Source organism: Hypanus sabinus, chromosome 26 (genome assembly GCF_030144855.1).
Source record: "Hypanus sabinus isolate sHypSab1 chromosome 26, sHypSab1.hap1, whole genome shotgun sequence".
NCBI lineage: Eukaryota > Metazoa > Chordata > Chondrichthyes > Myliobatiformes > Dasyatidae > Hypanus > Hypanus sabinus.
The window spans coordinates 26,867,553-27,011,731 of NC_082731.1; the positions used below are offsets into that span (position 1 = coordinate 26,867,553).

The 144,179-nt window shown below is 43.3% G+C and overlaps 1 long non-coding RNA gene and 2 gene segments (V, D, J or C); 2 read left to right on the top strand and 1 right to left on the bottom strand.

Moving 5' to 3' along the window:
• Positions 1–2,849: 2,849 nt before the first annotated feature.
• LOC132381342 (uncharacterized) lies at positions 2,850–103,694 on the bottom strand. 2 transcript variants are annotated; one of them, XR_009508011.1, is made up of 4 exons: positions 87,281–87,526; positions 77,631–77,747; positions 17,664–17,762; positions 2,850–3,771 (listed from the first exon to the last, which is right to left on the bottom strand). It is a non-coding gene; the product is annotated as an uncharacterized LOC132381342 (long non-coding RNA). The 2 variants fall into 2 exon arrangements; XR_009508010.1 differs by lacking the exons at positions 77,631–77,747; positions 87,281–87,526 and adding an exon at positions 103,512–103,694.
• On the top strand, positions 12,345–29,805 carry LOC132381341 (Ig heavy chain C region, secreted form-like). The segment is given in 9 exon segments: positions 12,345–12,493; positions 12,605–12,909; positions 14,157–14,217; positions 21,017–21,328; positions 22,206–22,505; positions 26,077–26,379; positions 26,465–26,782; positions 28,128–28,448; positions 29,104–29,805. Coding segments are annotated over 9 exon segments (2,352 nt in total).
• Positions 36,120–54,626, top strand: LOC132381340 (immunoglobulin heavy constant gamma 4-like). The segment is given in 4 exon segments: positions 36,120–37,619; positions 37,703–38,026; positions 40,194–40,336; positions 52,592–54,626. Coding segments are annotated over 4 exon segments (744 nt in total).
• Positions 103,695–144,179: the final 40,485 nt, after the last annotated feature.

Below are 144,179 nucleotides of genomic sequence, written 5' to 3' on the forward strand. Positions count from 1 at the left end.
AAAAAATGACATCAAAGCTTTACAAAGAGGTGATATAGTATTGGAAGATGTAGTATCATTGTAGGGAGAGTTACGAAACTGCAAGGGTAAAAGGATCCTGATGGGAGTTGTATACAGACCCCTGAACAGTAGCCAGGATGAGGGATATAGGAAAATAGTAAAGTCATGTAAAAAGGGAAAAGTTACAAAAGTCATGGAGATTTCAATATGTATATAGATGGGGGAAATGAGGTTGGTGCTGGATCCCAAGAGAAGAAATTTGTAGAATGCCTATGAGATTGTTTTTTGATCCGCTTGTGGTTGAGTCCAAAAGTGGAGCAGTAATTCTGGTTTGGGTGTAGGGTAATGAACCAGATTTGATTTGGAAGCTTAAGGGAAAGAACCCCTGAGGAAAAATGATCATAATATAATAAAATTCTCCCTGCAGTTTGAGAAGGAGAAGCTAAAACCAGATGTATCAGTATTATAGTGCAGTAAAGGGAATTATAGACACATAAGAGAGGAGCTGATTACAGTTGATTGGAAGGAATCAGTAACAGGGATGATGGCAGAATTGAAAAGGCTCAAGTTTCTGGGAGAAATGTGAAAGACATAGGAAAGATGCATCCCAAAGATGAAGAAGTATTCCAAACAAAGGATGAAACAACCATAACTATGAAAGGAAATCAAAAACAGCACAAAGGAAATGAAAGGGCATATAACATAGCAAAAACCAACAGAAGGCTTGCTAACTAATACGTGCTATATGTAGCTTGTGCTGTGTATGACTGTTTGTACTGTGTTTTGCTCCTTGGCCCTGGAGAATCACTGCTTTGTTTGTCTGTATTGATGGGCATTTACACCTGGATGAATCACAATAGATGAACTTAAACTTGAAAGCAACTACAAAAAAAGACGTAAAGAGAGGACATGAAATATAAAAGTAAGCTAGCCAATAAATTAAAAGATACCAACAGTTTTTTCAGATATATATCAATTAAATGAGAGACCAGAGTGGACATTGGGCCACTGGAGTATTACGTGGGAAAGGTAGCAATGTGGGCAAAGAAATGACAGGAGATCTTAGAAAATATTTTCTGTCAGTCTTCACTGTGGAACACACCAGCAGAATGCCAGAAATGCAAGAGTGTCGGGGACAGAAGTGAGTGTCATTTCTAATACTAAGCGGAAGGTGCTTAGGATGCTGAAAAGTCTGAAGGCACTTAAATAAACTGGACTGGATGGTTGACACCTCAGGGCTCTGAAAGAGGTAGCTGAAGAGATTGTGGAGGCGTCAGCAATGATCTTTCAACAATCACAAGATTCTGAAATGGTTCCAGAGAACTGGAAAATTGCAACTGTCACTCTATTCTTCAAGAAGGGACAGAAGCAGAAGAAAGGACATTATAGGCCAGGTTAGACATTATAGTTAGTGCAGACTCAATGGTTAATAATGGTTAGTACAGACTCAGTGGTTAATGGTTAGTACAGAAGGCTTGTAAATGTTCCTGGGTTAAACATCAAAAGAGGTAAGTGTGACCCCACTGTAATCTGAAGGGGAATGCAGAACTGAATCACCAGTGATTAATGTTCTTTACCAGACACTGCCTGTCTCGCTGTTTTCTGATTTTATTTTCTACGCTCTTGCACATTTTAATAGTAAATGTGACTTCCTTGGGACTCAGCCCCCGTTCATCATTAAGAGCTTTTGTGGCTCATTTTTGGATGTGGTCAGTCTGCAATGCAAAATAATTGGAGAATTTTACCCAAAAGCAGCCACTGGCATTTACAGTGTGGGTTTAATATAGGAAATCATCAGAAGGTGTTTCACTGGAGCATAAATCAGATGTCAGGTCATAGAAGGAGAGGGGATAGCAGGTGAGGAAGTGTCTGGTCAGAGGAGGAATCTGGAAGCAATGCCTCAGTCCAATTAGATGATGTGCTGAAATGGTTTGCACCACAATTTACTGACTCACTGAAACGTCTGACACAGAGTGATGGAAGAGTGAAGGGAAGGGAACTGACATCCGTAAGATGGATTTAAATTAAAGAGGAAGAGAAAGAAATGGACTGCCGGTTTAAATTCTTTAGAATGAATCTGTGGACTTTGAGGAAGTTCCTCAGACAGAGTAATTGACAGTAGGACTGGACTCCATATAGAGGAGGGTGAGAGGAAACTCAAGAATAATATTTGAATGAGTGCATGGGAAAACATCAGTAAAGTCCATGTAAATTATTTAATTCATTTATTTATTGCACACAGCATGGAATAGGTCCTTCTGGCCCTTCGAGCCACACTGCCCAGGAATCCCGATTTAATCCTCGTCTCATCACTGGACAATTTATAGTGAGCAGTTAAATTACCAACTGGTATGTCTTTGGACTGTGAGAGGAAACCGGAGTACCCGGTGGAAACCCACACATTCTCGGGGAGAAATTACCAAGTCCTCACAGGCAGTGACAGCAACTGAACCCAGGTCGCCTGCACTGGAAAATATTCTGCTAACCACTACACGACCATGCCTCCCCAAATGCTGGGTTCCCCAGCCTATCTGATGGATTTGTTGATCAAAACTTAAACTCGTGTTGGGTCCTGATGTTTTTTCAACCTAAAGTTCTTCAGAAGTCAGAAAGGGCATTAAAACCCATTTCTTTTGACTGGTGATTACTGGTAGCAGACATTCCATTCAAATACCATTGCTTAAATTAACCAACAAAATAGTCCCTATTCGAGCAATGTGATACCTGCCACTGAAACTGAGAGTTTCCAGGAGATACACAGGCAATGGCAACCCACTGAACAATTCCATGTGTATAAGCAATTATTTAAAAACAAACAACATAAGAGAGTTAAGCTACAATGAAAATAGGGTATAGTCCAATCTAACACCTGAAAGTGCAAAATTTCCAAAATGATAAGGGAGCACCATCCCAGTACCTTCCCTGGGACAGTTATTTTCAGGTATTGTGAGATCTATTAATTTGTTCTCACCAGAACAGATACATAGTTTAAAGAGACAAATCCAGTTCAGGTGATATTATTTTATTCAAGGTGAACACAAAAATCAAATAGCAAGCTACTGGCCCAAGGCTCTTACAGGAGTAAAACCAGACATTTTACTGTCCAGATGTCAGAAAGAAAGGTTTAGTAGATATCTGAACTTGTGGACCTCATCGGCTGACAACCTTGCAATGACAATTGGATTACAGATCATTGAATCTCTCTGAATACACAAGTTTGTTATACTTGATCTTCAGGGCCTGAGAGTTTTCAGGTCAATGATAACCCCAAGCTCAGTGATTCATAGTGACTGTGGTCTGTGTTGCTGCTTCAGTCTAAACTAGATTCACCAGGCAGCCTTCGTTCTCTTCAATAAACATCAGCTCCAGCATGTCATACTGGGATTCTGCCCACAGATGTAATGTTGACAAAGCAGTCTGTGGCATCTTTTAATTTCTCCTTATTTTCCACTTTATTGCTGCCAATTCACAATTATCTGATCACCTGAACTAGAGTCGTCAGGCTGGACTTCTGTGCTCAGTTTGAGCAAACACACTTTCAGTTGCCGGCAGGAGTGTCCCGAACATAAAATGCAGGTGTACATACATTTGAACTGCTCATACCCTTAGCAAAATCAATAAATCAATCAGTTACAGTCAATTATCATTAGAGTGAGCCTGTTTCTGACACATGGCAAATGCTGTGTAACGAGGAGAGGGTCTTGCTGTCTCTGTGTCTTTTGTCCTTTGGTTTAGATTCATTTTGTCTCATTCTGTGTAATAAACATGAACCTGTTGGTTAGTGCAAAGCACAAAGTTAGAATTGTATTTCCATATGTAAAACAGTGTGTTTATTCTTGTTAGTAACACAGCTGCACTGGGAGGGCCCCCTGCTCAAATTAAACCTGCCTGTGAAACCGGAGAGGAAGTGTAAGGACTGAGTGTTAATGGTATCGCAGAGTTTCAGACATCTGTCCGCTATTAATAACAAATAGTTACTGAGCTTCATGTAAACCTACAACACAGAACAGTACAGCACAGGAACAGGCCCTTCAGCCCACGATGACTGTGACAACCAGAACACCAAATTAATCTAAACCAAACTATCTGCACAGAATCCATATCCCTCCATATCCTGAATGGTCATGTGCTTTTTCAAATGTATCTCAACTGTACTATCATGCTGATTCACCACCACTCCTGCCAGTGCATTCCAGGCACCTATCACTCTCTGTGTAAAAATATACAACCTCCTTTGAATGTTACACCCCTCACCTTAAAACTCTTTCGGATATGACATTTTACCCTGGAAAAATGATTCTGACAGTCGACCCCATCGATGACTCCCCTACCTTTATAAGCCTCTATCAGGTTGCCTCTCAGCCTATGGTCCAGAGTAAACAGTCAAAGATTGTTCAACCTCTGTTTACAGATAATATTTTCTAACCCAGGCAACATGCTCGTGAACGTCCTTTACACCCTCTTCAAAATTTCCACGTCCTTGCAATGGAACAACTAGAACTGAAGGTTCATGAAGTTTCACCCAGGTTAATGCAGGCATGAAAACCTATGAAAACATAACTTGGACAAAAAGCAATCTGTACTCTCCTCTTACACAGTCCCATGAAATTCTTCTTGAAGTGACACTGTCTCCTTGATGCTGGAATGTACTGGATTTGACTTTTGGGCTCTTTCCTGTGAAAATGGTAACATTTTTTACCTCATTAGTAATATGCGAATGTTTTAGCTGTTACCCTGGATATGAGGGTCATGAGAAGATTGAAGGGTAGAAATCACAGATAATAAAAATATCTGATAGGCTGGAGGAGAAAGGTGGATCAGTCTTTAGGAGAATAAAATTGTTGTAAACAATCATTAATCATCCAATTTGGATTATCTATCCAGAGAGCTGGTAGAATATGGATCTCTCCCACAAAGGTGAAAGTGGAGAAAAGGAACAGAAGGAGAACTTAACTCAGTAGCACAAATTGGAGTGACTGGAGGTTCCTGCAGAAAATAAACAATGGCATGAAATAATTAGTCTGAATCTGCTCCTGTGCTATATGTTTCATTTAAGTCTGTGTCGTACCAGAGTCATGGGAGAGAAACAAAATTTATAATGTTTCTTTCCTTCACTGTGGTCCTCTCCCAATCTCTTTATCTCTTCCTGGACTTTCTGTTCCCCAAAGCACTCACTGCATTTCCATATCATTTCTCTCTCATTTCCTCTTTCCCCTTTCTGTCACCCCTCTCATCACTTCCTCCCCATTTCTTTCTCTCCCACTTCATGTCTCTTATCCTCTTCCTCCTTCACTCTCTCTCTGTATTCCTCTCTTTATTTTCCCTTCACTTTTCTGTCCATCACACAATCCCAAACACTTTCTCAGGAACTGTTGTTTCCTAACAGTCAGGTATATCAGATCATCAGACACAACTAGTTTCTGCCTTTATTCCCATCAGTATCAGAAGCAGGTTTAATATCACTGACATATGTAGTGAAATTTGTTGTGTTGTGGCAGCAGTGCAGTGCAACACCTAAACATCATAAATTACAGTAAGATACATGTCTATATAACTCATGCAAATCGAGAGCAAAAACAGGAGGTAGTGTCCATAAATTGATTCATTGCCTGTTCAGAAATGTGATGGCAGAGGGGAAGAAGCTTTTCCTGAAATGTTGAGTGTGTGTCTCCAGGCTCCTGTACCTCCTCTTTGAAGGTAGTAATAAGAAGAGAACATGTCCTGTGTGATGTGGGTCATTAATGATGGAGGTGGCTCTTTGAGGCATTGCCTTTTGAAGATGTCCTCAATGCTGGGGAAGATAGTGCCCGTGATGGAGCTGGCTGAGTTTGCAACTCTCTGCAGCTTTTTCTGATCCTGTGTAGTGGCCTGTCTGTACCAGACGGTGATGCAACTACATCAAATGCTCTCCATGGTACATCTGTAGAAATTTGCTAGAGTATTTGGTGCAACACCAAATCATCTCAAACTCCCAATGAAATTTAACCTCTAATGTTCTTTCTTTGTCATTTCATCAATAAGTTGAACCCAGGATAGATCTTCAGTGAAGTTGACAGCCAGGAATTCGAAACTGCTCACCCCTTCCACTGCTGATCCCTCAATGATACCTGGTGTGTGTTCCCCCACGTTTCCTTCCCATGGGCACAATCAGTTCATTATTCTCACTGACACTGAGTGGAAGGTCGTCATTGAGACACCACTCAACCAGCCAATCTATCTCACTTCTGTACAACTCCTCGTCACATCTGAGATTCTGCCAACAACAGACAAATGTGAACATGGCATTTGAGCTGTGACAAACCACACAGTCATGGGTGTAGAGAGAGTAGAGTGGAGCATGTCCCATATCTCAATTCAGAATGGGACAAAGAGGTAAGGGGAGCTAGAATGGGATAGCCAGCTGTGAGATTTTTAACTTACAGCTGTAAGCAGAAAAAGTTTTAAACAACCTGTAATGAATACAATCCAATGGTGGGTCAAGGCAGGTACACATGAAAATACTCAGGTGTGGTGAGAAACATAAGGAGGTAAACTGCCCACAGTCACAGAGGTTGTTGTCTGGTGAGTTCGTGTTTCAAGGGAGGTCTTGTTTCTGTTGTGTCAGCTGACTGACACAGATTCCATAAGGGAATAACCAATCCCAGTGGACAGAGAGGGAATGTGGAACGTTAACTTAGGGTGAGAGACCACTGGCAGGTTTGGGTTCTAATAAATTGTAAGGACATATTTAAGCTAAAAGTCTCAATGTGCTGCAGTTAATAGGAAAAACAGGGATACAGAGGGGCAGATATTACACTGCTATGGAGTAGAGATCTAATAGACCACATCTGGGGCACTGGGTGCGATTCTTGGCATCACCCCTCAGGAAGGATGTGTCTTTCTTGGAGAGGGGTTGGATGAGGCACAGTGAAGTGCTACTGGGAGTGGGATAGAATATTAAGTCTGGTCTCCTGTTCCCTGAAGCATGGGAGATTGGGGAGTTTAAAAATATTCAAGAATGGTGCAAAAGAATAACACAAAGAATCTGTTACTTCACGATATACAGGGCACTGGAAATCTGGAACTCTCACCGGGAAGTGGTCAAGACTGGGGGGTGGTGAGAAGTGTCAGTCAAATTTTCAAAATGAATAGAATTTTGTTTGAGTTCAGTTATTAAAACATGTGGAGCCAAGGAGGATAAATGGAGCTCAGACATAGGTCAGCTTTAGAAGGAATAGACTGGAGGGCTGAACAACCTCCTTCTGACACTCAGTGCATGGGATAAATTTGAACATAGTCTCTGTGTGCAGCTGTTGATTTACCAGAAACACATTTTATATTTTCATTCTTGACAGGTGGATGAAACTGAGCAGTGATATAGGGGATATTTCCTTCTCAGCTTCCTGTAGGAGCTGTGGTTTGACTTAATCTGAACAGGGGGCCTTCCAGAGGAAATAGGCTTACTAAAAAGAATAAGCTTGCTGCTCAAGGCATGGAAATACTTTTTTGATTAAGGGACCAATACCAATAAACAATTCCTGTATTTCTGAAAAGAGGATTGACTAATGGGTCTGGGAGTCTGAAGGGAGAATGGGTCCATGCAAGTATGGAGACATCTGTCCTCTGGGAAGTAACTGTACAATGTACTCTGTATGCTGTGCTTTTTCTTCCTCGTGACTTCTTCCAGATCAACTTTCAGGTTTTGCACTTCATTTGAACTGTTGATGGTCATCTTCAGGTTCCCTTCAAGCTTCCGCTTCCCTCTTCTGAGATTTGTCACTCTCTTCAATCTCTCAGCCTTCATTTCAAACACTTTAACTCTGTAGTTCTCAGCCGATCACTTTAAAGTGTATTTCATAATGGTATTCGGTGTGAGTTTGATACTGTGTGTGTGCGCGGGGCATAAACTTCATTCCCACAGCACCTGTGTGTATGGGAGGTGGTGTTGGTGTGTGGCTGGATCTCCTTTTCCCCTAGACATATACCAGCCTGTTGGGTAAGTGTTACATCACAATATAAAGCGGACTTGAACCAAACTTAAATATTGGATTCTATGGTAAGAAAACAGTGATTGGCTCAGATTGAAGGTGTAGCTTATTTACACTGTAAGCAGGAAATTTGTGCTTAGGCCCAATGCCATTATGCTGATGGTTCCAACTAAACTGCTCCTGTACAGATACAACACGGACATTTGCACAAGAATGGGAAAAATTGTCCAGTATGACCATTATCAAAATACAGAACAAATCTAATTAGACAATCATGGCCTAATTCATCCACACAATCTTCTGTAAAGTGATGGAAGCCATAGTCAGCAGTATTGGAAAGTGACAGTTACTCACCAAATAATCTAATCACCAGTGACAAGTTTAGGTTTTGCTGGGACCACTTGGTTCTTCACTGATCAATCTTGTTGTCCTATCTGTTGCTATCAATTCCTCTGGCAACACATTCCAGATGCCAACCCTAATTTTGCCTCATAAATCTCATTTATACTTTTCCCCTCTCATCTGAAACCTCTGCCCTCTGGCATTTGATGTTTCTACTCTAAAAAAAGTCTGTGATTATCTATGCTTCTGATAAATTTACATACTTCTGTCCGTCCATCCCACAGACCCCAACGCTCCAGAAAAACAGTCTAAGTTTACCCCACCTCTCCTTCCACCTAATATGCTCCAATCCAAACAACACTTGACCAAATCCACTCTCAACCTTCTCCAAAGCATCCACATCATTCCTGTAATGCAATGACTAGATGCTGGAAACGTGAAATACAAACTCAAGATAAGCTGGACAATTTTGGAAGGGATCCTGTATGATCTGAGAATTCAGCAGAGGCTCTCCCCGTGGATGCTATCAAAAGCCTTTCTAAAGTCCATGAAAGTTATGTATAGTTGTCTCTGCCACTCTGTGCACTGCTCTATGATGTTACACAGTATGAAGATCTGGTTGACAGAGCCTCTATTCCTCCTGAAGCCAACTTGCTCCTTCTTCAAACAAACATCTACAGCATCTGTAATCCACTGAACAATGATTTTGGTGAGAAAAAAGTGTGATGCCACACCAGTTGTTGCAATTACTTAGTGCTCCTTTCTTGGGCAACCTTGCTCCCTTTGTCCAGTCCGTGGGCACTTGTCACCATTCCCAGATTATAGTAAACAGTGGTTACAGGATAACTGCTGCAACCTTTGGTTCAGCTTTTGAACATTTTGTCTTTCAAATTGTCATGTTCTGGAGCTTTGCTGTTTTAATGATTTAATCACAGTAACAATCTCTTCTTTCCTGGGTGGATCTGCATTGATGTCAAGCTCCTCTGCGTCTACTCAGTAAATCTCTGAAATACCCTGTCCATCGTGCTTCATGCTCTTGTCAAAAGAACAGCGTTCTTACCTCTCATGGGGCTACTGTATCTGGCTTGGAACTTTCTGCATACCAATTTTGAAATCTTGTATATATTTTCCTGATCATGTTGACACGTTGCTGCTGTGTCCACCACTGCAAGGTCTTCTATGTAGACTCCCTTATCCATTCTTAGAAGCTCTTCACTTTCTTGCTAGCTTCAGTGAATGCTATTTGAAGTTTCACCTTAATTCGTGTTGACTTTGCATTGAATACATTCTCCCTAATTTTAGATCTTTCTTCTAAGGCTATCTATGTTTCCAGCTGTATCCATTCTGTTTTTCTTTCCAGCTCTGTAATGTAGACAAGCCTCAGTGATCTCCTTGAACACTGACACAATTTGTTTCCACACTGTGTTGATCTTGTCTACTGACACATCCTCATCAAGGCCTGAAATCTGTTCTTTAAGTTGAATGATGATGGCAGATCTCACACTGGTGTCCTCGATCTTCTCAACATCAAAACATCTTTGTACATGTGCTCTGGTCCCAGTGCTTCTCATCTTGAGTTTTATCATGGTTACAGCAAGGTGGTGATTACTTCCTGCATCTGCTTCTCTCTTCACCTTTACACCCTGCAAGGATTGTCTCCATGTACCATTGATCATTAAATGGTCAGTCTGAATCTTGTCACTTCTATTGGGTGAGCACCATGTCAGTTTGTGGATTTCATGGTGTGGAAAGAGGGTCCCTCCTGTGGCCGGATTGTTCATGGCACAGAATTCCACCAGTCTTTCACCGTTGTTATTCATTGTTCTACATCCTTATGTATCCATGACCCTGGTAAAGTGTGAGCTGTATTTTCCACTTTGCCATTTAGATCTCCCATGATAATGATTATGTCATGACATGGTGTTAACTCAATCTCTGCTGTTTGTAAAAGGTGTCCTTTTCTTCAATGTCACTCTTGTTATTTGGAGTATAGCACTGGATCACAGTCATTTTCACTTCCTTCACTCTCAGCCTGACTCTCACCAGCCGACTGTTGATTGTTTACTCCAGCGGGCACTTCTCAATGCCTTTCTTCAAAATGACAGCTACACCATCATGACGCTGACCATCTTCCCTTCCTGAATATAAAACTGTTTCACCAGTTGGTGGCTTTAGTCTGCCAGACCCTGTCCATCTGCTTTCACTGACACCAGTGTGTGTTGGCTGTAAGGACACATTACTGTGGGTATTTGTGTGAGCTTGCCAGTGTTGTACATGGTATGTACATTCCAAATAAACATTTTTGGTCTTGGATTTTGTGAAGTTCATGGCTCCCTTCACCATGGCAGTAGCTTTCTGTCAGTTTTCACTACCGTCAACCGTGCAAGTCCTGGGTGGTGACTGGGGAATACCATCGCACTCAGATGTAGAAGGATCCTTCATTGCTGTTTCTGTAACTGTGATGCAGTCAGTGATGAGGATGGTTTGGACCCAAATGCTGGAGAATCCGAAGCAAAGATCAAGACACGGAGTTAAACTGGATCGAGAACTGAGTACAAAACAAATGATAGATGATATCACCAGTAGGGATTATGAGTGAGCACCAAACATCAGTTCAGGTGTCCTTTAAATACTCAATTCTCAGTGCCCAAAACTTGATTGCCAATTAGCGGGATCATCCTGAACCTTAAAGGGACTGCAACCAGCTATCCATACTCCTGAGAGTCCAAGTGTCTAAATCCTGGAAGCTGGCACTGTTGGGAGCATCTCGAAACAATAACAATTTTTCTTTTTGACTAGTCAGGTTCACTAAACCTGACCTGAAACTCTGAACCTGGAGGAACACTGGACCACTCTTAGTATCACCTCTGCTCTTTGACCTGTTTGGCATGGGTGACCCTGCCAAGGCACTGACTGAAGCCAACACAGATCTCTGGGTCACTGAGGCACTCAAGACTCCAAACCCTACATCAAGGTTGTGGAATTCTTGAAGGAAAAAGAAACATCATTTTGGTTGGTGCCATGGTGGGGTTGTTGTTTCAGATGGACATAAAATATTTGGAAAGTTCTCCACTATCTGTCCCAAAATTGATCCTTCAACCAGCATCACAGAAAGTCAGTTCTCTTTATACATCAATGCTGTTTCAGAAAGGTTGCTCTGTGTAATTCAGGTTCCACCTTCCCTTTGGGACAACAGAGACTCTACTTCGAAAGGCACTTCATTGAGTGCAGAAACTGCTCTGGTTTGCCACGGAGTCATGAAAGCTGCTGAGTGGTGACAAATCATCCCGAGAGGGGGGAGCTTTGGTTTGATTAGTAATTCAGTCAGTGCAGTTTATACTTTACTGAGGATGCAGGATTTGGGACACTCAGTATTCCCGTCACCAAGATGGGTAAACAGAATTAGCCACCTTGCTAATCTGCACCTTGGATGCATTCCCCTCCCCGTCAGTTTCCTTTCAATACAGATCGCTCTGCATCGCTTGTCTGACAACCTACTGGGGAGCATCCTGTTACTAGCAACAATGACTTCTGTTGTGTGGCTTCCACTCCTGAGTTCCCTGCAGGGCTTGGCACTGAAATTCATGGTAGCAGGTCCCTGAAAAAGTAACGTCTTAAAAGTGTAAATTCAACCCACTTCTACCAGGAATCTCGGTTTAACATTGATTCTTGTGGTGTGGCTGCAGTCAGAAGATTGCGTGGTAATTTTTTTTGTAGCTTAATACATTTTCCTGCAAAGACAGTCTCAGACTGTGCCTCTATGGAGAATATCTGCCCACTGACTGGTGTCTTTCAGTCCCTGTCGCTGGGATTCTGAGTGTTTCAGTTTACACAAATTGTTCATCGCTGAAACTGATGAATCGAGCAGAGTGTGACAGATCTTTAATCCTGATCTGGTCACTGCCGCCTGTTGCAGAGACAAACATCTTTTGGGGAATTGAAATCACTGGTGTGGGCGGGAACAGGAAGCTGCGCCTCTGGTTTCAGTGTGTGAGAGCCTGTTCAAACCGCGGCTCCCTCTCTCACTCACAGCCCACGTCCCTATTTAAACAGCGCTCACTGCGGCTCCGGACAAAGCCGGCCTGAGCTGAAGCCGCCGATCTCAACAGTGTCCAAGTCCGGCTCAGTGTTCAGGGCGATGGAGGTCGTTCCTTATCTCTGTCTCCTCCTGTCTTGTCTGGCAGGTGGGTGTCCCGCGGCTTGTCGCCCATCCGGGACCGGCTGTTTCTCGGACGCTTTGTGAACCTCTGCCCGTGAAACATTTTTATTAATTTCTGCTCTTTTTTTATTGACAGGTGTGCGGTCCGACATCGTGCTGACACAGCCCGAGTCAGCGGTGGCAAAGCCCGGACAGTCCCACAGACTGTCCTGTGAGGTCAGAGGGTTTGATATCAGCAGCTACTACATGAGCTGGGTGAAACAGGTCCCCGGGAAAGGGCTGGAGTGGCTGGTAGCCTATAGGTCAGAAAGTTACACCAAGTATTACGCGCCTGGAGTCCAGAGCCGGTTCACCGCTTCCAAGGACAGCAGCAAATTTTATCTGCAAATGACCAGCCTGAAACTGGACGACACGGCCACCTATTACTGTGCGAGAGACACAGTGAGAGAGACCGGGACTGGACCGGGACAAAAACCTAGCGAGAGCGCCTGCCCTTCGGGCGCCGAGGGAAAGGGCAGCAGTGATCGCCACAGCCGTATCCCGGTCGTTCTGGGCCACATCCGCTCGTCCACGCAATGGAAGGCGGGTTGTCAGCGGGGATTTCCGAGAAGAGATGCTGGATGGATGGGCCGAGGGGCTCAGCGGATCACTTCGGAGGGCAGCTCGGAGCCAAGCGCCGTGAGTGGGAATGGGGTCACCGATCGACCTGGTCAGGTGTCGGTCCTTCGTCCACACGTGACAGTAAATGGTCGGGCCATGAGGAACATTAATGATCAGAGACACTTTGGTGTTCCAGTGCGGTTTGACTGAGGAGTGACTGTGCTGGGAGACAGTGAGAGGGGCGGAGGTTATCGTACGGCGGTGTATCACTGTGACTATACTGGGTGGCACAGTGTGAGAGATGGCGGCTCCCTCCATACCCAAACCTACCGCAACAAAACTCTTTAAATTGCGCTCTTCGGGCTCCTCCACCGGCCTTTACCCCGGGATCCGTGAATATCAATCAGATCCCGCGTGGATAATCTGGGAGTGGGAACAAGTTCCACTGGAGAAGTGTCTGGAAGGGAACGGGACCACCGACGAGGAGCTGTCAGTGGAAGCCCAGTGAAAGGTCCCGGGGGGTTATATCATCTCCACTTCAGGACTGGGATGGCCGGGATTGAGACCCGCTGTGTGGGACATCCGGACACAGAGGGAGGGTTTAATAAATCCGCCGGCCGGCTCTGGGATCCACAGGATTTCGGGCCGGATGTGATGAAGGCGGTTTGTGACCTGCGGTGAAGCACTGTGACTATGGAGCACGGTGACGGGGAGCTGAACAGAAACTGGTCCCGACAAAGGAGCGTCTGCAGCGCAGTCTGTCTCCATGGATTCCGCATTGCTGCTTCCCAGAGTGAAATCCCCGAAGCCTGACTCGGACTGCTGGGCGCAAATATCCATTTCCGGACAATTAAAAGCCTAAAAAGATTCGACTCTGATTCTGGGTGATGGTGGGAGCTGTTGACCGCAAACAGGGAAACTGTGAAAATGCCTGTTTTATTGACACGCCAGGAAGAGACAAGGACGGGGTTTGGGATGGAAATCCAGGAAGCGGCTGCTCCCGGTCCGGACAGGGATCATGTTGACATTTTGCTGAGATTATTGGATGTGACGGGCAAGTGAAGTTACTGCACTGGGTGAAAGGGGAGACGGAGCACTGTGACTATCTTGACTACTGGGGCGGAGGAACCTCGCTGACAGTGACTTCAGGTAAGACCAACTTCTCAATTGTATCTTCACGCACTAGAATTTTATTTATTTATGGTTTTGGCGAATTCGGTGATTCATCTGAAATCAGTGAGATATTTAGAGCAAGTACATGTATCTCCCCGAACCGGCGGGTTTCTCTAGAGCCCAGTAACAGTACAAGGGTACATCCCCCACCCCACCAGTGAACTGTCCACAGACCGGGAACAGGCTCAGGGGAATGGGGTCGGTTCTTGGCACCAGACTGTGCCTTGACACCGGCCGGTTGTGCTGAGTGAGCTCAGTGTTTGGTTCAAGTCTGGCTTCTGATCCTCAGCACCAACTGAAGCCACGTTCAGGAGCTGAGCGTTTGAACTCGCTCCCTGTCAGTGACAACAATGGATCTGTTCCGTGTCAGGTTATTGGGATCGGGTTTTATTGTCGGCTGCTTTCATGTTGAAGGTAATGGGATTGAGACGTAATCTGAGGGAATGGTTACACATGTATGATCTGGTTGATGGCTCAATATCCACAGGGTACAGGTGGGTGTCAGTCCCATCATGTAATGTCCGGCGTGAGGTCCGTCCCGGGATACAGCAAAAGTATCGGCGATATCCCAGGATTAATTGATGGGATTAAGGTTTTAGTTTTATTCCCCGATGGGTGAGGAGGTGGGCTACGGGGGGGGGGGGAGAATCTTGGAGTGAGAAGGCAGTGGGGAAGTGGTGCAGGAGGGTAAGGCAGGGAATTGAAATCACAATTCCTTCACACATTCCAGACAGCCTTGCACTGGTGGGTGGGAGAGGGGGGAGTGGGGAGTGGTGCAGGTGGGGTGGGGAGGGAAGCGTTCAAGTCAATAATGTGTAATAGGGGAGCATTTAAGGGAAGGTTTGTTGATGAATGTTTGTGATCTGGAACACACTGCCTGAATGATGGTGGTGGCCAATAGTGAGTGTAGAGAGGGGACAGGAGGAGATCCGCCTTTTGTAGGGATACAGGGAAGAGCAGAGAGACCAATGGGTTTACTGGGTTTGCTCAGCTAAAGGGAAGCACAGACACTATCGAATGAATGGCCTCACTCTCTGCTCTGTCATTCAATGGAATCAGTATTTATCTTGTAAATCTGGGAAATTCTTCCGCAAAAGGATTCCAACAATCACCCCAGAGGACACAGAGCATGAGTTAAATGCAGATTACAGCTCTCATGTCCTGTCCTGGCAGCCACGGATTAAATAGAAAGATCCCTCTGCACTGCCCCATCCCTCCCAGGGCGGAGGCAGCAGAGGTTAGACACAGAGTGAACCTTCCCCCAACCTGTCCCATCACACGCTCACGGGACGCGAGTTGAACTTCACTGTTCAAATGAACTGCTTATTCTCAGTTCACAGACAGAGCAAATGCTCTAATTTCTTGCCCTTCTCCATCCCTCGACTGGGTTTGCTTCAGAAAAGGTTTCCCACGTTAACCAGTGTTGCTGGTGATTCAGTAAAAGTGGTTGCGAGATAAAGTGCTGACATTTACAGACACCTTTCATGGTGTCCCCGAGCTCTTCACAGGCAATGAAGTAGTTTCAAAGTCCAGCCCTGTTGTAGAGTCGGGAATGTGGAGCCACTCTGCACACAGCAGAATCCACAAACTGCAAGGGGAGAACGATCAGACAGTCTGTTCTGGTAATGTTATTGAAGGAGAAATATTGTCCAGGACACCGTGGACACAGTGATCCAATGGACAGGCACAAGGTTGGAATTGGAGTGATGACTTAGTTCACCATAATCTACAGCAGATTTGGATCTGTGGTCAGATTTTCAACATCTTAATAATTGGTATTATTTTTAAATCTAGTCATTAGTAATGATGACCCTTCAGTTTTACTGATGCCCCTCGGGCATCAATGTGTTTGTCTCCAAATGCCCTCTGAATGGCAGTTCAAGTGCGTAATTTATTCAGACTTTACCGGCAAAGCCCAGATCCCAAAGGATGAATAAATAAAATTCCCATCTGTTGTTCATACTACCCGATGTTCTATCAATTTACTACAATACAGACTAAAATCAGACGGCCTACCCCGATCTATTGATTCAACATCAATCATTTTGTACAAATACTCAAGTGTCATTAATTGAAAATTTCTTCTGAGCTGATCCACCCAGATCCAGTTCCCCTCTTCACCCCAGCTCACTGTGACCCACCCAGATCCAGTTCCCCTCTTCACCTCAGCACCCCGTGACCCACCCAGATCCAGTTCTCCTCTTCACTCCAGCACCCCATGACCCACCCAGATCCAGTTCCCCTCTTCACCCCAGCACCCTGTGACCCACCCAGATCCAGTTGCCCTCTTCACCCCAGCACCCTGTGACCCACCCAGATCCAGTTCTCCTCCACCCCAGCACCCTGTGTCCCACCCAGATCAAGTTCCCCTCTTCACACCAGCACACTGTGATCCACCCAGATCCAGTTCCCCTCTTCACCCAGCACCCTGTGACCCACCCAGATCAAGTTCCCCTCTTCACTCCAGCACCCTGTGACCCACCCAGATCCAGTTCCCCTCTTCACCCCAGCACCCCGGGATCCACCCACATCGTTCCCCTCCACCCCAGTACCCCGTGACCCACTCAGATCCAGTTCCCCTCTTCACCCCAGCACCCTGTGGCCCACCCAGATCCAGTTCCCCTCTTCACCCCAGCATCCTGTGACCCACCCAGATCCAGTTCTACTCCACCCCAGCACCCTGTCCCACCCAGATCAAGTTCCCCTCTTCACACCAGCACACTGTGACCCCCCCAGATCCAGTTCCCCTCCACCCCAGCACCCTGTGTCCCACCCAGATCAAGTTCCCCTCTTCACTCCAGCACCCTGTGACCCACCCAGATCCAGTTCCCCTCTTCACCCCAGCACCCCGAGATCCACCCACATCCAATTCCCCTCTTCACCCCAGCACCCCGTGACCCACCCAGATCCAGTTCCCCTCTTCACCCCAGCACCCTGACCCACCCAGATCCAGTTCCCCTCCACCCCAGCACCCTGTGTCCCACCCAGATCAAGTTCCCCTCTTCACTCCAGCACCCTGACCCACCCAGATCCAGTTCCCCTCCACCCCAGCACCCTGTGTCCCACCCAGATCAAGTTCCCCTCTTCACTCCAGCACCGTGTCCCACCCAGATCAAGTTCCCCTCTTCACTCCAGCATCCTGTGACCCACCCAGATCCAGTTCCCCTCCACCCTAGCACCCTGTGACCCACCCAGATCCAGTTCTCCTCTTCACCCCAGCACGCTGTGTCCCACCCAGATCCAGTTCCCCTCTTCACCCCAGCACCCTGTGACCCACCCAGATCCAGTTCCCCTCTTCACCTCTGCACCCTGTGACCCACCCAGATCCAGTTCCCCTCTTCACCCCAGCACCCTGCTGTCAGTTTGATGGGTGTTTTTATAAAGACCCAGAGGAACACTGATCCAGACAGAACTGTACTTACCACCTGCTGGTCCCGGGATGTAAAAGATCCTCAGCTGCAATCCTCAGCTGACATTATTGTGCCTCCTGCACTGCCAACACTGAGCAGCTCAGGGAACATCTGTGGGGTGAAAACAGAGTTAATGTTTCACATCAGTGACCCTTCACCAGACTCTGTCAGTCTGATTGCTGGCAACTATGCCATTTCCAGTTTTATTTTACTGAATTTGTTTTGATGAAAACAAGTGTTTTTCATTGACTTCTGCAAATCTAGAACATCCCAGTGCCTTTCCCAACCCAGCAAGTACTTCTGCAGTGCGTCACTTCATATGGGGGACTAAACCTGCAGCTTATCTGCATTTTGTTCCCACAAACTGAACTACAACATGACAATCTAGTCTGTGTATTGTTGGAAGGGAATGGTCACTTTTAGCCTGCAATTACTAAAGCTCCCCACCACTGCAAATTCCTCATCTGGATCTTGATTGTGCCGTAGATGAATAGACCGGCACTATTTGGTTGTAGGTCACCCAAATGGTCCCAGATGCTTGGTCCAGCAATTCCGTTGTTTTTGGGGGTTAACGTTGATAAAGAGCAGTGAGGTTCCTTCAGCCCTCAGCTGACCAGCTCGTTCCTGAGCTGCTGTGTACCTGGGAGGCTGAGGACAGTGTGGGTGAAATGGTGCTGGCTGTGGCTGGCAATTCCAAAGGGAATCACCAGTGTTCAGCCACTTACACTAGAGTCAGTCCCAGAGTTCCACAGACCACTGTACCCCAGGATTTACTGAGTGACAGATGCCTCCAGAGTTGTTACCACACTCTACCACATGACACCGGGTCCTACTGGAATTCCCAGGGTAACACTGTGAAATCCAGCTCCACATTTCCCTCACAGGCTGGACCTGAAAAAGGATCAGATTCCCCATTTACCTGACTGGGGATTTTGAGCTTGGGAAGGGATATGGTCAGGAATGATTTCTGGCAGATTATTATAGTTTAGTGCATTTCAGATGTATAATTTTAAGCAAGCTATGCTAAATTAATTGTTGCCACAGGAAGTTACATCAACTTTAATGTTTCCCAGACATTTCAAACCTGTTAAATTACATGACAGAATTGACCCAAGACAATCCCTGCCCCACAATTACCAAGCATAGAAACATAGAAAACCTACAGCACCATATACCGCAATGCTGTGCCGAACATGTACTTACTTTAAAAATTACCTGGGGTTAGCCATAGCCCTCTATTTTTCTAAGCTTCATATACATATCCAGGAGTCTCTAAAAAGACCCTACAGTATCCACCTCCACAACAATGCTAGCAGCCCATTCCATGCAATCACCACTCTCTGTGTAAAAAATTACCCCTGGCATTTCCTCTGTACCTACTTCCAAGCACCAAGCATCAGGGTGTTCTGGACCCAGAGTCCCTGCAGGGTGCTGCTTGAGGCTATTTAATGCTGAGGCCACGATACACCTCACCACAAGCCTACAGCATCCAGAAACCCAGTGGGATCCCACCTTTCCCTACATGTAGAAGTGTGGGGAGAGTCCCAGCAGGTTAGAACCAGCACCATTCAGCCCGGTCTGTGTGGACATGGTCCAGTTGGCACCGTGCCCTGTGCTTTCTCTCCTGTGACACTTCACTCACAGCACAGGTCAGCTTGTCCCCGTTTCACAGAAGTTGTGTCCCCGGTGGGGAGTCTGACATCAGCATTTCACTGGTTGTTTCAGGCTCAGTCTGAAGGAATGAGAAAGGGACCATTTCTCTGTTCTGCCTGTCCTGTCAACCTGAATCAACTGTGTTTGCTCAGGAAGGCAAATGTTCTGCGTTCACAGTCCCCAGAGTCACCTGGAAATGGTTTTAAACAATGCAGCTGTCATTATTGACCAGTTAAACTATATTGATTCCTATTTACTTGTTATATTTATTTACTTGTATTTATTCTATTTGAAACCCAGATTTCAATATTTTATGGTCTTTGTCCTGGAGTGCATACTGTGAACTGAATATCTCATTATTTTGCTCCTGGTTGAAATTGCAACCTTCCCACCACTCCACTTCTCCTCCCGATGTTGAGTTTACTGCCCTTTCGATAGCAGAATCAATCTGAACCCTGTGTGTGTCTGTTGACCATCTTACTGTTGGACAACAAAGTCCACATCTTCTGTAATTCACACTGTCTGACACATACTCTCCCACTAGTCTCCTACTCCCTGAGTTCCTGCATGTTCTGCTGTGTCCACACAGTCTTTTTGGGTGATTTTAACCTCATCCACCAGCAACAATCTGTCATTGACAGAGTCAATCATGAGGTAAATGACGTCACGTGGGTGGGTCAGAACAAACCCCGTCCACAACACTGTCCAAGGTAATTCTGACAACTGGTCAAACCACATCTCCTCAACATATCCACCTGTCAAAGCTGTCAATTGGTCAATTCATTAATTGATCTTGACGCTTTTAACTACCTTGGTAAGTCAACACATCTCATTTTCCAGTGAACTGAATTGAGAACCAGTGCGTTCAAGTGTATTTTGCACCTTAAGTGGCTGGGAATTGACACAACCCGCATTTCCTCACGGGACTCTCTGGGCTGGTCGTTCAGTGAGAATATCACCTACATCTAACGGCATTTTGAGATTCCTCCATCTGCCTAGGAATCTTATCTGTTGGCCAACACTTCTCCACAGAGTCTGGACTAATATATTTCCACAGTTCCTCTGTCCTTTCTGATGCAAGTTACCATTCCCTCCCGGTTACCCAGTAGTTTCCACAGGCTCAGTGGGGTTGAAAAAATTGCTCAGTCACACACGGTAAATATATGAGGCAGTGTCAGCTGTATCATGTAGTCTGTTGAGTTGAATTTCAGAAGCAGAGTCCATTTCCCAACCTCCACTATATTGCACACATGGTGCTGGAGACCAGGTACCACTATATCCACACCAATCACTCCTCTCATCAACAGCAACACTGAACTGCTCAGAATTATTCAAATAAGTTACTTCTAAACCTTACTTCTTCTGTAAACTCTGCTGATCAGGGGCTAACAGACTTTTCAGAATCAGAAATTGTATTTGGATGAGAGACAGATTGTCACTTTGGTATTTTGACTGAAATCTGACCAATCGGACAGATTGCCTCAGTCCCGCTCTGAAGTGTTGGCCTGGACTGTGAGCCCTAGTTGCCACTGTGGGATTGATCCACACCCTCCTACCTCAGTGACACAGACTCACAGCTGAGTGTTAAAATGATATCGGCTTTGTTTGATGGGCTGAATAATTTTGAGAATTACTGCTTTATATAATGTCTCCTTTCTCTGTCAGTAATGCATTTATTTAGGGAACCATCTGTGAATTTCTTTCTATTTCAGAGGACAAGTCTGTGCCATCAGTCTACATCATACCTTCCTGTAACAGAGAATCTGACCAAGGTATCAGGCTCCTCTGTCTGGTCAAGGACTATCAGCCGGAGAGCATCAGTCAGGCATGGTCCACTAACAGTGGGGACATCACCACAGGAATCAAGAACTACCCGGCAGTGTTGGGGCAAAATTCAAAGTACACAATGAGCAGCTTGCTCGAAGTCTCTGCGGCAGACTTGAAGAATAAAGTCTACTACTGCAAGGCAGGGTACAAGCCAAACGAGATTAAGACAGCGGAGTGGCAGAAACCTCAACCTCAACGTTAGTATCAGAAATAATTTATATTTAAAGCTGCACTGATGTCAGAACATAAATCTGGAGTAGGAAGCTTTGTCAGATAATGTAGGAGCATGGCAACTAACTCCTTTATTCTGCTCTTACAATGGCAGTGAGAAACATATGAAAGTCGATATGAGCAGCGAAACTCGGTATCAGGATCTGCCTCCATTGTATCCACTCCATTGTCTAAGTTCAGGAGCCTCTCCACCACCCCCTCCCACTAAACCCTCCCTACAGATCAGCTCCTGTACACGTACAGAGACGGCTGGCTCATCGTACCCCTGCACACAGAACAACAATTTAAACTTTACCCTACTCCTCCTGCACTTTCCCCTTCACCCTGAGCTGCCCCTCTTCTGGTAAAAGCATCCCTGGTGAATGTGATGACGGAATCCACTCCACTGCCCTTCTTTAACCATCTTCTCACAGATCTGAACCAGCCTTTGAGGTTACAACAAAATAATTCCCTCCTGTCCATCTGTTCTTCTTTCCCATTGAAAGTAAAATTGTGTTTCCCAAACTCACCAGTGGAAACAGTACCACACCATGTACTCCTGCTCACAGGAGCTGGCCTCAGTCATTCTCCATTAAACAATTAGATCACGGCAGGTCTACACCATAACCCCATGACCCACCTCTCTGCATTATCATAGCATAGTGGGACACGCTGCTGGGAGGCCCAAGTGATACACCCAGCCCTCCCACTCACTGGTGTGAACCATCAGATCATCAGATCAGCTGTAAATTAACAACATTCTTGAGAGGGCTGGAACTGGGGAACTAGACCATGATGAAGGGGAATGAAGTCAAAAACATGGGCCAAGCAATCATGTACTGACAGATATTAAATGTGTTACAGCTCCGAAGCTCAGCTCCCTTGTTCCATCCCGGGAGATGATCCACAGTCAAGCAAATGCTGTCCTGGGCTGTGTGATATCTGGATTCTCTCCCGACAACATTCAGGTATCCTGGAAAAAAGCTGGATCTGCCCAAAAAGGCATCGTTCTCCCTTCCACTCAGAGATCTAATGGTACATTTGAAACAATCACTTACCTGACAGTGCCTGTGCAGGAATGGACCAAGAAACAGGAATATACTTGTGAAGTGAAGCACGCACTTTCCGGTTTCAGTGGTCAGGTCAACATGACGTATCAAGAGGGTGAGTAAACTCTGAAGAAAAATTAATTAACTTACAGCACTAAACTACCTAACTGATTCTCCCACACAATTCCTGTCCCTACGGTCAATCTTGTTGAGTGATGTACAGATGATCTTTGCTCTTTGAATCAACTCATATCACCAGCAGCTTTAACCCCATCTACTGGGCTGGAAAGGTGTAAGATTGGGGTCACCTGTCCACTGTGTCTCAATAGTTTTAGTTATCTCTGTTTGTAGTTATATTGAAAATAAGTTAGTGAGCAAAGCTCACATCTCATGCTTTAGAATCTGGAGAAAATCTCCCTTTCCCATTTTCACTGTCTTCTCAGTGTTAGTTCCTCAAAGAATATCTCTGCAATTTTGTATTTGCTTCAGTCCCCAGTCTTTGTTTCCAGTGTTTCCTGAGAGACTCTTCTGTCGATTGTCCACTCACTGAAATGTAGGTGCCTGGATGATTTTTGAATTGATGCCCAATCCTTGAGTGAATGTTGTGTCCTTGTGTCCTCAGATCCTTGACCAGGTTCAGAGAGCACATGCATTTATCATGGCTGACACAACCTCATCCCGATAGGATGCGATATACAGAGGACAGAGAGTGGGAATATGTGGGGCTCCCTTTTTCCAAGCTTGGGAAAAGAGCTGAAAATATCTAACACTTAAATCTATGAATTTGCATTTCCAGGTGGAAACTGTCCCAGCTGTTTTTTGAAGGCTGTGCCAAGGTTCTTTTACCAGAGTAATCTCAATGCAACATTCTCAGATGGTTCAACCCAAGAGTATCATTGTTCAGCAGGAAACTGTCAAATAAAGTGATTGGCTGTGTATACAATTCGTCATTGATTTCATTACAATCCATTTCCTGGATTCCAGACCTGCCCCTGGTATCCATTGGGATGGAAATTTAACAGAGAGAGAAGAAAATACATTATTCAAACTGACTACCTCTCCAACCACATTTCTATTTGACTTTCTATTATCCTTGTGGCCACCTTTTTCAATTTGACTTCCCATTCCCATTCTGACATGTCTGTCCATGGTCTCCTCTACTGCCCTGGTGAGGCCAAAGTCAGGTTGGAGTAGCAACACCTCATATTCCATCCAGATATCTGCCAGCCTGATAGCTTGAGTTCTAATTTCTGCAACCTCCAGTAATCTCCCCCGGTTCTTTATTCCCCTTTTTTTCTAATTACCGTATTAGATACCGCCTCATTCTATCACTTCTCCTCATCTGCCCATCATCTCCATTTGGATCCCCTTCTCTTGAACACTTCTCTCCATGGTGCACTGTCCTGTCAGATTCTTTCTGCTTCTGCTTCAGCCATTTATCTCTTCCACTTATCCCCCACCAGCTTCTTACTTCATACCCCCTCCCCATCCACACCCTTTCCCCCTCACCTGGTCTCACCTCTCATCTGACAGAATGTATTCCTCACCACTCTACTCAGCTCTTATTCTGGCTTCTGCACATTTCCTTTCCAGGGCCGGTGAAGCCGTTCAGCCTGAAAGATTGACTGTTTTTTTCCCTGCATAGATGCTGCCTGACTTCCCGTGTTCCTCCAGCATTTTGTGTGTGTTGTTCAACATTTTCAGCATCTGTAGTATCTCTTGTGTTTCTGGTTGTCCACACACTCATTCATTTGTGTACATTGTTGCTTCAGTGTGACACAGATTCTAATTCCAGTTTTCTTGGCCTGATTCCCTCCTGTCTGACTCCAGTCAGCAAGAACTGGAACCTGTCTTTCACCTAGTGGCTGTGAGGCACGAGGTGATGAAGGTGAACGGGGCTGAAATTCCAAATTGACTCAGTCAAAGGACGGATGACCCTTTGATAATGTTGGCACAAGACAAATTTGTGAGACAAGACACAGGGGTCTACCCAGTCTGCTGTCCATTTGCAAAGTTACATTGATCCATGTGCAGGACACTGAATTCAGTCCAAAAGGGAAACTCAGTGATCCCAAGGAATGTCCAAAGGAGAATGTTTTTATAGAATTACCCAAGCATTGACAGGATATGCTTCTTGTGGAATAACACCAGCATTCAGCAATAAGGGGAGCTATCTTGACTCGGTCAGATTTTATGAGAGGATCACATTTCCCAGGGACTGCTGAACATCAAGAGCAGGCTGATAGGGGACCTAACTGAGAAACCTGCAGAAAACATATTTAACAACATCACAGTGCTGATTAATCTGGGATTGACAATTCTGTGACTCTTCAGTGTACACCTAGGTTTGCAGATTTGTGATATTACACGACAACAATGATCATGTAGACTGCATGCATGGACTTACAGTTTTAAAAGAAAATTGCTCATAATCTTACTGAAATGGGAAAGGTTAAGAAATACATATCATACTTTGTCAGATGATCTGTCCCAGTCAGACTGGAACTGTGTGTGTTACATCTGCTCTTTCTTCAGACAAAGACACTGACTCACAGTCTCACTGAAGGTCTCAACCATGACACAAACACAATCAGCCTCCACACTAAATGTCAAAGAGCAAAAGGGGACCGAGTGTGTAAATGGTGTATACAAAGTGCAGAGAGCTGCAATGTCCGTGAACTGATGATCGTGCATTGGGAGACGGCCTCAACAACTTCACACAAAACCAACAATAACCCAGAGGACAGGTGACCCAACATTTGATCAAAGAGCTGTTTTATTCATTTATCATTTCCTATAAATCACTGATCACTCTGGAACTGAGGGACTTGCTGCCTCATTCCTGATGGTGATTCAGGTTCAGCCGTGTTGCTGCAGGTCTGGAGTCACAGACCAGCCGGATCAGATGGGACTTCTCTCCGGAAGTTATCACAGGGAATGACACTACAAATACCTCCATAGACATGTTTCTGTTCCCAAAAGCATTGATGAATTGAATTTAAACTCCCATCCACCAGGTTGGGATTTGAACCCATTTTGCCAGTTCATCAGCCCAGCAACTTAACGATACATTCTGACCATGGCTGCTCATTTCAAGAGAGACAGAGGCTTCAACGTTTGTAAGCAGGAATGCTAAAACCACAGGCACCAGCAGAAGTAGTGCCCATTTATGAATGAGCAGAGTTGAAAGAACATGATGTTTTCTGAAGTTTGTCTGGGTTTTGAAGGTTGCAGGGATGAGAAGAGGCACAGCCACAGTGAGACTGGAATGTCGGGATGTGAGGTTATTAAACTGAGTGAATCCCCGGCTCAGCCCAGACGAAGAAAGGGATTCTCATTGATTCACAGTGTTCATTGATACTGATCAATGGCACTGAGTCTCCAAGCAAATAATATACTGAGCTATGTCTCTGCTGAGAAATCTGCATGCTTCTCTGTCTCAGAGTGAACCAATTGATACAGTTAATAGAAAGGGATTCAAAACCGAGTTAGCATATCCTTTGTTCTGATTTCCTTTTCTGAATCAAAACTTGGAGGAATATGAGACACGTGATTCAGTCCTGGGTGTTTCTGTTATTCTGTTTGCATTAAATGCAGCTGTCATGTACTGATGATCTGTCTTGACCTAACACAACCAATAGAAATGTTTCCATTAGATTCTGAGCATTTCCATTTCTAATCCACAGAATTGTCAGTCTTTATTCAAAATCCTGACATTGAAGAGATGTGGATCGACAAGACTGCTACCGTGAAGTGTACGGTTCTCTGTACAGATCCTGAAGATATCCACATCTCTTGGCATGTGGGCGGGAAGGAGAAAACTAAAGGAATTCACACCCATCAAGCAGAGAGGGATGGGTCCCAATACAGAGTGCTCAGCGAACTCCAGATCAGTGTGGAGGAGTGGTTCAGTGGGGTAGAGTACGAGTGCTCTGCTCAGGAATCTCCTTCATCTTCCCGAGTGTCAGCACGGACCAATAGTACCAAAGGTGGGTCAGAGACCAGTGATTAAATGGCCAGCATTAGTTACCTGAGTCAAAATGTTTGACATTTCTGTTTTCTTGTCTCTTCCAGTCCAGATAAAAAGTCCCAAGGTCAGACTGCTGCCTCCACCTCAGGAAGAGACCAAGAAAAGGCAAATGGCCACACTGGAGTGTGTGGTCTCTGGATTCTTCCCGGACCAAATAAATGTCATTTGGAAGAAAGGCAGCACCGTGATCACCTCCAACACCAGCGCTACACCGACCGCTCTGGAGCAGGGGTGGAGTTTCAGTGCCAGACACTTCCTGACCGTGAAGTTACAGGAGTGGAAGACAGAATCAGTCTTCAGCTGTACAGTGAATCATCCCCCCTCCAACAGCAGTATCAAGAAGCAAGTGAAGAACGTCCTAGGTAAGGTCCTGGTACTCACAACATCATCAAAATTGTTTACATTGTGCTATGAATTCAAGGTAAACACTAAATCACAGTGTAGTTCTGGCTTAGTTAATTGAGGGAACTGATAAAGTTCAAAGTACAAAGTACATTTATCATCAAAGTCTGTGCACCATATACAACCTTGAGATTCTCTTCTTGCAGGCAGCCACAAAACAAAGAAACACAATAGAATTCAGAGGGTATGATTCCATGCAGTGTAACTCTATAATTCTAAAATTCAAGTTGTGCAAATAATAAAATTTAAACAAACAATCAACAGAACCTGAAACGCAGAGTCCCCTGAAGTAAATCCACAGCCACGTCACCGGTTCAGCACTGCAACCGGTCCAGGAGACCAATGGCTGCAGGCCACGGCCACAGAGCCAGGCTCAGTGCTGAGGTGAGTGCTGATGGTTGCAAGCTGCAGCTGCAGGGTCATTTCAGTGCTGAGGTGAGGGAAGCCTCATAGAGTAGTGCACCGAATTCCTAATTCACCTTCACCTTCTATGCCTTAATCTTTTTAATCTCAAATGGCACTGAAAAATGGTCAATCATCTGTTTGTTTCTGCTTTCAACCAACATAATCCAGGCTTTCACCATAGAAATAAGTGTATCCCAGAAAATATTTTCAGAACTTGAGGGGGATCTGGATCATTTCACTGGTCAGGCTCTCTGGAGATCACTGATACTTGTCTTCAAAATGCTCCCTCCCTCTGACATTGAACATTATCCCAGCCTCTGATTAGTGCCTCAGTTGTGACTGAATTTCCAGCAGAGCAGCTCTCCCTCTGCTCCTGTGTGGGAACAGTCAGCCTGGACAATGTGTAGAAGCCTCTGGAGGGCGGCTTGAACACACAACATTCTGACAAAGCAGAGGCAAATGTTAGTTACACCTTGAGGAAAAAAGGTATTTTTAAGCATTTGTGACAAAAAGTAAATCTTTCTGCTACTCCCATTCTGAAATATGAAGTGTATTTTCAGAAATATTTTCACTTGAAACTTTGCTCCTGTTCCACCGACACAATCTGAAATACTGGTTATTTTCTGTATTTGTTTTAATAAGTGGCTGGTAACAGTTTAAGTGACCATGAAACTACAAGAACAATGTAAGGGCCAATCTTGTTCACTTACGTTCCCTCAGGGTGTTTACCCTGTCTACTCAATAGGGGAGATTCCTTTCTTCACCAATGTAGATTGGTCTCATCTCATCTTGATGGGACTGGCAAATCATTGACCAGAGATGAACAGAAATGCTGGTCTTGTCAGTGACAAACTCGTCTATTGGGGAATGGTGAAATAATAATTGTGACGTTTCTCCCAGATGACTGTCCAGATACCCACCTCTCAGTCACTTTAAGCAAACCTTCCTTCGAAGAGATCTGGACAAAGAGGACAGCAACCATTCTGTGTGAGGTGGTTCACAGTGATTTACAGGGATTCAGTGTAACCTGGCAGGTGGACGGAAGGAAGAGGGAAGATGGGGTGAGGACTCCGGGCCCAGACAGCAACGGAGGTGAAGACATGATCACCAGCAGACTGACAGTCCTTGCTGCAGAGTGGAACAGTGGGGCTGAGTTCTCGTGTGTGATAGAGGATGAGAGTTTGCCAACACCGGTGAAGAAATCCATCAGGAAGGACACAGGTACGTGTGGACAGAATTCAGTGTGAGTCCGATCTCAGTAACATGACATATTTATCACCATCCAGCAGGGTGATAGACTATAGAAAATGAGAACAGGAGTAGGTCATTGGGTCTCTTGATCTGCTCAACCATTCAGTCTGTTCTCAGCTGATCATCCAAATTCAATTCCTGTTCCTGCTTTCTCCAGATATCCTTTGAGCCATTCACATGAAGATGTATATACAATCCACTCGAGAATGTATTAGATGATAATTCTTCAAGTGCTTTCTTTGGGAGAGAGTTCCACAGGTTCTCACTCCCTCTCACACGTACACAGCTGAGACTGCCACCCCTGCTCCAGGGGAGATGGAACAAACAGCACAGGGTGATGCAAGTCCAGGGGCTGAGTTCCACTTTCTCTCGAGTTGCTGTGTTCAGCGACTCCCATTGATTGAACTGAATGGACTAACCTTGCTGGAAGCTGTAAAATGCAGCAGGTTCAAGATTTCCACTTCACAAATCCCAATGTTGAGCAGAAAGGGAAAAGCCTTTAGTTTCAGATAAAGTGAAGTCTCTCAGATTTAGAAATTGTTCATGTTGGTAGAAGTCCAGAATGTGTTGGGTAAGGAGGGAATTATTGGAAGATTCATTCTAACTGAGATTCTCTCTGTTCCAGTGGCTGTTCTGACTCGTCCTCACGTCTACCTCCTCCCCCCTTCATTGGATGAGGTAGACACCGATCAGACTGTGACCTTGATGTGCCTGGTCACCAAGTTCTCTCCTGCAGACATCTATGTGGCCTGGATGGCCAATGACACCCTTCTGAAGACAGGGTTTGTGAACCAGCCGGTGACCAAGGACCCCAGAAGAGGCTGGAACACAATGACCAGTCAGCTGAAGGTTTCTCCTGAGGAGTGGAAGAGCGGCACCACTTTCTCCTGTGTGGTGGGTCATGAGTCGCTCACAACCAACCTGTTCCGAAGCATCAATAAATCTCACAGCAAACCCACCCTGGTCAATGTCTCACTTGTTCTGACTGATAGTTTTAAATCTTGTGTGTAATACTGCATTATTCAATCCATGAAACCCTAGTTTTGTTAGTTTTATTGTTATTAATTATCAGAGAGGATTATTTAGCTGATTAAAACATGATTAAAATCTGGACCTTTCAAAATAATTAAGAATGAAATTAAGATCAAGAACCAAATTAAACTACAAACATGATTTACCAAAAATCTCTGAGTTTGTGTGTACATTCTCAGACCTTCTTCTGCCATGTTTGAATGGATTTCAACCCTGTCTGGAACTGCCCAATGTATGAAATCTTTGTATCTGTCTATGTACTGATCCAAGTTCAATAAATATAACTTGAAAATGTCTTGGTTGTGATTTTTGGAAATGGCAAATAAGGAACTTTCAACATGAGGTGTCGTTGGTGACCCACACAGTGAGAAATCGGTGTCTTTATATCTCTGGTGTCTAAACCCTTCCTGCATCAGCTGTAATCTAATGGTCAAAGAAATTAGAACCTATGCTATCTGACAAAGAGTTGAGAGTTGAAACCACTTACCAAATGTCATATCTGTGTCAAATATGTCAGATTGCTGTTTGAGGGCTCCTTGTCCACACTAAGATTGCTGCTCCTCATCTGGTGCCTGTGTGTCACTAACTAAATGAAATGTATCATTGTTGGGAACTGCACTACTGCAAAGGCGCAGTTAAACCTCCATCTGTCATGGCAGACGGTTTGCATCTGTACTGAAGGGGGACTAATATCCTAGTGGGGAGGTTTGCTTGTGCTGCATGGTAGGGGTGGGGGCTGGTTAAACTAAAGTTGCTGGAGATGAGAACCAAAGTGCAGGAACAGATCGTGGAGAGGTTGTGGAGTCAGAGTTTGTTCAGACATCAGACAAAGTCAGGAAACAAAAAGTTGAGTGTGGTGTGAGTGTTATGTACCCCTAGATTTCATATTTTCTGTGGTCTATCACTTTAAAATGTTGGGGGAATGAGACTGGCTTTTGGACACTGTTTGGGCTGTTAGAAGAGAGAGAGGGAGGTGTCCATTGCAATGAGAGAGACAGAAATTGCTCGAAGGATTGATGTTATCGTTTCTGTACAAGTTGTTTACCTTGCCAAGGACATTTGCCTGCTTGCAAAGTCCTTGCAGAGAGAGGAGGGCGGTGCAGGTTGATGGACAGCCGGTGTCCAACATGTGGAGATAAGAACCAGGTCCACTGAGACACAGAGACACACAGTTTCGGACACTGAACGAGCTTTGTTGTGCCCACAGGAAGGTGGGGGTTTTTGGAGGATCGATTTGGGGAAATCGATCAGTGGCTCTAGCAGTGTGAAAAGGTGTGACCGGTGGGGAATCATTTGTGTGTCCACCCTTGCCTGGGTGATAATTCCATCACTGAAGAATGGCCACATGTTATTATAGTCACAGTTGGTGACTTCTACAGGACTTCAGAGAACAACAGGGGTTTCTGAAGTCCACGGAAGACAACGGGAAGATTGACAGCATCACCTCTCTCTCTCTCCAATGCTACTCAAATAACTACCTCAAACTGAACTGAACTCTCTTCATCATCGTAAAACTCTATCTATTTACCCCAGGTTTGAAAGAGACTACTTTTGCTCCTAGTTCCACACACACACACACACACACACACACACACACACACACACACACACACACACACACACACACACACACACACACACACACACACACACACACACACACCTCACTGCTAATCTGTTCAAATATATCTGCATTTATAGTACTGTATTGCGTAGTTACTAATAAACATTATTAGTTTGGAGCAATACCAGACTCCAATGTGTTTTCCATTTCTGCTGGTTCTTTGACCCGTCACGTGACAGTGGGTAATGTTCTGAGCTGCGTATATTTCAAAGCAAGTATTATTGTGGGAAAGGCAGTTGAGCTCAGGGCAGAACTCAACACAAGAAATTATGATATGGTGGCCATTGGTGAGACTTGGTTGTAGGAGAAGCAAGACAGGCAGCTCAGTATTCTGGGGTTCGAATGTTTTAGACGTAACAGAGTGGGAGGGATTGAAGGTGGAGGTGTGGCATTACACATCAGTGAAATTGTCACAGCAGTGTTCAATCAGGAAACTGGAGAACTCCTCTTCTGAGGCTTTACAGGTGGAAATGAGGAATAAGAAAGATATGGCCCTGTTAATGGGGCTATATTATAAACTATCCTGCAGGATGTAGAGGTACAAATTGTGGGGAGATCACAGACTATTGCAAGAAACATAAGATTGTGACAGTAGGTGATTTCAACTTTCCACATTTTGACTTGGACTCTCATACTACAAAAGGGATGGAGTTTGTCAAATGTATTCAGGAAAGTTTCCTTAATCAGTACATAGAAATCCCAACAGAGAGTGTGTGATACTTGATTTCTTATTCAATCTCTGATTAAGAAGTACAAGGAAGTGCTCAGCAGGTATAGGCAGGTAGGGACAAATGAGGTACTTATGGAGTATAAGAAATGTAAGGAAACACATAAGAAATAAATAAGAAAGGCTAAATGAAAGGACGAGGTAGTCCTAACAGACAAAGTGAAAGGGAATCCCAAAGGACTAGACAGATATGTCAAGAGCACAATGATTGCAAGGGAAAAAATTGGTTCTCCAGAAGATCAGAATGGTAATCTATGTGAAGTGCCAGAAGTGATGAGGAGATCAATGGATTTTTTGCATCTGTATTTATTTAGGAGATGGACAGAGCGTCTATAGAAATGAGGCAAAACAGAAACAAGGACATGGACCCTTTACAGATTACAGAGGAGGAGGTTTATTGTCTTTAAGCAAATTAAGGATTATGGGGAGGGGGCGGGTGGCTAGCAGAGAAATTTAAAACATCTTTAGCACCAGGTGAGATACTGGAGAATAGCTGACGTTCCATAGTTTAAAAAAGGCAGTAAAAATAAACCAGGAAACATAGGGGAGTGAGCCTGACACCTGTAGTGGGAAGGCAATCGGAAGGTCTTCTAAGGGAGTGGATATATGTGTATTTGGATAGACATGGACAGATGAAGGATAGTCAGCATGGCTTTGTGTGTGTAGGGCACGTCTAACCAATCTTATGGAGGTTATTGAGGAAGTTACGAGGAAAGTTGATGAAGGAAAGGCAGTGGATGTTATCTACATGGGCCTTAGCAAGGCATTTGACAAGATCCCAAATGGGAGGGTGATCAGGAAGGTTCAGTCGCATGGCATTCAAAATGCGGCAGCAAATTAGATTGAATATTGGCTTTGTGGGAGAAGCCGGAGAGTGATAGTAGACGGTTGCCTCTCGGAGTCGAGGCCTGTGACGAGTGGAATCTTGCAGTGATCAGTGATGGGTCCATTGTTGTTTGTTATCTGTATCAATGATCTGGATGATAACATGGTTCACTGGATCAGCAAATTTGCAATTGACACCAAAATTGTGGCTGTTGTGGGCAGCAAGAAAGACTATCAGAGCTTGCAATGTGATCTGGAAAATTTGGTAAAATAGTTTGAAAAATGGCTGATGGAATTTAATGCAGACAAGTGTGAGGTATTGCACTTTGGTAGGACCAGCTAAGGCAGGTCTTACACAGTGAATGATAGGACAATGAGGTGTGCAGTAGAACAAAGGGATGTGGGAATACAGGTCCATAATTTATTGAAGATGGAGGTATAGCTAGATAGGATCATAATGAAATATTTTGGCACATTGGCCTTCAGAAATCAAAGTACTGAGTACAGGAGATGGGATGCTATGTTCAAGGTGTATAAGACATTTGTGAGGCCGAATTTGAGTTGAATTGAATTTAATTAACTTTATTAATTACATCCTTGATATACATGCAGAATAAAAATCTTTAGCTGTTCAGTTTTGGTCTCTTACCTGTAGGAAATATGTAAATAAGCTTGAAAGAGTACAAAGAAAGTTTAAAATGATGCTACCAGGACTGGAGAAATTGAGTTATCAGGAAAGATTACATAGGTTAGGCCTTTATTCCTTGGAACTTAGAAGACTGAGGAGAGATTTGATGGTGGTATGCAAAATTATCAGGAGTATAGATAGGATAAATGCAAGCAGGCTTTTTCCACTCAGGTTGGGTGGGACGAGAACTTGAGATCATGGGTTAAAGGTGAAATGTTTAAGGGAAACCTGAGGGGAAAATTCTTCACTCAGAGATTTGAGAGAGTGCGGAATGATCTGCCAGAGCAAGTGGTGCTTGCAAGCTTGATTTCAATGTTTAAGAGAAGTTTGGATGGTTACATGGATGGGAGGGGTATGGAGGGCAATGGTCTGGGTGCAAGTCAATGGGACTTGGCAGTGTAAATGGCTTGGCACAGACCAGATGGGCCAAAGGGCCTGTTTCTGTGCTGTAACTTTCTGAGACTCAATGATTGTCAGACAATGACCAAGACCAGACCGTCTGCGTCTGCATTGAGTGCAGTTGAGAAGAATCCAGATTTCTGGACTCAAACATATCAAATGTAAAAGGGGCAGGAGAGGGTCAATGTTGAGAGCATTTCACCTGTCACCGAGCAATGAACAAAGAGACAGAGTTACAAGGTAAGGGGCAGGACATTTAAAACTGCAATGCAGAGAAATTTCTTCCCTCAGAGGGAATGAAGAAATCGCAGCCCAGAGGATGGAATCTGATGGTTTGCACTTTCTCCTGTTTTCGGCTTGTGAGTTGAGTGGAGACAGAGACAGAGAGAATTGGAAGAAGAGATAAAGGATGAGATCAGAACTGTGCAAATAAAGAAATAGGTGTGTTGGACCTAGGATCGATCTTCAAAGATTTTGACACCCAGGAACCAGAAACTGCTCACCCTTTCCACTGCTGATCCTTCAATGAAGACTGATGTGTGTTCCCATGACTTCCCCTTCCTGAAGTTTACAATCAATTACTTCATCTTACTAATATTGAATGTAAGGTTTTGTTGCAACACCATTTACCCAGCTGATCTATCCTGCTCTTGTGTGCCTCCTCATCACCCTGAAATTCTGCCCACAACAGTTCATCAGCAAATTTATAAATGCCACTTGAGCTGTACCTAGCCACACAGTCGTGTGTGCAGAGAGAGTAGAACAGTCGGTTAAGCACACATCCCTGAGGTTCACTAGTGTTGATTGTCAGTGAGGAGAAGATGCTCCTGTGGTCTACCAGTGAGGATGTCAAGGATCCAGTTGTGGAGAAGAGGTCTCGAGGCCCAGGTTTTGGAGTTTGTTGATTAGAACTGAGGGTATGATTGAGTTGAATGCTGAGCTGTATTCAGAAAACAACATCCTGACATACAGCAGGTATTGTTACTGTCCAGGTGATCCAAGGTCTAGCCACTGGAAAGCCAGTGAGATTCCATCTGCTATAGACCTATTCTGGCAATAGGCAAATTGCAGTGGGTCCAGGTCCTTTCTTAGGCAGGAGTTGTTTCTGGCCATTACTCAAAGCATTTCATTAAAGTAGATGTGGGTGCAACTGTGCAATAGTCAATGAGGCAGCTACCCTGCTCTTCTTGGGCACTGGTATGATTCTCACTCTTTTGAAACAGGTGGAACCTCTGACTGCAGCAGTGAGATATTGAAGATGTCCTTGAACACTCCCAATAGTTGGCTGGCACAGGTTTTCAATTCCCTACGAGGTACACCATCAGGGCCTGATTCCTTATGAGGGTTCACCCTCTTGATAGCTGTTTTGCCGTTGGTGGCCAAGTCAGAGATGACAGGGTCACCAGACACTGCTGGGATTTGCCCACATGTAGTTTTATTCTCCCTTTCAAAGTGTGCTTACATGGCATTGAGCTCATCTGGGAATGAAGCGTCACTGCCATTCATGTTGTTGGGTTTCACCTTGTAGGAAATAATGGCCTGAAAACTTTGCCAGAACTGAAGGGGATCTGATTCCTTCTCTAAGCTCAATTGGAATTGTTCAAAGGTTCATTTATTATCAAAGCCTGTATCCACATAAAACTTGAAATTTGTCTTCTCCAGATAGCCACTAAAACAAGAAAGAATATGAAAGTTGTTCAGACAGAAACATCAAACACACCCTTTCCCCTCCATGACCAACAAAAACAACATCCCAATAATCAATCCCTCACCCCAATATCCCTCTCTCCCTTCACAAAATGGAGCAGGAACATAACCCTCAAAAAAACAACTCCTCCCCTGCACAAACAACTAACAGAACACCAACCCCCAAACAGCTTGCCCTCGTACAACAAACGGAAAAGGAATGGGCGATAAAAAACACAGAATGTAAAATGATAAGTCTGAAAATGTCCACAGTCCATAAACACAATAGTCCAATCCATAAACACAGAACTATAATACCATCTCCGATATCACCGACATTCATCAAAAGAGCAGAGAGGGACACCACACGAGGCAGAGAGGCTGACCCGCCTGTCACAGCGAGCCACACAGCAACGGGCAGCTCACAGGGCTTCTTGTCTAATGCAGGATCACCAGCCTAGACTGCCACAGATCGAGCCCTCAGCAGACTAAAAATCTCCTGGTCCATCCACGACTTTTTCTTTGGGTATGTTCTCGAAAGGACACGCTCATCCACACAGGTCTTGATGAAGTTGGTGATCACTGTGGCATACTCATTCCGATTTGAAAATAAGTCTCTGTATATTGCCCAGTTCACCAAATCAAAAGTCCAGTAAGCATAATTCTGCCTTCCTTGACGATATCTTCTTGGTCCTCACTACCATCACTGTGGTCTTTAGTCTCTGCCTATTTGCCTGGAGTTGAAGTACAGTCAGTTGATCACGCTTACCAAAGTGTGCCCATGGGCTGACACGGTAACCATTGTTGATGGTGGTATAACAGTGGTTAAGTGTTGGCTCCTCTGTTTCCACAGGTGATATGTTAGTGGATATTGTTCAGAGACTTCCTCGAGATGTCCTGGTTTGAATCCAGGTGTGCTATTTCATGTTTACTGACCATGGTGCTCAGCTCTTCCAGTGACTACACAATGCTGACCTGAGGTGGCTGCCCCCACATCATGCCAGGATCTGCTGTACACTAATGGACTGAAATTGTTTACAGTCATTCATCAACAACTCCATTATCACTGTGTCACGTATCAGCAGACTGAATCCAGCAGCATTTAATCATGAGCAGTGTTCTGCAGTGATCTTTGTTGGCCCTGCAACTATTCACTGATATTACTAATGATGTGGATGATGGGACACAAAACCATGTCTATTAGTGTCCAGCAAATGAAAAACAGTCTCCACAGAAAATAGAATGGCAGAGAGGTTTAAAGTGTAGAGATGGAAATAGATGAAGTGAACAGGACAACTGTAACAAAGCGAGATCATTGACTGCAGCAGACAGGTTACAGAGATGAAAGGAGAGATTTTTCATGGGAGATCTGAAAGTCAGCATCAGAATTTTCAATCTGGAGGAATCTCAGGCTCAGTCTGAACAGATATGAGGCAGCTCTTTGATTCAGGTCACTGTCACAAATGGATCTACAGACTCTCACATGCGCCGAGAAGGAAGATTGCAGGAAATGTTGTCTCTGATGAGAAACTGCATCTCTCATTGCAATTCACAGCTCCAATAGCATATTTCATTGGCATTCCAGCAGCTAACTGTCACGTAGCTGGCCAACTGTCCTGCAGTCCCTGTTGTGACCTGAAAAGGTCCCGAGGAAATAAGCTCCTTGATGTTTGATTTTGTTTTCTCAGTCAAAGGTTGTAAGCAGAGATGAGCAACCCACTCTGCAAACAAACCTGATTTCATTCCAATGTACAATTCTGTACAAATTGAGCTTCAGGATAAGTCTGAGCTGAAGTTGTCAAGCCAGCTGACAGCAGATATTGTCCAGTTTGTAAATTTTCTATTTCTCATCTACAGAGTTGTCTGTCTTTATCCAAAATCCCTCCATTGAAGAGATGTGGATCAACCAGACCGCTACTCTGGTGTGTATGATTATGGGTGCTGATCTGAGCCAGGTCCAAATCGACTGGCAGGTGAATGAGGGGGAGAAAATCAAAGCAAACATGACCAAAAAACTGAGAGAGGAAAGAACCCGAGGCACAGTGATCAGCCAACTCCAGCTCAGTGTGGAGGAGTGGGCCAGTGGGGTGGAGTACACTTGCTCTGCCCAACAACCTTCTTCAACCTCACCAGTATCAGCACGGACAAAAAGTACCAAAGGTGGGCAAGAGGTCAGCGATTAAAATGGACAACATTGGTTACCTCAGTAAAAATGTTTGACATTTCCATTGTTTGCCCATCAGTTCCAGTGGAGACAAAAGGTCCCAAAGTCAGACTGCTGCCACCACCAGAGGGAGAGACCAAGAGTGGGAACACGGTCACCCTCGAGTGTGTTGCCTCTGGATTCTACCCAAACCAAATAACCATCATCTGGGAGAAAGGGGACTCTCTGATCTCTTCCAACATCAGTGTGAGACCAGCTGCTCTGGAACAGGCGGGGACTTTCATTGTCAGCTACATCCTGACCGTGCGCACAGAGGAGTGGAAGGACGGCTCAGTTTTCAGATGCACAGTGTCTCATCCCCCCTCCAACACCAGCGTCAGGCAGGATGTGAAAAACATTCAAGGTATGATTCTGAGATTCACTCCACTGTTGACATCCTCTGCCACAGCCACAACCCAGGGCCAAGCAAGGTCAATAGGTAACGGCAAGTGTGGCATTGTTGTAGTTATGTGAGTGGATTAATAATGCAGAGGCAGAGAGTGGGAAAGAATCAGAGTTCATCCGATGCTTTTAAAACGTGACTCACTTCCAAACTACCAACACAAGGTCTGTCTGTCCATCAGTAAGTGCCCATCTGGGTCCCTCTGTCGCATCTGAGACAGATGTGTGAGAGTGCTGCACTCATTCAGTACTAGTACCAGGATTAATGACCAACAGTCTGTTCCCGAGCCTCAGGACAATGGCGTGAACACACAACCAGAGGTGACTGTGCCAGATTCTAGTTTGAGATTGCAAACTTTTTCCCTGATGTTCTTTGGTGAAGTACAGTGATCTTCCTACCCACTTTACACATATCCATCAGTCCCACACCAAACTCTTCACTACTCTGTGATTGGTCGGCTGGAGCAGAGCAAGGAATGCCGGCCTTGTCAGTGAGGGAATGATGAAATAATAATTGCAGGATCAATGTTTGCACACCAGCGTCTCGGAAACGTGAGGCAAGTCTATCTGTCAGCAGAATTGGAGGAACTGAGTTCCACTGGAGCAGGCATTGTGGAATGTAACTGGACACCAGACAGTTGCTGAGTTCCAGTTAACCAGAGAGATGCACAGAACTAGTGCTGAAGCAATGGTACAGAGTACACTTGTGATGCTATCGCAACATTATCCATTTCTCTGTCCTTAAATGTTCTCTAACCTGCTGAACACTTTCCGCAATTTCCCTTCTGTTTCCAAAAGTAAAAACCTTTTCATTTTAGATGCAGAGAGATCACTAGTGGTCTAAACATTGGCCTGGATGGTGGAAGAGCAGAATATTTCCGGTAAACATCATATATTAAAAAAATCCCAAAAGTTACACTCTAAAGTTACCCTTCTCCACCAGATGAGATGGAAAGAAGTTGGGTCACTGGGTTCTCTGCAACAGAGATTCCCATGGACAGAGTGGCTGACAGCTTCAATTGTCAACCTTCAATTGATGGTTGATCCTACAACAGTGTGGTTCACATCATTGAAACAAGCAAGACTACCTGCAAGTCCTTTCTCATTAGCTCAAAATGGAAATATGTATTTCATGATTAAATACATCAAAATAAATTACCAACATTTCTGAGATCCTGCAGTTTGATTTAAATTGCCAGTGTCAGGTCTGATCCTGTTGGAAACTTGTGTAGACTACTTGAGAGGTTAAATGTCAGCCTGTGTTTGTGTAATCAAAGTTCAATAAAGAAGATATGGAAAGCATTCGGCTGCCAGTGTTCTGTGCCGGTATTTTGGGATACAATGTGTGACTTAAACATGAGGGGTGGGAAGTGTTGCCTGGTTGGTTCTGTTCTTCACTGTATAAGCAGATAAACAGACATTCAAGTAAATATAGGTATATGTGTATTGTAGTTTCCACTGTGAAAATGATAGAACATTCTGAAGTTCTACAGTTGAACTGATAGAACATTTGGTCCACAGTTTCAAATATACAAAGTTAATTGACAGAGAAGGTATTTTATCAACTTTGTGAAGGCATTTGGTGAACTCATTCAGAAAGTGGAGAGTTGCAGAAAGAAGGGACAATATGTAGCTAGTGATTACCTGGGACCTGCAGCAATGTGTTGAGTGCTGACACTGTTCACTAGATTTATTCATGGTTGCGATATTGGGCAGAAACACCCATGAACAACTTTGCCACTCACTCAAGGCTGGCAGATCTGTCAGCAGTCTGAAAGGCTTTAACTGCAGGGATGATAATCGATGAAATGAATAACCAACTCCAGGTCTTTGAACAAACTGTCTTGGAGGGACTGCTGAACATACATGCACTCCCCAGTGGAAATTATAAGTTGGGATGATGGTTAATGAATGCTATGTGAAGCTCTTGTTCATATTTTTAGCAGAGTGAAAATAGTCGATTCGGAGAAACTACTTCATTTCATTCTGTCCAGGGGCTCCCAGGTTACAAGCGACATGCTGTGAGGAAACATGACTCAAGTCATCAAGTTTACTCAAGTTTATTGCCATTTTGATCTTCATGAAACATTGACAAGAAACTAACTCTCTCACTTTCTCAATTCTTTCAGAAATCTGCACAGACTTGACAGGAGAGGAGGGGAAGGAAGAACAGGGACACGTGGATGGAGATGACAATGTGCCTACAGTTGCTGCCTTTGCCATTCTGTTCATCATCAGTTTCCTCTACAGCACCTTTGTCACTGTTGTCAAGGTAACTAATTGACAAACGGAGGAATCCCATGAAACCCAAACTTTCACCTTCCCTATCTCGACACATTGCATTCTCTGACACTGCAACCCCAACGACAGCACAATCAACAGACAATGCAGTCTGAGGCCCCTCGCAACCCATGGGACTTTACACCTTTCCTCTTTACTCCGAGCCTCTGGGCCTTGATAAGCAGAAGTTATGACCTGTACAAAAGGGACATGTTACACCTGACTCCATGGGGGACAAATAGATTTGCAGACCGGTTTGTTGGAGCTGTTCAGAAGGGTTTAAACAAATATGGCAGAGGGATGGGAAATGAAGTGAAAGGGTTGAGGATCAAATTGTTGGTTTACAAACAGAGGTAGGGTGTAGTGAGACTGCTAGGTAAGAAGCTGATGTTCGGGTATAATTGCAGTTGGATGAGTTGCAATGTAAAAGGGGGACAAAATTTTAAACTGTGATTAATACAGGACTGAAGGTGTTATATTTGAATGCACATAGTATACAGAATAAGCTAGATGAACTTGTAGCACAGCTACAGATTGGCATGTATGACCTTGTGGGCATTACTGAATTGTGGCTGAAAGAAGATTATAGCTGGGAGCTTGATGTCTAAGGATACCCATTGTATCACATGGACGAGAAGGTAGGCAGAAGGTGTGGTGTGGCTGTGTTGGTTAAAAATTAATTAAGATCATTAGAAAGAGATGACATATTATCAAATGGTGTAGAATCATTCTAGGTAGAGCTAAGAATTTGCAAGTGTGAAAGACTCTGATTGGATTTATAAACAGACCTGCAAACAGTATAGCAAATATGTGGTCTACAAAATACAACGGAAGGCAGAAAATGCTTGTCAAAAATGCAATGTTAAGATAATCATCGGGAATTTCAATGAGCAAGTCGATTGGGATGGATTGCACAGGAACTGCAGGGGAACTATTATCCTGGTTTCAAGATTTGCTGATGCTACATGGGAGAGTTTAAGGGATTCTGATAGGGCTGAATTTGTTAAGTACATCCAGGCATGTTTCTCAAATCACTATGTTTACGGTCCAATGAAAGGAGGGGCAACACTGCTCCTGGCACTGCAGAATGAGCCTGGCCAGGTGACTGACCTTTCAGTGGGTGAACGGTAACGGAAGAGTGCCAACTCGTTAACTTTTAGGATAACTATCGACAAAAATAGGTATTATCCTTGTGGAACAATTTTAAATTGGCATAGGGCAACTTACAAGGACATTCAGCAGGAACTAAGAAGTGTTAATTGGAAACACCTTTTCTCTGGCAAGTCCACATCAGACATGTGGAGGGTGTTTAAAGAGCAATTGCACACAGTAAAGGAAAAGTATGTTCCTGTCAGAAGGAAGGCTGGGGATGGAAAGATATGAGAACCCTGGGTGTTCAGAGAGGTGATGAATTTAGTCAAGAAGAAAAAGATAAATTATGTAAAGTTTCAGAAGGTCAAATCAAACAAAGCACGTGAGCAGTATAAAGAAACCAGAAAGGAACTAAAGGGAATTAGAAAAGCCATGAGGGGCCATGAAAAGTCATGGTAAGTTGGAGTAAGGTGAATCCCAAGGCATTCTATACATATGTCAATGGTGAGAGGATAACTCAGGAGAGGGTGGGAGCATTCAAAGATAAAGGGGGAAATATCTGCTTGGATGCAGAGAATGGGAGTGAGGTACTTAATGAGTACTTTGCTTCATTATTTACAAAGGAAAAGGATGCGGAGGAACCAAGAGATCAGTGCTGAGTGTATAAATAAATTCGGGCATTTCGAGGTAAAGTTGGAGGAAGTATTGGGTACCCGAAAAAGGATTAAGATGCATAAGTCCTCAGCACAAATGTTGTACCTCTATTTATGAAGGGAAAAAGGATACACCTTTAAGCAACAGTACTGCTGAGCAGAGAGATCTTGGAATCCAAGTTCAGACTCCTTGAAAGTGACTGCACAGGTCAATAAGAGGGTGAACAAGGTTTACGGAAGGCTTGCTTTTATTAGTTGCAGCATTGAGTTCAAAGGTCAGGAGGTTATGTTGCAACTTTATGGAACTCTGGTTCTATCAAATCTGGAGCATTGTGCAGAGTTCTGGTTGCCCCACTGTAAGAAATATGCTGAGGCTTTGGAGAGGCTGCAGAAGAAGTTAACAAAGATGTTGCCTGGTTTAAAGGGCATGTGCTATTATGAGAGGCTGGATAAACTAAGTTTGTTTTCTCTGGAGCATCAGAGCTAAAGGGGGATCTGATTGAGGTTTACAAGATTATGAGAGGCATAGATAAAGAAACTATCTCTTTCCCAATTGTTGTAAGGAAGTAGGAGGGCTGTGGACATGTTGTAAGTAGATGGGATTGATGTCTGGATGATTTTGATTTGCTTTATAGCTAGTTCAGCACAATACTGTGAACTGAATGGCCTGTGCTGTCCAAAATCATTTTGGTGCCAGATCCCAAGCAAAGGAATTTTTGTTTTTTTAGAGCAGCTGGTGATTGAGCCCACTAGGCAATTAATGAACCGGAGTTAAAGTAAAGGAACCTTTAGGAGGCAGTGATCATAATATGACATAATTCACTCTGCAGTTATTTTGAGAAGGTGAGCGAAAGTCATATTTATCAGTATTACTGTGGAGTAAAGGAAACTTCAGAGGCATTGAGAGCAGCTGGCCAAAATTGATTGGAAGGGGACACTAGCAGGGATGATGGCAGAAAAGCAATAGCTGGAGATTCTGGGAGCAAATTGAAATGCATAAAATAAATGCATGCTAAAGAAGAAATATTCTACAGGCCAGATGATGCCAGGCAGTATCTATGGAAAAGAATAAATAAATGATGTTTCAGGCCAAGTTCCTTCATCAGTCTGAAATATGGACTTTTGACTCTTTTACACAGATGCTGCCAGGCCTGCTGAGCTCAACCAGCATTTTGTGGTGTTGCCTTAGAACCCATGGTACTACTTGAAAGATACAGGGGTGGTTAGAACCCTGGTTGATTGGCAGGAGGCAATGATTAGGAATACAGGGAGCCTTTTCTGGTTAGCTGCCAGTGACCGGTGACTATATTCGACCTAATCTTTTCATGTAAAATAACAATAATTTGGATAATGGAATTGATTGCTTTTGTGACAGGTTTGCAAATGATACAAAGGTAGGTGGAGGGGCAGGCAGAGTTGAGGAAGCTTCTTATGGTGGAAGAGTCTATGACCAGAAAACACAGCATCAAAATTGAGGGGCCTTTTTTAGAAAGGAGATCAGAACAAATTTTTTTTTCAGCACAGAGTGATGAACCTGTGGAATTCGCTGTCACATGTGGCTGTGGAGGCAAATTCTTTAGGTATATTCAAGGCAGAGGTTGATAGATTCTTGATTAGTCAGGGCATGAAGTGGTACAGTGAGAAGCCAGGAGATTGGGGTTGGTGGGTCTCATCAGCAAAACGACAAGACAGCTTACAGAGAGGAGGTGCCACGGCTAATGGACTGGTGCAAAGCCAACAACCTTTCTATGAATGTCAACTAAACAAAAGAGATGGTTGTTGACTTCATGAGGGCACGGAGTGACCACTCCCCACTGAATATCAATGGCTCCTCTGTAGAGATCATTAAGAATACCAAATTTCTTGGTGTTGACCTGGCAGAGGATCTCACCTGGTCCCTCAACACCAGCTCCGTAGCAAAGAAAGCCCAGTAGCATCTCTACATTCTGTGACGGCTGAGGAAAGTTCATCTCCCACCCACCATCCTAATCACATTCTGCAGGGGTTGTATTGAGAGTATCCGGAGCAGCTGCATCACTGCCTGATTTGGAAATTGCACCATCTCAGATCTTAAGACCCTACAGCAGATAGTGAGTTCAGCTGAGATCATCGGGGTCTCTCTTCCCACCATTACGGACATTTACACTACACGCTGCATCCGCAATGCAAACAGCATTACGAAGGACCCCATGCACCCCTCATACAAACTCTTCTCCCTCCTGCCGTCTGGGAAAAAGGCACCAAAACGTTCGGGCTCTCACAACCAGACTATGTAACAGTTTCTTCCACCAAGCTATCAGACTCCTCAATACTCAGTGCCTGGAATGACACCTTACTGCCCTATTGTCTTGTTTATTATTTAATGTAATGTCTGCACTGTTTTGTGCACTTTATGCAGTCCTGGGTAGGTCTCTAGTCTAGTGTAGTTTTTTTCTGTGTTGCTTTTTAAGTAGTTCAGTCTAGTTTTTGTACTGTGTCATGTAACACCATGGTCCTGAAAAACGTTGTCTCATTTTTACTATGAAGTACCAGCAATTATGGTCGAAATGATAATGAAAGTGACTTGACTTGAGAGGGAAAATGGATCAGCCATGATGAAATAGTGAATCAGACTTGATGCGCCAAATTGGCCTAATTCTACTGCTATATCTTATGGTCTTAACGGAGGAGTTCTGAGGGTTAAGAGTTATTTCAATAAACTGGAGTTGATTAGGATTAGTCAACAAGGCTCTGTTTCTGGTACATTATGTCTCATGAATTTCCTCCATTTCATCCCTGCTCCACCTTCCATAAGACCATAAGGATTCTCTCTCTTTCTGTTCCCGTCTGTTCATTTCTCATCTATTAGGTCATGGTAATTTAGTGAGAATGGCTCCGGGGCAGTGTTTTGCTATCTGTGTGGGATGTGGTAGACTCCAGTCTCCCAGGTGAACACATCTGCCAGGTGCATTGAGCTGCAGCAATTGAGAGAATTTATTAAGGAACTGGAGCTGCAGCTCGATGAGCTTTGACTCATATGGGAGAATGATGAGGTGATAGACACGAGCTACAGGGAGGTAGTTACCCCAAGGTTGCAGAAGATAGGTAACTGGGTGAATGTCAGGAAAAGGAGGGCAAATGCACAACCAGTGCAGAGAACACCTGTGGCTGTTCCGCTCAATAATAAGTATTTAACTTTAGATACAATGGAGAGGAAACAACCTACCCGGGAGATCCAGAATGAGGGGCTTCTGGCACTGGGTCTGGTGATGTGGCTCAGAAGAGGAGAGAGGTTTTGGGGAATGAAGTGAGGATAGGAGATTCCTTCATCAGAAGAACAGAGACAAGGTTCTGTGGGCTCAATACAGAAACACAGATGGTATGTTGCATCCCTGCTGCCAGGAACAGGGATGTCACAGATCATGTCCATGGTATTCTCAACGGCAAGTGTGAACAGCCAGAAGTCTTTGTGGCAAGACACTCCCAACTGCACCAGCTTCCGAGAGTATGGATATCTGGCACGGCCCCTTTAAGCGTTCAGGATGGCCCTGCTAATTGATAATCGTGTATGGGCACCAAAAACTGAGTACTTAAGGAACAGTTGAACAGAGGTTTGGTGCTCAATCATGAGCCAACTGGTGATATCATTCAGCATTTGTTTTGTGCTCAGATCTAGTTTGATACCACGTTTAGAACCTTGTTTTATTTACCCCGGCAATTGGCTCCAAACAATCCTCATCAAGGACTCCTGTCACATTATAATTGAGCCAACATGGACCCAGTGGGATATCAAAATCTTTCAGGCACTGTGGTGACGAGGATTTCCAGACAAGTCCTAGAGATTCACGAACTCCAGGTAGCCGTTCAACAACTTTTGCAAGGAGGAATCCAAAGTCGCTCAGGACAGCCAGTTCGTGCTTGTATGGAGCTAGCACATCATTCAACCCCAGAGAGATTCGTCAGTGACTTGGGTTCCTGCCGTGGCTCTTCACCCGATGCTCATTCATGTTTGAACTACAGCGGTCCCAGTTCCGTTCAGAGCGAGGAAAGATGGCCCTCATTATCTCTCTCCGGTCTGGAAGAGCCCTGGCTTGGGCCACTGCGCATTGGGAACGCCGGTCAGAGATCTGCTCGGATTCAGGGGAATTCCTGGCTGCCATGAGGAAGGTGTTTAATCACTTCACCGGAGCCAGCGAGCCTTGGACCACCTGATGAAGATTCAACAGGGTTATGGTCCACAGCCGACAATGCAATCGAATTTTGGACCTTGGCCCAGAAGAGTGGTTGGAATAGGAGCACCGTGGCCATATTCTACCACCACAGATGAACGGAAGGACGCCTCGACTTGGCAGAGCTAGCTAAGATCTTAGAGACTTTGAGTGATCAGTTCATCCATCTCAATAATCGTCTGGCAGAGCGAAAATGGGACCACTTCGGGAAATCAAACTGAGCAGGTTGAATGCCAGTCCCTATGCATCGCAGCTTCAGACCATAAACAGCCCGTTAGCTACTCAAGATCCAGTCGAACCCATGCAGGTTGGTTGTACTGGGCTCTCTGCTGATGATAGGTCCCGGTGTCGGAGTCAAGGTCACTGCTTTTACTGTGGGGAAGTATGTCACTGGTGGACTGAATGTCCCAGGCTGTTGACTGGAGGGAGGGGAGAAGTATTGCTTGCTGCAGTCATCATAAGAGGGTTTGTTTGTACCATGGTGTTCTGAGACTCAGACTCTCCCGTGACCAACAACCAATAAGGGGGCAGCCTTCAGTGTGAGTTGACCTGAGACCTTCTAGAGAACAATACCTGCCCTCAAGGTTGAACAAGCCGTTTCTAGTCGATACTCTGTGAGTCCCAACACTATCTGGTCGGGTCCTCTAGCTCAGGAGAGGACCAAGCAAATATCTGAACAGTCTGGGGAACTTGCAGCCATGCTTATGGAATCCAGCCACCAGGTCGAAAGGAAGGGAAAAGACTCCTTTCCACTGAACCCTGAAGCCTATTTCCAAGATGGAAATAATCTCTGTAATGCCTCACTGCTGTTGCTTGAGGATTCAGACAGGGATTTAAGGAGGAAGAAGTGTTCAAAAGGCAAGATGACACAACCATGGTGAACAAGGGAAGTCAAGACAACATAACAGCAAAAGAAAGGGCATATAATTGAGCTCGCATTGTTGAGAAGTTAGAGCATTAGTAAGCATTTAAAACCAACGGAAGGCAACTAAAAAAGTCAGTAAGAAGAGTAAGATGGAATACTAAAGTTAGGTACCCAACAATATTAAAGAGAACATCAAATGTTGCTTCAGATACATAAAGTGTAAAAGAGAGGTGAGAGTGGGTATCGGACCACACTGGAAAACAATGCTGGAAGGTTAATAATGGGGGACAAGAAAATGGTGGACACACTGAATAAATATCTTGCATCAGTGAGGAAGACACTAGCAGTCTGGTAGAAGTTCCAGGTGTTGGGGTCATGAAGTGTGTGAAGCTACCATGACTACAGAGTAGATTCTTGAGAAATTGAAAGGTCTGAACATAGATAAGTCACATGGACCAGACAGTGCACACCACAACATTCAGAAAGATTATATCTTTTCACATTATATGTCAGTGATTTGGATGTTGGACTTAATGGCTTTGTTGGAAAGTTTGCAGACGATACGAAGATAGGTCGAGGGGCAGGTAGTTTTGAGGAAGTACAGGTGATACAGAAACAGTTAAATAGATTAGGAGAATGGGCAAAGATGAGGCAGATGGAATACAATGTTGGGAAGAGTATGGTCGTGCTCTTTGGGAGAAGAAATGAAACAGTTGACTCTTTTCTAAATGGACATAAAATACAAAATGCTGAGGGGCAAAGGGATTTGCGAATCCTTGTGCAGGATTCCCTGATGGTTAACTTGCAGGATGAGTCTGTGGTGAGGAAATGAACCTTTCTGAAAAATTTTCATGCAATTCAACCCCCGCCACCACTTTAAAAAATGTGACCACTGGTAGGTCAAGGGCAAGTTGCATGTCGGATCTGCGCACAGACCAACGGGGATAAAAGGGAGGCTGGGAACATGCAGACCTCCAAACAATAGATGGTCCGCATGTTTCTCTAACCAGGTGTAAGACGGGCCTTTTTAACTAATGGTGGCAGGAATAGAAACAGGTCGGTGGGAGGTCTGGTGTACTGTGTCTGCCTGACTTTTTCTCTGGTGTTTCCCTTCTCTGTCTTCCCTTGGCAAACAGCCTATAGCGGGAAAGGCCTGTGTATACATACATCCTGACACTCTCGCAAACATCCCCTCCACATCAACCCGAACTGAGCCTTTCAATAGTCGATAATGTTCTGAGGTTTTTATGGCAGTTGGCAAAAAACTTTAAGGTGCATTATCGCCACTACAGGGTCAACATATCATGACACACATTTTTAAATTTGATCCCATATTGATATTTGTGTCAAATTTATAAAAAGTCCTGTGTTCTTAAGGAACTGTACTATATATTTAAAGCAATAATCCTGCAATCCTTTCTGCAAAATGCTATTGATTTTAAATTGAATTTCATTCTGTGGAAACTCTAAGATCAACTAACCCCTCTCCTGATTATATCTTGTTGATTGCAATATTCACAACTCCCATTATTATGTTTCTTCATGAAAACAATGTACTTTAACTCTGTGTGCCCAAATCTCAATCTTGATGTTATCACCTCCTGCCTCCTGGTCTTTCCTGTATTCCTCAACTATCCCATTTCTTTCAGGATATTATTATATAGTCTAAATAATGTCTGTATTATCTTACTTACAATGTCTCGTTTTACCTCTGAATTTAAATCTTTTCGACTCCTGATTGTTGTCCTTGAATCAGACAATATTACAAATCTCATCGGGCTTACTTCCTCCACCTACTGCAAAGCAAATAGTCCAGCTGTCATTTCCCCTGCATACACTGAGAAATCATCATTTATCCTCACTTGCTTTTTCATATTAAAATCAGGCACTACCAATCCTCCCCCAAATCTACTATTGCCATTCTTGAAGCATTTGTTTGCATTTGTAAACATACATAATGTTCATTATTTACATAAGATTCAACTATATCTTGATTTAAAATCACTTCTCTGTTTTTCTGTCTCTTTGAATACTTTAAGATCCATCTCTGCTACTTCACACAGTCATGGAGGCAGCCTAGGAAAAGACACTGTATCACTCACTGCCTTATTACTAAATCTTGTCCTTTATGCTTTTCTTTCAATAGTCCATGTAAAACTTCAGAATTTCTTTCTATACTTTTCCCAGCATCGATCTAATAGCTGTTTGCTTGGATGATGTTCTCCAGGTCCTTGTAGGTTTACCCAATATGTTAACTCAAGCTGTTCTTCTCAGTTCCAGAGGTGTCTCTCCCAACTCCACCTGCATTGCCACCACTGGTGTCCTTATTACCCCATTGATTAACCTTAAGGCTTGACTTTGAATTATATCCAGTTTATTGAGCACACAGTGTGATGCTGATCCATATACCATACTTCCATAGTCCAGTATTGATCTTAATAATCCTATATATATTGTTTTCAAGGGTTTCCTATCAGCTCCCCATTCCTTTCCTGTTAAACACCTCATAACATTTAGCACTTTCTTATTTTTGGTTATTATTTATTTAATATGTGTTGACCATGTGAGTATTTTATCAAATCAAATTCCTAAAAATTTAAAGGTATCCACAGTTTCTAATTCAATACCATAAAATTTTAGTTTCAAGTGTTATTCTGTATTCTTCCTAGTGAAAAGCATTATTTTGGATTTCTCTGCTGAAAATCTGAATTCCCATTTTCATACCCATTCTTCCACCTTAACCTATAAGTCTTGAAGTTTCCATGTTATAAATTCCACCTTCCCACCCCCTTTTGCACATAGCTCCATCATCTAGAAATAATGATATTCCAATACTACTATTTCTATTGGAAAATATATCATTTATCATGATAGTAATAATATTCTCTCATTGGTTTAACAACAGAGGCAATGTGTAGTGAGTCTGCTAGCAAGCAAAGGCTGATGATAGGGCAAAACTGCAGTCAATGGGATAATTTGAAATGTAAAAGTGGGACAAAATCGAAAAGGGTGATGAACCTTGGGGTGACGCCCAAGGATACACATTGTACTGGAAGGACAGGGAGATAGGCAGAGGACATGGTGCAGCTGTGTTGGGAAAAAAATTAAATCAAATCATTAGAAAGAAGTGACAAAGGATTGGAAGGTGTAGAATTGTTCTGGGTAGAGCTAAGAAACAGTAAGGGTAAAGTCCTTGATGGGAGTTAATTACAGACCTCCGAGCAGTAGCAAAGATGTGGTCTACAAATTACAATGAGAGATAGAAAATGCATGTCAACAGTGTAGTGTTAAAAGAGTCATCGGGAATTTCAATATGCAGATAGATTGGGTTGGTTTGCACTTGAACTGGAGAGGAGCCAATATCCTGGCTGTGAGATTTACTGATGCTACCTGGGAGAGTTTAAACTAGTTTTGTAGGGGGCTGAGAACCAGAGTCCCAGGTCAGCAGGGAATGGATCTGACCAGAAGTTAGAAGTCAGAGAAGGTATTGAAAGGCAAAATTGAAATGACAGGTAGGATGGGTCGGATAGTTTGAGGTGTGTATATTTTAACACAGGGAGTATTATGGGTAAGGGTGATGGATCAGAACATGAAACTACAGTGTTGTAGCCATTACTGAAACTTAGTTGACAGAGCGGCAGGCAGGAATGGGTGATTAATGTGCCAGGTTTTTGGAGTTTTAGAAAAGATAGAGGAGTAGGTAAGGGTGGGGGGAGTTGCACTCTTTATCAGGGACAATATCACAGCTACACTCAGAGGACACATAATGGAGGGGTCAGAAACTGAGTCCATTTGGATGAAACACAAATAGGCAGGGTGCAATCCCACTGATGGGATTGTACTACGGACCCCCTAATAGCCACTGGGACATTGAGGAGCAGATATGTAATCAGATCAAGGAGAAGTGTAATAATAATAGGGTTGGTGTCATGGGGGATTTCAGCTTCCCTAATATAAACTGGGAGCTTCTGAGTGTAAGGGGTCAGATGGGTTTGAATCTGTTAAGCAGGTTTCTTAAATAAATGTGTGACAGTCCAGTGAAAGGAGGGACCATACTGTACCTGGTTTTGGGGAATGAGCCTGGCCAGGTGACTGGCCTTTCAATGGGTGAACAGTTCGGGAATCGTGACCACAACTGGTTAACTTTCAGGATAGCTATCGACAAGGATAGGAATGGTCCTTGTGGAAGAGATTTAAATTGACACAGGGCAACTTACAAGGGCATCAGACAGGAACAAAGAAGCATTAATTTGGGAACACCTTTTCTCTGGCAAGTCCACATCAGATGCAAGACCATGAGACAGGAACAGTATTAGGCCATTCAGCCCATCAATGCTGTCCTGCCATTCCATCATCTGGACTCCACTCAACCCCATACACCTGCCTTCTCGCCATATTTTTTGATGCCCTGACCGATTAGGATACTATTAACTTCCACCTTAAATATATCCACGATTTAGCCTCCACTGCAGTTTGTGGCAGAGCATTCCACAGGTTCAGCATTCTCAGGCTTAAAAAATCATTCCTTACCTTTGTTCTAAAAGATTGCACCTCTATTTTGAGGCTGTGCTCTTCTGTTCCAGATACCCCCACCAGAGGAAACATCGACTCCACATCCATCCTATCTATTCTTTTCAGCATTCAGTAGGTTTCAAAAAGATTGCCCCACATTCTTCTAAATTTCAGTGAGTGCAGGCCCAAAGCTGCCATATGCTTCTCATATGTTAACCCCTTCATTCCTGGACTCATCCTCATGAACCTCCTCTGGACTCTCTCCAATGAAAACACATCCTTTCTGAGATATTGGGCTCAAAACTGATGACAGTACTCCAAGTGTAGCCTGATTAGTGTCTTATGAAGCCTCAACATTATCTCCTTGCTTTTATACTCTATTTCCCTTGAAATAAATGCCAACATTCCATTTGATTTCTTCACCACAGACTCGACCTGTAAATTAACCTTCTGGGAGTCTCACACAAGGACTCCTAAGTCACTTTGCACCTCTGATGTTTGAACTTCTTCCCATTTCAATAATAGTTTGCACTATTGCTCCTTTTGTGAAAATGAATTATCATACATTTCCCAAGATTGTAATTCATCTGCCACTTTTTGCCCATTCTTCTAATTTGTCTAAGTGGTACAGGAACTGCATTGCCCAAATAGCATAATTCTGCTCCTATACCTTATCTTATGGTTTTACTCAGGAACTGAAACATTAGCCCAACGGTGGATCACCCTAAAGGTCTGTACTGGTATTCATATTTTTGTTTTGGAGTGACCTTGGAGAATAATGACAGACATCTCTTCATGGGATTCCATCTCGTGCAATGAGGACAGACTGTCTGTTATTTCGTTCACCTTCGACACAGGTTAAGGTCTGTACTGCACCTTGTCACACACAATATCATACTCTCCTGTCTATATTTCAGGTTCAGCAGTGACCAGCAGATACACGCCCCACATTCAGACAAGAAATCCCCATGTGGCTGCGATGTTTGGAAATGGAATCTCCATCTCACTCACTCAACAATCCGAGGCTACTGCACTGCAGCTGCTCATTTCAGAATATAAACCTCTAGATGCACCAGGGATGCCAGATGGAAAATGGGGGCACGGAGCCGGTTAGGTGGCCAGAGGGACAGCAGTGGATGATACATTGGGAAAATGGCAGGATATGTGACACTGGAGGTGGTATACAAGAGAGGAGAGGAAGGCAGCATTAAGCCTTGTGAATGGGGAACAGGGGTTGGGAGTTTTGTTAGAGAAGGAGAAGAGGGAGGTGAGGAAATGGATTTTATTGTTAAGGAGCAAGAAATTGATGTGGGGGGTTGATTGTGGTGGAGGGTGGGCTCAGTGTCTTCTTCTGTCATATTTTGTAAATCAGACGTTATGGAAATCATTGCCTGTACCATTTCTTTCATTATTCCACTGGAGTTTATTTCATGATTTGAAAATGTATATATTAAAAACAAAGAAAATGAGACAATGAAGTGTCTGGAGTTGATAAAAATGAGGAAAGCCATTCATCCCATCTTAGTTCCCTCATCACTGCAGTGACTTCACCTGCCTACAAGTACAACAAGTGGGTTTTGCATCCCGTAAGACCATAAGACAAAGGAGCAGAAGTCGGCCATTTGGCCCATCGAGTCTGCTCCGCCATTTCATCATGAGCTGATCCAATCTCCCCTTTAGTCCCATTCCCCTGCCTTCTCACCATAACCTTTGATGTCCTGACTACTCAGATACCACCCGCGGCAACAAATTCCACAGATTCACCACCCTCTGGCTATTTTTTTCTTTTTTTTGCATCTCCATTCTGAATGGATGCTCTGCAATCCTCAAGTCACGTCCTCTCGTAATAGACTCCCCCACCATGGGGAACAACTTTGCCACATCCACTCTGTCCATGTCTTTCAACATTCGAAATGTTTCTATGAGGTCCCCCATCATTCTTCTAAACTCCAAGGAGTACAGTCCAAGAGCGGTCAAACGTTCCTCATTTGTTAACCCGCTCATTCCCGGAATCATTCTAGTGAATCTTCTCTGTAACCTCTCCAACGTCAGCACATCCTTTCTTAAATAAGGAGCCCAAAACTGCACACAGTATTCCAAGTGAGGTCTTACCAGTGCCTTATAGAGGCTCAACATCACATCCCTGCTCCTATACTCTATTCCTTGAGAAACGAATGGCAACATTGCATTCGCCTTCTTCACCACCGACTCAACCTGGAGGTTAACCTTAAGGGTATCCTGCATGAGAACTCCCATGTCCCGTTGCATTTCAGAACTTTGAATTCTCTCCCCATTTAAATCATAGTCTGCCCGTTTATTTTTTCTACCAAAGTGCATGACCGTACACATTCCGACATTGTAATTCATTAGCTACCTCTTTGCCCATTCCCCCAATCTATCCAAGGCTCTCTGCAGACTCTCTATTTCCTCAGCACTACTGGCCCCTCCACCTATCTTTGTATCATCAGCAAGCTTAGCCACAAAGCCATCTATTCCATCATCCAAATGGTTGATATACAACGTAAAAAGAAGTGGCCCCAACACAGACCCCTGCGGAACACCACTGGTAACCGGCAGCCAACCAGAAAGTGATCCTTGCATTCCCACTCCCTGTTTCCTGCCAATCAACCACCAGTCTATCCACGTATGTAACTTTCCTGTAATTCCATGGGCTCTTGTTTGGCAGCCTCATGTGCGGCACCTTGTCAAAAGCCTTCTGAAAATCCAAACACACAACATCCAGTACATCTCCCTTGTCTAGCTTACTTGTACTTTCCTCAAAAAATTGCACTAGGTTTGTCAGGCAGGATTTTCCTTTAAGGAAACCATGCTGAGTTCTGCCAATCTTGACATATGGCTCCAGCTACTCCGTAACCTCATCTTTGACAATCGACTCCAACAACGTCCCAACCACCGATGTCAAGCTAACAAGTCTATAATTTCCTTTTTGCTTCCTTGCCCCCTTCTTAAATTGTGGAGTTACATTTGCAATCTTCCAGTCCTCCGGAACCAGGCCAGAATCTATCAACTTTTGAAAGATCATTGCTAATGCCTCCGCAATCTCCACTGCTACTTCCTTCGGATCACGAGGGTGCATTCTATCTGGTACAGGAGATTTATTTACCCTTAGACTATTCAGCTTCCTGAGTACTTTCTTTGTCGTAATTGTGTCTGTGCTCATTTCTGTTCCCTAACATCTTGAATGTCTGGTATATTACTGGTCTTCCTCAGTGAAGACTGATGCAAAATACTCATTCAGTTCGTCCACCATCTCCTTATCTCCCATTACAATTTCTCCAGCACCATTTTCTATCGGTCCTATATCTACTCTCACCTGTCTTTTACTCTTTATATACTTGAAAAAGCTTTCAGTATCCTCTTTGATATTATTTGCTAGCTTCCTTTCATAGTTCATCTTTTCTCTCTTAATGACCTTCTTAGTTTCCTTTTGTAAGCTGTTAAAATCTTCCTAATCCTCTGTCTTCCCACTACGTTTTGCTTCCTTGTTTGCCCTCTACTTCGCTTTTACTTTGGCTTTGACTTCTCGTCAGCCACAGTTGCATCCTTTTTCCATTCGAAAATTTATTTTTCTTTGGAATATATCCGTCTTACACCTTCCTCACTTCTCGCATAAGCTCCAGCCACTGATGCTCTGCCGTCCTTCCCAGTAGTGTCCATTTCCAGTCAACTTTGGCCAGTTCCTCTCTCATGCCACTGTAATTTCCTTTACTCCACTGAAATACCGACACATCGGATTTCGTCTTCTTTCTCAAATTTCACAGTGAACTGAATTGTGTTGTGATCACTGCCTCCTAAGGGTTCTTTCACTTCCATCTCTTCCATTACCTCTGGTTCATTACACAATACCCAATCCAGTACAGCCAATCCCCCAGTGGGCTCAACAACAAGCTGTTCTAAAAAGCCATCTTGTAGACATTCTACAAATTCGGTCTCTTGAGATCCAGTGCTGACCTGATTTTCCCTAATCCACTTGCATGTTAAAATCCTCTACAATTATCATAACACTGCCCTTCTGGCAAGCCTTTTCTATTTTCTGTTGTAATTTGTAGTCCACATCACTGCAGCTATTTGGAGGCCTGTAGATAACTGCCATCCGGGTCCTTTTACCCCTGCAATTTCTTAGCCCAACCCACAAAGATTCTGTACCTTTCGATCTTATGTCAACTCTTTCTTTTTTTATATAATTTATTTTTTTATTGAAGTTCATCATCAAACATTTCCATAAGATGTGTTTCAGACATTGTACATATATATCATATAATAAAGTATATCACAAATCTCCACAAAATATTTATCTGAGGGATATGCTTATAGAAAAGAGCAGAAAGAGAAAACAAGCAAAAGGAAAAAAACTATGTACAAGTAGGGAGTGATCTTTTTTTTTGAACAGATTCATTGATTTGTGAGAATAAAATCAGGCCTATGAGTCATTATGTAGTTAAACCATTTTCCCAGTATGAATCAAATTGTTCCAGCTTATGATTAACAGATGCTGTTATCATCTCCATTTTGTAAATGTCCATTGTAATTTCCATCCATGTAGTTAAAGTTGAGTTCTCCTGTGATAACCACTTCCTAGTAAGTGTCTTTTTACCAGCCACTAATAGTATATTCATTAAATATTTTTCTATTTTCAACCATTCTTGAGGTATATATCAAAAATATATCAGGGTCTATATATATATACACATACATATTTAGTGGTATTTCTTACTCTCTAAGGGTATTTCACATTTAAAGATGTCTTGTAGCGCATTGTCTATCCCCCTCCAATAGTTTTTGATAACAGGGTAGTCCCAAAAAATATGATAATGATTTGCATTTTGATTTCCACAATTTCTCCAGCAAACAGGGATAATGGGATCATAATGGGATTTCTGAGAGGTGTAATAAAATATCTTATCAAGTTTTTCCACACAAACTCCCTCCATTACTGTGAACTGGTACACTTCCATTGATACCTCCATATTATTGTCCTTTCTACCTCAGATATAATTATCCCTCCGTCCTTCTCCCATTTAGTTTTAATGTATGAAGTCCAATGTGTTTTAAGATTTGATAACCCCTTATACGTGCTTGGTATGATTCTACTACCATTATCTAAATTATATGCTTTTCTAAATAGCTCTATCAAGCATGTACTTGCCTTGGTTACACTTTTAAGTGTCTTATTAACATATTGTCACATCTGTAAATATCAATAAAAATCTTGTTGTTCTAATGTGTTCCTCTTTAATCATTTCAAAACTGAACAGTGTTCCTTCTTTCATTATGTTGCAAAGAACTGTTATTCCTTTAGCTGTCCAGTCCTTAAATCTAGCATCCAATTTATTTGATGAAAAATCTGAGTCATATGCACACCATTTAAGAATTGCAATATCTTCCTCTAGATTATATTCTTTTATAGTATTTTTCCATATTTTAAAAGTCAATTTCACCCATGGATTTTCAATAGTATTTATGTACCTTTGCAGGTTGTTATCAGCCAAAATTGCTTGTATGGGGTGGGAAGTACGCGCTCCTCAATGTTTTTCCATTGAGCATCAAATGATGGGTTGCACCAACATATCACAGCTCTCAGCTGTGCTGCAAAATAATAATCTCTAAGAGAAGGTAGGCCCCATCCCCCCTTTTCCTTTGCTAATTGAAAAGCTTTGAGACAAACTCTAGGCCTTTTACCCTGCCAAATATACCTTGATAACATCTTGTTCCATTCGTTGAATTGATTTTGATTAATCTCTATTGATAGGGTCTGAAAGAGATGTAACAGTCTGGGCAGTATATTCATTTTAATAGACGCAATCCTTGAACTGAGACTGAAAAAAGGAATCAGGTTCTATCTTGCCATATCTTCCTTAATTTTTTATATAAAGGCTGATAACTACATTCTGATAATTTTGCCAAATCATTTGGCATTATGATGCCCAAATATTTGAAAGACTCTCTTTGCCATGCCCAGGGATATCTACTTTCAGTTTCTCTTGGTGGGCTATAGTAATATGAAAGTAATTGGGTTTTATCTATGTTGATCTTGTATTCTGATAATAGACCATATTGTTCAAAGGATTGCATCAATTTAGGTATAGAGTATGTTGGTTGCCCTAGATAGATCAAAATGGCATCCGCATAACAAGGCAATTTATGCTCTGTCCCCTTAATAGTAATTCCGCTGATATCTTCATTTTGTCTAATGTATTGAGCTAATGGTTCCAGATATAATGCGAAGAGTAGGGGTGACCATACACAACACTGTCTCGTGCCCCTTTCTTGAGTAAGACTATTAGATAAATCCATTACTTTTAATCCTAGCAGCAGGGTTGTCATATAGTTTCTGTATAGTTTTAATAATTGTGTCTTGGAAACCAAATCTATGTAAAACTCTGTAAAGAAAATTCCAATTAAATGAATCAAATGCCTTTTCAGCGTCCATGCTTATCACTATTGCTTAGATTTTATTTTTTTGTATATGATCCATAATGTGAAGTGTCATTTGTATATTGTCTTGTGTTTGGCATTGTCGTATAAAACCTGTCTGATCGTTACGTATCTGCATGGGTAGAAACTCCTCTAATCATTTGGCCATGATGGAGGTAAATAATCTGTAATCTAAATTAAGAATGGATATTGGTCTAAATAACCCGCATTCCATTTTATCCTTGCCTTCTTTCAGTATAGCTGAGATTATCACTTCCTTCCAACTGGGTGGCATTTGTGCCTTTTTTCAAGCCCAGTTCAGTGTGGGGAGTAAAACAGGAATTAACTAATTTTTAAATTCTTTGTACCACTCTGCCATGTACCCATCTGATCCTGGTGACTTGCTTAATTTAAGCCTACTAATTGCAGCTTTTAATTCAACTTAAGTTATGTCAGCAATCATTGTTCTATTTTGTTCTTCGCTTAAAGTGGGTAACTCTAAAGAATTCAAGAAGGAGTCAACTTGGGTTATACTTCCCCCTGGAACTTTGGAATATAGAGTTTTGTAAAACACTTCAAAAGCTTCTTGAATTTCACTTAGCTTATTTTTTTTTATCATTTTCGTTCTTGGGTCCCTAATTCTATGAATTGTATTTTCTGCTATCTTTTTTTTTCAGTTACCATGCCAGTATTTTCATAGATTTTGATCCACTTTCATAATGTCTGTTTCAGAAACATTAAATTTTTCCTGATTTCTTACATAGCCAAACTTCTAATTTCATTCCGAACATTTTTAATTTCCCCTAATGTATCCTGTGCCAAATTCCATTTTTTTCTTTATTTCCTTCAGCCTATTTTGTAATTCCTCTAATGTTTTATTCCTTATTTTTCCTTATATGAAGATATCGCTTTAATTTTCCCTCTTAAGTCAGCCTTCAGAGTATCCCGTAGAATGGGAGGTGAAACCTCTCCATTATCATTAAATTCTAAGCAGAGACCAATTTCTTTTTTAATTTGTTCCTGAAAGTATGGATCTTTGAGTAGATTTGAATTTAGTTTCCAAATAGTATTCTTTGGTTGTAAGTCAAAATCAATAGATAAATATATAGGTGCATTGTCACTTACATCTATTGTCCCAATTCCACAGGTGTTTATTTTGACTTGGTCTTTTCCAAATGTTATGATATAGTCTATTCTTGTATATACAGTATGAGGAGCAGAAAAAATGAGTGTAATCCCTTCTGTCGGGGAAAAGGTCCCTCCATATATCAATGAAACCAACATCCTCAAAAAGTGTATTAACTTTCTTATGTAAGGATTTTGTTTCATCGATTTTTCTACTGGAAGAGTCTAAGTTTATTTGTAATTGTAAATTTAAGTCTCCCCCACATATCAGGAGACCTTCTGTTTCCGCTGCCATAATATCAGTAATTTTCTGAAAGAAAACAATATCACTTCCCGCGAGTGCGTATATATTCAGTAGAATAGCTGAATTTCTGTCTATATTCCCCCTTACCAGAATATATCTGCCTTCTTTATCTCCCATTTTGAATACTTTTTCAAAATTTTGCTTACTTGAGATAAGAATAGCTACTCCTCTCCTATGACCTGATTTTTATGAGGAGAAAATCAAATTACTGAATCCCATTCTCTTCAGTTTTCTATGCTCATTATCACTTAAATGAGTTTCCGGTAAATATACTACATGGGCTTGTTCTTTTCTCATTTTGCATAAAATTGTGTTCGAGTTTCGGGAGACGCGATAGTGCGGGGTTTAAGTTCGGTGAAGGGTATTGGGCAGGTAGAATTGGTAGCGAGACGGTGTGGTAAAGAGGTGGGGTCTAGCTGGGTGTTGGTTCGTACGAGTGCTGAAGTCAGGACGGTGGAACTGCCGGCGACGGTCAGTGTACCGGGGGAGGCGGGGCTGTGGGGGCTCCACTCCTACAAGGATGAGTCAGCTATTCAGTGGCTCTCTGGAGGAGGACAAGGTGGCGTGGACTATCCGGCAGGCTTATAGGAAAGGTCCCCCTCCATCCTTCGGGCAACTGATTAGAGAGGTGCGAGAGGAAGAGAGAGCATTGGGGCGGAAAAGGGGCACGGGCCTACGGGAGCGATCCTCAGCGATACAGGAAGTGGTGGCTGAGTGGAAGAATGACAAACCCCCGGGGAGTAGGGAACCCCCTTTGGAGGGGAGGGACAGGGGAGGTACCTACTCTCAGGGGCGATCAGTGCAGTGGATTGGGAGCAGGAGCCGTCCTGGGAGAGGAGGGGCAGCCGGCAGTGTGTGCTTTAACTGTGGGAAGGAGGGTCACTTTAGGTGGGATTGTGAGAGACAAGGAGTCCCGCGGAGGACAAGCCCCCCTGCGACTAAGAAGGGAGAGGTGTCGGGGAAACTTAGGAGAGGCTCAGTGAGGGAATGGACTGGAGCCTCTGGAGGAACACGTTCCCAGAGATCAGCCGGAAGACCACCGGGTGCCCACGCCTCTGTTCCGGATGGGCTGGTAGGACCCCGTGCCAGTGTGGGTCTACGGATAGAGGGAGTTTACGCAAAAGCCGTTCTTGATACTGGATCGCAGGTGACCTTATTGTACCGGTCTTTCTACAATCAACATCTAAAGCATTTGCCCGTAACGCCATTTGACGCCCTGCAGATTTGGGGTGTGAGCGAGGGTGACTACCCGTACGATGGGTACCTATCGGTGAGATTGGAGTTCTCGGAGGGCGATGTGGGAGTGTCGGAAGCTATTGAGACGTTGGTGTTGGTGTGTCCTGACCCGGTGGAAACCGGTGGTGCTGCCCTCCTGGTGGGGACTAACTCCCCAGTTGTGCGACGGCTCCTGGGAGCTTGTAAGGAGAAAGGGGGGGAAGACTTTCTGGAGACCCTCTCGGTGCATCCAGTGTTTCGAGCAGTGTTCGAAGAAGGGGTTGCCTCCCAAGGGCTGGACCCAGAGTGTAAACGAGGGACGGTGTGGTGTACGCAGGCGAGGCCCAAGGTGATCCAACCCGGGGAGGTAGCACTAGTGATGGGGACCCCCAGATTCCCAGGAGTGCCGACAGGAGAAGCCCTGTTAGTAGATGCCCCAGACGATCTTGAAGGGGAGACACGATTTCCGGCGGGGGCGCTGGTGAGGCCCGAAGTGCAGAGACCAGGGGTGGTACATGCGAGGCGTATAGCTATAAGTGTCAGGAACACCACGGCAAGAGAAATCACCTTTAAGAGGGGAATGCCGCTGGCACATCTGTTCCCGGTGACGGTAATGTCCAGCGCACCAGTGCGGACCCCTAACGGGGAGGGATCAGAGCATCGAAGGGAGCTGACCGCTGAAGCCTTTAACTTCGGGGATTCCCCAGTGTCGCCGGAGTGGAAACGCAGGCTAGTGGAGAAGATGCTGAAGATGGAAGCTGTTTTTTCTCGGGGCGAGTTTGATGTTGGCTGCTCCAAAAGCACTCGCCACACCATCCGGGTGACGGAGGACACCCCGTTCCGAGAGAGATCCCGGCGGCTGGCTCCGGCAGATGTTGAGGACGTGCGACAGCACTTGTGCAAGTTGAAGGAGGCCGGAATCATAGCTGAGTCTCGAAGTCCTTATGCGTCCCCAATAGTGGTGGCACGGAAGAAGAATGGGCGAGTGCGCATGTGTGTTGACTACAGGACGTTGAATCGGCGAACTGTCCCTGATCAATATACTGTCCCAAGAGTCGAGGATGCGTTGGCCTGCCTGAGCGGTGCAAAGTGGTTCAGTGTGCTGGATTTAAGAAGTGGGTATTACCAGATCCCGATGAGTGCGGCCGATAAAGAGAAGACCGCTTTTATCTGCCCACTGGGGTTCTTTCAGTTCGAACGAATGCCCCAAGGCATATCCGGAGCCCCAGCCACCTTCCAGAGGCTCATGGAGAGAACTGTGGGGGATATGAATCTGTTGGAGGTGCTGGTGTACCTGGACGATTTGATAGTGTTTGGATCGACTTTGGAGGAACATGAGGAGAGACTGTTGAAGGTGTTGGGCCGTCTTAATGAAGAAGGGTTGAAGCTTTCCCTGGACAAATGCCAGTTCTGCAAGTCGTCGGTTAACTACATTGGCCATATCATTTCGCGAGAGGGAGTGGCTACTGATCCAACCAAGATAGAGGCTGTGACCACCTGGCCGAGACCCCAGAAAGTGGGTGCTCTGCGCTCATTTTTGGGGTTCTGTGGGTATTACCGGCGATTTGTGAAAGGATACGCCAAAGTGTGTCACCCGTTAACTCAGCTGTTGTGTGGCTATCCCCCGGTGGGGAAGAAGAGGACGGGGAACCAGAGGCAGGAGGCTGGAGGATACTGGAACCCGGCGGAACCTTTTGGCTCGAGATGGGATGATCAATGTGAAGAGGCGTTCCGATCTTTGAAAAGGGCACTGACCCAGGCCCCGGTGTTGGCTTTTGCCGATCCCCAGAAGCCATATGTGCTGCACACGGATGCCAGCCGAGAGGGTCTCGGGGCTGTTCTGTACCAGGAGCATGGCAAAGCATTGAGGCCGGTAGCCTTTGTCAGCCGAAGCTTGTCGCCATCGGAGAGAAACTATCCCACTCACAAGTTGGAGTTCCTGGCGCTGAAGTGGGCGGTGGTGGACAAGCTGGGCGATTACCTTTACGGAGCCAAGTTTGAGGTGAGAACGGATAACAATCCTCTCACTTATATTTTGACTTCGGCGAAGCTGGATGCCACAGGACATCGGTGGCTGGCGGCATTGTCGGTATATGATTTCAGCCTGAGGTACCGCCCCGGAAGCAAGAATATCGATGCGGATGCATTGTCTCGTCGGGAGCCGGGGGAGGAGGAGAGGGACGAGGAGTGGGAGAATGTCCCTGCCCCTGGAGTGAAGGCGATGTGTCAGTTTGTTATCACCGTGAAGGCCGAGGGAAGAGGGAGGCTGGAACGAGCCGTGGACCATTTGGGGGTTTTTGACGACGCCATACCCCTAGTTTACTGTGACCTGACCGCTCTGGGGACTAAACAGTTGCCGGAACTGAGTCCGGGGGAAGTGGCAACTGCTCAGCAAAATGACCCGGGCATTGGCACGGTGTGGAGAGCGGTCGAGAAGGGGGATGGGGCGTTGGCTGAGAAGGCGAAACACCCATACGTGCCTCTGTTGTTGAAGGAGTGGTCTCGGTTGAAGTTAAAGAACAAAATCTTGTACCGGGTAACAACGCCTCCGGACCAACCCCGCTGTTGGCAACTGGTCCTGCCAGAGGAGTATCACCAGACTGTACTCCAGGCCTTACATGATGATTCTGGACATTTGGGGGTGGAAAAGACATATGGATTACTCAAAGACCGGTTCTACTGGCCCCGGATGAGGGGGGACGTCGAAGAATACTGTAGGGGATGCCGTCGTTGCATCCAGAGGAAGACCCTGCCAGCGTTGGCGGCTCCACTGTCGCACTTGCAGAGTGCGGGACCTCTGGACCTGGTATGTATGGATTTCCTGTCGATTGAGCCTGACACCAGCAACACCGCGAATGTATTAGTCATCACCGATCATTACACTCGCTATGCTCAGGCATTTCCCACCAAGGATCAGAAGGCGACGACAGTGGCGAAGGTGCTATGGGAGAAGTACTTTGTGCATTACGGCCTTCCCAGGCGAATCCATAGTGATCAGGGGCGGGACTTTGACAGCCGCCTTATCCAGGAATTACTGACTATGCTTGGGGTTGAGAAATCCAGGACTACCCCTTACCACCCACAGGGAGATCCTCAGCCAGAGAGATTCAACAGGACCCTGTTGGATATGCTTGGGACGCTGGAGATTGGGCAGAAAAGCAGGTGGAGTCGTCATATTGGACAATTGGTTCACTGTTACAATTGTACTCGCAATGAGGCTACAGGGTATTCACCCTATTATCTGATGTTTGGGCGGGAAGCGAGGTTGCCCATTGACGTGTGTTTTGGAGGTGGAGTGGGTGAATTTCCCGGGAAGTCCCATCTAAAGTACGTGTCCGACATGAAGAGGGAGTTACAGCGGGCGTACGAGTTGGCCGAGGCGGCGGCTACCAAACAAAATCAGCGGAATAAGATGCGGTATGATCGAAAGGTGAAGTTTGTACAATTATTACCGGGCGACCGGGTCCTTTTACGGAATTTGGGACTCCCTGGTAAGCACAAGTTGGCAGATCGATGGGCGGCCAGCCCCTATGTAATAGAGAGCCAGATGCCGAACCTGCCAGTTTACCGGGTGAAACCCGAGGATGGAAAAGGGCCTATCAAGGTACTCCATAGGAATCACCTGCTGCCACTGGGTCAAGCGGTGCAGGTGGATAAGGAGCCCGAGTGGGAGGTTACGCCCAGTACAAGGACTCTGCGAGGGAGCGGAGAACGGGAAGAGCCCGCTGCTGAAGAGCGGGGACGGGTCCCTCACTCGGGAATGGCTACCGATTCAGAGGAGGACGACTCAGATGAGTGGGTCCTGTTCCCATTCGCTAGTGCTCCAGTACCAGGAGAGGAGGCTCCTGGCCCTTCCCATACTGAATTGAGTGAGAGGAGGGAAGGTTTTGAGGGTCAGATGGAGAGGCAGCCTACATTGGTGGGAGAGAGGGTGGAATCTGAGCGTGAGCCGGAGAGATCTCGGGTGAGGGAGGACCCCTGTGAGGAAGGGGGTGCGGGTCTGTCAGGTAGACCTGGGGTGTCCGAGACAGTGGGTTCGCAGGTGACGAGGGAGCCCAGTGGGGCAGAAGGGGTATGGAGATCTCAGAGGATTAGGCGCCCCCCGGAGCGGTTGACATATGTGGTACCGGGAGAACCGAGTGTGATTTCTACTGCTCTGGGTAGTTATGTCATTGCCTTCTGCACCTGGGTTGGGTTTTGTGTGTTGCAAGAAGCTTTGGGGACCTCTAGTAATGCCATGAGGGCATGACATTTGCTGGTGGGGAGAGAATGTACAATGTCCTGGGTATGTTACTCAAAATGGCCTCTTTGGTTTGTTACAAGTAGGAATGTTTCTTTGTCGGATAAGTGTTTCTCTAGCCGTTGTTTCACTTTAGAATGGCTGATATGGTAATTGTATTCATTTGTTAATCAATGGGGAATGTCATTGTGTCTTGTGATGCTGGGAACTTGGGGGAGGGGTTTTTTCGCGGGTTTTTTGAGAGAGGCCGAGGAAGACATGGAAGAAGGTGGACGTGTGCTGGACTGCTCGTAAGACCACCGGGGTGGTCCCAGGTGCGACGGCCGGATGGGTCGATTGGTTCGTTGATTGAGCTCCAACGAGTGCACTAAACAGACTGAACTTTGATAAGTGGCGCCTTTTGTTTTTTTTCCTTGTGTATATATATTGTATTGCTTACTACTCTTTTTAATTTTAGTAAACTCTTTAAAGTGTATTTCATAACGGTATTTGTTGTGGATTTGATACTGTTGGCGGGCTCGAGGCGTAAACTCGATTCTCACAGCACCTGCGTGTACGGGAGGTGGGTTGGAGAGTGGCTGGATCCCTTTTTCCCCTAGACATATACCAGCCTGTGGGTAAGTGTTACAATTGTATTACGTTTGATTGGATTTAATAGCCTATTGAAATTAAAAGCAATGAATTTTACTTTGTCCTTAGCCATCTGTATTTATCCATCAATGTATCCTTGAAATTAGCAGAATAAAACTTAATCGATCTTGTCCCTGAACAAATAAGAAATAAGAAACGCAAATAATAACAAAAATGGCAACGAACGTGTGATTCCAAAGCTGAGGTCTCCAGTAGATGACCCTGCACTGAGCTAGAGGAAATGCCTAGCTGTCGGGGATAACACCTCCTACTTGTGAGTTGAGGGCCCCCATTGCAGCATTCATAAATGTCAGTGAACAAATCCATTACACAAAAAATATTTCTCTGTATACTCCTCCTGCATATACACACACACACACACACATATATATATTCTCATTTTGGTGGGGAAAAAGAGTAAGTGAGTGAATAAAGAAGAACAACTAAGTAATATAAAATCCACATTATAATAAGTATTTTTCGAGATAGGCATATCACCGCCTACTTTTGCTTCCGTTTAGCTTCTCAACTTTTTTAAAGTTAGCCAGACCTTAAGGCTCTTCTGGAGGGGATGAGGGCTGTCTTTGGAAAATTCTCAGTCTCTTCCTGATATACTCTCGGTTCCTCCCGTCTCCTGTCTTCTCGATTCTCACACTATTTCCCAAGCGAAGTGGGATAATTCCTCTGCCAGGCTTTCCCTCGGTTTGATCACGCTGACGGACAACCCTCTGGCCTTCATGTCTGTAGTCTCCTCTTCCACTATCTGGTACAACCGCGTTTCTTCTTCATAAAACACTCGAAGTTTAGCAGGGTACGGAGTTTGAAATCTAGTTTTTCTTTGCTTTAATATTTAATGTTCAGTATCAGGAGGACTGTGACTGAAGCAGTCACTACTCCAATCCCATTGATTCATTGGTCTGTTAAACACCCAGAATCAGAATCAAAATAAGGTTTATTATCACCAGCATGTGTCATGAAATTTGTTAACTTAGCAGCAGCATTTCAATGTAATATTTAATATGCAAAGAAACAGCGAACATTACAACACAGAGCTAGGCCATTTAGCCCTTCTTGGCTGCGCTGAACAATTTTTCTGCCTAGTCCCACTGACCTGCACCTGGACCATACCCCTCCATGCATCTCTCATCCATGTACCTGTCCAAGGTTTTCTTAAATGTTAAAAGTGAGCATACATTTACCTCTTCATCTGGCAGCTAATTCCACACACTCACCACTCTCTGTGTGAAGAAGCTCCCCATGTTCCCTTTAAACTTTTCTGCCTTTACTCTTAACCCATATCCTCTGGTGTTTTTCTCCCCTAACCTCTGTGGAGAAAGCCTGCTTGCATTCACTCTCTCTATACCCATCATAATTTTATATGCCTCTATCAAGTCTCCCCTCATTCTTCTACGCTCCTGGGAATAAAGACCTTACCTATTCAAACTTTCTCTGTAACTCAGTTTCTCAAGACAAGGAAATGTCCTTGTAAACCTTCTCTGCACTCTTTCAACCTTATTAGTATCCTTCCTGTCATTTGGTGAGAAAAACTGCACACAATGCTCCAAATTTGGCCTCACCAATGCTTTATACAACCTTGTAGCGGTGTGCTACATGCAGCGCTGAAATAACGACACGTGTTCGATGAGCTGCAGTTGCAAAAAAGATTTATTTGAAATTCGCAGCCTCGCTTTAAAGCCTTCCTGATCCTGCCCTCCTCGGGCGGGAATGCTGTAGGGGTTGCGTATTCAGAGTCCTGCCCCGCGCGGGGGCTTTGCTGGTGAAGCAGACTTGGGCCCTTTTTGGGACTGGCCTCAATAACCATAAGATTATATACACCATAACATTCAAACTCTTATACTCAATACTTTGATTTATAAAGGATTTATAATGTACTAAAAGCTCTCTTTACTACCCTATCTACCAGTGATGCCTCTTTTCGGGAATTTTGTATCTGTATTCCCAGATCCCTCTGTTCTACTGCACTCCTCAGTGCCCTACCATTTACCTTGTTTGTTCTACATTGGTTTGTACTTCTAAAGTGCAATAACTCACACTTGTCTGTATTAAACTCCATCTGCCATTTTTTTCAGCCCATTTTTCCAGCTGGTCCAAATCCATCTGCAAGCTTTAAAAACCTTCCTCACTGTCCACTACGCCTCCAGTCTTTGTATCGTCTGCAAATTTGCTGATCCAATTTACCACATTATCATCCAGATCACTGATATAGATGACAAATAACAATGGACCCAGCACTGATCCCTGTGGCACACCACTAGTCATTGGCCTCCACTCAGAGAAGCAATCCTCCACTAACACTCTCTGACTTCTCCCAATGAGCCAACGTCTAATCCAACTTACTACCTCACCATGTATACCTGGTGACTGAATCTTCCTAAAGAACATCCCATGCGGGACCCTGCCAAATGCCTTACTGAAATCCACATAGACAACATCTACTGCCTTCCCTTCATCCACTTTCCTGGTAACCTCCTCGAAAAACTCTAATAAATTTGTTAAGCATAACCTACGATGCACAAAGCCATGTTGACTCTCCTTAATAAGTCCCTGTCTATCCAAATACTTGTCGATCCTATCTCTTAGTACTCCTTCCAATAATTTACCTGGAACCAACATCAAACTTAATGGCTTATAATTTCCCAGATTACTTTTAGAGCAGTTTTAAACAATGGAAGAATATGAGCTGTCCTCCAATCCTCCGGCACCTCACCCATAGATACCGACATTTTAAATATATCTGCATGGGCCCCTGCAATTTCAACACTTGTCTCCTTCAAGGTCCAAAGGAATACCCTGTCAGGTCCTTTGGATTTATCTACTCTGATTTGCCTCAAGATAGCAAGCACCTCCTCCTCTTCAATCAGTGTACGTTCCATGACCTCACTACCTGTTTGCCTTATAGAAACATAGAAAATAGGTGCAGGAGTAGGCCATTCAGCCCGAGCCTGCACCACCATTCAGTATCGTCATGGCTGATCATCCAACTCAGAACCCTGTACCTGCTTTCTCTCCATACCCCCTAATCCCTTTAACCACAAGGGCCATATCCAACTTCCTCTTAAATATAGCCAATGAACCAGCCTCAACTGTTTCCTGTGGCAGAGAATTCCTCAGATTCACCACCCTCTGTGTGAAGAAGTTTTCCCTCATCTCGGTCCTAAAAGGCTTCCCTTTATCCTTAAACTGTGACCCCTCGTTCTGGACTTCCCCAACATCAGAAACAATCTTCCTGCATCTAGCCTGTCCAATCCCTTTAGAATTTTATACATTTCAATAAGATCCCCCCTCAATCTTCTAAATTCCAGTGAGTATAAGCCTAGTTGATCCAGTCTTTCTTCATATGAAAGTCCGGCCATCCCAGGAATCAATCTGGTGAACCTTCTCTGTACTGCCTCTATGGCAAGAATGTCTTTCCTCAGATTAGGGGACCAAAACTGCACACGATATTCTAGGTGCGGCCTTGTACAACTGCAGTAGAACCTCCCTGCTCCTGTACTCAAATCCTTTTGCTATGAATGCCAACTTACCATTTGCCTTTTTCACCGCCTGCTGTACCTACATGCCCACCTTCAATGACTGGTGTACAATGACACCCAGGTCTTGTTGGATCTCTCCTTTTCCTAATCGGCTACCGTTCAGATAATAATCTGTTTTCCTGTTCTTGCAACCAAAGTGGATAACCTGACATTTATCCACATTAAATTGCATCTACTATGAATTTGCCATTTATTTCCAATGTCTCCATGCTTGTTTACTTAGTAAATACAGATGCAAAACCTATTTAAGATCTCCACCATTTCTTTAGGTTCCATACATAGCTGACCACTCTGATCTTCATGAGGACCAAATTTATCCCTTACTATCATTTTGTTCTTAATATATCTGTAGAAGCTCTTTGGTTTATCCTTCATCATGACTGCCAAAGTATTTTTTTGCACTTTTTATACTCCTCAAGCATTTTATTTTCTCACCATTCCATATACATGTCATCCATCTTTCTCTTCTTCTTTATCAGATTTCCAATATCCCTTGAGAACCAAGGTTCCTTATCCTTATTCACTTTGCCTTTAATCCTGTCAGGAACATACAAACGCTGCACTCTCAAAATTTCTCCTTTGAAGGCCTCCCACTTACCAATCACATCTTTGCCAGAGAACAACCTGTCCCAATCAGCACTTTTTAGATCCTTTCTCAACCCGAGGTTTAGAACCTCAACCCGAGGACCAGATCTATCTTTTTCCATGATCAAGTAGAAACTAATGGTGTTTTGATCACTGGAACTAAAGTGTTCCCCTACACACACTTCCTTCACTTGTCCTAACTCATTTCCTAATAGGAGATCTAATATTGCATCCTCTCTAGTTGGTACCTTTATATAGTGATTTAGAAAACTTTCCTGAACACATTTTACAAACTGTAACTTGTCTAGACATTTAACAGTATGGGAGTCCCAATCAATACGTGGAAAATTAAAATCCACTGCTATCACAACTTTACGTTTCTTGCGGTCGTCTGCTATCTCTCAGCAGATTTGCTCCTCCAATTCTTGCTGACTATTGGGTGGTCTATAATACAACTCCATTAATGTGGTCATACCTTTCCTGTTTCTCAGCTCCACGCATATGGCCTCTGTAGACAACCCCTCTAATCTGTCCTGACTGAGCACTGCTGTAACATTTTCCCAGGCTAGCAATGCCATTCCCCACTCACCCTTCATTCCTCTGTCTCTATCATGTCTGAAACATCAGAACCCTGGAACTTTAAGCTGCCAGTCCTGCCCCTCCTGTAGCCAAGTTTCACTAATGCCTATAATATTGTAATTCCATCTGTGAATCCATGCCCTCAGCTCGTCAGCCTTCCCTACAATACTCCTTGCATTGAAATAGACACACCTCAGATTATTAATACCACCTACAATCCTTCTATTTGTCACTTTGCATGAACTTTTAACATCATTTATTTTCACCCCCACTCCACTATCTACTCTGGCACTCTGGTTCCCATCCCCCTGCAAATCTAGTTTAAACCCTCCCCAATAGCATGAAGAAACCTCCCTGCAAGGATATTAGTCCCCTTGTAGTTCAGGTGTAACCCATCTCTCTTGTACATATCCTACCTGCCCCAGAATAGGTCCCAATGATCCTGAAATCTGAAACCCTGCACACTATACCAGTTCCTCAGCCACGTGTTCATCCACCAGAGCATCCTATACTTACCGTCACTGGCACATGGCACAGGTAGCAATCCTGAGATTACCACCCTCGAGGTCCTGCTTTTTAACTTCCTACCGAGCTCTCTATACTCACTCTTCAGGACCTCCTCACTCTTTCTTCTTATGTCATTTGTACAAATGTGTACCATGACATCTGGCTGCTCACCCACCCACTTCAGAATGCTGTGCACGCGATCAGAGACATCCCTGACCCTGGCACCCGGGAGGCAACAAACCATCCGGCTGTCTGACCACAGAACCTCCTGTCTGTATCTCTAACTATTGAGTCCCCTATCACTACCACTCCCCTCTTCTTCCACCCTCCTTTCTGCACTGCAGAACTAGGCTTAGTGCCAGAGATCCGGCTGCTGCAGCTTGTCCCAGGTAGGTCATCCCCCCAACAGTATCCAAATCAGTATACTTTTTGTTGAGTGGAATGGCCACAGGGGATCCCTGCTCTGCCTTCCCTTGCCTGATGGTAACCCAATTACCTGTGCATTGTTCCTTTTGTGTAACTACCTCCCTGAAACTACTATCTATTAACACCTCATTCTCCTGAATGATCCGGAGGTCATCCAGCTCCTGCTCTAGTTCCCTAATGCAGTTTGTTAGGAGCTGCAGCTGGATGCACTTCTTGCAGGTGTCGTTGTCAGGGACACCAGAGGTCTCCCTGACTACCCACATCCTGCAAGAGGAGCATTCCAACTTCCTGCCTGGCATTCTCTCTACTCTAAATAAACAAAACTTACCAGAACCTACCCTCGCCTCTGCCTGTTCACACCAAAGCCTGTTGAGCCAAAGCAATCCCAATCTGCTCCCTCTCACTGTGCTGTCCGCTGTATATGGTGGTCTTTTTTTAAACCTTTGGTGCTCTATGTCACATGGCTGTGCAGTCTAGCCTCTTTTTCCCGAGCAGTATAAAAAAAACTTCTCTCCGAGATTCCTTTACTCTTTTAGTCTCAACCTCTTGCTTCGATTTAAAAAGGACCATTGAAAATTCCTCTCCTTTTTAAACCTTTGGCGCTTTACATCATGCACCTACGCACTCTAGCCTCTTTCCCCCGAACAGTGTTATAATCTCTAAACAAATTAAAGAATTAGATAACATTAATGCAATCTCTCCAAATGTTGTTTCATTTAAGAGTAGAATTACAATTGCAGTATAATTTATCACTAACTTATCCTATTGAAGGATATTTGCTGAAATTGAAAAGTCAATTTTATTTCTTTGGGGATAAAAATAATAAGCTCTTAGCTTCTCAATTAAGAGCAGATAGAGCTAAAAGACAAATCTTAAAGTTTCGTAAAAATAATGGAGATATAGTAAGTAACCATGAAGACATTAATAATACCTTTCAAGATTTTTATTCTGATCTTTATAGATCTCAATATCCTGCAGATTCCTCTAAAATGAAGGCATTTTTACATAAGATTAAATTTCCACAAATTTCTTTTGAAGATCAACAGATGCTTGATGCTCTGATTACCAAACATGAAATTCAGAAAGCTATTTTATCAATGCAATCAGGTAAAGCGTCTGGACTTGATGGTTATTCAGTGGGATTTTACAAAAAATTTGAAAGATACTTTCTCCGTATCTTTTGGAAATATTTCCTGAATCCTTTGACAAGGGTAATTTAACTTCTTTTTTATGAAGCATATGTCTCCTTAATTCTTAAAAAAGATAAAGATCCGGTTGAATGTTCATCATATAGACCTATTTTGCTATTAAATGAGGATGCAAAAATTCTCTGTAAAATATTGGCTAATCGCTTGGAAAATATTTTAACTAAAATTATTTCTATAGATCAAATGGGCTTTATTAAAGGCCATTATTCTTTCTCTAATGTTTGGAGATTGATGAACATTATATATTCATCGTTATCAAATCAACCTCAATGTTTTATCTCTCCTGATGCAGAAAAGGCATTTGCTAGAGTTGAGTGGCCATATTTGTTTAAAGTTTGACAAAAATTTGGTTTTGGTCATAATTTCAATAGATGGATTCAAATGATTTATAAGAATCGTTCATTACTAATAAATGTCGGTCTTCTTTATTCTCACTTTCTCATGGCACTAGACAGGGATGTCCATTATGTCCTTTATTATTTAATCTTGAATTGGAGCCTTTAGCTGTTAGATTACGTGAAGCTAAAAATATTCATGGTATCTCTATCAATTGAAGATTTCTCCTTATGCAGATAATCTTTTGGTTTTTATTTCAAACCTTGAGCAATCAATTCCTAATCTTTTGGAAACTCTGGTAAATTTTGGAAATTCTGGTAAATTTTCAGGATATAAACTTAACTTGAATTGTTTCCATTAGATGTTCATGATAGTACATATAATGATATTCCTTTTAAAATTGTTAATACATTTAGATATTTAGGTATTATAATTACTAAATATTATAAAGATCTCTATAAAGCAAATTTAGTTCCTTTAATGGACTCCATGAAAGAATTATTTTCTAGATGGAATCCACTTACTTTTTCTTTTATAGTCCATATTCATGCTGTGAACATGATGATTTTACCAAGATTTTTATATATTTTACAAAATATACCTATTCTTTAACTAAAATTTTTTTGATCACATTGACTCTCTTATTTCTTCTTTTATTTGGAATAATAAAAGACCTAGAATTAATAAGTATCATTTACAAATATTTAAAAAAGATGGTGGAATTGCACTTCCAAATTTAAGACTGTATTATTGGGCTGTGAATATTAGACAATTATGTTTTTGGTTATACTGGCTTGATAAGAGCCAAAAACTATTATGGGTTGATTTGGAATTAAAAGCTGTTAAAAAATTTCATTTAACTTCAATTTTAGGAGCTCCATTACCTTTACAGCTCTTTAAAATTCCAAATTTAAATTTCTGTATGATTATTAAACAATCCTTATGGATTTGGGTTCAGTTTCATTTTTCTTTTAATCTTGAACAATTTATCTAGTTTTTTATATTGAATTTTCTTATTTAAACCTTCAACAACTGAACCCATTTTTCTTTTAAGGAAAAATAAAGGAATTTTTCAGATTTATTTTGTGATGGTAGATTGATGACTTTTGAGGAGTTAATTAATAAATTTTCTCTCACATACACATTTTTACACCAATATTTACCTAAGTTTCCATATTTACAAGAATCTGATTTGTTGGACACCATTTTGAAATTGAATCCCTTAGTGAAAGGTTCCATTAGCAGAATTTATAATTTATTTTTGTTACAAAAAGAGAACTTATCACGAAAGATTAACCAGGATTGGGAGAGAACTTAATATGACCTTTGTTAATGAAGATTGGCTTCGAGTTTTGAAAAACATAAATTTTTCTTCTGTATGTGCCAACCATTGTTTAATTCAGTTTAAAATTGTGCACCGTTATTACTTAACAAAGAAGGCTATCTAAAATATTTCCTAGTATAGATAACCATTGTGATAGGTGTAAAACTGAAATAGCTACTTTGTCACATATGTTCTGGTGATGTTCGTCATTAAAAACGTTTTGGAAATCTTTATTTTCTACAATCTAAAGCTTTGAAAATTAATTTACAACCTAATAGATTGATTGTTCTATTTGGAATAGTTCTGCATCATATTCAGGGTATCTCATCTCAATTGTGGTCTTCCTGACCGGAGCATCCAACAGCAGAGAGAGGTACAAAGGCCCAGGTACTGTAACTAATCTGTGAGTTACTACCTACAGCGAGAGTTGAGCCAACCCATGCTTGCCACTGTCTTGGATGGTCGCCCACTAGGTTCCGGGCAGATCCAGTGGATTTGCAGATGAGGATAGCGGATCATGTGGAAGACATTAGTTTCCACATTATTGATTCCCCACTTGTACCCCTGATACTTGAGTACCCTTGGCTATCCCAGCATAATTCTCCATGGACTGGAGGGAGCGGAGAACATTGAAACAGAACATTGGTTTCACATTCTTCACACTAACATTATCTGTTCCATTTACTACCCTAATTCGAGTACCAAATCCCCTCCTGGCATGGCCTCTCAATTGCTTGGTCCAGTCATTGTAAGAGGGTTTGTTTGGGGCATGGTGTTCCAAGACCCAGACTGTCCCATGAGAAATGACCAAAAAGGGGGGCAGATGTCAGTGCGAAGTAACCCAAGACCTTCTGGTGACCCAGTCCTGCACTCCTGGATGGACAAACTGATTTCAGACAATGGGACTGTATGATCCCTGTCACTGTCGATCCTGGATCCCACAAGAACTAGAGAGAGGGAATCTGTCATTCAAGAGAGGACTAAAGAAATGCCCGAACTTTCTGGGAAATTTGCAGCCAACCTTAAGGAACACAGCTACCATGTCTCGAGTAACTGAAAGACTCCATTATGCCCAGCCTTGAAGCCTATTTCCAGGAAGGAAAGAACCCTCTGTAATGCCCTGCTGTCATCGCCTGAGGATTCAGATGGAGATTTGGACTCAGCTTTGGCTCGTTTCCATGAATGAGCTTTGTGAGCCTCGGGAGCAGACTCTGAGGTCGATTGAATCACCCCGGTGCTTAAAAATTCTCAAAGCTCATCTTCGAAAGAAAGTCCAAGGAGACAGCACACCCAAACCTGTTGAAAGCACTTCCAAGTGCAAGGACATGGAGGAGGTCTTCAGCAAGGGAAAGGCCTTTACTCTTCTGAAACACCGACCCCACAACAATGCAATAACTGCTGCTTGGTACTTGTCCCTTGCAGGGTTAATTAAACATACTCTTGAGCCCAGAGAAAAGTGTAGTGGAAGAATATACCAAAGAGACTCTTGCCACAGGCCTCATACGGCCCTCCACCTCACTCACTGGCACAGGCTTCTGCTTCTTACAAAATAAGGATGGGAGCCTGTGGCCTTGCATTGATTACAGAGGATTAAACTGCATATTGGCCAAAGATTGCTACCTGCTGCCTTTCATGGACTTCAAGATGCTCCAAGAGTGAGAGTATTCACAAATCTGGACCAATGGAGCGCGTACCATCTGGTACATATAAGAGAATGTGATGAGTGGAAGACTGCATTCAATACACCGATGGGGCACTAAGAGTACCTGGTTATGCCCTTCAGCCTCGTGAATGCTCCAATCATTATCCATATTCTTGATAAGCATTCCTTCATCTACATTGATGATATCTTCATCTTTCCAAAGTCCATGGGGAAGAACGACGTTAACATCAGGGACATTTTAAAGAGGCTTCTGGAGTATGAAGTTGATGTTCTGTTGGAGAAGTCTGAGTTTCACGTGACGACTATTTCATTCTTGACGTTCATCATCTCCAATGGCCATCGCAAGGTGGAGCCTACCAAGACGTACCAAGACTCAGGCAGTCAGAGACTGGCTGCCACCATCCAGCATCAACCAAATCCAATGTTTCTTGGGGTTAGAAAATTTCTACCAGAAGTTCATAAGCAACTCCAGTCGCTGCAGGTCTGCTAATGTTGCTCTAACCCTTCGCAGTGCGGATAGCTGGTGCAGCCCCTTTAAGGATTCGGGTCAGTCCCGCAAATTGGTAATCATATTGGATATTTCAATATTACAGTGGAGTAAAAGAAGTTACAGAGGCATGACAGTGGAGATGATTGCCAGAATTGATTGGAAAAGAACACTGGCAGGGATGATGGCAGAGCAGCAATAGCTGGAAGCAATTCAGAAGGCACAGAATAAAAACATCCCTGAAAGAAAAAGGTATTCTAAAGGCAATATGACACAGCCATGGCTAAGAAGGGAATTCAAGGCCAGTATAAAGCTAAAGGGAGGGCATATACCTGAGCAGAGATTGGGTCGAGGATGAGGAAGATCTTAAGAAACAACAGAAGGCAACTAAAAAAGTCAGTGAGAAGGTAACGATGGAATATGAAAGTAAGCTCGCCAATAATATTAATGAGGATACAAGTAGTTTCTTCAGATACATGAAGTGTAAAAGAGAGCTGAGGGGCCTTATCAGACCACTGGAGAAGGATGCTGGAAAGGCAGTAATGAGGGCCAATAAAATGGCAGATGAACTGAATGAATATATTTCATCAGTCTTCACTGTGGAAGACACGAGCAGTATGGTAGAAGTTCCAGGTGTCAAGGGCCATGAAGTTTGTGAAGCTACCATTACTAGAGAGAAGATTTTTGAGAAACTGAAAGGTCTGAAGGTAGGTAAGTCACCTGGACCAGATGGTGTACAACCCAGGGTTCTGAAAGAGGTGGTTGAATTGATTATAATCAATAATAATGATCATTATTAATAATAATAATGATCTTTCAAGTATCATTATATTCTGGAATGGTTCCAGAAAAGTGGTGAATTGCATATGTCACTTCACACTTCAAGAAGGGAGAGAAGCTAAAGAAAAGAAATTGTTACCCAGTTTGTCATTGGTGGAGGGGCAGATCGTTCTCAGGAAGTAGAGAGCCAAGAAAAAACTTGGACAGATTAGGAGAATGGGCAATTAAGTGGAAGATGGAGTACAATGTCAGGAAGTCATGCTCAATGGCAGAATTAGTGACTTAAAAAAATATTAAAAAAATTAATCAAAATAATATAATAAATAAATATATAAATAATATCGTGAGCTTCAGCTGTAAAGTCCTTGACAGTGAGTCCATAGGTTGTGAAGCAGACTTAATGGACTACATGGCCTAATTCTACTCCTACATCTTATGGTCTTATGGAACCAGTTCAGTGTTGGGGTGAGTGAAGTTATTGACCCTGCTTCCAGAGCATGATGGTTGTGTGGTAATAACTGTTCCTGAACCTCATGGTCTGACACAAGGCTTCTGTACCTTCTTCCTGATGGCCACAGTGCGAAGCGAACATGTCCTGGATGGTGGATGTGCTCAATGATGGATGTTGCCTTCCTGCAACAAACTCCTTGTAGATGTGCTCAATTGTGTGGAGAGCTGTTAGGACATATTCTGGAGTTAGGTTATATAGCAAATACTAATTTCAACAACAGCCAATCTTCATACCTGAATGTGGATTGTAGATTCAGTTTAAAATGCACCCATAAAGATAGTGTTCTTGGAGCTGCAGAATGGAGTTGTTTGCAAACAAAGAAACTCACCATTCGACCCCTGCAGGACTGAGTGGACTTGGAATGGGCTGGGAGTCAACGACGCCTGGGGGGAAATCGATGGAGGGCTAATGGAAAGGAAACCGTGATACCTGCATTTGCATGATGTGACCCAGATTCAGTGGGGATTAACATTCTGTAACATCCTGGGAAAGGTTTCACTGCTAATGTAATGGCCACTCTGTAGCAGCAGTGTTTGGGTTATGGCTAGAGATAAGGGGGACTTTGGAATTTGCGCAGTCCAATGAAGGGAGTGTTTTTTACTTCTTGTGTGCCTGACAGCGAGTGGTTCAAGGTCTTTTGTTCAGTGGAAGATGGAGAGAGAAGATGCCAGAATGAAGAGGTTCTAGACTGCAAGACTGAGAGGACTTGGAATGGGCTGGGAGTCGACCACGCCTGGGGGGAATTCGATGGAGGATTAATGGACAGGAAGCCGTAAGCTCCAATGTGCACATTAGACTGTTTCATTAAAATGGGCCCTTTTCTTTTTGTTATTCTTACTAACCCTCTAGTCAAATTAAAAATTGTAAAGCTAAATCATTTAATTGTATATGGTGTACTGTCTGTTATTTTGTGATACTGAGTTGTAACAGGGGAACACATCACGCAGTATCCACACAAACAAGAGGTTTTGCACCTCAGATTTCACATATTTGGCAGGGCCAGAGACTGCCTTCCTGGACTAATGCCTCCGGCTGAACCTGAGGGGGTATCGTTCGGGATTGACTCCGTTGGACGCTGTGTGAGCATTGAACCTGAGCATTGAACCAGTGGACTGTGTGTTTAAGTGTGTGCTAGTATGGATGCTGCCGGTGTGGAGCGGTGGTGTTCATCCTCGGGGTTTCTGGTAACTAATGCATGCATGTTGAGTGGGGTAGATATTCGTAATCCTGATGAATTGTCGATTCCACTTTTAAGTACTGTTAACGTGGTAGGTAAAGTTACAATTATGGGGCAGAGATTTGATAAAATGGCAGGCACAGACTTTGTCTTAGTTCAGATTAGCGCTGACATAATGACAGTAGAACTGCCCGGTACTATTGGGGCCCCAGGAGAGGGGGGTGGGGTGTGCACTGTCCACACTTTCCGGGGGAGGAGAGTGGAGGTGAGCGGGCCGAAGCACATGTCGTGTCTCCTGTAGCTGGGGAGGAGACTTCTGAGACAGGGTTCTTTCGTTTCTGCTTTGGGAGGCGAAGGAGCGGTCTGATTTGGAATGTCCAATGTGTCCTTGTCCTCCAGGGAAGCGTGAGAATTCTGAGTTAGTATCCGCCCTTACCTCTCTGGTGAATAAATGGAAAAATGCCCAGGTCCAAAGCCCCAGCTATGGTAGGCTCCGCCTATTCTCAGGAACGAAGCCCACCCCTAAAGGGGAAGAGAAGTATGAGACTTGGGCAAGGCAGACCTCTCAGTTGTTCGATGAGTGGCAGTGCTCCGATGATGTAAAACAACAGCGATTGGTTGAAAGTTTGAGGGGGCGGGTGGCTGACATTGTGAGAGCTGTAAAGTCCCAGTACCCCCTTGCCACTACTGCCGCTTACATGCGAGCACTGGAAAATGCACTTGGCATGACAGGAAACCCAATGGAGCTCATGACGGTGTTTCAGAACATGCGTCAGGAGAAGGGGGAGAAGCATTCTGCCTACCTCTTTCGGCTAGACAGGCAGCTGAATTGCTTGCAGTGCAGAGGGGCCATTCAAGCGGCTGAGGTGGATCAGTTAAGAGTGGACCAGATAGCAAAGGACGCCCTGTCCCAGGACCTGATCGCTTGATGTCTCCGACTATCTCGTAAGACGCAACCCCCCTTCCCTTGTTTGTTGAGCTGATCAGAGAAATACAAGAGGAGGAGAATGTGTCAGAGGCACAGGAGGCCTCCATCAGCAGGGTAGAGTCCTCGGTAGTGGTCCCTGTGGTGAAGTGACCATGGATAGCCTGCCCCATGGCTGTGTGTAGACTATAGGACCCTGAACAGGTGTACCGACCCTGACCAGTATACGGTCCCAAGGATCGAAGAAGCACTGGCCTGTCTGAGTGGTGCTAAGTGGGTCAGTGTGCTGGACTTGAGGAGTGGATATTACCAGATCCCCATGAGCGAGGCTGACAAAGAGAAGACGGCATTTCTATGTCCACTGGGATTCTTCCAGTTCGAAAAGATGCCAGCAGAGAGGGCTCGGGGGGTGTCCTGTATCAAAGTCAGGGTACCGGGTTGAAACCTGTTGCGTTAGTCAGCCGGAGTCTGTCACCCCCAGGGAAAAACTATCCCATGCACAAGTTGGAATTTCTGGCATTGAAATGGGCTGTGGTGGATAATTTGAGTGACTACCTCTTTGGTGCCAAGTTTGAGGTGAAGACGGACAACAATTCCCTAACTTATTCCTGACCTTGGCAACATTGGATGCCACAGGCCGTCGTTGGTTGGTGGCGTTGTCTGCCTCTGATTTCAGTCTGAAGTACCGGCTGGGAAGTAGGAATATTGATGATGATGCTTTGTCCCGACGTGCACATGAAGGGCTGGACAGGGACTAGGAGTGGCAGAGCGTTCCTGCCCTGGGAGTGAAAGCCATGTGCCAGTTTGCCATTACCCTGAAGGCAGATGGAAGGCAAGGACAGAATCAAGCGGTAGATTAATTGGGAGATCTGATGATGCCATTCCACAAGTTTACTGCAACCTGACCGCTCTGAAGACAAACCGGTTACTGGAATTGAGTCCGGGGGAAATGGCAGGTGCTCAGCGAGATGACCTGGGCATCGGTACCATTTGGTCAGCTTTCAAAAAGGATGATTCGGCCCAGGCGGAGAAGACGAAAGACGTTGCACTGCCTCCATTTCTGAGAGAATGGCCTAGATTGGAGTTGAGGAACTAGATCATATACCAGGTCACGTCACCTCCGGAATGACCTTGGTGTACACAGTTGGTTCTGCCTGAGAAGTATCGGAGGAAGGTGTTGAAGTCACTTCATAATGATTTTGGACATTTGTGGGTTGAAAAGACCTATGGATTGCTCAGAGATCAGTTTTACAGGCCCCAAATGAAGCCGGAGGTTGAAGAAAATTCCAATTCATGCATTCAATGCATACAGAGGAAGACACTGCCTACAAGGGCAGCTACCTTGTCCCAATTGCAGATTGCGGGGCCCCTTGACCTGGTGTGTATGGATTTCCTGTCAATAGAGCAAGATGCCAGCAACATGGTGAATGTCTTAGTCATCATGGATCACTACATCAGATATGCGCAGGCTTTCCCTACCAAGGATCAGAGGGTGTCCACAGTGGCCAAAGTGTTTTGGAAAGGTTTTTCATTTATTACGGCCTCCCCCGGCGGATACATAGTGATCAGGGATGGGATTTCGACAGGAGGCTCATCCATGGACCAGCTGGAAAAATGGGCCGAAAGGGGCAGATGGAGTTTAATACAGACAAGTGTGAGGTATTGCACTTTGGAAGGAAAAATCAAGGTAGAACATACAAGGTAAATGGTAGGGCACTGAAGAGTGCAGTAGAACAGAGGGATCTAGGAATACAGATACAAAATTCCCCAAAAGTGGCATCACAGGTAGATAGGGTAGCAAAGAGAGCTTTTGGTACATTAGCCTTTATAAATCAAAGTATTGAGTACAAGAGTTGGAATGTTATGGTGATGTTGTATAACACAATGCAGGAAGGATATTAATAAGGTTGAAAGAGTGCAGAGAAGGATTACAAGGATGTTTCCAGGACTTCAGAAACTGAGTTACAGAGAAAGGTTGAATCGGTTAGGACTTTGTTCCCTGGAGCGCAGAAGAATGAGGGGAGACTTGATAGAGGTATATAAAATTATGACAGGTATAGATAGAATGAATTCAAGCAGGCTTTTTACACTGAGGCTAGAGGAGAAAAAAAAACAAATGACATGGGTTAAGGGTGAAGTGGGAGAAGTTTAAAGGGAACATGGGGAGCTTCCTCCACTCCGAGAGTGGTGGGAGTGTGGAATGAGCTGCCAGATCAAGTTGTAAATGCGGGCTCACTTTTAACATTTAAGAAAGACTTGGACAGGTACATGGCCGAGAGGTGTATGGAGTGGTATGGTCCAGGTGCAGGTCATTGGGACGAGGCAGAAAAATTGTTCAGCACAGCCAAGAAGGGCTAAAAAGGTCTGCTTCTGTGCTGTAATGTTCTATGGTTCAATGAGTTACTGAGCATGCTAGGAGTCACAAAGTCCTACTCCTTATCACCCGCAGGGTGATCTCCAGCCTCAGAGGTTTAATTGGACCTTGCTAGACATGCTCAGAACTTTGGAGGTCAGAAGAAGAACAGGTAGAATCAACATATTGGACATCTGGCCCACTACTACAACAGTATCTGAAATGAAGCTACTGGGCACTCGCTATAGTATCTGATGTTTGCGCACGAGGCAAGGTTGCTCATTGACCTTTGTTTTGGGATGGAGAGGGACAACTGATCTCCGAAGTCTTATCTGAAGTATGTGTCTGACATGAGAAGGTGTTACACGAGCAAGGTGGTGGACGAACCCAAGTGCAGAACACGGGCACAGAGGCAGAGTTGGGAGGCATTCTTGATGTAACAAGCATGGAACAATGAAACAAGGTAACTTATGCCAGAGTGAACAGTGAACTGGCAGCTCCTTGTTGTGAGTATTAGGCAGACCGCTGCAGGATTGATAACACTTTCAACCTTGAATGGTCCCAGGAAGCGAGGGGCGAGTTTCCTATGCTCGTTCTTGAGCGGGATGTCCTTGGAGGAAAGCCACACCATCTGCCCCGGTTAGTACTCAGGCACCGGAGTCTGGTGTTGGTCGGCCGTCTTCTTATTGCGTTTTGCTGATCTGAGAAGGGCCGTGCGTGTCTGCTCCAAAATGTTCTGGCACCAATCGATATGGTCCTGAACCGACGGTACTGCAATCTCCTCTTCTTGTGCAGGAACAGCGGGGGTTAACACCCCAGGGAACACTCGAATGGAGATCTTCCAATGGCAGAGCTCACCACAGAGTTGAGGGCGTACTCAACCCACAGGAGGTGGTCGCTCCAGGTCGACGGGTTGTTTGCCGTTACAAAACATAGCGTCGCCTGTCCGTTCATCTGGGGGTGGAAGCAGGATGACAGGCTGACTGATGCACCTAAGGCTTGACAGAAGGCCTTCCGTACCTGTGAGATGAACTGGGGACCACGATCGGAGACGATATCTGTGGGGATTCCATGGGGGCGGAAGACGTGGCAGACGAGAAGATCAGCAGTTAGTTGAGAAGAAGAGAGTTTAGGGAGGGCTACGAAGCGCACCGCCCTGGAGAACCGGTCTACCACAGTGAGTACGGTGGTGTTCCCATGTGAAGGGGGTAGACCGGTGACGGAGTCCAGGGTGATGTGTGACCAGGGACAACCAGGGACAGATAGACGACAAAGTCACCCTGCAGGTGGCCGATGAGAGGCTTTTTCCCTGGGCACAGATGGAAATGCCGAGACATGGGAACGGGTATCCGCCTCCGTGGACGGTCAACAGAAGTGTCTTTTCAGGAGCGCTAGGGTCCAATCATTTCCGGGATGGCAGGCGAACCGAGATGTGTGCCCCCATTGGAGAGCCTGAGGCCTGACGGAAACGGGCACCTACAGGCGATCGCCGGGGTCGGGGTCATCCCGTTGGGCTTCTTTTACTTTGGACTCGATCTCTCAAGTGACGGTGGCGACCACGTAGAATGGTGGGAGGATAGTCCCTGGACTGAAAGTGTCCTCCTTGGAGTTGTATTGGCGGGACAGCGCGTCCATCTTCCCGTTCTTGGACCCCAGACTGTCTGGGACGGAAAACTTGAACCATCCAAAAAATAACGCCAACAGGCCTGGGTCTGGATTTCAAATGTTTGGCGGTCTGAATATACCCCAGGTTTTTATGATCAGTCCATACTACAAACTGTTGTTCTGCCCCCTCCAGCCAGTGCCTCTATTCTTCCAATGCTAGTTTGACCAACAGGAGTTCCCGATTTCCCACGTCGTAATTCCGCTCGGTGGGGGACAGTCAACGAGAGTAGAAGGTACAGGGGTGAAGCTTTTCATCCAAACTTGATCGTTGGGACAGGAATGCTCCTATCCCAGAGTCAGAGGCATCCACCTCAACAATGAATTGACCGGCTGGGGGGATGGACCAGGATGGGAGCAGTGGTGAAACACCTCTTCAGGTCAGTGAAAACTGAGTCAGCTTCGGAGTCTCAACAGAATGGGATAGTGGGTGAGGTAAGCCGGAACTCGGGCACGGAGGCAGAGTCAGGAGGCATTCTTGATGTAACGAGAGTGGAATCGGTATCTAGGAGCAATGCGAGACTTAGAACTGGCAGTCCTTTGAGACATGAAACAGGGTTACTCACACCAGAATCAACCACAAACCAGCAGCTCCTTGTTGTGATCACACTGTTTTTATCTGCAATTGCTGATGGAAAGCAAGTGTTTGTAGTTAGTGGAACCTGGCAAGGATTGGAAACTAAACAAGGTGATTGAGGCCCAATTCCTGAGGTAACTAGCCAAGTGGGCGATTGTCAGAAGGGACCATGACAGAAGGGAGCTGAAAAGGGCTTATGAATTATTAGCTGGGGTTCTGGATGCCAAGCAGAATCAAGGAAATAAGAGGAGGTATCATCAAAAGGTTAGGATCTCCCAACTCATGCCGGGAGATCGAGCCCTTACAAAGAATTTGGGGCTACTGTAGTGGAGAGACAGATGCCAAATGTCCCAGTTTTCCAGGTGAAACCAGAGGATGGGAATGGTCAAGATTCTCCATTGGAACCACCCTGAGTCCCTGGGATAAGAGGTGCGGGTTGACCCAGAGCCCAACCCGGAGCCTACACATAGTAAGAGGACTCTGTGGTATCGCCGGGCGACTCAAAGGCCAACAACAGGAGAGATTAGACTGGCCCCCACCCCTAATTGGGGTACAGACTTGGAGGATGAGGAAATAGGGGTGTGGTATATGCCGCATTTTCTAACTCCCCACTGATTGAAGAAGTGATTCCCAACCCTTCTCCCATTAAGTCAGGTGAAATCTGGGGGGAGGGTCTATCCGTGGACAGCTGGAGGTTGAGTGGGACCCCACAAGGAATGAAGTGGGGCTCGGCCAAGGGACAGAGGAGTCCGAGTTGCAGGAGGGCACGAGTAATAGACCGCGGAAGGCCTCTCCAGGTAGACCAGAAGTACCCCCAGTACTGAAGAGGTAGGTGAGGGGGTTCAGAGGTCTTAAAGAATCAGGAGACCTCTGGATAGGCTGGCCTATGTAGCACCAGGGAGCAGAGCGGTGTCCCTACCGCTTTGGGGAGCTGTGTCACTGCCTTTTGCAGCCCGGTTGGACTTTGTGTTTTGCAGGAAGGAAATGAATAAATTTGGTGGGGGGAGTCTGTAACATCCTGGGAAAGGTTTCACTGCTAAAGTTATGGTTGTTCTGTAGCAGCAGTGTTTGGGCTATGACTAGAGTTAACGGCTTTGGAATGTGCGGTGTCCATTGAAGGGAGTGTTTTCTCTCGTGCCTGAGAGCGACTGGTTTGAGGTCTTTTGTTCAGGGAAAGATGGAGAGAGAAGATGCCAAAATGAAGAGGTTGTAGACTGCAGGATGAAGTGGACTTGGAATGGGGCCGGGAGTCGATGATGCCCGGGGGAAATCAGTGGAGGACTGATGGACAGGAACCGTGAGCTCCAATGTGCTCATTAGACTGTTACATTAAAATGGGCCCTTTTCCTTTTCTTTTCCTTTACTAACCCTCTAGTCAATTTAAAAATTGTAAAGCTAAATTGTTTAATTATATACGGTGTACTGTCTTTTATTTCTTGATATTGATTGGTAACAGAGGAACACATCACGCAGCATCCACAAAAACAAGAGGTTTTGGCCTTCAATGCAGGATTGAACATTTCTGGACTGGCATAGAAAGGCCATTAGGTGGTTTGAAGATCTTTTCATAGATAAGTGCTTTGCAACTTTAGAACAATTCTCTGTAAAGTTTGGCCAACCTAACACTCATTTCTTTAGATATCTCCAAATTAGAGATTTTATGAACCCTTTAATACCAAACTTTCCTGAGGTACCCATTAAAAATGTTGTGGATTTGTTTCTTCATGTGAATCCATTGGGTAAAGGTTTAATTTCTACCTTTTCAGATATGTTAACAATGTTGAAGAGAGCTCCCTTCGACAAAATTAAAACTGCCTGGGAGCATGATTTAAGTTTTTCTTTGTCTGACGAGGTTTGAGATTCAATTCTCAAGTCAGTTAATTCAACTTCTTAATGTGCTCGCCACTGCCTTTTACAGTTCAAGGCGATACACAGGGCTCATATATCTAAAACCAAATTGTCACGGTTCTATCCTGATATTAATTCCTGCTGTGATAAGTGCAAAGGGGGCAAGGCCTCTCTTATTCATAAGTATTGGGCTTGCCCGAGCTTGGAGAAATTCTGGAGTGATTTTTTTTAAACTTTATCTCACATACTTAATTGCTATTTGGAACCTAACTCTCTGATTGCTCTTTTTGGTACTTCAGGAGAAGCTGACATGTATTTAACTCCGACTAAGCGTCGTACATTGTCTTTTGCCTCTCTTTTGGCCAGACATGCAGTCCTTCTTAGGTGGAGAGATGCTGACCCATCCACTTATGCTGAATGGCTTAGCGATGTTATGTCCTACTTAAACCTTGAAAAGATTCATTATTCACTCTTTAATTCAGATTTAAAGTTCCAAAAGGTGTGTGGACCTTTTCTTGAATATTTTCATAACTCCCATTTAGATTAATGGTGCATCCCTTCCCTGTTTTTGCTTTTGCATTTAAATCCCTTACTTTCAGCTTCATACGGTTAAGATTTATGTTTTTTTTTGATGTGTAAACATATTATAGGTTAGGTAGTAGTCAATATACCTTTTTATAAATACAGCTCTGTGGTGATATAGTTCCGATTAACTTTTTTATATATCGTAAGGTTGGCTTGGAGTTGGGTAGTGGGAGGGTGGGGTGGTAACTAACTTTATACGATTCTACGATGATTGCTTTGCTTAATTGTTATGAATTGTACTTTGATACGTTTGTTTTGCACTGTATAAACCTCTTTATTGTTTTTTGTTTTGTTGCATTGTAAAAACACATTAAAAATTAACTAAAAAAAACAAACAAGAGGTTTTGCACCTCAGATTTCACATGTTTGGTGGGGCCAGAGACTGTCTTCCCTAGACTAACGTGGCCAGCCGAACCTGAGCGTTACAATTCATTGTGGGTGTCTTGAGTGTGAATGTGAAGTTGGAGGTATTTGAAAATTATATGTAATTCAAAATGGAGCTTATCTGGATACAGTGTAACTACAGAATTGTCCTGTTGTTACATTTCATTGTCACAACAGGAGACTTACCTGTGATGGACTGGCCTGGATTCAGGACTTTGTGTAGGCTTTTCCGTTCAAAGTGTTTCCATACCAGTCCGTGATAGAATTCACACTCTCCTCCCACTGGTTCCCGTCCCCCACTACTCCCATCTTCCCTCCGCACCTCCCTCCCTTTAGTTCATGCTCCACCTTCATTATCTTCAGCCTTTTGTCACTCCCACCCTCACCTACAACCTTCCAGCGCTGTTCCCACCATCCATTCCCCATCTGCCTGTAAACCCGCTCACCTGGAGGCCCCTATCACCTGACACCACTTGCTCTCCCCTCGCTTCTTTCACCGGTCACCTCCCTTCTGTCACTCCACGGGAAGCGTCTCAACTTCAAACGTCACTTCTCCATTTCCACTCGAGATAGAGCGTATTCTAAGCGCAGGGGCGTTTGGGTAACTGACATCTCCATTTCATCATTAGTAAAACAATCGCAACTTCCATTAAACATTGTTTTCTTTTTTAAACATCACAACATGTGACCATCAAATGGCAAATTCGCTCCCAATATTCCCTGAGACATCAGAAATACTGTATGGAAGAATAATTTATATGGCAATGGCTGGTAAACATCACCATTCGGCACAGCCGTAAACCTGTTGAGGTTTTGTTCCCAAAATTTTCTGTTTTCGATCATAAAACTTATAACCTTCACAAGTTTACAGCTTTTCTGAAACATTCACTTTAATTTGGTAAAGTGTTGGGATTTTTAGTTCTCCGCCACTAAAAATAAAGTTGACCAATGGTAGAGCAAGTCGTATGATGGATCTACGCGATTACCAATGGAGATAAAAGGGAGGTGGAGATGGCGAAACGCGCGCTACGTCAAGCAACCAATAGCGGCAGGCGGTCTGCATGATTCTCTAATCTGGTGGATGACGGGTGGGCGGACCGAAGGTCCTTTTAACCAATAGCGGTAAGAATAGGAACAGGAAAGCGGGACAATGGTTCACTGTATCTGCCTGACTTTTACTTTGTTGATTCCTTTCTCGCTCTTCTATCGGAAAACAGCCAATGGCGGGAATGGTCTGGGTATGTTTACATCCGACACTCGCAAACATCCTCTCCACATCAACACTATCGGAGCCTTTCAATAGTCTATAGGTTTCTGAGGCTTTTATGGCGGTGAGCAAACAGCTTCAGGGTGAATAACTGCCCCTTCTGAACGCATCTTGACCCACGTATTTCATTTCACCCCATAATTATATTTGTATCAATTTTTATTAAAAAAAGACCTGTGCTCTGAAGTAACTGCACTATTATTTCAATCAATAATCCTGTGATCCTTTCTGCAAAATGCTGATAATGTTAAATAGAATTTTATTCTGTGAGAACTTTAAAATCGACCATTCCTTCTTGATTATATCTTGTTGATTACTATATTCACACCTCCCATTGTTATGTTTCTTCATGAAAAACAATTTATTTTAAACCTTTGTGCTCAAACCTCAGTCTCAATATCTCACCTCCTCCCTCCTGCTCTTCCCTGCATTCCTCAACCATCCCACTTCTCTCTGGATACTCTCTATTTTGAGTTGAAATAATGTTTGTATTTTGCCACATACAATGTCTTTTCTTGCCTCTGAATGTAAATCTTTTAGGCTCCCAATTGTGCTTGAATCAGACAATATTACAACTCTCATCAGTCTCACTTCCTCCACCCACTGAAAAGCGAATAGTCCAGCTGTCATTTCACCTGAGAAATCATCATCTATCCCCTCCTGCTTTTTCATGTTAAAATCAAGCACCACCAATCCTACCCTAATCTATTATTACCATTCTTGAAGCATCTGTGTACATTTGTAAATACCCATAATAATTATTATTTACATACTATTCAACAATACCTTGATTTAAAATCACTTCTTTATTTTTCTGTCCCTTTTGTAATAATTTAGGATCCACCTCTGGTGCTTCACACAGTCATGGAGACAGCCCAGGAAAAGGCTCTGTATCACTCGCTGCCTCAGTACTAATTCCTGTCCTTTCTGCTTTTCTGTCAATAGTCCATGCAAAACTTCTGAATTTCCTTTTCCCAGCATAGGTCTAAAAGCTGTTTACTTGGATGATGTTCTCCAGGCCCTTGTAGGTTTACCCAATAGGTTAACACAAGCTGTTTTTCTCAATAGCAGAGGTGTCTCCCCCAACTCCACTTTTGAATTACATCCAGTTTATTGAGCACACAGTGTGATGCTGATCCATATACCATACTTCCATAGTCCAGTATTGATCTTATTAATCCTGTATATATTGCTTTCTAGGATTTCCTATCAGCTCCCCATTCCTTTCTTGTTAAACAACTCATAACATTTAGCACTTCTTTACTTTTGGTTATTATTTCTTTAATATGTGTTGACCATGTGAGTTTTTTATCAAACCAAATTCTTAAAAATTTAAAGGTATCCACAGTTTCTAATTCTAATCGATAATCAATTAAATGGAGTGATGAGGCTGAGGATCGAGTCATTGGTTTACAAACAAAATCAGTGTGTAGTGAGACTGCGAGCAAGCAGAGGCTGCTGACGGCAAAACTGCAGTCAATGGGATGAGTTGCATTGTGAAAAGGGTGTTGAATACAGGATTGAAAGTGTTATCTTTGAATTCACTCAGTATACAGAATAAGGTAGATTAGCTACAGATTAGCATGTATGACATTGTGGGCATCACTGAATCATGGCTGAAAGAAGATTATAACTGGGAGCTTGACGTCCAGGGACGTACATTGTATCGATAAGACAGGCTGGTAGGCTGAGGGCATGGTGTGGCTGTGTTAGTAAAAAAAATAAATCAAGTAATTAGAAAGAGGTGACACAGGATTGGAAGATGCAATATTGTTCTATGTACAGCTAAGAGACTGCAAGGGTTAAAGACCCATTTGGGAGATATATCCAGACCTGCAAACAGCAGTAAAGAAGTGGTCCACAAATTACAACGGGAGATCGAAAATGTATGTCAAAAGTGCAATGTTAAGATAGTCCTCGGGACTTTCAATATACAGGTAGATTGAGAAGGGTTGCACCTGAACTGGAGGGAAACCAATATCCTGGCTTTGCTGATGCTACTTGGGAGAATTTAACCTAGTTTTGCACAATGTGAGAACCAGAGCCCTAGGACAGCAGGGGAAGGATCAGACCTTAAGTTAGATGTCAGTGAAGGTATTGAAAGGCAAAACAGAAACAACAGGCATGATGGGTCGGATAGTTTGAAGTGTGTATATTTTAATGCTGGGAGTATTACGGGTAAGGGTGATGAAATGAGAGCACGGATCAGTACTTGGAACTACGATGTTGTAGCCATTACTGAAATTTTGTTGAGAGAGCGGCAGGAATGGGAGATTAATGTACCAGGTTTTTGAAGTTTTAGAAAAGATAGAGGAGGAGATAAAAGGGGGGTGGAGGTTTGTATTACTAATCAGGGACAATGTCACAGCTGCACTAAGAGGAGACATAATGCAGAGGTCAGAAACTGAGTCCATTTGGGTGAAACTCAGGAATAGGCAGAGTGCAATCACTCTGATGGGATACAACTAGGGGACATAACCTCAAGATTCGGGGAGGTAGATGGAGGTGAGGAGGAACTGCTTTTCCCAGAGAGTGATGAATCTGTGGAATCCTCTGCCCATTGAAGCAGTGGAGGCTACACCAAAAGATATACTTATGACAAGTTGGATAGATTTTTGCATAGTAGGGGAATTAAGGGTAATGTGGAAAAAGCATGTTGGTAGAGATGAGTCCATCGCCAGATCAGTCATGATCTTATTCAATGGCGGAGCAGGCTCGATGGGCCAGATGGCCAACTCCTGCTCCTTTGTCGTATGTACTAAAGACCCCTCATAGCCACCAGGACATTGAGGAACAGATTTGTAATCTGATTAAGGAAATGTGTAAAAATAATGGGGTTGTTGTCAAGGAGAATTTAAAATTCCCGAATATAAACTGGGGCCTTCTTAGTTTGAGGAGTTCAGATGGGGCTGAATTTGTTCAGTGCATCCAGGAAGATCTCCTAAATCAATATGTGCACGGTCCAATGAAAGGAGGGCCATTCTGTACCTGGTGCTGGGTCATGAGCCTAACCAGGTGATTGACCTTTCAGTGGATGAACAGTGACCACAACTCCTAATCTTTCAGGATCTTTCAGCCTACTGTGCTATTCCATGCCCTCACTTCAGGAAGTCAGATCACTTGGCTGTACTTCTCCTCCCTGAGTATAAGCAGAGACTGAAGACTGCAGCACCAGTAGTGAGGACCAAGAAGGTATGAACAAGGGAAGCTGAGGAGTGCTTACAGGACTGCTTTGAATCGGTGGTCTGGACCGTATTCAGGGATTCATCTTCGAATCTGGATGAGTATTCTGCAATTATTACCAACATCATTAAAAGCTGTGTGGATGAGTGTGTGCCTACAGAGATTTGCTGTACATTCCCAAACCCAAAGCTGTGGATGAACTGGAGGTGCTCTTTTGCTGAAGCCTAGATCTGTGGCATTCGAGGCTGGCGACCCAGATCTGTACCAGAAAACCAGATATGACTTGCAGAGGACTATTTCAAGGGCGAAGAGACAATTTTGAACACAGTTGGAGGCGGCATTGGATTACAACAACTCTGGAAGGGTTTGTAAGACATTACTTCCTACAAAGCAAAACCCAGTAGCATTGAATAGCAGTGATACTTCACTACCAGAAGAACTCTAAATCTTCTATACCCGCTTTGAAAGGGAGAATATAACTACAGCTACGAAGATCCCTGCTGCACCCAGTGACCCGGTGATCTCTGTCTCAGACGTCGATGTTAGCCTGTATTTAAAGGGAGTGAACACACGCAAGGCAGAAGGCCCTGTCGGAGTACCTGGCAAAGCTCCGAAAACTTGCACCAACCAACTGGTGGGAGTATTCCAGGACATTTTCAACCTCTCACTGCTATGGGTGGAAGTTCCCACTAGCTTCAAAAAGTCAACAATTACACCCGTGCCTAATAAGAATAATGAGAGCTGCCTGAATGACTACCACTCAGTAGCGATCACATCTACAGCGATGAAATGCTTTGAGAGGTTGTTCATAACCAGATTGAACTCCTGCCTCGGCAAGGACCTGGACTCACTGCAATTTGCCTATCGCTACAATAGGTCAATGGCAGACGCAATCACAGTGGCTCTTCACGTGGCCTTAGACCACCTGGACAATACCTTTGTCAGGATGCTGTTCATCGATTATAGCTCAGAATTTGACACCATCATTCCCACAATCCTCACTCATAAGGTACAGAACCTGGGCCTCTGGACCTCTCTCTGCAATTGGATCCTCAACTTCCTAACTGGAAGACCACAATTGGTGGTAACATTTCTTCTTGCTGACGATCAACACTGGTGCACCTCAGGGGTGTGTGCTTTGTTCACTGCTCTACTCTCTCTATATCCGTGATTGTGTGGTTAGGCATAGCTAAAAATACCATGTATAAATACCATTGTTGGTAGAATCTCAGGTGGTGACGAGAGGGCGTACATGAGCTGGATATGCCAACTAGTGGAGTTCTGCCACAGCAACAACCTTGCACACAACGTCAATAAGACGAAAGGGCAGAATCAGAAAGGGTAAGATCAAGGAACACATACCAATCCTTGTAGAGGGTTCAGAAGTGCAGACTGTGAGCCATTTCAAGTTCCTTGGTGTCAAGATCTCTGAGCACTTAACCTGCTCCCAACATATTGATGCAGCTATAAAGAAGGGAAGACAGTGACTGTACTTTATTAGGAGTATGAAGAGATTTGTTATGTCAACAAAAACACTCAAAAACTTCTGTGGATGTACGGTGGGTGGGCGGTTGCTACTACACAGGACTGAAAGAAGCTGCAGAGTGTCGTAGATTTAGCTGGCTCTATCTTGGGTACTAGCCTCCAAAGTACTCAGGACATTTTCAAGGAGCAGTGTCTTAGAAAGGCAGCGTCCATTATTAAGGACAACCAGCACCCAGGGTATGCACCTTTCTCACTTTTACCATCAGGTGGGAGATACAGAAGCCTTAAGGCACACAGTCAGTGATTCAGGAACAGCTTCTTCCCCTCTGACATCTGATTCCTAAATGGACATTGAACTGTGAACACTATCTCACTTTTAGAATGTATATTACTTCTGTTTTTGCATGATTTTTAATATATTCTATATATGTATATTGTGATTTTTTTTTCTTTTTCTTTTATATTATGTATTGCATTGTGCTGCTAAATTAACAATTTTCACAATACATGCCAGTGATAATCAACCTGATTGTGATTCTATTTATAGTCCTTGTGGAAGAGTTTTAAATTCAGGTCGTGCAATTTACAAGGGCATATGGTAGGAACTAATAAGTGTTAATTGGGAACATCTTTTCTCTGGCTGACCACATCAGACATGTGGAGGGTGTTTAAAGAGCAATTGCACAGAGTGCAGGAAAGGTATGTTCCTGTCAGAAGGAAGGATAGACATGGAAAGAGAAGAGAACATTGGATGTCTCGGGAGGTGATAAATTTAGTCAAGAAGAAAAAGAAAACATATGTAAAGCTTCAGAAATCAGAATCAAAATGAAGAACGAGGAGTACAAAGAAACATGAAAGGAACTAAAGAGAATGAAGAAAACCAGGAGGGGCCATGAAATGTCTTTGTCAAGTAGGATTGTGAATCCCAAGGCATTCTCTTCATAAATTTAGAGTAAGAGGATAATTCGGGAGACGATGGGACCACTGAAGCATAAAGAGGGGAACATTTGCTTGGAGCAGAGAATGTGAGTGAGATACTTAATGAATACTTTGCTTCAGTATTTACCAAGGACAAGGATGTGGAGGACCAGGAGATCAATGCTGAGTGTATAAATACATTACGGCATTTGGAAATCAAGGAAGCAGAAATGTTGGGCCTCTTAATGCGGATTAAGATGGATAAGTCCTCTGGGCCAGATGGAATTTACCCCAGGTTATTGAAGGAGGCAAGAGGTGAGATTGCTGAGGTCTCGATCAGTATCTTTGTGTCCTCTCTCCAGAGTACTGGAGAGTGGCTAATGTTGTACCTGTATTTAACGAGGGAAGAAGTGCAAATTCTCGGAACTATAGAGCGCTGAGTCACATGTGAGTTGTAAACAAATTGCTGAAGGAAAATCATAGGGATAGAATAACTGAGCACTTGGAAACTCATGGCCTCATTACGGAGAGCCAGCATGGCTTTGTGCATGGCAGGTCATGCCTTACCAACTTGATTGAAGTTTTTGACAATGTGACAAGACAGAGTGATGAGGGAAGGGGAGTGGATGCTGTCCACATAGATTTTGGGAAGGCATTTGACAAAGTCCTTCATGGGAGGCTAATCCAGAAGATTAAGATGCATGGGATCTGCGGCAAATTGTGTGTTTCGATTCGGAAGTAGCTTGCGCAGAGAAGACAGGAGTAGTGGTTGAAAAGACATTCGAGCTGGAGGTCTGTCGTTAGTGGAGTGCTGCAGGGATCTGTGCTGAGGCCTCTGCTGTGTGTAATGTATATAAATGATCTGGATGAAAATGCATGTGGGTGGGTTAGTCAATTTGTGGATGATTCCAAGATTGGTGGAGTTGTGGATAATGGTGAAGACTGGCAAAGAATACAGAATGATATAGATCTAGTGCAGATATGGGCTGGAAAATGGCAGATGGAGTTTAACCCAGATAAATGTGAGGTGTGACACCTCTGGAGGGAAAATGCAAGGATACAGTACAGGGCAAGGTCCTCAACAGTGTTGCTGTGCAGAGAGATCTTGGGATCCAAGTTCAGACTCTTGAAACTGGCTGCAGTGGTCAATAAGGTGGCTAACAAAGTTTATGGAATTCTTGCTTTTATTAGTCAAGGGATTGCATTCAAAAGTGAGGATGCTGCCTGGAAACTCAACGTTAGGCCACACCTAGAGTATTGTGTATGGTTATTGTTACCCTACTATAGGAAGGATGTTGAGGCTTTGGAGAGGGTGTAGAAGAGGTTTACCAGGATGCTGGCTGGTTGAGAGGGCATGTGCTATCATGAGAGGCTGTTTAAACGGGTTGTATACTCTGGAGCGTTGGTGGTTGAGGGGAGACCTGATGGAAATTTACAAGATTATGACAGGCATAGATAGATTGCATGGGAAGTATCTGTTTCCCTGGGTTGAAATATCTATTACCAGAGGGCATGCATTGAATGTGTGAGCGGTAGATTTTATTCTCAGAGAATCGTGGGTGCCTCGAATGTGCTGCCTCAGATGGTGGTAGAGGCAAATACATTAGAGGCTTTTAAGAGGTGTTTGGATAGGCAAATAGATGTAAGTAAAGAGAGATATGGAGATGGTGCCAGTAGGAGGGAATTGTGTTTGGGTGATTTTGATTTTCTTTTTAGCTGGTTCAGCAGAACATTGTGGGCTGAATGGCCATTGTTGTATTAAATCATTTTGGTGCTGGATCCCAAGGGAAGGAATTTGAAGAATGCCTATGAGTTTGTTTTTTAGAGAGCTGTTGCACCTTTTTGATCAGGATGGAGGAGTTCAGGGACCAGGTGAGATTCTCGGAAATGTGGACACCAAGGAATTTGAAGCTTGATACCAAGGAATTTGAAGTACCATTGATGTAAATGGGGATGTGAGTGTGGCTCCTAGCAGGCCTGAAGTCCACAATGATCTCCTTGGTCTTCTGGGTGTTAAGGGCCAGTTGTTGTCAGCACACCACGCGGCCGGGTGCTGGACCTCGTTCCTGTCGGCTGCCTCATCATCCCTTCTGATCATCGTGGTGCCGTCTGCGAACTTGATCATGGAGTTAGAAACATGTGCAGGAGCGCAGTCACAGGTGAAAAGGGAGTACAGAAGGGGGCTCAGCACACAGCATTGAGGCACGCCAGTGTTCAGGGTGAGAATGGAGGAGGAGAGGTTGTCTAACTTAACGAATTGGGGTCTATCAAATATTGAAGTGCCTGGAAAGAGTGGATGTGGAGACGATGTTTCTTATGGTCGGGAAGTCAAAGAACAGAGGTCACAGTCTCAGAATAAAGGATCGTCCATTTAGAACAGAGATGAGCAGGAATTTCTTTCGCCAGAGGGTGGTGTATCTGTGGAAATCATTGCCATAGACAGCTGTGGAGGCCACCTTATTGGGTTTATTTAAGGAAGAAGGGACATTGGGAGAAGCCAGGTGATTGGGGCTGAGAGGTAAATTTGATCAGCCATGATGTAATTCTGGAACAGGCTCAATGGGCCAAATGGTCTGATTCTGCTCCTATATCTTTTCTTATGTTCTTAGTCAGGACATAAAACATTAGCCCAACTATGGATCACCCATAAGGTCTGAACTGGTATTCAGATTCTTGTTTTGAGGTGACCTCGGAGAATACTGACAGACATCTCTTCATGGGCTTCCATCTCCAAGAATGAGGACAGATCATCGGTTATTTAATTTGCCTGTACTCACAAGATCAGTGTTTCACCTTAACACACAGAATATCATACTGGACTGTCTACATTTTAGGTTCAGCTGTGACCAGCAGATACTTTGAACAGAGAACATAGAAATCTACAGCATGTTACAGGCCCTTTGGCCCACAATGTTGTGCTGACCATCTAACCTACTGTAGAAACTGCTGACAATTTCCCCATCACATCGTCCTCTAGTTTTCTATGCTCCATTTACCTGTCTGGGGGTGTCTTAAAAAGCCCTATTATATCCACCTGCCTCTGATGGTGGTGGATTATATCCGAGTCCACCACCATCAGAGGCAGTGTATTCCATGTAACCACCACTCTGTGTGTGAAAAACTTACCCTTGATATCCCCTCTGTACCTACTTCCAAGCACCTTAAAATTATGCCCCTTGTGTAAGCCATTTCAGTCCTTGGAATCTCCTCTGCATCCTTTCACTGCCTGAATGGAACATACCTATGCAGAGCACCAGGCAAATTTTCTCTGATCATTTGCTTGGGAATTGGGAGCAGGGGATGAGAGTGTGGTTTGTGATGGAGAAGAGTAAAGTGAGGAAGTGGTAATTGTTATGTAGCAAGAAGGTGACATGGGGAGGGTGGGCTCGGGATCTTGCCCTGACATATTTTGTAAATCAGATGTTATGGAAATCATTGGCTGTAGCTTTTCTTTCAATTTTCTCCTGGAGTTTCTGTCACAATTTGAAATTATGTGAATCAAAAGAAAGAAAAGGAGAAAATTGAGTGATTGGAGTTGATAAAACTGAGAAAAGCCATTCAGCCCATCTTAGTTCCCTTATTACTGCAGTGATTTCACCTGCCTCCAAGTACAAGTGGGTAATACATCCTGGGAGAAATATCGGAGAGATTTCCAGCCTGTAATATATGAGTGTTGTCCCACACGTACTGCTCATGTTCATAAGGGATTTCCCACAGTGGGAATACTGGGGTGCTTCACCCCGAGAAAGATATTCAGGACAGCACAGAGGCTCATTGGAAGAATTTCTCAGAGTCTCTTCTCGGCAGCCCATGGAGTAAGACGCAAGTTGGCGCTACTCTTTCCTTTTACAACTTACTTTCCACTGCTAGTTTTGTTTAAACTTTGAAGATTTATTACTTTTGTGAAGGATTTACTATTTAATTACGATGGCTGGAACCCAAAGTGGTTTCAAATTAAGAGGTGGCAAAATGGTTTTGAAAGCTGAACAAACTAAGGAGGCAGAGGAAGTCTCTACTTCAGAAAGAATGTTTTCTTTGATGCAAGATATTAAAACCAGGATCGGAATGGTGGACACTAAGATTGATAAACTGACGAATGGTAATGAAAAGCTTGAAATAACCGTCTATGCTGTCCAGGAATCTTTGCGGAATCTGGAATTTCAATATCAGACACTTAAAAAGGATACTCGTAGAATCGAAAGAGAACAGGAGACAGTGAATCAAGTGATTAAAGAACAAGAATTAAAGATATCATATGGAAAAGAAAATTGTTGAGGTTTCTTCAGAATTATTGAAAGTTAAGAAGAAAACAATTGATCTGGAAAGCAAAAGTCATAGGATGAATTTACGCATACTGGGTTTGTCTGAAAACTTGGAAACTGGTGACCCATTAAAGTTTTTATGAATATGCTCTACTCACTTTTTAGTGAGATACTTGAAGCTCCTCTGATGATAGAGCTCACCAAATCATCTGCCTGAAGCCTTCGGTGGAGATGAAATGTTGCCCAGTGATTTTATGTTTGCATTACTTTGCTACTAAAGAAGGAATTCTTCAAGCTACTAGGAAGCAGGGAAAGCTAATTTATAGTGGAGTAGAGATTCATATAGTTGAAGATTTTGCCAGAGAGGTTTATACGGAAAGATTTAAATATCGGGAAGCCATGGCTGAACTTTATAAGATGAACTGTCGTCCCAAAACGGTTTGACTCCCCAGAAGAGGCTTGGAAATTTATAAAGGAGTTTAAGCCTGTCTTGCACGCAACTTAAACACTTAATCCTTAGCTGGGAGTCGTTTTTAGCCGGATCGTTGAAAGCTCAATCTACGTTTTATGTCTGCCCAGACATAGTTCTGGCTGTTTTATTTTTTCCTTTAGGATTTGTAAGAGTTTAACACTAGTGATAACATATTATTTGGTATGTTCTATCTTTTTTGAATATATGATCAAATTTTATTAAATGAATTTCAGATGTCCGCTGTTAACTATGTTCTAACCTCTGTTAAGACATAATATCAAAATATTTGGATTTTTAAAATTTCTTTATGTGTCTGTTGTGTCTATAGTCAGCGGTGTTAGTGTATAACTTTTTAAAAAGGAGTTGACCTATTGGAGACAGGGGTTTAGGGATTTAGGGATTTAAGTTGAGCATGCTGTCCACCTACTGGATGGTTTTCGTGCTTTGGCGGGAGAGTGGTGGTGCTAATAGTTTAGGCTTTTTCAACTGGGCAGTCCTGAGTGGTTTTCCTGCTAATCATTTTGTGTTTTGTTCTCTCTGATCGAATCCATAATTTGTACTTCCCTGCGGGTTTGGTCTGTGCTGGCGCACTAACTTATTTTATAAAATCTTAAATAAAACCCTTATTATGGATTTAATAAAATTAATATAATCTTTTGGAACCTGAATGGCTTGAACCAACCTATTAAGCGTAGCAAGATCTTCAAGAAATTAAAAACACTCCAAGCTGATATTATTTTTGTGCAAGAGACACATCTCTGTAGGGAGGATGAAAACCATTTCTTTTTAATTTTGGAGGGGCTCTCAATTTCATTCTTCATCAGTAACTAAAATTAGAGTGGTATCTATTTTTATTAATTTTAAAATCCCTTGGATGGATTTAGAGTAGAATGTTTTGACGTTTACCAAATTTTCACTGATTATATATTCTCTGGGGCCCTCCCAAAAACTTTTTATGAGTCATCAATTTCATTAATTCCTAAAAAAGGAAAAAAATTATCTGAATGTGCCTCTTACTGAGCAATTTCCTTATTAAATGCAGATTCCACAATTCTTTCTAAGATCTTGGTTAACAGGCTCGAGAATTTTTAACTTATGTTATTTCTAAGGATCAAACTGGATTTATTAAGAATAGATATTCATATTTTAATATTTGGAGATTATTGAACAATATTAATTCCTCTCCATCTAAAGAATCTGAATGTGTTGTTTCCCTTGATGCAGAGAAAGCCTTTGATAGGGTAGAATGGTCTTATTCATTCGAAGTTTTAGAAAGAGTTAATTTTGGTCCAGGTTTTATTTCCTGGATTAAGCTGATCTATCAAGCTGCTATGGTAGCAGTTATAACTAGCAATCAAAAATCTCCTTATTTTAGGCTTCTCCAGAGATACCTGGCAGGGTTGTCCTGTTAGTCCGCTGTTATTCAACCTGGCTTTAGAACCTCTTGCTATTGCTCTTCGGGGCTCCAATAAAGTTCAAGGTATTAGGAAAGGAGATAAAGTGCATAAGGTTTTGTCATATGCAGATGACTTGTTAGTTTATATTTCAGATCCTAAGAAATCTATTCCTTCTGTTATCTATATTTTCTGAACTTAGTAGTTTCTCTGGATATAAATTACATTTGCACAAATGTGAGTTATTTCCTATTAATAACTACATCGATCAATATGATCAAATTCTTTTTATCATTGCTAAAAATAACTTCACTTATCTTGGTATTGAAATTACCAAAAATTTTAAGGACCAGTATACATATAACTTTCTGCCATTAATTGAATACACAAAACGAACACTTTTAAATGGTCTCCTATGACATTATCATTAATTGGTCGAATTAATGCTATTAAAATGATAGTGTTACCGAACTTCTTATATGTATTCCAAGCAATCCCTTCCTTTGTTCCTAAACTGTTTTTTCACAGAATAGACTCTAACATTTTATCTTATATTTAGAATAATAAAAATCCTAGATTGAGTAAACCTCTATTGCAGAAATTTAAAAAGCATGTTGGTATAGCTTTGTCAAATTTTAGTATGTATTACTGGGCAATTAATATTTGATATATTTCATTTTGGGTTCATTATTCAGATATTCATGACTATCCTTTATGGGTGGATTTGGAGAAAGACTCGTTGATGGGGTATTCTTTGGCCTCTTTACTGGGAGCTCCTCTTCCATTTTTGCTTTCTAAGATTGGTAGTTGAGACCTCAATCCCATTATCAAACATACATTAAGAATTTATTTCACATTCGTACCTTTCTTGAGTTTAGGGTAGTTGTTTAATAACTTTGTTCCATCTAGGAGAATCCATCTTAATTATTTTTTAAGCCATCAATTTCTGATCAGACATTTTTAATTTGGAAAACTAAAGGAATAATAACTTTTTTAGACTTGTTTATGGGGGATTGTTTAATGTCTTTCACTCAGGTAGTGGACAAATATGACTTAACTAATGCACACTTTTTTAGATCTTCACAGATTAGGAATTCTTTTTACGTAGCTTACTTCCAAATTCTCCCTCTGCTTATTCACCCAATATGATAGTTACTCTTTTTTAGGTTAAACCATTTCAAAAAGGAATGATAGCTATAATTTATAAATGTTTATTGAATTTGCGAAAGGGATCGAATGATAAAATTAAAGGAGCATGGGAATTGGAATTTTGATAATCAATGGGATAAACTTTTTCATTTGGTAAATACTTCATCTATTTATGCCCGTCATTCCCTGATAGAATTCAAGGTAGTACATCGGGCACATAAGTCAAAGGATAAATTAGCCCGTATCTTTCCCAATATTAATCCTATTTGCGACAGATGTAATATTGAGCTGGCTACTTTAACTCGTATGTTTTGGTATTGTATCAAGATAGATAATTTTTGGAAAGATGTCTTTAAAACTTTATCAAAAGTCTTGAATTTGGACCTACAATAGAATTTATTTATTTAATTTTTGGGATCACTCTACCAGAAGCAGGATATATTCCTGTTTTCACTCAACGGATGATAGCTTTTAGAAATTTATTAGCGAGGAGAGCCATTTTGCTTAAATGGAAGGACTCCAATCCACCTACTTTTCTTTATTGGCTTACCTCCATTATCTCCTGTCTAAATTTAGAGAAGATAAGAAGTTGGACATTTGATACATCCTTTAAATTTGAAGAAACCTGGTGACATTTGTTCAATATTTTCATATGGTTTGATTTATTGCTCTTACAGTTAGCTCCTCAAAACTTTCTATTTGATCAGAAAGTTTCTCTTTTTTCTTGCTTTTAATCTCAGTATGGGCTGCCCAGTCCCTTCTTTTTGTTTAGTGGTTTTTTTCATTGTGTATATAAAAATTATAAAAGTTCTTTATCTTTTTATTTCTTTTCATGGAATGATAAGAGGAGAATTGATTATCTTATTTTTATTATATACTAGTAGATTAATATTAAGTATGATCTTGATAATATTTATTTTTCCTTTTATATGAATTGGCATCGATATAGATATTTGAGATTGTGTGTGTGTGTGTGTGTGTACTTTTAATTAATAAAAAAAAGATTGATAAAGAGAAGGAAGAATTTCTCAGCATCCTGTGAATCACACCAGAGCCAGATATTGATGGAATGTTTCATAATCAATGTCTCAATCCCATGTTTCAACATATTAACCCAATTCTCCACACTCCATCCTATAAAACTCTGGGTACAGTAGCTTCTCCATTGCACACACAATCTCCCTTCAATGTCCCAGATGAAAGTCAGCACCTCTGTCCCTTGGTGCCCTGGAAAAGGACAGAACTCACTGTCGAGTCCAAAGCCTTTGGTCTTCCCAGTGTTTAGCTGAAGGAAACTTTGTGCGTCCTGCAGTAATGCCCATCAGAGAGTGTGGAGGTATTGGTACAACTACAGGTGACACAGAACTTGATATCAACAATGTGAATGTTTTAATGTGATGTGAGCAAGAGAGCATTTTGAGAAAATATGCTATTGCAGGAAAATACAACAGATACTGGGGTAAAACACTCCAGGAGTAGAAAACATAAACAGGTACTAGATTAATGCAAACCAAGAGACAACAGAATGGATTCCCCATGTCCATAACCTGGAGTGCATGCGTCAGCACGACTGATCAATACAACTATTGACAGAGTCATTCCCAATGCCTTATCTGAAGGAATTCTATCACAGCAGCAACTTATCGATGAAATTCCATGGAGACAATTGAATACAATATCATGACGTAACTACATAAACTAATAAACAGTAAAACAAGTGCGAAATATTATTAACACTAAATTAATTTCATTGCAATTTAATTAAAAATCAATCCCAATCCCGTGGGATCGATCTTAAAAACAATACAGTGATGTATTTGTCATGATACAACATAACTATGGATGACTTTTAGTTATTCATTCGTGAGATGTGAGTATAAACAACATTTCTTTCCCATCCCAGCTGCTCTCAAACCGGGTGGATTACTGAGCCATTTCACAGTGCAGTTACAGATCATTTACATTACTGTGGGCCTGGAGACATATACAGGCCAGACCAGGTAAAGTCAGCAGATTCCCTTCCCTGAAACACATCAGTCATGCGTTTATACACCAATCCATTTCTCAAAGCCACAGTTACATGTTTAATGAACTGACTTTAAACCTCCCAGCTCCCATGTTGTGATCTGAACTCGCGTATGAACATCACACACTCAGCTTCATGATTCCATTCTCAGTAACTGTCACTCACTCAATGCCATATCTGTTGTTCAGCAACCAGACTCACGCCCACTCTCAGATTTTAGCCAACTACAAAGGCAGGATGTGCAACAACTGAGGATCCTACCTTGCCTCTGGCCTCTGCTCCTCTCTGGGAATGTCGGTTCACATCCCTGGCCTGCCTCTCCTTCTTTCCCGCCATGAGAACGTGCTGCCAGTCCTCCAGTATATTTTACACTCTTCACTGCTCACAGCAACAGCTTTGTCTTCTGCTTCCTGTTTATGTCTCTGCCTCTCTCTCTCTGTGTCAGCTAAGGGCTTTGACAGCTTGTTTGTGCACAGTGCAGGCAGCTTGTCACAGCCAGCTTCTGACCTTGTGTACTGTGCGGTGGGAGGGAGAAATGAGGCAGCAAATTGAAGGTCTGAAAAGTCTGAAATGAGCTTAGAGAAGGAGGAAAGAGAGAGAGAGAAAGTTCAGGTTGAGATAGAGAAGCAAGGAAGGGAATGGAGGGAGAGAGCACAGAGTAAAAGGGACAGACCCTTCAAGACCAGTGTACTAGGCTGATGCACAAATACAAGCCATATTCCTCATTGTGTTTTGGCACTGGGAATCTCCCCCATTATGTGAATGTGTGTGTCTCCAAAACCATATCTGATTATATTTTCACACAACACTGAATAAGGGGGCATTTCCCTGGAGACGGACTGAGAATTGTTCCTTTGAATTTTATCCTGGGGCTTTCTCTAATGATTGTTGATACCTGGAAGAAGCAGTCCTCTCATTGATGTGAATCAATCCCATATTCCCGAGTATTAGATGGCAGGTGACACCAAAATAGATGGTATTGTAGGAAGTGGACATATTGTACATTGCTGTGACCTTGCACATGGAGCAGGGACACATATAAAATGCTGGTGGAACGCAGCAGGCCAGACAGCATCTATAGGAAGAAGTACAGTCAACGTTTCTGGCTGAAACTCTTCGTGAGTCCTGACGAAGGGTCTCGGCCCAAAACGTCGACTGTACTTCTAACTACAGATGCTGCCTGGCCTGCTGCATTCCACCAGCATTTTGTGTGTGTTGCTTGAATTTCCAGCATCTGCAGATTTCACCGTGTTTGCGGTTTTAAATTCACAGGGAGCAGGAATTCAGTTCTTTGGACCATTCAGACATTTACTGGGACAGATAGGATATGTACAAATAATTTTGCACCTTTATTTAAGAAGGGCTGCAAATAAAATTAAAAGCTGGGATCTATAGATTGGTAAGCGCAATATCTTTGGTAGGAAGTTAATATAATAGGGCAAATATTGGTGGGAAGTTAGATTGGGAAGATTATAAAAACCACCAGAAGGCAACAAAACAAGTTTTAAAGAAGCAAAAGATGGAACACATAAGTCTTAAAGAGGATACTAAAAGTGTCTTCAGACACAAAGTGTAAAGGAGAGGTGAGAGTGGAAATCAGACCACTGGAATACAATGCTGGAGAGGTTGTAATGGGGACAAGGAAATGGTCGATAAACTGCATAACAATCCTGCATCAGGCTTCACTGTGGAAGACACTAACAGTATGCTGGAAGTTCAAGAGAGTCAGGGCGCAGAACTGGGAGATGCTGCCATTACTAGGGAGAAGGTTCTTGAGAAACTGAAAGGTCTGAAGTTAGATACATCACCTCGTCCAGATGATGTACATTGTTCCATTGTTTAAAAAAGGTTCTAAGAGTAAACCTAGCAAATATCGGCCTGTAAGATTAATGTCAGTGGTGGGTAAAATAATGGAAAGTATTCTTAGAAATGGTATATATAATTATCTGGATAGTCAGGGTCTGATTAGGAACAGAACCTAATCTGGATTTGTGCATGGAAGGTCATGTTTGACAAATCTTATTGAATTTTTTGAAGAGGTTACCAGGAAAGTTGATGAGGGTAAAGCAGTGGATGTTCTCTATATGGACCTCAGTGAGGCCTTTGATAAGGTTCCACATGGAAGGTTAGTTAGGAAGGTTCAATCATTAGGTATTAACATTGAAGTAGCAAAATGGATTCAACAGTGGCTGGATGGGAGATGCCAGAGAGTAGTAGTGGAGTAGCAGTCAGGTTGGAGGCCGGTGATTAGTGGTGTGCCTCACGGATCTAAACAGGGTTGTTTGTCATATATGTTAATGATCTGGATGATGGGGTGGTAAATTGAATTAATAAGTATGCAGATGATACTAAGATAGGTGGTGTTGTGGATAATGAAGTAGGTTTTCAAAGCTTGCAGAGAGATTTAGGCCAGTTCGAACAGTGGGCTGAAAGATGGCAGATTGAGTTTAATGCTGATAAGTGTGAGGAGCTACATTTTGATAGGAATAGTCCAAATAGGACTTACATGGTAAATGGTAGGGCATTGAAGAATGCAGTAGAACTGGGTGATCTAGGGATAATGGTGCATAGTTCCCTGAAGGTGGAATCTCATGCGGATAGTGTGGTGAAGAAAGCTTTTGGTATGCTGGCCTTTATAAATCAGAGCATTGAGTATAGGAGTTGGGATGCAAAGTTAAAATTGTACAAGGCATTGAGGCCGAATTTGGAGTATTGTGTCCAGTTCTGGTCACCAAATTATAGGAAAGATGTCAACAAAATAGAGAGGGTACAGAGAAGATTTACTAGAATGTTACCTGGGTTTCAGCACCTAAGTTACAGAGAGAGTATGAACAAGTTAGGTCTTTATCCTTTGGAATGTAGAAGGTTGAGGGGGGTCTTGATAGAGGTATTTAAAATTATGAGGGGAATAGATAGAGTTGATGGAATAGGCTTTTTCCATTGAGAGTAGGGGAGATTCAAACAAGAGGAAAAGTTGAAAGTTGGGGACAAAAGTTTAGGGGTAACATGAGGGGGAACTTCTTTACTCAGAGAGTGGTAGCTGTGTGGAACGAGCTTCCAGTAGAAGTGGTAGAGGAAGGTTCAATATTGTCATTTAAAAAAAATTGGATCAGTATACGGACAGGAAAGGAATGAAGGGTTATGGGCTGAGTGCAGGGCGGTGGGACTAGGTGAGAGTAAGCGTTTGGCATGGAATAGAAGGGCTGAGATGGCCATTTTCCGTGCGGTAATTGTTATATGGTTATCTGTTAATACACCCAGGTTCTGAACGAGCTGGCTCAAGGGATTGTGGAGTCATTAGTAATGATCTGTAAAGGAGTCACTAGATTCAGGAATGGTTCCAGAAGACTGGAAAACTGCAAAAATCACTCTACTCTTCAAGATGAAGAGAGGGAGAAGAAAGAAAATTATAGGCCAGTTAGTCTGACCTCAGTAGTTTGGAAGATGTTGGAGTTGATTGATAAGGATGTGTTTTTGGAGTACTTGGAGATACATGATAAAATAGGCCACAGTCAGCATGGTTTCCTCAGGTGAAAATCTTGCCTGACGAATCTGTTGGAATTCTTCAAAGCAGAATAGACAAAGGAGAATTGGTGGATGTTGTGTACTTGGATTTTCAGAAGGCCTTTGACAAGATGCCACACACAAGGCTGCTTACCAAGTTCAGAGCCCATAGTACTGCAGGAAAGATACTAGCATGTATAAAGTAACAACACACAAAATGCTGGTGGAGCACATCAGGCCAGGCAGCATCTATAAGTGTCCCCCTTCAAGGGCCTTGGTCCGAAACATCGACAGTGCTTCTCCTTATAGATCTGCCTGGCCTGCTGTGTTCCACCAGCATTTTGTATGTTGTTGTTTGAATTTCCAGCATCTGCAGATTTCCTTGAGCATGTATAACGTGGCTGATTGACAGGAGGCAAAGAGTAGGAAGAAAGGGAGCTTTTTTCCAGTTGGTCGCTAGTGACTAGTGGTGTTCCACAGGGTTCTGTGTTGGGACTGTTTCTTTGAACATGTAATGTCAATGACTTGGATGATAGAATTGATGGCTTTATAATAAAGTTTTCAGATGATCTGAAGATAAGTGGAGGGGCAGGTAGTTTTGAGGAAGTAGAGAGGCTACAGAAGGATTTAGGCAGATTAGGAGAATGGGCAATGACGTGGCAGATGGAATAGTGTCAGGAAGAGTTTGGCCATACACTTTGGTAGATGAAATAAGAGGCTATATTATTTTCTATATGGAGAGAAAATTCAAAAATATGAGGTGCGAAGGGTCTTGGGAGTCCTTGTGCATGATTCTCTAAAGATTAATTTGCAGGCTGAGTCAGCGGTGAGGAAGGCAAATGCGATATCAGCATTGATTGTAAGAGGACTGAAATATTGTACGCAGCCGATCAGCAGCATCAACACAGCTCCACAAACTAACTGAAAGTACAGAGGGTATAAGCGGAGTGGCCATTGTCGGGAGTAGGCCAGTGGCAAGAGTAGAAGTGTCAGGTTTTGGCTCGGAAGAGGCATCGGCTCTGTGTAAAGCTTCTGTTAAGGTTTCCTTTTCTCTTTTTTCCCTCTATTGCTGTTCTATTTAAATGGCTGTGGTGTGTTCTTCCTGCCGGATGTTAGATCGTGGGAGACCCAGAGTGTCCTGGGGAACTACATCTGTGTGAAGTGCATCTGGTGCAGCTCCTTGAAGACCATGTTAGGGATCTGGAGCAGCAACTGGATGACCTTCAGCTTGTATGGGAGAATGAGGACATAATTGATCAAAGTTACAGAGAAGTAGTCACCCCGAAGTTGCAGGAGGCGAGTAGCTGGGCGACTGTCAGGAGAAATGGAAAAAGGCAGTTAGAGCAGAGCACCCCTGAGGCCATTCCCCTCAAATGTATCCGCTTTGGATACTTTTCTGGTGGATCACCTCCCAGGAGAATGCTACAGAGACCAGATTACAGGCACTGACCATGGGTCAGTAATGCAGAAGTGAAAGAGAGAGAAAAAGGGAGCGGTCGTGATAGAGGATTCGATAGTTAGAACAGACAGGACATTCTGTGAGTGTGAACGGGACACCCGGATGGTATGTTGCCTCCCAGGTGCCAGGGTCAGGGATGTCTTAGATCGCATTCACAAACAGTTTGGAGAAGGAGGGGGAGCAGGCAGATATCTTAGTACATATTGGTACCATTGACATAGGTACAACCGTTGTTGGTAGAACTTCAGGTGGTGGTGAGAGGGCATACAGGAGTGAGATATGCCAACTAGTGGAATGGTGCCACAGCAACAGCCTGGCACTCAATGTCAGTAAGATGAAAGAGCTGATTGTGGACTTCAGGAGGGGCAAGATGAAGGAACACATACCAATTCTCAGAGGGATCAGAAGTGGAGAGAGTGAGCAGCTTCAAGTTCCTCGGTGTCAAGATCTCTGAGGATCTAACCTGTTCCCAACATATCGATGGCAAGACAGTGGCTATATTTTAAAGGAGTTTGAATAGATTGGTTAAGTCACCAAATAAACTCAAAAACTTCTGTAGTTGTGCTGTGGAGAGTAATCTGACAGGCTGCATCACTGTCTGGTATGGAGGGGCTACTGCACTGCACCAAAAGAAGCAGCAGAAGATTGTAAATCTAGTCAGTTCCATCTTGGGTACCAGCCTACAAAGTACCTAGGACATCTTTAGGGAGCAGTGTCTCAGAAAGGCAACACCCATTATTAAGGACCCCCAGCAGCCAGGGCATGCTCTTTTCTCATTGTTACCATCAGACAGGAGGTACAGAAGCCTGAAGGCACACACTCAGAGATTCAGGAGCAACTTCTACCCCTCTGCCATCCGATTCCTAAATGGACGTGGAATTTTTGGACACTGCCTCACTTTTTTCAATATACAGTAATTCTGTTTTTGCACATTTTAAAAAATCCATTCAATACAACATAATTGATTTCCTTGTTTATTTTTTTATTTCTTATTGCATTTATTATTATTATTCCTCTGCTAGATTATGTATTGCATTGAACTGCTGCTGCTTAGTTAACAAATTTCACATCACATGCCAGTGAAAATAAACCTGATTCTGATTCTCATGCTGAAAAGAGAATTTAGAGAGCTAGGTAGAAAGCTGAGAAGCAGGACCTCCCGGGTAGTAATTTCTGGATTGCTGCCTGTGCCACACGTCAGTGACGGTAGAAACAGGAAGATCTGGCTGATAAATGCGTGGCTGATAATTGAATTGAATTGAATTTATTTCTTATATCCTTCACGGACATGAGGAGAAAAAATCTTCGTGTTACATCTCCTTCTAAATGTGAAATGTGCAATCACAGTAATTTATAATAATCTATAATAAACAGAGTAGTCAATGAAACATAGAAATACACTCTGATCAATGTGAGTTAATCAGTCTGATGGCCTGGTGGAAGAAGCTGTCCTGGAGCCTGTTGGTCCTGGCTTTTAAGCTGCAGTAGTATTCCCTGGGTGGCAGCAGCTGGAATAGATTGTGGTTGCGGTGACTCGGGTCCCAATGATCCTACGGGCCCTTTTCATATACCTGTCTTTGTAAATGTCCTGAATCATGGAAGTTCACAACTGCAGATGCGCTGTGCTGTGTGATTAAGGGAGGTAAAGTTCCCATACCCGGCAGTGATGCAGCCAGTCAGGATTCTACATGAATAAAGTAGTGGCTGAATTGCAGGAGGCATAGAGTGGGAATAAAGGGAACCTTTTCTGGTTGGCTGCTGGTGACTTGGTCTGTGTTGGGACTGATTCGCTTTACATTATATATCAATGATTTGGATGAAGTAATTGAGGCTTTGTTGCAAAGTTTGCAGATCAGATGAAGACAGGTCAAGAGACAGGTAGTTTTGAGGAAATAGAGAAGCTGCAGAAGGACTTAGACAGAGTAGGAGAATGGGTAAAGAAATAGCAGATGGAATACAGTGTTAGCAAGTGTATGGTCATACACTTTGGTAGAAGAAATGAAAGGGAGACAAAATACAAAAAACTGAGGTGCAAAGAGACTTTGGAGTCCTTGTGCAGGATTCCCTAAAGGTTAATTTGCAGGTTGAGTCTGTGGTGAGAAAGGCAAATGTGATGTTTGCATTCATATCAAGGGGACCAGAGTATTAAAGCAAGGATGTAATTTGAAACTCTATAAAGCAGTGGTGAGACCCCACTTGGAATATTGTGAACAGTTTTGGGCCTCTATTCTTAGAAAGGATGTGCTGAAACTGGACAGGGTTCAAAGGAGGTTCACAAAAATGTCTGCAGGATTGAATGGTTTGTCATATGAAGAGTGTTTGAGGGCTCTAGGCCTATATTCACTAGAATTCTGAAGAATTAGGGGTGACCTCATTGAAACCTATCAAGTAGTGAAAGGATATTTTCTATGATGGGGGAGTCTAAGACCAGAGGACACAGCCTCAGAATAGAGGGGCATAGTTTTAGAACAGAGATGAGGAGGAATTTCTTTAGCCAGAGAGTGGTGAACCTTGTGGAATTCCTTGCACAGGCAGCTGTGGAGGACAAGTCTTTATGTATATTTCAGGCAGAGGTTGGTAGATTCTTGATTGGGCAGGGCATGAAGAGATACAGAGAGAATGCAGGCGATTGGGGCTGAGAGGAATATTGGATCAGCCATGATGAAAGGCAAGGCAGCCTCAATAGGTCAACTGGCCCAATTCTGCTACTATGTCTTATGGTATCAAAAACAAAAAGAGCATGAAACCTTGGCATTCAGGATGCGAGATGCAATGTCCACAGCAGCAAGTCCTGCTGCGCCGGCTGCCGCTGTCACCAGAACAGTCTCCCTGGCAAGTTTCAGCAGAAACAAGGGACACAACTTCAAATTAGATTCAGGCCTCTCAGAAATACAGAATCACATGATCACAAAAAAAAGTTGCATTTAATCATCCATGTCATTTCTGAACAACAGCAACTAGGTACTTGTTCAATGACCAACACTTTGGTCGAAGTGGTGAGTTTTAATGACTGTATTAAACAAGAGCAATGGAAGTCAGGATCTTTCCCCATAAGCGTGGAGCTAGGCAGCAATGTCCAGCATAGAACAACATCTCATGAACCAGGCAGCTCACAGAACTGGTCTTTGGGTACTGCCTACCTGGTGACCTTAATCAAGATACATTAAGGAATACAATTCCCCAAACCAACTGCTTCCGGGTGACACTTGCTAAGAGGCTCAGCTGTGTTGTAGTTCAAGAGAAATGGGAATGGGCTGGCCATTTCATTCACAATAACACTTACCCCACCCCCGTCAAAAATTCATCTTTAACAATTACACTGTATTGTTCTTGAAGAAAAGCCCCTTGGCAGAGTTACTGGAGTGGGAGCAGCTGTCAGTGCTGGTAAAATTACCATAAATGTAATTTAGCTACCTCAGAATTGGGAGTGGAAGTCGCAAGGTCAAACTCAATCCCTAAGGACAGCCTCAGAAGAAGGTAAAAAAAGAAAAAGCAGGTTGTGAATTTGGTGAGAGTGATAAGAGATTGCAGGGGTGGAGGGAGGAATATTAAATTGCAATTTGAGTGAGCTTCGATGAGGTTAAGTTTAACTTTCACATCATTTGACATTTTCTTTTGAAATAAAAGCCCATTTAGTCCACAGAATCTATGCCAGCTCTGAGAGAGCGTTTTAAGCAATTCCATTCCCCATATTTTCCTGTCACCTATTTTCTTTCCCATACCCACTAACACCCACCAGAATCTCCTGCCATCCACTTACACCAAGGGAAATTTGGAGTGCCCAATTAAGCAACTGAACAGCAGCTCTTTGGAATGTGGGAAGAAACAAAAGTACCTGGGAGAAACCAACATAACTCACAAAGAGAGCAAGCTTGAACCTGGCTCACAGGAGCCACGAGATAGCTGCACAAACTGCAGCACCAACGGTGTTTGGTGTGTATAAAGAAAAACTTAGATCAGACTTAAAATTTGTTATAAATAGTGATAGGTTGTGCCACAGTCTTGCTAAACAGCAAGACTGCTCCAAGTGAAGTTGTTTAAGAGTACAGGTTGAAACTTGCTAGTCAAGCAGCCTTGGGACCTGACTGGTATTGAGTCACAGAAAAATTGCCTCCAATCATCATTTTCGGAGCAGGAGAACTGTTCTTCCCAAGTCGCAGAGGTCGGTGTTGGGAACATTTCTTTTTATGCTGTATATAAATGATTTTGATGATGGAATAGATGGATTTGTTAACAGGTTTACAGATGATACGAAGATTGGTGGAGTGGCAGGTAGTGTTGAGGAAACAGACAGGATGCTGGACTTGGACAGATTAGGAGAATGGGCAAGAAAGTGGCAAATGAAATGCAATGTTGGAAAATGCATGGTCATGCACTTTGGTAGTGGTGATAGATGTGTGGACTATTTTCACAATGAGGAGAAAATCCAGGAAACTAGATGCAGAGGAACTTGGGAATCCTTGTGCAGAACACCCTGAAAGTTAACTTGCAGGTTGAGATGGTGGTGAGGAAGGCAAATACCACGTAAGCATTAATTTCAAGAGGTCTAGGATACAAGAGCAGGGGTGTGATGCTGAGGCTTTATAAGACACTGGTGAGACCTCGCCTTGAGTATTGTGAACAGTTTAGGTCTCCTCATCTTAGAAAAGATGTGTTGGCATTAGACAGGGTCCAGAGGAGGTTCACAAGGATGATTCCAGGAATGAAAGTGTTATCATACAAGGAACGTTTGATGGATCTGGATCTGTACTTGCTGGAATTCAGAAGAAAGAGGGGGGATCTCATTAAAACCTTTCGAGTGTTGAAAGTGGCTCAACTAAGATGAAAAGGCAAAACAGACTCGATGGGTCAAAATGGCATAATTCGACTGCTATATCTTATGGTTTCAATGGAGCAGTTCTGAGGATTACGAGCAATTTCAAAAAAAGGGGTAGATTAGGATTAGTCAGCAAGGCTGTGTGTGTGGGAGATTATGCCTCATGAATTTCCTCCATTTCATCCCTGCTCCAGCTTCCATAGGACCATACGGTTTCTCTCGTTCTGTTGTCATTTGTTCATTCCTCATCTATTAGGGCATAGTAAGTTTAGTAAGAATGGCTCCACACTCTGTGTGCGATGTGGGAAGTCTGGGAGACCTCTAGTCTCCCAGCTGAACATATCTACACCAGGTACACCAAATTGCAGCAACTGAGAGAATGTATTAAGGAACTGGAGCTGCAGCTCGATGACCTTCGACTCGTACGGGAGAATGAGGAGGTGATAGACAGGAGCTACAGGGACGTAATTACCCCAAAGTTGCAGGAGAAAGGTTACTGGGTGACTGTCAGGAGAAGGAGGGGAAATGCACAGCCTGTGCAGAGAACAACTGTGGCTGTTCCACTGAATAATAAGTATTTCTTTAGACACTGTTGGTGGGGGGGGGGGGGGGGAAGGCAAAGTGACCAAGCCTCTGACATTGTGTCTGATGATGAAGCTCGGAAGAGCAGGGGGTGAAGAGGACTGCAGTGTTAATAGGAGATTCCTTGGTCAGAGGAACAGAAATGAGGTTCTATGGGTGCGATAGAGACACACAGATGGTATGTTGCATCCCTGCTGCCAGGATCAGGGATGTCTCAGACTGTGAACATGGCAATCTCAAGGGTGAGTGTGAGCAGCCAGAAGTCTTTGTTATGAGACACTCCCAACCACACCAGCTTCTGGGCTTTAAATGCACTGACACTCTGGAGTATGGATCACTGGCTCAGGTTCAGGATGGTCCCTCTGATTGGTCATCCTGGTTTTGGTGCCAAGAATTGACTATTTCATGAATGGCTGAACAGATGTACGGTGCTCAATTGTAAGCCTACTTGTGATATCATCTGGAGGAACTCAGCCGGCCAAGCAGCATCTCTGGAAAGGAGTACAGTCGACGTTTCAGGCTGGGACCCTTCATCAGGTTCTAGACATATCCAGCAACAGACTGTGGATTTGCAGATGAAGATAGATAGATACTTTATTGATTCCAAAGGAATTTACAGCATCACACTAGCATTAGAAGTGCAGATATAAATACAATAACTGGAAAGAATAAAAAATAAATTCCTTCGAACAGTCTAACAGGAGAGGGTCATCACTTCCCCGGCTATAGGCTGACTCTTTATAGAGGCCAATGGCCGAGGGTAAGAATGACCTCATGTGGTGCTGTTTACAGCAGCACACTTGTCTCAGTCTATTACTAAACGTGCTCCTCTGTTCAGCCAAGGTGGCATGCAGAGGGTGAAAAACATTGTCCAGAATTGCCAAGATTCTCCGTAGGGTCCTTTGTTCTATCACAGCTCCAGTATATCCAGTTTGACTCCTATAACAGAGCCAGTCACCCGTTAGCATCACCCGGGTTGATGTCATTGCCCCAGGACACCAGCCCAGAAAAGACTGTACTGGCAACAACAGACTGGTAGAACTGGTGAAGGAGAAGCCTGCATACTCCAAAGGATCTCGCTCTCCTCAGGAAGTAGAGGCGAGTCTGGCCCTTCGTGTGGAAGACATTAGTGTCTACGTTATTGACTCTACACTCATACCCCTGATCCTCGGGTACCCTTGGCTGTCCCAGCATAACCCATCCATGAAATGGATGGAGGGGGAAATCATTGTTTGGTCCAGACATGGTAAGACAGTTTGTCTGTGGCATGGTGCTCCAAGACCCAGACTCTCCTGTGACCAACGTCCTGTTACGAATGTGCCACAACTCTGAGGGGCCAAAGGGTACAAAGTAGCCCCCTCCTTTTTGAGAATCGCAAGATCACTATTAATTCAGGTCTGGGACCCAGGAAATAACAGAGAGACATGCAGAATCCACAAGGTTTTGGAATGTGTACTGGCCTCAGCGAAAACAAAGCCACTGATAATGGCGATTGTCTCTTGGAGACGGAATTGTGTATTGAGTACTGTACTATTCATTGAAGCCCCTCAGGGGATGAACAGAGTGGGCTGGTTGAGGGATTGCATCATCGCAACCTGATTGACATCTGAGACCCCGTGAGTAAGGATAAAAGAGGGTCTGGGGAACAACCCCTTTAGACGCACCAGGAGAAACACTAGAAATCCCGTGACAGCATTTAATAGCGACAGCCGGTGGGCAGCTTGCGGGCGTCCTTTCCCTTTGCCTGGGATTGGCGGCCTCACGACGGCAGAACGTCTTTAGCTAAAGGAGAGGTAACGAGTGAACGTCCACACCAACGGGACTCCCAAAAGATCAAAATCATAAAAAGGAAAGCTGGCAAGTTTCTAAAAATCTCTCTCTCTCCAACCAAAAGGCTGCATCCTGAATGAACTGAGTGACTTTTATATTTCCATCGGACAATACATTATTCTCCTAGACAACGATAGAGCTATTTCTTATTGATTATTATTATACCCACACTTTTAGATTTATTATTGACGACGTATATTATCTGTATGTTTGCATTGCTATTGTTTTTGTGTATTTTTACTAATAAATACTTTTAAAAATAGTACCATCAGACTTCAATGGACCTCTCTATTTTTGTTGGTAAGTGACCCAGTTACGGGGTTCGAAGCAGTCCAATAAAAGGGCAGCCTCAGACCTTCTGGAGACCTCGTCCTCCACTCAAGGATGGATAAGCTGCTTCCAGCCAATGGGCCTGGGTGAGTCCCGACACTCTCGAGTCGCGATCCCACAGGAACTAGAGAGAGGGAATCTCTAGTTCAGGGGAGGACCAAAGAGATGCCCAAACAGTCGGGGGAACGTGCAGACAAGCTTAAGGAATCCAGCCACCAGGTCTCAAGGAAGGGAAAAGACCACTTTACATGGAACCATGAGAACTATTTCCAGGAGGGAAAGAACCCTCTGAAATGCCTCGCTGCCGTCGCCTGAGGATTCAGATGGAGAAACGGACTCTGAATTGCCCCATTTCCATGAATGAGCTTTGAGCCTAGGGAGGGGTCTCTGAAGTCGGTTGAATCTCCCCTGCTGCCTAAGAAGACTCAGGAGTCATTCTCACAGGAAGGTCGGGAGGAGAGAGCAGCAACAAAAATGTCAAAATCCCTTCATCCTGGCCTTTGGCAAGTGAAGGGCCTTGAGTCTTCCCCTGCACTGACCCTACGACTGTGCGATAGACCTACTGCCCGATACTTGTCCCACACAGGGACACATCTCTATGGACTTTGTCATGGGCCTCCCGCCATCTGAGTGGAAGTTGGTCAACATGGTAATTGTCCACTGGTTTTCATAAGTCCAAAAGTTCATTGCCTTGGAAAAGCTACCGACGGCAGTGGAGAAGGCCCAAATTTTCCTGGTCCTGTTCTTCAGGATCCACAGATTCCTGGTGGACATTGTCGAGGATTGTGGTCTACGATACACCTATCTTTTCTGGTGGGCATTCTGTAAACTGAAAGGGGCAACAGCAAGCCTTTCCTCTGGGTCAAAGGTCAGATGGTGAGGACCAACCATGATTTAGAATGTACACTAAGTTGCCTGGCCTCGGAAAGACCTGATGAGTGGTGTGATCAGTTGATGTGGGCAGAGTTCACGAAGAACACCTTACAGCATTCGGCACATGGGATGTCATAGTTTGAGTTCCAGTTTGGTTATCCTCTGCCTCTCTTTCTAGAACAGGAGGCTGAAGTTGGGGTCCCTGTGGCCAAAGATTACATCCAATGCTGCAAGCAGAAATAGATTAGGGCAAGAAAAATTCTTCTGGCCTCCAGCCAGAGGGCGGAGACCAAGGCAACCTAAAGAAGGAGACAGGGTCCCACTTTATACCAGGGCAACAGGTTTGGCTGTGCAATCATGATTTGCATCTCTGGGTGGAATCTGGAAGTTGGCGAGCAAGTTTCCTGGACCCATCGAAGTCCTGAGGCAAGTAAACCCGGTAGCTTATAACTTGCATTTCCCCAAGATGCTAAAGATCAATCCCAACTTCCACATCTCTAAATTAAAACCTGTCTGCATCAATCTCTTATCCTCAGCATCATTGGCCCTGCCACCACCCAGGTTTTTTGAAGGGGAACAGGTCTTCATGCTGAAAAGATATTTAGATTCGCATACTGTTCAGGGCGTTCAGCAATATCTCATGGGCTGGGAAGGATTCAGACCTGAGGCAAGGTGCTGGGTGCCTGAAAGATACATCTTAGATCCAGCCCTCATCCACTATTATCATCACTATCATCACAGTCTTGGTACATATTGGCACCAATGACATAGGTAGTCAAGGGGAAATGATCCTGAGGAGAGATTTTAGGATTCAAGGTAGAAACTGAGAAAGAGGACCTCCAGGGTAGTAATCTCTGGATGACTGACTGTGCCACATGGCAATGAAGGTCAGAATCGGATGATCTGAATGGTGAATGCCAGGCTGAGGAACTGGTGCAGGGGACAAAGGTTTAGATATATGGATCATTGGGGCTCTTCTGGAGATGGTATAACCTGTACAAAAGGGACAAGTTACACCTGAACCTGAGGAGGTCCAATAACCTTGCAGGCAGATTGGCTATTCTGGATTGGGTGTTGTACAATGAACTGGAATTGTTTAGACTCCTTAAGGTAAAAGAATCCTTTGGAGTAAGTGATCACAATATGTTCAAATTCAGCCTGAAATTGGGATTAGGAATCTTTTACAAACCAACAGAGGGTAACTAAAAAAAAGTCAGTAAGAAGATTAAGACGGAATACAAAAGTAAGCTTGCCAATAATATTAAGGAGGACATCAAAAGTGTCTTCTGACACATGAAGTGTAAAAGACAGGAAAGAGTAGATATCAGAGCACTTAAAATGCTGGGAAGGTAGAAATGGGGGACAAGGTAATGACGGATGAACTGAATAAATATTTTTCCTCAGCCTTCACTGGGGAAAACACCAGCAGTTTGTTTGAAGCTCCAGGTGTCAGTGGTCATGAGATCTGTGAAGCTACCATTACTATGGAGAAGATTCTTGAGAAACTGAAAGTTCTGAAGGTAGATAAGTCACTGAAGCTGAAGTCACCTTCCATGTCGCTCTGGTGACTTTGTTCACAGTCACAAGGGTTTTACCTGTGATGAGCTGGTCTGTAACCATGACTTTTTGTAAGATTTTCCATTCAAAGGTGCTTTCATACCAGTCCATGATACAATCCATACCCTCCCAGTGGTTCCCATCCCCACTACTCTCCTCCGCCTTCCACACCTCTCTCCCTTTAGTTCATGTTCCACCTTCCTCTCCTATCAGATTCCATTATCTTCAGCCTTTTGTCATTCCCATACTCACCTACCACTTTCTAGCACTGTTCCCATCATTCCATTCCCCATCTGCCTGTCAACCCACTCACCTCGAGGCACCTATCTCCTGACAGCACTTGCTCTACCCCTTCCCTCACCTCTTCACACCGGTCATTTCCCCTCTGTCTTTCAGTCCACATGAATGTTCTCAACTCGTAACATCACACCTCCATGTCCACTCGAGATAGAGCTTAATGTTTGGATATCAGATGCCTCCATTCGATCAGGAGGAAGATGATTGCAACTTCTATTAAGCATCGTTTTATTTAAACCATCAGAAAATGTGACTAACAAGCAGAAAATTCACTCCCAAAGTTCCCTGAAGTTCAGAGATGCAGTATGGAAGGAATAAATTAACCGGGAACGACTGGTAAACATCACCACTGGGTGCAGGTGTAAACCTGTAGTGCTTTTGTTCCCAAAGGTTTCTCTGTTTAACCTTGACAATTTTTCAGCTTTGCTGAAACATCCCCTTTAATTTCATGAACCAAATGGACCTTTCTGAAAATTTTCTTGCTCTTCGACCATCCACACCCCCTCCCTCCGGACCTAAAAGAATGACCGATGATAGGGCAATCCTTATGACGGCTCTGCGTGCACACCAATGGAGATAAAAGGGAGGGTGAGAACATGCAGACCTCCAACCAATAGAGACCAACTGTCTGCATGTTTTTCTATCGATTGATAGATGGGCGGGAGGACCATTAGGCCTTTTGACCAATGGCGGCAGGGATAGAAACAGGTAGGTGGGAGGTTTGGTTCAGTGTGTCTGCCTGACTCCAATCTGGTGTTTCCCTTCTCTGACTTCCTTCAGCAAACAGCCTACGGTGGGAATGGCCTGTCCATGTTTACATCCCTACACTCTCAAAAACATTCTCTCCACATCTTCTGGGCCTTTCATGCCCTGGAATAGATGAGAAAGTTTCAGGTAAAGGAGCCAGTTATAATAATATGATAGAATTGGATGGACTTCCGGGTCATCAAGGGAATGGTGGCGTAGGGAGAGGTCGCTCGACAAAAAAGGTAAACTGCCCCAAAGCCAAAATTAGACAAATATTTAAAATTGAATAACTATATTAATAAAAGGGGCAAGGATGTTGTCTAAGAACAAGAGTAAAAAGTCCGCTCAGAAGGTTGATTAAAACAAGGAGATGCAGCGAGACGACGGGCCTAGCTCCCCCACAGCAAGCCAAGGCAGAGATAATGAGGAAGAATCAGTGAATTTGACTTTGATTCTCAGAGAGATTTGCGAGTTCCGACAAGATAACAGCAAACAGTTGGAAGATATTAAAGGAGAAATGGTAAACACTAATTTGAGGTTAGACGAAGCCGAAGCGAGGACTGTAGTGACTGAGGAGAGGTGGCAAAAAGCAGAGGAAGTGATAGAAATAATGCTAAAGCTGCAAGAGCAGCTCCAGTGGAAGCTAACAGACCAAGAAAGCCGCTCAAGAAGGGAAAATGTGAGGATCTACGGAGTTCCCGAAGGAGCTGAAGGTAAACCCGGACTGATGATTCCCTTCGTGGAGAAGCTGCTTAGAGAGAATCTTGATATACCGGATGCAAAAGACCTAAGGATAGAAAGGGCTCACCATGCGTTAGCTCCACTGCCCCTGGCAGGCGCCCATCACAGATGAATTGTAGTCAGATTCCTCAGCTACAGAATGAAGGAAGAGGTGCTTAAACGTGCATGGCAAAAGAAAAGTTTCATGTTGAGCAACTGTACGTCAGTTTAGACCACGATTACGCACCGGGGATCCTTGCCAGTTGGAAGGAATATGCGGAAGCACGGAGTGTCCTGAAGGAAAACAATATCAGATTCCAGATCCTGCATCCAGCTCAGTTAAGAGTCTTTTACAATGAAGAGATAAAAACCTACACTACAGTAGAAGAGGCAACGTTGGACATGGCGGACCGAGGACTACCTATAAAAGTTATCACCCAACCTGAGTCGTTCCTGGAGAGGATTCGACAAAAGTTATGGCAGCCAGCACGGGGAAGATGCTACACGAGAACCAGAGTGTCAAATTTCAAGGAAAAGCTGCAAATATTCAGACGCGAACATACAGAGAATATAGATTAATTAAGAGAAATGACTGAAAAAAGTAAATCGGACTTGAAGGTAAAATGAAAGTTAGTAACTGAAAATAAACTAGAAGGAATAACTTGAATATAACAATATGGTCGAGACATAAAAAGGAGAGAATTCTCTATGATTATTCACACTGCAGAGGGCCCTCTGACACAGGGTGAAGATAGAGGTATTCCCTCTGACCTGAGTCGGGTTGGTGCTCAGGCCTCATTGTTGGAAGTTGGGAAAAATTTTCAAATATTATTTGTTCAAAAATGTCTAGGGTGTGGTTGTATGTTTTGGCTTATTGTTGAGAGGGATTGCTTACTGTTTGGTTAGAAAAGGAGAGTTTTATTTTAAATTAGAGAAAAAATGCAAACTGCACTGGTAAAAATAATTTCCTATAATGTTAATGGGGTTTTGAATCCAATTAAGAAAAATAAGATTATGTCTAATTTAAAAAAAGAGAGAGCCAAATAGTTTTCCTTCAGGAAACACACATGAACCAATCTGAACATGTAAAATTAAAAAGAATGGGTTTTAAGCATATATTTTATTCATCATAAAAATTGAGCCACAAGAGAGTGGTAGCAACTTTAATATCAAGTGCTCTTAATTCTGAACATATTTCAGAGACTAAAGACAAGGATGGACGATTTGTAAAAATTACAGGAAGAATAGAAGATACAGAAATAACATTGCTGAATGTTTATGCTCCACCAGGTTGTGAATGGTCATTCTATAGGCACATTTTTGACCTAATGGTCAATTCTCAAAGGGTAGTAATCTGTCAAGGGGATTTTAATATTAGGTTAAATCCTGCAATAGATTCTTCAAGAATAGTCACTCAAAATAATCCCTTGACTAGGAAAGTCAATTCATTGATGGAGGAGTTGGGAATTATAGATGTGTGGAGGGAATTACACCCCCCCTAGTAAAGATTATACACATTATTCTTTCCCTCATTCAGCTTATTCAAGGATAGACTATATTTTATATTTAACATAGATAGACTCAGGATAAAAGACTGTAATATTGCAACAATTGATTTGTCAGATCATAGCCCCGTCTCTATGTCCCTAACCATGGAAAAGACAATGAGGAAAACACTACGGAGGTTAAATTCACACATACTCAATAATCCGGAAGTAATGGAGAGATTAAGGGGAGAAATTAAAGAATACCTAGACCTTAATTACATGGGGGAAACATCTCCCGTGATCTTATGGGATGCATTAAAAGCTGTACTGAGAGGAAAGATTATTTCCATAACCACTCACATGAAAAAATTCAATGCACAAAAATTAGCAGACCTTCAAGGAAAATTAAAACAACTTCAAGTTGCAGATAGCAATAAAATTAATTCTAATTTAAAACAGGAAATTAAGAAATTGCAAAGTGAAATTGATGATAATTATACATGGGAAACTCAAAGTAATTTTCTTTACTTGAGACAAAAGAATTATGAAGTAGGAGTAAATCAGCTAGATTATTAGCATATAAATTATGTAAACAACAAGCAGATAATACAATTTACAAAATAAAATAATCCAAATACAAAACTGGTGGAAAGCACAATAAGGAAAATTCAAGAGAGTTTTGAAACATATTATTGAGAACTGTACTCTCAACCCCTGGCCTCAAATGAGACCTATATAGACACTTTAATGAATTCTTTAGATCTACCCAAGCTCACAGATTTACAACACAAATGCCTATTAGAACCAGTAACTGCCAAAGAACTGAACATGGCCAGCTCTAGATTAAAGACCAGAAAGTCTCCAGGTTCTGATGGGTTTACCTCAGAGTGGTACAAATTGCTGAAGTCACAGTTAGTCCCATTGCTACTTAATACCTTTAATTTGATATTACAGAGAGAAGAAATTCTACCTTCCTGGAGAGAAGTGATTATTTCAGTTATTCCTAAAGAGGGTAAAGATAAACTAGAATGTGGCAATTACCAGCCAGTTAGCATTCTTAATTTGGATTATAAGTTATTTACATCTATATTAGTGCACAGACTGGAGAAGTTTTTACCTGGCTTCATCCACTTAGACCAGACTGGATTTATTCAACAAAGACAAACTCAGGACAACATAAGGAGAACTTTACACATACTAGAACAGGTTACTGAGAGTGGGACAGAGACAATGATAGTGGGGCTAGACGCTGAGAAAGCTTTTGATTCAGTTAGTTGGGCATTCCTATATAGAATTTTAGGAAGATTTGGCTTTCAAGAAAAGTTTATTAAAGTAATCCAGACTTTATATGACAGTCCCACAGCTCGAATTAAGATAAATAGGGACCCCTCTGACTCCTTTATTTTAGAGAGAGGAACTAGATAGGGATGCCCAATTTCTCTTCTCCTTTTTGCGCTATACATTGAACCACTTGCCCAACAAATAAGACAGAGCGAAATTGTAAAAGGTATTAAGGTGGCAGGGATTGAGCAGAAAGTGGCGTTATTCCCAGATGACATTTTATTTTATCTGAGTGAACCAGAAAAATCATTTATAGGATTGTTTACACTGTTGGATGAGTTCGGGAAAGTATCAGGTTATACAATAAACGTAAAGAAAATGCAGGTTATGTCCCTAAATTATACAGTATACAAAAAACTGCAGGATACATATGATCTTGAGTGGGAAGCTAAACCATTAAAATATTTAGGAATAACCCTGCCAAGGGATCTTTCAACGTTATCACAGGTAAATTATGGGCCTTTAATTTCAAAGATAAAAGCAGTTAGATGGAATTTTATACCCTTTCAAAGTTTAAATTCAAGGATAAATACTATAAAAATGAATGTTCTCCCTCGGTTCTTCTATCTTTTCTGGACTTTACCTGCAGGGGTGGACGATAATCAATTCAGGGAATGGGACAAATGGATTTCCCACTTTATCTGGCAAGGAAAGAAACCTAGAATTCAATTTAACACCTTACAAGTTAGGGAAGGAAGGAAGAGGAATGGCACTTCCTTGCTTTAGAAATTATTTTTACGCCTCACAGATAATCCCTCTGTTATACTGGTGTAATAAGGAATATAAGGCTAGATGGAAGGAAATAGAATTTGGATTGATTGACAGTTTTCCTCTGCAGGCCTCAATAGCTGACAAAGGATTGATAGCCCAATTGGAAAAGTCTAAAAGCAGCTGGATAAATCTTACATTAAAAGTATGGCAGAAGGTGGCTAATTCAGGTGGAATTAATAACATGTTAAATCTTTTTAGATGGTGTGCATATGATACCAAATTTATTCCCAACAGAGTAGATAAAAGATTTGAACTATGGATAAAGAAAGGTCTTACAACCTATCTCTCATTTACACAGAAAAGAGTATTACAAAGTTTCCAATCCTTACAGGACAAACATGGCCTAGAACATAATGACGTTTTTAGGTACCTTCAAATACGACATTATGTTAACCAGAGTTGTAGATATACAGATTTATCAACAGTAGAATTAGAATTTTTCAAGATTCTGAATTTGGCTTACAGTTCAACGCCAAGTAAATCAATTTCTCGATTATACAATATGCTCTTACATGCTAAAAATGAAAACACATTATATATTAAAGAGAAGTGGGTGAAAGAAGCGAGGTTGGTACTTTCAGAGGAGGTTTGGGGGAAAATATGCAGCGTTCAGTGTCTTCAACTAACTCTTTGATTTGGAGAGAACATTGTTGGAGAAATATTATAAAATACTTTAAGACCCCATATCAGGAAAAATATAAAGACAAAAACGTGACATGTTGGAGAAGGTGTGGCTCCAAGGAGGCAAATCATTTCCATATTTTCTGGGATTGCCCTAAATTAAGTTTATTTTGGAAAGGTATTCATAGAACTTTAGGTCAGGTATTTAAGACCCAGATACCTCTGACCTTTGAGATGCTCTATTTGGGACATGCACTGTTTTTGGATCAGAAGAAAGGCATAAAGTTGCTACAGGTCCTCTTAGTGGCAAGTAAGAAATCAATCACCAGAAAGTGGCTGAATCCAATATTACCTACATTAGAAGACTGTCATGAAATTATTTTGGAAATATTTAAAATGGGAAAGATCACCTACTCTTTGAGAATTCAAAAAGAAAAATTTAATCAAATTTAGAATAAATTGATTGAATTTATAATCCCAAGGCGAGCAGACTCTGGTTGACTCTCCTAATGATTTATACTGCTTTTCTCATCAACACAGTAATATTGCTAATGTAAGCACCCTTGGTTCGATAATTTACTGTTTTGTTTTGAAAATAGGTAATTAGCACAAGTAAAGGAAAAGATTTGGGAAAGGGGAAAATATGGAAAAATTAAGTAAATAAGTACATCAGGATTAGATAACTATGTTTGGAAGTAGAAGCAAACATGAATGAGTTAGGATATAAAATTTTACAATGGTACTTACATAGGATTACATGTAATATTTTGGACCAGAAGTAATGGTTCAGAAGAGATACATGGAAATTATTATTAATCCACTATTATTTCTATTTTTCTTAATAATTACTGTCATTGCTTAGTCTAATAGGGTGGAATTACAACTACACATAATTATCTATTTAAGTGCCTTAATACCTTTCATATTATCTCAATGTGTACTTATGAATGTATAAAAAATATAGATAAAAATAAAATTAAATTAAAAATTAATATGAAAGAATGCACTCTGCAATTTGAGAAGGAGAAGCTAAAGTCAGATGTCTATGTATTACAGTGGAGTAAAGGAAATTACAGAGGCATGCGAGGTGAGCTGGCCAAAATTAATTGGAAGGTGACATTCGTAGGGCTGACGATAGAGCAACAATGACTGGAGTTTTTGGGAACAAAGTGGAAGGCACAAGACAGATCCATCCCAAAGAGTAAGTAATCTAAAGGCAGACAATGCCAGCCAGCATCTATGAAAAAGAGTAAAAAAAAACAATGTTTGGGACCAAGACACTTCATCAGTCTGATGACGGGTCTCGGCCCGAAAAGTTGACTGTTTACTCTTTTCCAGAGATACTGCCTGGCCCACTGAGCTCCTCCATTATTTTTTCTTTGTTGTCTAAGAGCCCATGGTTATGACAGCAAAAGCTGAAAGCATAGATAGAACACTGGGTGATTGGCAGGAGGCAAAGAGATGGAACAAAGGGAGCTTTTAGTGGTTGGCTGCCGGTGAATAGTGATGTTCCAGTAAGGTCTGTGTTGCGACAGTTTCTTCTCACGAAAAATGTCAATGATTTCAATAACAGAATTGATGGCTTTTTTGTCCAACTTTGCGGATGATACAAAAATTGTTGGAGGGGCTGGTAGAGTTGAGGAATCAGAGAGGCTCCAGAAAAACTTAAAGACAGATTTGGAGAATAGGCAAAGTAGCAGATAGAAAAAAGTGCTGAGAAGTGTATGGTAATAAATTTGGTAAAAGAAATAAGTGCAGACTATTTTCTAAATGGAAAGACTATTCAAAAATCTGAGATGCAAAGGAACTTGGGAGTCCTTCTGCTGGGTTCCATTAATGTAACTTTGCAGGTTGAATTGGAGGTGACGAAGGCAAATGCAAAGTCTGCCTTCATCTTGAGAGGACATAAGAGCACAAGAAGCAGGAGTAGGCCATCAGGCCTGTCGAGAGTGCTCCACAATTCAATAAGATCATGGCTGATCTGTCCATGGACACATCTCCACTTACCTGTCTTTTCCCCAGAACCCTTAATATCCCATCTATGCAAAAATAGAAACATAGAAACAGAGAAACATAGAAAACCTATAGCATAATATAGTCTCTTTAGCCCACAAAGCTGTGCTGGTCATGTCCTGACCTTAGAAATTATCCAGGGTTACCCATAGCCCTCTATTTTTCTAAGGTCCATGTACATATGCAGGAGTCACTTAAAATACCCTATCGTATCTGCCTCCACAACCGCCCACAGCAGCCCATTCCACACACTCACCACTCTTTGCGAAAAAAATTACCCCTGACATTTCCTCTGTACCTACTTCCAAGCACCTTAAAACCATGCCCTCTTGTGCTAGCCATTTCAGTCCTGGGAAAAAGCCTCTGACTATCCACATGATCCATGCCTCTCATCATTTTATACACCTCTATCAGGTCACTTCTCATCCTCTGTCGCTCCAAAGAAGAAAAGGCCAAGTTCACTCAACCTATTCTCATAAGGCATGCTCCCCAATCCAGGTAACATCCTTGTAAATCTCCTCTGCAGTCTTTCTATGGTTTCCCCATCCTTCCTGTAGTGAGGCAACCAGAACTGAGTACAGTACTCCAAGTGGGGTCTGACCAGGGCCCCATATAGCTGCAACATTACCTCTCGGACCCTAAATTCAATCCCATGATTAATGAAGGCCAATGCATTGTATGCCTTCTTAACAACAGAGTTAAACTGTGCAGCAGCTTTGAGATTCCATTGGACTCGGACCCCTAGATTCCTCTGACCCTCCACACTGCCAAGAGTCTTACCATTAATACTATATCCTTCCAATATACTTGACCTACCAAAGTAAACCACTTCACATTTATTTGGGTTGAACTCCATCTGCCACTTCTCAGCCCAGGTTTGCATCCTATCAGTGTCCCACTGTAACCTCCGACAGCCCTCTACACTATCCACAACAACCCCAACCTTTGTGTCATCAGCAAATTTACTAACCCATCCCTCCACTTCCTCATCCAGGTCATTTATAAAAATCACAAAGAGTAGCGGTCCCAGAACAGTTCCCTGAGGCACTCCACTGGTGACCGACCTCCATGCAGAATGTGACCCATGTACAAGTAAGCTTTGCCTTCTATGGGCAAGCCAGTTCTGGATCCACAAAGCAATGTCCCATTGGATCAACTGTCTCCTTATTTTCTCAATAAGACTTGCATGGGGTACGTTATCAAATGCCTTGCTGAAATCCATATACACTACATCTACTGCTCTATCTTCATTAATGTGTTTAGACACATCCTCAAAAAATTCAATCAAAAAATCTATTCAAACTTGTGTTAAATATATTTACTGAGATAGCCTCCACTGCTTCATTGGGCAGAGAATTCTACAGATTCACCACTCTCTGGGAAAAGCAGTTCCTCCTCATCTCTGTCTTATATCTACTTCCCCGAATCTTGAGGCCATATCCCCTTGTTCTAGTCTCACCTACCAGTGGAAACAACTTTCCTGCCTCTATCTTATCTATCCCTTTCATAATTTTATACGTTTCTACAAAATCTCCTCTCATTATTCTGAATTCCAGTGAGTACAGTCTCTGGCGACTCAATCTCTCTTCATGGTCTAACTCCGTTATCTCTGGAATCAACATGGTGAGCCTTCACTGCACCACCTCCAAAGCCAATGTATCCTCAAGTAAGGAGAGCATAACTGCACTCCAGATGTGGTCTCACCAGTACCCTGTACAGTTGCAGCATAACCTCCCTGCTCTTAAATTCCATCCCTCTAGCAATGAAAGCCAACATTCCATTTGCCTTCTTGATAGCCTGCTGCACCTTCAAACTAATCTTTTGTGATTCATGCACAGCACTCCCAAGTCCCACTGCACTGTGAATGAGCTCGTATTTACCGACATTGAATTCCATCTTCTCGTCCTTTACCCACTCAATGAACTATCTATATCTCTCTGCAGGCTCTCCGTATCTTCTGTACAATTTAATTTTCCACTCAATTTGGTATCATCAGCAAACTGAGATACACTACACTCGCTCCCCTCTTCCAGATCGATAATGTATGTTGTGAACAGTTATGGGCCCCAACTCCGACCCATGCGGCACACCTCTCACCACTAACTGCCAACCAGAGTAACAGCCATGTATCCCAACTCTCTGCTTTCTGTTAGTTAACCAATCCTCTGTCTATGCTAATACATCAACCTGAACTCTATGCATCCTTATCTTATGGATAACACTTTTATGTGGCATGTTATCCAACGCCTTCTGGAAATCCAAGTATTAACGTTCATCTGTTCCACTCTATCCACTGCACTCATTATATCCTCAAACAGGACCTGCCTTTGCTGAATCCATGCTGTGTATGCCTGATGGATCTATTTCTTTCCAGATACCTCACTATTTCTACTTTAATGATAGCTTTAAGCATTTTCCCAACTACAGATGTTAAACTAACTGGCCTATAGTTACCGGCCCTTTGCCTACATCTTTTTTTGAAGTGTGGCATGACATTTGCCATCTTCCAATCCGCTGGGATCTGCTCAGAGTCCAGAGAATTTTGGTAAGTCATCAGCAATGTTTCTAGTATAACTTCTGCCATATTTTCTGTACCCTGGGATGCATTCCATCAGGACCAGGGGCTTATCTATCTTCAGGCCCACAAGTTTCCTCAGCCTTACCTCCCATCTCACCCTAACATCTTCCTTTGGCATGTTCGATGTGTACTCCACCGTAAAGACCGACACAAAAACATAAAACCTAGGATGTAATGTTGGGGATTTTCAAGGCACTGGTACGGCCTCAATTGGAGTATGGTGAGCAGTTTTCGGCAACTTATCTAAGAAAGGATGTGCTGATATTGAAGAAGTTTCAAAGGAGGTTGACAAAAACGTTTACGGGATTGAAGGGCTTATCATATGAGAAGTGTTTAGTGGCCATGGGCCTGTATCCACTGGAATTCGGAATGAGGGAGAGATCTCATTGAAACCTACCGAATGATGAAAGGCATCGATAGAGTGGATGTGGAGAGGATGTCTCCTATGTTTCCTCTGGTGGGGGAGTCTAAGACCAGAGCACACAGCCTCAGAATAGAAGATCGCCCACTTAGAACAGAAATGAAGGGGGATTTCTTTAGTCAGAGAGTAGAGAATCTGTGTATTTTGTTGCCACAGGCAGCTGTGGTGCCCAAGTCATTGGGTATATTTAAGGAAGAGTTTGATAGATTCTTGATTACTCAGGGCATGAAGGGCTACTGGGAAAAGGCACATAATCGGGGCTGAGAGGGATATTGGATCAGCCATGATGAAATCCTGGAGCAGACTCAATGGGCCCAATGGCCTAATTCTACCTCTATATCTTATCTTATGGTTTTACTCAGGACCTAAAACATTAGCCAAACTATGGCCCACCCTGAAGCTCTGAATTGTTATTTAGATTCTTGTTCTGGAGTGACCTCAGAATACTGAGAGACACCTCTTCATGGGGTTCCATCTCCTGGAATGAGTACTGACTGTCTGTTATTTAGTTCACCTGTCCTCACAGGTTAAGGTCTGTACTGCACCTGTCACAGATAATATCATACTCTCCTGTCTATATTTCAGGTTCAGGAGTGACCAGCAGATACACACCACACGTTTAGTCAAGAGATCCCTGTGTGGCTGCGATGTTTGGAAATGGAGTCTCCATCTCACTCACTCAGCAGAACTCAGAGTCCACTCTCTCGGCTCACAAAGCTCATTCATGGAATCGGGGCAAATTAGAGTCCAAATCCTCAGCTGCATCCTCAGATGGTGGCAGCAAGTCTTTACAGACAGTTATTTTCCCCCAGAAATAGGCTGTTGTATTCTATTGTAGGTTTGCATTCATCTGGTACCCGTTTAAGTTTTCTACTCTCGGTGTGTTTTACCCCAGTGTCTGGTGTATTTTCCTGCATTGGAATATTTTCTCAAAATGTCCTCTTGCTGATGTCACATTCAAACATTTACATGGTCGATACCCAGTTCAGTGTCACCTGTACTTGTACCAACACCTCCACACTCTCTGATGGGGGATGCTACAGGATGCACAAAGTTTTCTTCAGCTAAAAACTGGGAAGGCCAAAAGGTTTGGTCCCCAGATTGAGTTCTGTTTCAGGGCACGGTTGCTGTTAATTCCCTTTTCAGTGACCTGAGATCAAGAATGCAGGCTGTTCACTGTAGTACAGAGCGACAGAGGTGCTGAATTTCAGCTGAGACATTGAAGGGAGATTGTGTGTGCAACAGAGAAGCTCCTGTACCCACAGCTTTATGGGATATGGAGTGTGGAGAATTAGGATAATGTGTTGAACTATGGGATTGAGACACTCACTATGAAACATTCCATCAATATCTGGCTCCTGGATGTTCTGAGAAACTCTTCCAATAAGCCTTTGTGTTTTCTTGAATATCTGCTGAATTACTCCTGTCCCCAAATAAGCCTTGGCAGTCATCCTCAAAGAAGATCTGGAGGAGATAGGAACTCACAAACAAGTTGAAATTCCTTCCATCTACAAGAACTTGAAGGAGGTGTTAAGCAAGGAAAAGGCCTCAATTCTTCCAGTGCACTGACCATACGACTGTCTGATAGACCTGTTGCCCAGTACCGGTCCACCGCGAGGTTGATTGCATCTGCTCTCGGGCCTGCAGCAAAGCATAATGGAAGAGTATATTGAGGAGGTTCTTGCTACGGGCTTCATTCGGCCCTTCACCTCAACCCCCATCACAAGTTTCTTCTTCTAACAGAAGAAGGATGGGACCCTGCGGCTACACCTTGATTATACGGGATTAAACTGCCAAATGGCCAAAATTCACTAAGCCCTACCGCTCATTAATATGGCCTTCGAGATGCTCCAAGGAGCGAGAGTATTCTCAAAACTAGACCGACAGAGCGCATACAATCTGGTCCATATGAGTGATGCGATGAATGGAAGACTGCATTCAATACACTGACAGGGCTTTATGAGAACCTGATTATGCCCTTCAGCCTTGTGAATGCTCCAGCCATTTTCCAGGCCTTTATAAATGACATCCTCCTAGAATCTTCAAATTGGAGAATCCGAGTTGCAAGTGACAACTGTTTCATTTTTGGGGCTCGTCATCTTCAACGGCAATTTCAAGATGGACCCAACCAAGACCCAGGCTGTCAGAGACTGGCAACCCCATCTAGCATCAAACATGACCAAAGATTCCTGGGGTTTGCAAACTTGAACTGGAAGCTCATCAGGAACTTCAGCTCGGTGGCAGTTCCAAAGACGACTCTAATTAAGAATTCCACAGACCCTTAAGTCAGGACTACTGAAGCAGAGGTTGTTTTTGTTGAGCTCAAATAGTGGCTCGCAAGTGCTTCCATCTTGGTTTCTCCTAACCTGGATTTTACTGTCATCATGCAGGTGAACGCCTCAGGTATCAGAGAGGGTGCCATCTTGTCTTAATGATCACCTTTTGGATGGTAAACTGCACCGACTGCATTCCTCTCCGGGCGGCAATCTCCAGCAGAGAGGAAATATGACAACGTGAATCAGGAGCTCCTTGCATTTAAGACAGCTTTGGAGGAATGGTGTCACTGACTCAAGGGGACCATGAACCCTTTTATCAATTGGACTGACCAGAAGAAGCTGGCTTATATTCAGGAGGACAAGAGGTTGAATTTGAGGCATGGTAGATGCCTTTTGTTCTTTAACCACTTTGAATTCATCCTGACCTAACGACTGGAGTCAAAGAATCAAAGCCAGATGCCCAGTCCAGTTATTTTGATGAACCGGAACGAGAGGAGCAGCCTACCACAAGTCAGGGTGGGAGAACCAATTCATTGCAGAAATCAACACTCTTGTTCAATAGGCTAAATCATGGGGGTGGTTTGGTGCTTAATCATAACCCTACTTGTGATATCATCTAGCATTTGCTTTGTGCTCAAATCTAGTTTGATTCTGTGTCTCGAACTTTGCTTCACATACCCCAGCGTCTGAGTCCAAACCATCATCATCAAGGACTCCAGCCACAGTCTTGGTACATATTGGCATCAATGACAAGGGTAAACAAAGTGAAGAAAGTCCTGAACTGATGCGGGGGCAGGGGTTCAGATGCATGTGTCACTGGAATCTCTTCTGGTGTAGGTACGACCTCTACAAAAGGGACAGGCTACACCTGAACTGAAGAGGTCCAATATCATTGCGGGCAGGTGGGCAGTTCTCAATCGTCTGTTGTGCAATGAGCTGGAACTGATCAGAGAGCTGAAGATAAAATAACTTTTTGGGGAAAATGATCATAATATGATCAAATTCAACATGAAATTTGAGAAGGTAAAGTGAGATATATCATTATTACAGTGGAGTAAAGTAAATTACAGTGGCATGACTGAGGAGTTGATTGGAAAAGAACACTGGTAGGGATGACAGCAGAGCAGCAATGGTGGGAATTTCTGAAAGCAATTCAGATGGCACAGGATATATACATCCCAAAGAGGAAGAAGTACTCTAAAGGCAAGATAAAACAACCATGACGAACAAAGTCAAAGCCAAAGATGGTGTATAATTGAGCAAAAATAGGTGGAAAGTTTGAGGATTGGAAAGGTGTTACAAATCAGCAGAAGGCAACTAAAAAAGACAGAAAGAATTTTAAGATGAATACGAAGATAAGCTCGCCAATAATATTAAAGAGGACATAAAAAGGTTCATCAGATACATAAAGCGTAAAAGAGAGGCAAGAGGGTATAGTGGACAACTGGAAAGAGATGCTGGCAAAGTAGTGATAGGGTAAGGACATGGCGGGTGAACTGAATAAATACTTTGCATCAGCCTTTACTGAGGGAGAAACCAGCAGTCTGGTAAAGGTTCCAGGCAACAGGGGTCATGAAGTTTCTGCTATCATTACTAGAGAGAAGATTCTTGAGTGAAAGTTCTAAAGGTAGATAAGTTACCAGGATCAGATGGTGTACACCCCAGGGTTCAGAGAAAGTTAGCCGAAGAGATTGTGGTGGCATTATCAATGATCTTTCAAGAATCATGAGATTCTGGAATGGAAGACTCGAAAATTGCATATGTCACTCCACTCTTCAAAAAGAGAGAGAGGCAGAAAAATGGAAAATATAGGCCAATTGGTTTGACCTCAGTGGTTGAGCAGATGAGCTCTCAGGGTACTTGGAGTTACATGATAAAGTAGGTCATATACAGCAAGTTTTCCTCAAGGGAAAATCTTGCAGAACAAATCTGCTGCAATTCTTTGAAGAAATATCAAACAGGATAGACAATAGAGAATCAGTTGATGTGTGTTCTTGGATTTTCAGAATACCACATATGACACTGCTTAAGAAGTATGAGCCCATGGTATTACAGAAAAGATTTGAGCATGTTTCAAGCAGTAACTGATTGGCAGGAGGCAAAGAGTGGGAATAAATAAAGCCTTTTCTGGTTGGCTGCCGGAGACTCGTGGTGTTCTATATGGGTCTATCTTGAGACCAATTCTTTTTACATTACATTTCAATGACTTGGATGTAGGAATTGATGGATTGTTGCAACTTTTGCAGATGATACAATCATAGGTTGAGGTGCAGATAATTTTGAGGAAGTAGAGATGCTACTGAAAGATTTATGCAGATTAGGAGAATGGGCAAAGAAGTGGTCAGTGGAATACAATGTTGGGAATTGTGTGATCATGCTCTTTGGTAGAAGAAATGAAGGGGTTGACTATTTTTCAATGGAGGGAGAAGATAAAACTCTGAAGTGTAAAGGGTTTTGTGAGTTCTTATGCACAATTCCCAAAGGTTAATTTTCAGGTTGAGTCTGTGGTGAGGAAGGCAAATACAAACTGAGCATTCATTTCCAAAGGATCAGAATATTAAAGCAAGGTGATAATGCTATGACCTTTTTAAGCACTATTGAAGCTTTCCACCCTCTCCGTTAAGATTCATCATCATTTTGGTCACTCCCACCTATCAACTACCAAAGGGCACAGTTTTCAGGACAGAGTTGAAATATTTAATAGGAACACATGGAACAAGTTTTTCAGTCAGAAATGGTCTGCATATGGAATCAGCTGCTGGATGAAGTGAGTGAGGCAGACACAAGAACAACATATTAAAAAAAAAGAACACTTCAACGGGTATATGGATAGGACTACTTTTGAACACAACCATGGACCCTTCGCTAAGTCATGTTGGTACATGGCATAAAAGGGTTGGCAATACCCATTTTAGAGGGTTATGTGGTGTGCACTGGCAAATGGGCAATTTTGATGTGAAACTTGGTCCAGCTCGACCAGTTGGGCCAAGAGTCCTACATCAGTGTGACTCTGCAGGATGTGTTCCAGTTTGAGACGTCAAACCAGGCAAAGACTTTTGCAGTAAATGGTAGGGTCCTGGGCTGTCAAACTCTAGGGGAGCCTACAGCTCAAAGGCATTAAAACTGAATTCTTCAGCATCCAGTAACTGTTCCCCCTCTCGGCCTTTCCTTCTACCTCTGATCTACCTGGCTCCCAACACCGTCTCTTTGTCCTCCTCCAACTCCACATTGGAAGATCACCCAAAGATCAAAGCAAATTTATTATCAAAGTACATAGATGTCACTATATCCTACCCTGATTCATTTCCTTGCAGGTATTCACGGTAAATATAAAGAAAGACAACAGAATCAATGAAAAACTATGCACAACAAAGATGGACAAAGAACCAATGTGCAAAAGACAGGAAAGTGTGCAAATATGCAAAATAAATCAAAAGAATAAGAAATGCATGAAGGAATAAATAATATTGTGAACCAGTTGTAGTATCCTTGACAGGCCAAATGGCCTAATTCTGCTCCTGCATCTTAGGAATCAGTTCATTGTTGGGGTGAGTGAAGTTAGCCACTCTGGTTCACGAGCATGATGGTTGAGTGGTAATAACTGTACATGAACCTGGTGGTCTGGGACACAAGGCTTCTGTACCTTCTTGCTGATGGCAGCAGTGAGAAGAGAGCATGCCCTGGATGGTGGATGTGCTCGATGATGGAGGCTGCTTTCCTGCAACAGCACTCCTTGTAGATGTGTTGAATAGTGTGGAGAGACGTTAGGGTGTATTCTGGAGTTATGGTAAACAGCAAATACTAATTTCAACAGCAACCAGTCTTCATGCCTGAACATGGAATGTAGATTGAGTTGAAAATGCACCTAGAACAATGGTGTTCTTGGAGCTGCAGAATGGGGTTTCAAGCTGGCCTGGTTAAAATCCTCCAAAATGACAGGGAAGGCATCGGGATGTGCTGTTTCATGCCTGTTGATTATAATCGCTCAGTTCGCCCAGAGTCTGTTTTACACTGTCCTGAAGCGGAATGTACACCACTACCAAGATGGTCGGTAAAATCTTCCACGGCAGATAAAATGGACGTCACTTGATCGAGAGATATTCCAGGTCTGGTGAGGGGGACTGAAACAGCATCACCACATTTGTACACCAAAGGATTTGATCATAAAGCATATTCCACCTCTTCTGCCTTAGAAGGTCTCAGCAGTCCTATCTTGGTGATGTAACATCAACCCATCAAATTGTTTCTATTCCTATTCGACATAATACAGGTTGATAACTGCCAGTTGTTGTTTCTTTCAAAACCTCCCATCAACACCTTCCTGCTAAAGGTGCTGGAACTAATGTTAAATCAATTGCTGCTTCAGAATCTGCATTTGAATTTACTCTTGTCCCACTTCCATCATTTCTACATTCCAAATTTTCCTTTTCCATATGTTCTTCTCTCACTGCTCCATTAAAGTCATCACACACCCCCCACAATGAGTTGTGTGCATTGAAATCCCCACACCATACTGTATTTCCCTGGGTACTAATCAGCTCCAGTAATCCTATTTCTAATATTTCGTAAGGAATATAGATATAATTGATTTTAATCATGCCTTCATTTGTCCACATCTCATTTACCATGTACTCTGGTTCTTATTTCTTTAGTTCTCTATATTGTAAAGCCTTTTTAACAAAAGGTTTGCCAACAACCCCCTCACCATCCATTAACTCCATCCTTTCTTACACTATCAGAACCATTAATTACAAATCTAGATTTGAGTGGCGGAGTGGAGATATGTCTCTACCAAAGGAGGTTTAAGACAATCCTTCCCTCAGCGAGCCTGCAGGTCACACTTGAGCAAAGTGTAGCAGCTGGGTAGCTCATGATCAGGATCACATGAAGCCATGGGAGCAGGTGGTGGATGGTCACAAGAGCCACTGGTGCATCTCACAAGTCCTGGTTATGCGTCCACACATGTCAGACATACAATCTCTGAGTATTAATAGTGGCTCGGATCACCTGTCTTGTGAAAACACTGCCCAGAAGAAGACAATGACAAACCACTTCTGTAGAGAAATTTGACGAGGACAATCATGGTTATGATATCTCGATCACCCACATCATACAACACAATACATAATGATGAACACAAGGGTTTGTCATGGTCTGGTCCGAAGTCCGCATTCCGGTTCACAGTCTGGACCATGGACTCCAGACTCGGGGTCCTCCGACTGCCCCTGTTTCGATTGGACTTAAACTTACGCACTTGATGCTCGTCTTGGGGACTGGGAATATAAGTGGCCCTGGCATTGAGTGTGGTTGGGGGGTTGTCTCGTCAGTCTCCCCTTGGAGCAACCCACTGGTGGAAGGCTGGTACATTCAGTGAGTTATAGATTTGGCTGTTCTGTAGCCCGCTGAGGTTACCAGCTGCCTGTAATCTTGGAGCCACCCCAGACTGAGCTCCCTGCCTGTCCCTTGCCTCCATCGGGTAAGCCATGCAGATTGCCATTACCCTGCGGTTGGTTCTGTCCCTTCCTGTCCCTCGCTTTCATCGGTTAAGCCAGGCACCATTTGCTGCTCCCCTGCAGTTGGTTCTGTCCCTTCCTGTCCCTTACCTCTGTCAGGTAGAATCCCGTGTCCTGCCCAAGAGCGAGCTCCAAGAACTCAGGCCTCAAGCATCGAGTTTTTCAAGTCTCGTTCCTAGAACCCAGGCCTCATCTCATCTTCGCCTGGTTTGGGGTCTGAGCCCAAGTCAAGACCCAGGTTCTAGGTCCGTGTCCAGTCTCGGGCTTGGAGTCCACCCCAGGCTCCTTGTTCCCAGTCCCTCATCCTGGTCCTGCTTCCCTAGCCTAGTCAGTGACCTGTCCTATCCTTTAGTTTTGTCCCGAACTGTTCCTTGTACTTCAGTGTCTGTGTCCTGCATTTGGGTCCAGTCTTAATGCCCCCCTTATGACAGGGCTGGGTTCAGCCATGTTTCTTACACAATTATCACAACCAGTTTCTCAGCAAAATCCTGATGTAACTCCTAAATTCCTGTCCATTGGCTATTTAACTTCCACTGAAGAATTAACAGGATGAGTATTAGTTACCTTGTAAATAAACCTCAAGACGTGGATCATTCCGACTCAGTTCTCCCTGCACTTGCTCCCATAATAGCTCTATCATATTCAAAACCCTCACTGCTGTCTTCACTATCATTTTTATCTTTTCCAATTTCATTTTTGCAGCTTAGAACAATTAATAACATTTGCCATGAATGAAACTCATTATCTGTATTAATTACTAATGTTGAATTATTTGACTGACCTTGTCTTTCATTTGCATTTGAATCATTTCCCTCTTTAACTCTTCTCTCATTGTTCACTATCCGAACTGCTTCCACATATGACACATTATGCTGTTCCCTCATTTGTTTCACTTCCATGCTGCTTTTCTAAGTTCATATATACTATAGGCAAGTAGGACTTATTTCAGTGGTTGGTAAGTTGATGGAGAAGATCCTGAGGGGCAGGATTTATGAACATTTGGAGAGGCATAAGATGATTAGGAATAGTCAGCATGGCTCTGTCAAAGGCACGTCATGCGTTATGAGCCTGATTGAACTTTCTGAGGGTGAGACTAAGCACACTGATGAAGGTAGAGCCATAGATGATGTGTAACTGGATTTTAGCAAGGCATTTGATAAGGTACCCCATGCAAGGCTTATTGAGAAAGTAAGGAGGCATGGGATCAAAGAGGACATTGCTTTGTGGATCCAGAACTGGCTTGCCCACAGAACATAGATGGGTTGTATTCTGTATGGAGGCCGGTGACCACTGGTGTGCCTCAGGGATCTGTTCAGGGACCCTTGCTCTCTGTGATTTTTATAAAAGACTTGGATGAGTAAGTTGAGGGACGGGTTAGTAAATTTACTGATGACACAAAGGTTGGGTGTGTTGTGGATAATATGGAGGGCTGTCACAGGTTACAATGGGACATTGATAGGATGCAATACTGGGCTGAGAAGTGGCAGATGGAGCTCAACCCAGATAAGTGTGAGGTGGATAATTTTGGTTGGTCAAATATGATGGCAGAATATAGTGTTAATGATAAGACTCTTGGCAGTGTGGAAGATCAGAGGGATCTTGGGGTGCGAGTCCATAGCTGCTACGCAGGTTGACTCTAAGGTTAAGAAGGCATACAGAGCATTGGTCTTCATCAATCGTGGGACTGAGTTTAAGAGCCGAGAGGTAATGTTGCAGCTATATAGGACCTTGGTCAGACCCTACTTGGATCCTCAGTATAGGAAGGATGTGGAAACAATAGAAAGGGTGCAGAGGAGATTTACAAGCATGTTTCCTGGATCGGGAAGCATGTTTCCGGATTGGGGAGCATGCCTTATGAGAATGGGTTGAGTGAACTCGGCCTTTTCTCCTTTGAGTGACAGAGGATGAGAGGTGACTTGATGGAGGTGTACAAGATAATGAGAGGCATTGATCATGTGGATAGTCAGAGGCTTTTCCCCAGTGCTGAATTGGCTAGCACGAGAAGGCATGGTTTTAAGGTGCTTGGAAGTAGGTACAGAGAAGAGGTCAGGGGTAATTCTTTTTCGCAGAGAGTGGTGAGTGCATGGAATGGGCTGCCAGCGGCAGTGGTGAAGGCAGAAATGATAGGGTCTTTTAAAGGACTCCTGGATGGCTACATGGAACTCAGAAAAATAAAGCCGTATCGGTAAAGCCTTGGTAGATCTAAGGAAGGGACATGTTTGGCACAGTTTTGTGGGCCGAAGGGCGTGTATTGTGCTGTATGATTTCTATGTTTCTATATTTCTGTATTCCCCCATAGGCTGCTGTGTGGGCCCCACCACAATTCCAACATTTTACCAGTTCATCTTGTCTGCACTGCTCATACAGATGTTCTCATCCACATCTACCACATCTCTGCCTTCCTTCACACACCGTCGCTACGAGCCCATATTTCTGACATTTATAACACCTGAGTGGTGGTGGAACATAGGCTCTGACACTAAAGCACATGAATCCAATTGTTACTTTTTCTGGTGAGACTGAATACTGAAATATTAACGTAACAGATGTGCTATCGACCTTTACTCCATTCCTCACTGCTTGCAGTACTTTTGGTTCAGTCACACATCCTTACACATCTGGAGAAGAAGGGTGCTACATGAGAATGCTGTTCTTGGACTACCTTTCTTCATTCAACACCATAATTCCCTCCAGGTTTGAAAAGGAGCTCAGAGACCTCGGCCTTCACCCAGCCTTGTGCAAATGCATCCTGGATTTCCTGTCAGATGGCCAGTAGGTGGTAACAGTGGGCTCCCTCAACTCTGCCCCTCTGACCCTCAACACAGTTGCCCCTCAGGGCTGTGTCCTAAGCCATGTATACCCTTGACTGTGTCGCCATCAACAGCTGCAATCAAATTAAGTTTGCTGATGATACTGCAGTCATTGGCCTAATCTCAAATAATAATGAGGCAGCCTACAGAGAAGAAGTCATCATCCTGTCACAGTGGTGTTAAGTAAACAGCCTCTCCTTCAATGTCGCAAAAACAAAGGAGCTGGTTGTGGACCACAGGAGGAATGGAGACAGGCTAGCCCCTATTGACATCAGTGGATCTGGGGTTAAGAGAGTGAACAGCTTTAAGATCCTTGACAATAAACATCACCAAGGAGGTCACGTGGTCAGTACATAATGGCTGTGTGGTGAAAAAGGTACAACATTACCTCTTTCACCTCAGACGGTTGAATTAGTTTGGTATGGGCCCCATATTCTAAAAACTTTCTACAGGAGAGCAAGTGAAAGCATCCTGACTGGCTGCATCACTGCCTGGTATGGGAACTGTGCTTCCCTCAATTGTAGGACTCTTCAGAGAGTGCTGTCGACAGCTCAGCGCATCTGTAGTTGTGAACTTCCCAGTATTCAGACATTTACAAAGACAGGTGTGTAAGAAAGGCCTGAAGGATCAATGGGGACCCAAGACACCCCAACCACAAACTGATCAAGCTACTACCGTCCGGGAAGCAGTACTGCAGCATAAAAGCCAGGACCAACAGGATCCGGGACAGCTTCTTGCACCAGACCATCAGACTGATTAATTCATGCTGACACAGCTGTTTTTCTATATTATATCGCTGTACATACTATTTATTATAAAATACTATAAATTGCACGTTGCACATTTAGACAGAGACTTAACGTAAAGATATTTATTCCTCATGAATATGGATCATGTAAGTAATAAAGTCAATTCAATCCTCCTTTAATATTGTTCTTCAGTTCCTCTAAGTTTTCTCCAAATGATATTCCCGTTATCACCTCTTCAACACCATTCTTACCTCTTTTGCCAATATTTGGTACATTAATTGCTTTGTCCCTCTGCTCCAATTTTTAACAAACAACCAGCAGTGTTCTCCTATGACATTGTTTCAATTGCCAGTAAGTGCTATTGGACTCAATGCACTTACTGCGCTCCAAGGCTTAAACTTAAACATCACTTTAATCTACCAGTCTATCACCTTCCTTCGTCAATCATTGTTCTCTATCATCATGACCATTTTCTCATTTATTTCTACTTTTGCTGCCTGTCTGCACTTTCTTCCACTCCTCGTAGTCTCTTACATCCTCCCCTCCCATTCCATCACAACAATGTGCTAAATCGAACCAGTTACAGTTCAGGTTACGCCAAACCACCACTTCTGTTGGAAGTCCAGTCTGAATATCCTGCCATCGATAGGTTTCAGTAAGATCACCCCTTTTATTCTTCTAAACAGCAGTGAATATAGGCTCAGAGTCATCAACCACTCCTCATGCATTAACCCTTTCATTCCCAGAATCATTCTCCTGAACCTTATTCACACACTCTCCAATGTCAGCACATGTATTCTCAGATTAGGGCCCAAAAACTAATCATAACACTGCAAAGCCTTATAAATACTCAGCAGTAAATCCTTGCTTTTATATTCTTACTCTCTCAAAATGAATGCTAGTATTACACTTGCCTTCTTTACCCGCCCGGAAGTTGACCTTCAGAGAATCGTACATGGACTCCCAAGTCCTTTTGCACCTCTGTTTTTTTTTCCCATTTTCTCCCTGTTGAGGAAATAGTCTATGTTTTTTTTTCACTTCTACCAAAGTGCATGCCTGTATACTTCCCTCCATTATATTCTATAAGCCATTTCTCTGCCAATTCTCCATATTTGTCAAAGTCCTTTGCAGACTCCCTGCTTCCTCAACACTATCTGCCCCTCTACCTATCATGATATCATCCATAAACCTGACCACAAAGCCATCAAATCTGTTATCCAAATCACTGGCATACAAAGGGTACAGAAATCTCCCAACACTGACCCCTGCAGAAGACCATGAGTCACCAGCAGCCAACCGGAAAAGGCCCCTTTATTCCCACTCTTTACCTCCTGCCAGTAGCACCATCTTCTATCCATTCTGGTATTTTTCCTGTGATAGCATGGGTTCTTGTAAAGCAGCCTCATGTGCAGCAACTTGTCAAACGCCTTCTAAAAATCCAATTAAACAGCATCCACTGATTCTCCTTTGTCTATCCTTCCTGTTATTTCCTCAAAGATTTCCCCCTCAGGAAACCATGTTGTCTTCAGCCTGTTTTATCATGAGCCTCCAAGTGAAAACTGCCGAGAGGCTCATCAGTGTCTCCCTCCCCCCAGATTTCTGACATTTCCTGGGAGTGTTGCAGATACAGGGCCCAAAGCATTGTTGAGGTTCCCTACCACCCAGTCATAATTTCTGTGACCCACTATCATCCGGAAGGAGGTACAGAAGTTTCCGGACTACGACTGCCAGACTGGGTAACAGCTTCATCCCTGGTTGTGAGACTAAAGAATACCTTACCATCACCAAAATCTCATCACCAGGACAGCAAGCTGTTTACTGAGTGGAATGACATTTATAGTTTCCCAGTACTCTAGAACATGCCAAATGTAGAGGTTCTTGAAAAATCCTTAATAGTGCCTTCACTATCTTTTAAGCTGCCTCTTTCAGGACCCTCAGGAGAAGTCCATCTTGTCCAGGTGACTTTCCAACTTTTGACCTTTCAGCTTCCCAAGCACCTTATCCCCAGTAATAGCAACTGCACTCAGTTCTGCCCCGACACTCAAACCTCCAGCATACGGCTACTGCCTTTCACAGTGATGACTGAGGAAACATGCTTACTCATTTCATCTGCCATTTCCTTGTTCCCTATTATTATCTCTCCAGTGTCATTTTCCAGTGGTCCAGAAACTACTCTCGCCTCTCTTTTTCTTCTTAAAAATAAATCCTTTTTCTGTTGTCTTTGATAGCTAACTTACCTTATTTCATCTCTTCTGTTGGTTTCAAAATGCTTCCCAATCCTCTAACTTCCCATTAATTTTAGATTATATGCCTTTTCTATTGCTTTTATGTTGGCTTCAACTTCAAAGAAAGATGTGTATGAGAGGACCTGGGTAATCAGGAGGTGAGAGAAAAGGGGACAGTGGTGGAGAAGTTTACCTCAAATTACTGAATTCACTATTCATGCCATTGGATTGTAGATAACCGAACTGGAATACGAGGTTCTGCCCCTCACGCTTGTGTTTAGCCTCACCATGACAGTGAATGTTGTCAAAGCCAAACAGGTTGATGTGGCAATGGGGAGTGAAATTAAAATGGCTTCCAAGTGGGAGCTGTCGATGGTCATGGTCCCTGGAGTGCAGATGTTTGTTAAAGCAATTCCCCAGTCAGCACTTGGGTCACCTTGAGAGCAGTGAATGCAATAGTCAACGATGGATGAAATGCACGGGAATCTGAGCCTCACTGGAAAGACTGATTACTAGATTGGATGGTGGTGAGGAGACAAAGGGATGGGTTTTACACCATTGCCAACTGCAGGGGAAAAGCTGGCCTATTTTCCAATTCTCGTACTAACCAGCACGTGGCAACATGAGTATTCCAGTGATCATAACCCTCGAGGACCTGTGCTTTAATTTCATACCTGACTCCCCATTTGCATTTTGAAGGACCGCAGCCATTGTCCTTTCAATGTCATTTGTCCCTGTTGGTTAGTGAGGGGAATGGCCAGAGAGGACCCCTGTACTGACTGTCTTCTCCACTTATTTCCTCATCTATCTGAAGTGTGTACTTCATGTCTGACCACCTCTGTAAATGTCTCATTTTAGGAAGCCCCCAGTTTCCCAGATGATCCTGAATACTTGCAGATCCAGCCTCTATTTATTGTCTAACTACTCAACATAAAATCTGGGTTCCGTCAACAGTCTGTGTATTCGCACTCCACACTGGTCCACCTGTCTTATAACGACCTCTCCTATCTCCACCCACCAAGTGTCCATACATCGAACAATCTTCCAAGAACGCACCACTGTCCTTCCTGCACGGCCTGGTCCTAGACACCAGGAAATAGAATATTTCCCGAACTTGCCTCTCTCCTTTCCCTACAATGCGTTGTCCCGTTAGTCTTTCTGTAGCCCGGTGCAGCCCGTCCGAGGGGCTATTTCAGTCACCAACAAGGTGCCGCCAGACGCAACTCAGCGCTGGCGTCTCCTCTCTCCCGCCGCTGCCGTTGGAGGGATTCGCGCTCTCGGCTCCTCTTCACATGAACCAGACTTACCGGATCCTCACGATCCCACGACTGAACTTCACTTCACCACTTCTGTCAACAGCGGGGAAAATTATCCCAGTTGTTATTGGAGAACCCTCAACCAATGGGAGC